The sequence below is a fragment of the Phyllobates terribilis genome, unplaced genomic scaffold (assembly GCF_046119375.1).
Source record: "Phyllobates terribilis strain yellow unplaced genomic scaffold, ASM4611937v1 Scaffold_2__4_contigs__length_985480577, whole genome shotgun sequence".
In the NCBI taxonomy this organism is placed as follows: Eukaryota; Metazoa; Chordata; class Amphibia; order Anura; family Dendrobatidae; genus Phyllobates; species Phyllobates terribilis.
Window position 1 is genome coordinate 123126553 of NW_027362762.1, and position 144179 is coordinate 123270731.

The window sequence follows — 144179 nt, forward strand, 5'->3', positions numbered from 1 at the left end:
CTTACCTTTCCATGGTTCCCAGGACAGCTTCAGCTCTGCTACATCGAGATGACAGGCTGGACCGCAGCAGAACGCTGCCATCCAGCCTGTCATCCCGCAGACACTGAGAAGCGCAGGCATGCTTGCGCTCCTCAGTGTCTGACTGTGACGGCATCCAGATGAGCCGACAATGAACTCGGCTCACCTCATGCACGTCACTGCTGACAGCGTGGGAGAATTCTCCTGCACTCAGCGCTTCAGCGTGAGAATTTTCCCACGCTGTCAGTGACGTGCATGAGGTGAGCCGAGTTCATTGGACATGACCTCGGCTCATCTGGATGCCGTCACAGCCAGACACTGAGTAGCGCAAGCATGTCTGCTCTTCTCAGTGTCTGCGGGATGACAGGCTGGATGGCAGCTTTCTGCTGCGGTCCAGCCTGTCATCTCGATGTAGCAGAGCTGGAGCCATCGTGGGAACCATGGAAAGGTAAGGATGAGGTTGCTTTATTATTTTACTTTTATTGCAGGAGATCATTGGCTTCAGCTGGAATGGGCGTGGCGGTAAGTATGGTTTAATTTAGAACAATAAAGAATTGTGTGTTTATTTCAATTAAAGGACTTTTTTCTGGGTGTTTGTGTTTTTTTTAAATACTTTACTAGAAATTCATGGTGGTCATGTCTAATATTGGCGTGACCCCATGAATTTCGGGCTTAGGGCCAGCTGATAATGCCAAGCTGGCCTTAACCCCTTTATTACCCAGTGAGCCACCGCACCAGGGCCCTGGATGAGTTGGGTACAGCGCCAGAAGATGGCGCTTCTATGAACGCGCCATTTTCCGGGGCGGCTGCGGACTGCAATTTGCAGCGGGTGGGGCCCAGAAAGCTTGGGCCTCCCTGCGCTGCAGATTCCAGCCCCCAGCTGCCTAGCTGTACCTGGCTGGACACAAAAATAGGGCGAAGCTCCACGTATTTTTTTTTTAAATTCATGAAATTCATGGAATAATTAAGAAAAAAGGGCTTCCCTATATTGTTGTGTCCGGCTAGGTACAAATAGGCAGCTGGTGGTTGGGAGCAGCCCGTTCCTGCCTGCTGTACCTGACTGGACACAAATATAGGGCGAAGCCCCACATCAATTTTTTTTTCATTATTTCATGAATTTCCTGAAATAATTTAAAAAAAATTGACGTGGGGCTTCACCCTATATTTGTGTCCAGTCAGGTACAGCAGGCAGGAACAGGCTGCCCCCAACCACCAGCTGCCTATTTGTACCTGGCCAGACACAACAATATAGGGAAGCCCTTTTTTAAAAAAATTATTTCATGAAATAATTAAAAAAAAATTGACGTGGGGCTTCGCACTATATTTGTGTCCAGCCAGGTACAGCAGGCAGGGACTGGCTGCCCCCAACCACCAGCTGCCTATTTGTACCTGGTTGGACGCAACAATATAGGGAAGCCCTTTTTTTCTTAATTATTCCATGAATTTCATGAAATAATTTAAAAAAAAAATGCGTGGGGCTTCGCCCTATTTTTGTGCCCAGCCAGGTACAACTAGGCAGCTGGGAGCTGGAATCCGCAGTGCAGGGAGGCCCAAGCTTTCTGGGCCCCACCCGCTGCAAATTGCAGTCCGCAGCCGCCCCAGAAAATGGCGCGTTCATAGAAGCGCCATCTTCTGGCGCTGTACCCAACTCATCCAGGGCCCTGGTGCTGTGGCTCACTGGGTAATAAAGGGGTTAAGGCCAGCTTGGCATTATCAGCTGGCCCTAAGCCCGAAATTCATGGGGTCACGCCAATATTAGACATGACCACCATCAATTTCTAGTAAAGTATTAAAAAAAACACAACACCCAGAATAAAGTCCTTTAATTGAAATAAACACACAATTCTTTATTGTTCTAAATTAAACCATACTTACCGTCACGCCCATTCCAGCTGAAGCCAATGTCTTCTGCAATAAAAGTAAAATAATTAAGCAACCTCATCCTTACCTTTCCATGGTTCCCACGACAGCTTCAGCTCTGCTACATCGAGATGACAGGCTGGACCGCAGCAGAACGCTGCCATCCAGCCTGTCATCCCGCGGACACTCAGAAGCGCAGGCATGCTTGCGCTCCTCAGTGTCTCGCTGTGACGGCATAAAGATGAGACAAGCTCATGTCCAATGAACTCAGCGCACCTCATGCACGTCACTGACAGCGTGGGAAAATTCTCCCACGCTGTCAGTGACGTACATGAGGTCAGCTGAGTTCATTGGACATGAATGAGCTCACCTCATGCACGTCACTGACAGCGTGGGACAATTCTCACGCTGAAGCGCTGAGTGCAGGAGAATTTTCCCACGCTGTCAGTGACGTGCATGAGGTGAGCTCATTCATGTCCAATGATCTCAGCTCACCTCATGCACGTCACTGACAGCGTGGGAAAATTCTCCTGCACTCAGCGCTACAGCGTGAGAATTCTCCCACGCTGTCAGTGACGTGCATGAGGTGAGCTCATTCATGTCCAATGAACTCAGCTGACCTCATGCACGTCACTGACAGCGTGGGAGAATTCTCACGCTGAAGTGCTGAGTGCAGGAGAATTCTCCCACGCTGTCAGTGACGTGCATGAGGTGCGCCGAGTTCATTGGACATGAACTCGTCTCATCTTTATGCCGTCACAGCCAGACACTGCAGAGCGCAACCATGCCTGCGCTTCTCAGTGTCTGCGGGATGACAGGCTGGATGGCAGCGTTCTGCTGCGGTCCAGCCTGTTATCTCGATGTAGCAGAGCTGAAACTGTCGTGGGAACCATGGAAAGGTAAGGATGAGGTTGCTTTATTATTTTTCTTTTATTGCAGGAGATCGTTGGCTTCAGCTGGAATGGGCGTGACGGTAAGTATGGTTTAATTTAGAACAATAAAGGAATGTGTCTTTATTTCAATTAAAGGACTTTATTCTGGGTGTTTGTGTTTTCTTTTAACTTTGACTATGGGGTTAGTAATGGGGGTGTCTTATAGACGCCTCTCCATTACTAACCTGGGCTTGATGTCAGCTGGCATTATAAGCTGACATCAACCCCAACCCTATTACCCCCTGCCACCGCACCAGGGCAGCGTGGAAGAGCGAGGCTAAGTGCCAGAATTGGCGCATCCTATGGATGCGCCATTTCTGGGGCGGCTGACGGCTGGTGTTTCTAGCCTGGGAGGGGGCCAATATTCATGGCTCCCTTCCTGGGCTATTAATATCAGCCCCCAGCTGTCTGCCTAGCCTTTGCTAGCTATTAAAATAGGGGGGACCCCACGTCATTTTTTTGGGGGGGGTCCTCCATTTTAATAGCTAGTAAAGGCTATGTATTCAGCTGGGGGCTGATATTAGTAGCCTGGGAGGCTCCGTGGGTATTACCCCCTTCCCAGGCTTCAAACATCTGCCCCAGCTGTCTGCTTAACCTCCGCTAGAGACTAAAATTACGGGGAACCCCACGCCAATTTTTTTTAATAATAAATCCTTTATTTTAATACTAAATGACAAGTACAGTAACCAACACTGTCGCTGTACTTATTATATATGTGACTGACATGTTTCTATCTATCTAATCTATGTGTGAAGCTCTATTCTGTCTGTTATAAATTGTCGGGTACAGATGCTGAATTGCCGGCCGGCTTTTTTAAAGAGACGGTGCATGAAAACACTATTATTTTTTTTAATAAATCCTTTGCAGTAAATGACAAGTACAGTAAGCAACACTGTCACAGTACTTCATATATATGTGACTGACATGTTTCTATCTATCTAATCTATGTGTGAAGCTCTATTCTGTCTGTTATAAATTGTCGGGTACCGCTGCTGAATTGCCGGCCGGCTATTTTAAAGAGACGGTGCACGAAAACACTATTATATTTTTTAATAAATCCTTTACACTAAATGACAAGTACAGTAAGCAACACTGTCACTGTACTTTGTATATATGTGGCTGACATGTTTCTATCTATCTAATCTATGTGTGATTCTCTATTCCTTCTATTCTAAATTGTCGGGTACAGATGCTGAATTGCCAGCCGGCTTTTTTAAAGAGACGGTGCATGAAAACACTATTATTTTTTTTGATAAATCCTTTACACTAAATGACAAGTACAGTAAGCAACACTGTCACTGTGCTTCTTATATGTGTGACTGACATGTTTCTATCTATCTAATCTATGTGTGATGCTCTATTCTTTCGGTTCTAAATTGTCGGGTACCGGTGTATGCCGCTGCTGAATTGCCGGCTTTTCATGTTTCACTATGAGCACTGTTCCCATCGATTTGGGCAATCACTGTAATGCCACAACCACCATGGCTGTGGCATTACAGTGAGTGGCAGACAATCCCTGCATGATTGGTGCTCTAAATAGCGCCAGACATGCAGGACACGCTTTTGGTGCACGAACAGTTATCGAACATAACCTCGAACAGCCGAATTTTTTGCAAATCGTTCGGGTTCGTCGAACAACTCGAACACCACCCAAAACAGCTCGAATTTGAGATTGGCGAACAGTTCTAGTCGAACACCGCTCATCTCTAGTCTTTACTCCCACAACCTATCTATTTAAGAGCACAGACCTGCCTGATAAAAGTCATAGGAAATGCTGTAACCTAGGCCTTAAAAGGACTGCAATCACAACTATTCCCTACTCCCAAGCTATCTGTAGAGTTGTGCGAAAATTGGCTTGAAATTAACAAGGTATAGCGCACACAGCAACAGCGGTGCCGTCTAACACGCAGCTGCAGCAGTGAGAAAATGGTGGCGACGGGGAAAATGGCTTGGTCTTATAGGGCAAGGACATGTGACATACACTGCCAATGACACATACCCTTGCTTGTGTGAAAAAAAGCACTTCGCTCCGTGTGTGCGCTGCTGATAGGCTGACAGATTGCACCTCCCCACTGTAAATGCGGGAAAGAGAAAAAAAAAATGGAGATCTTCATTGTTCCTGCAGAGATCCATCCCCTGCCCCTCCCCCCACCCCGCTGTACACTCAAACTGCGTATTAACATTAATTTTCATCATTACTGAGAAAAAATCCAGTTATGATTTTGGTGCACGAACAGTTATCGAACATAACCTTGAACAGCCGAATTTTTCTCAAATTGTTCGTGTTCGCCGAACGGCTCGAACACCGCCCAAAACAGCTCGAATTTGAGATTGGCGAACAGTTCGAGTACAACAACGCTCATCTCTAGTCAGGATTATTTCTAATTCTCACAATTCGAGGGTCATGTTGCAGGTAGTGCAGCAAGAAGTCACTCATGTGTCTTGCGCATCCAGGAGCACCAAGTCCCTGTTGTGTTGGTGGCGAGGTAACAATCATGCTTCCTTCCTCGGCCCTCTCCCCCCAACCTCGCACAACAGAAATGTGATCAAGGTCTCCCTCATCTGATGAGTCTTCCATCAGTTCGTCCTCCACTTCTTCCTGGGCTCCTGCACCTTCCTCATTAGTTTGGCTGCTACCATGCACCCTGGTAAAACCATCTCCCCGACCCTCACATGCCTGCCGCCTTGCTGCTGCCGACCATCTGGACCTTGCAGATGTTAGCCCTTCCGCATACAACTCCTCCTCCTCTACTTCCTCCACCTCCTCTTGTGCCACTACCTGACTCAGAATTCTGTTTAACATGTGCTCCAGCATGTAAATCACTGGAATAGTCATGCTGATAATGGCATCGTCAGCACTAAACATCTTTGTCGCCATTTCAAAACTGTGCAGAAGGGTGCATAGGTCCCTGATCTGAGACCACTCCTGCAGCGTGATTTGCCCCACCTCGGGATCTCGTTGGCCCAGGCTATAGGTCAGAACGTATTGCACCAGGGCTTGTCGGTGCTGCCACAGTCGCTGCAACATGTGCAGAGTTGAATTCCACTGGGTAGGCACATCGCATTTTAGCCGGTGAAATGGCGGGCCCAACGACTTCTGTAGAGATGTAAGTCGCTGAGCTGCGGGATGCAAACGGCGGAAGTGAGTACACAGTGACCGTGCCCTCAGCAGAAGGCCATCTAGTCCTGGATAGTGGGCTAAAAACTGCTGGACAACCAGGTTCAACACGTGAGCCATACATAAAACTGGTTCTCCAGAGCTGACCACAACTCCTCAGCTGTGTGACTCACATTTCCCAAACATTTCAAAGTAAAAACTGCCTGATGACGTTGAGCCCTGCTGCCAGCATAGTAAGGAGGTGTGCAGGATCCCTTCTGCGCAGTTAGAAAGCTTGTGGCATGACCAGACAGGCTTTGGGTGCAGGTGGGGGACTGAGAGGAGGTTGAGGAGGCAGGAGCAGTGGAGGAACTTTGAGATAAAGAGGATTGACGCACAACTCGTGGGGACGGCAAGACTTGGACAGCAGCCCCTTGTCCTGCTGTCACCATAGTTACCCAGTGCCCAGTCAGCAACATGTAACGCCCCAGTACATGCCTACTCGTCCAAGTGTCTGTGGTGAAATGCACCCTGTCACACACAGAGTTTCTCAATGAAGCGGTGATGTTGTGTGCAACATGCTGGTGGAGCGCAGGCACACCTTTCTTTGAGAAGTAGTGCCGACTGGGCATCTGGTACTGGGGCACGGCGATGAACATAAGGTCTCAAAAATCCTCTGTGTCCACCAGGCGGAAAGGCAGCATTTCTGTAGCCAAGAGCTTGCAGATGGTGAAATTCAACCTCTTAGTTTTCTCATGGCTAGGAGGAAATGGTCTTTTACTTGTCCACATCTGAGGGACCGAGGGCTGGCTGTTGTGCTTAGACGGGGTTGAGAAGGGTGTCCCCGGCAAACTGCCGGTCTGTGAGGAAGATGCAGGTGGACATGTTAGGTTGCCTTGATCCAAAGGTGGTGCTATCGATGTCGGACAGCGCTGAACACCAGCTGGTGTTTCCACCTCCAAAGAAAATGAAGACCTGCCAATCACGCTGGCTGTTGCGGGTAAAGAGGTAGCAGGTCTGCATCCCAAAACAGGTGTGACTGCTGTCCCCCCAGTCACAGAGGATGAAGAGGCCACGCATGCACAAGATGTGGCAGACGGCGGTTGGCCCGGCCGGCTAGGCCGCATTGTAGCACAGTGAGCTTCCCACTGCAACTTATGCTTTATATCCATGTGCCGGTTCATGCATGAAGTACTCAAACTATGTATTTTTTGGCCTCTACTTAGTTTTTGCTGACAAATGTTACAGATAACACGAGTTGGGTCATCCTTATTGATCTGAAAAAATGCCCAGGCTATGCAAGGCTTAGCACCCATGCGACCTGAAGAGCCACCACGACTTGTGGTGAGAGGCAGAGTTGTGTTTGAGGATGCAGTTGTTGACGTGCTTCCAGTACTACGTCTCTGTCCAGGAAGGCGCAACCTGACCTCGTCGTCACTAGCATCCTCCTCCACCTCCTCTGCTGACCTCATCGACTGGCTGACTGTGGGTTGACAGTAAGTGGGATCTCCAACCTCATCATCATCACCCTGTGTGTTATCACACCCGTCGTCCTCAGAGCAATCCTCTTCCTGCCCTGACAAAAAACTCAAGTTGTCGCTCCGATCAGGTATTTGAGTCTCATCATCGTCTTCCTCATTGTCTCCACCAACGGGAGTTACAGTTTGTGAACGCGGGTCTTCATTATGGTCAGAACCTTCTGCGTCTGGTCCTGCATCCGACTCATAAAGATTCTGGGCATCAGTGCAGATCATTTCCTCGTCTGGATTCACAGAAGCTCTGGAGCCGACCTCTGATTCCCAGGCTATAGTATGAGTAAACAGCTCTGCAGACTCAACCATCTGTTCTACCCCATACTCAGACGGGCAGCTGGAGACTTGGGAGCTGTGAGGAAGCAAGTGCGATTGGGGTGACACCTCTGAGGACTGGAGTATTTGTGATGTTGAAGTTGAGGTGGAGGAGAGCCCACTTAAAGGAGCACTTGATATCCGTTGAAGTACCTGCTGTTTTTGTGCCTCATCTGGAATTTGTAGCGATTGGCGTGGCCGTAAGAAAGGGATCTTATCACATTGTTCGCTAAAAGAAGTAGACATCTTAGTTTGGCTGGAAGATGGTCTTTCTTCTGCAGATGTTACTGTTGCTTTAACACCTACCCCACGGACACAACCTTTTTTTCCCTTCCCAACATGCCTATTCCCCTTTCCACCAGCAGCAGGCCTTTTTCCACTCATTTTGGTGGTTAACTAATTGACAACTCTGGAGTTGTTTGCACAAAAAACAATGGATGGGAACCGAGCAGAGCTGAGTGTCCAAACTGTGGTATTAGCCCAAAAGTATTGGCTGGGTTAGATGCAGATAAAAATTATTTTAATTTGCAACCTGGTGGAGGTTAGTATAGATGAACTAATAGAACAAGTCCCACACACTGCTACAAGCCCAAATATTTTTTCAGAGCTAGATGCAGATAAAAATTATTTTGAATTTGCAACCTGGTGGATGTTAGTATAGATGGACTAATAGAACCAGTCCCACACACTGCTACAAGCCAAGCCAAAATATTTTTTCAGAGCTAGATGCAGATAAAAATTATATTGAATTTGCAAACTGGTGGAGGTTAGTATATATGGACTAATAGAACAAGTCTCACACACTGCTACAAGCCGAAGCCAAAATATTTTTTCAGAGCTAGATGCAGAAAAAAATTATATTGAATTTGCAACCTGGTGGAGGTTAGTATAGATGGACTAATAGAACAAGTCCCACACACTGCTACAAGCCAAAATATTTTTTCAGAGCTAGATGCAAATAAAAATTATATTGAATTTGCAACCTGGTGGAGGTTAGTATAGATGGACTAATAGAACAAGTACCACACATTGCTACAAGCCGAAATATTTTTTCAGAGCTAGATGCAGATAAAAATTATATTGAATTTGCAACCTGGTTGAGGTTAGTATAGATGGACTAATAGAACAAGTCCCACACACTGCTACAAGCCAAAATATTTTTTCACAGCTAGATGCAGATAGCAATTATATTGAATTTTCAACCTGGTGGACATTAGTATAGATGGACTAATAGAACAAGTCCCACACACTGCTACAAGCCGAAGCACAAATATTTTTTCAGAGCTAGATGCAGATAAAAATTATATTGAATTTGCAACCTGGTGGAGGTTAGTATAGATGGACTAATAGAACAAGTCCCACACACTGCTACAAGCCGAAATATTTTTTCAGAGCTAGATGCAGATAAAAATTATATTGAATTTGCAACCTGGTGGAGGTTAGTATAGATGGACTAATAGAACAAGTCCACACACTGCTACAAGCCAAAATATTTTTTCAGAGCTAATTGCAGATAAAAATTATATTGAATTTGCAACCTGGTGGAGGTTAGTATAGCTGGACTAATAGAACAAGTCCCACACACTGCTACAAGCCAAAATATTTTTTCAGAGCTAGATGCAGATAAAAATTAATTTGAATTTGCAACCTGGTGGAGGTTAGTATAGATGGACTAATAGAATGATGCTATGCCCAAAAGGTTTTACTTGGCTATGTGCAGTAAAAAAAATTGTATTCTATACACAGGTGGTGTAGCTTGCAACACATATAGGCTACTCCACTGACTAACACACACTGCAAGAGGCCAAAAAGGATTTGCTTAACTAGATTTAGCCAAATGCTGTGAAAAAAACTTGCACAGCACTGGCACAGACCTGCCTGGCAAAAAGTGATAGGAACTGATGTAACCTAGCACTCAAAAGGACTGCAATTACAATTAGTCTTTACTCCCAACCTATCTATTTAAGAGCACAGACCTGCCTGATAAAAGTGATAGGAACTGATGTAACCTAGCCCTCAAAAGGACTGCAATTACAATTAGTCTTTACTCCCAACCTATCTATTTAAGAGCACAGACCTGCCTGATAAAAGTCGTAGGAAATGATGTAACCTAGTCCTCAAAAGGACTGCAATCACAACTATTCCCTACTCCCAAGCTATCTGTAGATTTGTGCGAAAATTGGCTTGAAATTAACACTGAAAGTATAGTGCACACAGCAACTGCGGTGCCGTCTAACACGCAGCTGCAGCAGTGAGAAAATGGTGGCGATGGGGAAAATGGCTGGGTCTTATAGGGCAAGGACATGTGACATACACTGCCAATGACACATGCCCTTGCTTGTGTGAAAAAAAGCAGTTCGCTTCGTGTGTGTGCTGCTGATAGGCTGACAGATTGCACCTCCCCACTGTAAATGCGGGAAAGAGAAAAAAAAATGGAGATCTTCATTATTTCTGCAGAGATCCATCCCCTGCCCCTCCCCCCGCCCCGCTGTACACTCAAACTGCGTATTAACATTAATTTTCAGCATTACTGAGAAAAAATCCAGTTATGATTTTGGTGCACGAACAGTTATCGAACATAACCTCGAATAGCCGAATTTTTTCAAATTGTTCGTGTTCGCCGAACGGCTCGAACGCCGCCCAAAACAGCTCGAATTTGAGATTGGCGAACAGTTTGAGTCGAACACCGCTCATCTCTAGTTCTGACAACAGGGAAGAAATTCTCTAGTAATGTCACAGGAAAAGAATACACCATTCGTTCCTTTATCAATTGTCGCACAAAGGGGGTCATCTACAAAGCTACATGTGGGTGTGGTCTAGAGTATATATGAAAGACCACCCATGAACTTCGAAGAAGAATTGTTGAACATCTGAGGGACATTGCTAACCAAAGGGACACCCACCTTGCAAGACATATCAACGTAGCACATGGGGGTTACGATTCCTCATTGACCTTTATGAGAATCGATAAGGTTGACGTCCCTTTATGGGGTGGCAACTGGGACAAACAAATCCTACAATGTGAGACCTGGTGGATCTTTTGTCTCAAAACTCAATCTCCACTTCGCCTCAATGAGACTTTAACTTTTGGCTGTTTCCTTTAAATCTGTCTCCTTTAAATCTAGGGCCGATTAATGATATCTAGGGAGAGTCGTCGTGGAGCGTGGGCGCCATTCTTGTTTTCGCCTAGGGTGCCAACCTCTGCTGTTAGGTAGGTTGCCAGAATAGCCAAACTAGGGTGCACTAGGGCCTCCCCCTCTTCTCCTTCTTCCTTTTCTATTTCGGTTGTCTATCTGTGTGCCTGCCTGTTTGCAATATTTTTTTTATTCATTCATGATCTTTGGCCATTTAGCCCGCCTTAACTACCACGTTAATAAACTTCTTCCTCCCTTGGGTGTGTGCCAGAATCCAAGTATAGTCCATTTAACACTCACACAGCCTTCTAACATATTATACATTCTTGCTATTGCATTTTAAAATATCCTTGTATCTGAATTGTGTGCATTGTCAATTTTTGCTCTTTTTATTTTCTATGAGACTCCCAGAGAAAGCAGAGTTTAACACTTTGCTGTTTCTGGCAGTTCCATAAACAATGAATGGATGAGAGGCCGAGCATGTGCATCTACACTCCATTCAAGATGGTGCTCTACAGAGTCCATTTCTCAAGATCTTGTGCCTTGCTTTCAGGATCACTGAGACTCCCAGTAGTTAGGCTCCCAGCAGTCAGACACTTATTCCCTATCCCAAGGATAAGGGATGAGTTACCAATTTGGAAATAGCCCATATTAGTGGGTTATATGGCTTCCTGTGAAATTGTCCTTAGTGTTTGAGTGCAAATTAGAATGTGAGCCCCTTTGGAAACATGAACTAATTTGAGTGATAATAGTCTTTCGATAGAGCTGTGGAAAAAAAATGCTCCTGTGCTGTGATAATCTTATAAATGTGACCCATACTATGTACTGTGTAATGGCTGTGTCTGACCATGCAGGAACATGGTCTGACCATACCACAGCTCCCGGACAGGAGAGGATGCAAAAGAGTATACAGACATTACAACAACACGGGGTTTCCCTGCCTTTTTTACACATGTTTTAACTCACAGAAACCAGCTGCTGCAGTCCCATGCTGTCCTGTCTGTATACTCTCTCTTGTGTACTCAGCAGCCCAGGTGCTGAGGTATGATAGGCCATATTCCTGTATGGTGAGACACAGCTATTACACAGCACACAGCAGCGGCACATTTATAAGATTATCTCAGCACTGGAGCTAGTGAATGAATTGTATATCATGGCAAATCCAAGCTTTCTGCAGCATCACTTCCTGTTTGAACATTTTTTTAATGAGCAAAGCAATGACATGCTCAGAGATTATGAATAATACAGGGTGATTCACTCCTTAGTTTACCCAGAAAAATTGCTGCAACTTCTAAAAGACACAGTTCACCATATTGAAATTTGGACTGTACATTCTTTGGTTTAAGAGAAGTAAGAGTGCAATAAACGTCAGCAACAGTGACAAGAAACACCCTCACGCCGAGTGATCTCACCGACTTGTCATCCTGCCGGTCATCTCTACTGCTAGATAGACTTGCTGCACGCCTTTCTGTGGGTCGGTAGTTTTCGTGTGGTGCTTACAGTTCAATCCTGCCAAATTCCTTCTTGACTTGTTAACAATGTACAGATACAGTTTGGAGGAGCGTGTTTTCATTGCGAAAACTTACTGAAAAATTGAGTCCTTAAAGAGGTGCCAAAGTGAGTTTCTAAAGAAGTTTGGAAGTAAAAGTTCACCATCCAAACCGTGCATTCTGTCATTGGTGAATAAACTGGAACATTATTAGATAGGCATGAATGAGGACGTCCGGATTTTTTACATCGGGGCCATTTTAAGAGTCAGATGTACAGTAACAAGCCACGAACATTACAGACTCTCCGAGAGAACATACAGCGAGAAATTCTGGTTGCGACTCCAGACGTCATTCGGAATACATTCAACAATATGGAATGGTGCGTGCAGGCATGCTTGGATGCAAATAGTGGACATTTTGAACACTTGCTTGAAACACCAGTTTCTCATAAACCAAGATATGTACAGTCCAAGTTGTTTCAGTATGATAGATTGTCTCTTTTAGGAGTTACATCCATTTTTCTGGGTAAAGTAGTAAGTGAATCACCCTGTATAGTCACCTTTCTTTTTATAGGTAATGTACCTGTGGTGCTCCTGCGGGTTCAGTCGCCACAGAGGTACTATATCTCACCCAGAAATGTGGTATCTCACTCTCAGGTAAGGATGGAGTACTGCCCGGGACCCAAACACCTGTATCCAACACTACACTACTCCAGACCAGCAGGAGGGGCAAGATGCATTGATTCACTGCTGAGCCCTGTCCCTGTCTGGAGTGGGGGGAACCAAGAGAGGGGGAACCATGTAGTGGGTGTGGGTGGAGGAAGGAGATCAGGGGAGCACTTCAGTTATTGTATAAAAAGGGATGGAACCATCTAGAAGGGTTCCAGTCAGAGGAGAAGAGTGAGTGGGAGCAGGAGCTCTGCAGGAGCTCTGCTCAGGTGGAGCAGGCCTAGTGAGAGGCCCAAGAGGTGAGACTGACTGAGGAGAGGAGAGGAACAGAAAGGAAGGCTCCAGGAGTGAAGAAGGGATCCCAGGGGTACGAGCAGTGCTGGAGGCCACCCATACTCCCGAATCTACCAGGCGGTGGAGGGATTGAGCCGCAGAGGGGACCGGCGCATAACTAGTGAGAATTACAAAGTTCAACTAGAAACCGGAGGCTTCTGTACTTTCAGGGTACAGTTGCCACATCCGCACTCAAGTCACCAAAAATGTAACCACATAGGATCCAGGGAACTCCAGGTTGCCCAGAAAGATCCGAGGATACCGGCTTGGGACACTGTTTGCGAGGCGCCGGGCAAGAAGGGTGAGAGCCAGCGCAAGACGGCTGAGAAGGGCATATAGAATGGGGTCCTGTCAGGCACTCTTGAAATACCTGAGGGATTGCTGAACCCCTGCTCAGTGAACGCAGCACGACGTGTGAAGTTATGATCAGCAGTTGTAACCAGGAGCAAAGTGAGAACTGTGAGTAAATCCGGAAGACTGCACCCCACTGTCTCTGTGAATTATTACTGCTGCGTCATCACCCCCTGCACTACACTGCACCACAACCGCTACCTCAACTTCTACAACATCTGCCCTGGAGCTAAGCTCTACCTGTGGAGAGCTGAATCAACTCTGCTGCATTAACAACAGCTCCAGATAACTTGCTCCGCAGCAGCGGCTCCCTTTAGCCGCATACCACAGGTGGCGTCACGGACATTAAAAGAACTTTAAATCCCCTTTATTAAATCATTCCCCTTTTCATTGACTGTCCTGGGTCATGGAGTGGGTCACTGCCACTGTGACATCTCCAGCCCCAACGACCGGCCCGGCTACCGAGTACCCCACGGCCCAGGGGGCGAGTCATAGCAACTCAGGGATTTTTTACTAATTAAGTATATATCCTGAAACACCATTTTTCCTAACCTGTCAATAGTAGCAGCCACCTTGCATGAGCTTTTGTTCTGACCTATAAACAGAAGCTGCAGAGATTTTCTTCATAGTACGCATGTATGGAACAAAAGCTAGCCATACACGTCAAATTGCTGTCAAGCGAACGATCATTCTGCCGACGTTCATCTTTCCGGACTCCCCCCATAGACATGAATACTTGGCTCAAATTAGCATTCCTTTGTCCTCTATGAGAGAGTCATTGCTAGAATCCTTATCTTCAACAGATTAGACGGTGAAGCACCAAAAGCCAGATCCTTAGCTCCCCCAAATATCATCAGTCGCGGAGAGTCAGGATTCCACCTTGCAAGTGAAATGGTCGATGGATTTACCCAACTTTTTTTTAATCTAATGAGTATAGGGGTCTTAAAGCACCTCTCCAGTGTTTTTTTTCCCACGCTGAATTGGTGCTTTAAGTTTAAGCCCCTAGCACCCAGTAATATACTAACCCTCCGTTGTCTTCCCTGGTTTTCAGCACCACTTTGGTCCCGCAATACCATCTTTGTGAGCGCAGCTACTTACAGCTGGAAATCTGAAGCTCCGCTCACAAGCTCTCAAAACAAGTCTATGAGAGCCAGAACGAGGCTCTCATAGACTTTTATTGAAAAGTGACCTCCGACGCGCTCCAGTACATAATGGAGCACGTCGACATTTCACTTTTCACAAGAGACGGACTGGAGCAGCGGGAAAACCGATGAAGATGGCGGAAGATGAGTATATGACAGGGGGCATGGGACTTACATTTAAAGCACCACACCAGCGGTGCAATAAAAAATCGCTGGAGTGGTGCTTTAAGCCAGAAAACAACTTGAGTGAGATAATGTTATGGGTCATTGTTGTGGTAAATGTACAGATGGAGGGAGTAGGGAAGAGAAGCTGGGCAGTCTTCATCCCAAAAAGTCAATGGTGTGATCTTGTGTTATCTCACTTATGCTTTTATTGTAATCACTAGTGTTGAGCGAGCACTAAAATGCTCGGGTGCTCGAAGCTCGAGCCAAGCTCACCGTGATACTCGGGTGCTCGACCCGAGCAACGAGCCCAATGTTAGTCTAGGGGAGACCCGAGCATTTTTGCGGCGCCACCCCCAGCAGTCTGTAGAAAGCCTAAAAAGTGCCCAAAACGATAGTGACAGTGCTCAAATGACATGGGGACAGTATGGGGATCACCCCAGGAAGCATTTCTGACCCCCAGGTCACTGCTGTCAACAACGTGGTCAGAGGTATTAAGCCACTTTTACGGGCTCACAATAAAACGTTCAAAAACTAAACTGAAACGGTTTTCCTGTGAAATATGTTAAGGAACATCCTTTCCAGGGTAAAGACTTGTGTATAAGGTAAAATAAATAACCAAAAACAAAAATACTCCTCCACACCTTGGGCTATGTTCACAAGTAGCATTTATTATGCGTTTTTGCACTTTTGTATTGCTTTCAACCGTGTCAAAAGCATTCAACAGGAAATGTAATTTTAACATTTTGCAACCTTATCTGGCCATGTGCTGTGTGACACATGCATACAGTGCTGAAAAGACAAGGGAACAGCATGGGGAAGACCCCTGGAAACATCTCTGACACCCAGGTCACTGCCTAAAAGTGTGCCCATCAGAAGTGATCCTTGCCGCATCAGAATATGCAGACTTGCAACTATCCCCATGCAAGTCCTTGTCCCAGGGCAGTGTTCAATTGTACCTCCCTCATTCCTTGCAATGCAAGCGCAAGTATGCAGCCTGCCACCCACCCACCCCCAGGCTGCAATACCATACTGCTTGCTTGCACTTGAAATTGGACCTTTTACGCATGTGGAGGCGGAATCTGGCCACCATGTCATGCCTGCGTCGGCAGCCTTGTATCAATACTCAGTCCCCAGCCGCCCGGAGGCCGGGTGTACACACTTGGTACCCAGCCGCCAGGTGGCAGCCGGGTGTCAATAAACTGTTCCCAGCCGCCCCTATTTGAAGGACAGCCTAACCACAAACACGTGGACAATTGAATGTGGCCAGGGATGGTCCATCTGACTGACGCCTTCACACTGGGTAAATATTGTGGAAGCCGGGGCACAGTTGGACACTGGGATGCAACACGTCCTCCAGACATAGAGGATTGCGGTTCCTGGGTCAATCAGGTTTCAACACAAAGTTCAGAAGGTAGACAGCAGCAGTGGTCGGTCTCCTACACAGCGAGTAAATTATTCATGATCATGAGGCCATCCATCTCCTTATCTTTCTGTTCCTTGGAATGCAAGTGCATGTATGTAGTAGTGGCTAGGCCTGAGGTGGTCAGCATTTTGGCGCATATCCTACCTCCTCCGAGGATTGCTGGATGTTTTCCTGCTACTATCCCAGTTCTATGACTCCCGTTAAAACAAAGCTTCAGGTGATGAATGATGGATGAGGTGGTGGCAAAGGAGAAAGAGCAGGAGGAACAGGGACCATTCACATCAATATCAGGCTAGTCAACCACACATGTCTTGTGTGCGGTTCGGCTACACAGTTATAGGGCATACAGTGAGTGCAATGCCTACCAAAAATTTCGAGGCACTCCAATGCCCCTTGGAATTGACACGGAGGTCAGAGGGCCGTAACTAAACCATTTTTTCCATTTACAGCAACTGGGTCTCCTGTACACTGTTGGCCTAAGCAGTGAATGGAAGGCTTTCCCAAAATTATGAGGAACTGCAAAGCCCCTTGAAACAGACGTGGATTACAGCGTACTAAATACCTTCTACCCATTATTGGGGAGTGGGTCTCCCTTAGTGTTCGCCTATGCACTGAAAAGCAAAAGCTGACTAAAATTAGGAAGAAATGCAATGCCCTTTGGAAGAGTCGTGGAAGTTAGAGTTAATTAAAAACAACATTTCAATGCCCCTTGGAAGAGTTGTGGAGGTTGCAGTAGCTTAACAAGACAGTTTTAATGCCCCTTGGAAGAGTGGTGGAGGTTACAGTGGAATAAAAAGACAATATCAATGCCCCGTGGAAGAGACGTGGAGGTCACAGTAGCTTAAAAAGACGGTTTTGATGCCCCTTGGAAGAGACGTGGAGGTCACAGTAGCTTAACAAGACGCTTTTAATGCCCCTTGGAAGAGACGTGGAGGTCACAGTAGCTTAACAAGACGGTTTTAATGCCCCTTGAAAGAGTGGTGGAGGTTACAGTGGAATAAAAAGACAATATCAATGCCCCTTGGAAGAGTGGTGGAGGTCGCAGTAGCTTAAGACGGTTTTAATGCCCCTTGGAAGAGTGGTGGAGGTCGCAGTGGAATAAAAAGACAACATCAATGCCCCTTTGGAAGAGTGGTGGAGGTCGCAGTGGAATAAAAAGACAATATCAATGCCCCTTGGAAGAGACGTGGAGGTCACAGTAGCTTAACAAGACAGTTTTAATGCCCCTTGGAAGAGTGGTGGAGGTCACAGTGGAATAAAAAAACAATATCAATGCCCCTTGGAAGAGTGGTGGAAGTCGCAGTGGAATAAAAAGACAATATCAATGCCCCATGGAAGAGATGTGGAGGTCACAGTAGCTTAACAAGACAGTTTTAATGCCTCTTGGAAGAGTGGTGGAGGTCGCAGTGGAATAAAAAGACAATATCAATGCCCCTTGGACGAGTGGTGGAGGTCGCAGTGGTATAAATAGACAATATCAATGCCCTGTGGAAGAGACGTGGAGGTCACAGTAGCTTAACAAGACTGTTTTAATGCCCCTTGGAAGAGTTGTGGAGGTTACAGTGGAATAAAAAGACAATATCAATGCCCCGTGGAAGAGACGTGGAGGTCACAGTAGCTTAACAAGACGGTTTTAATGCCCCTTGGAAGAGTGGTGGATGTCGAAGGAATAAAAAGACAATATCAATAACCCCTTGGAAGAGACGTGGAGGTCACAGTAGCTTAACAGGACGGTTTTAATTCCCCTTGGAAGAGACGTGGAGGTCACAGTAGCTTAACAAGATGGTTTTAATGCCCCTTGGAAGAGACGTGAAGGTCACAGTAGCTTAAAAAGACGTTTTTAATGCCCCTTGGAAGAGTGGTGGAGGTCGCAGTGGAATAAAAAGACAATATCAATGCCCCTTCGAAGAGTGGTGGAGGTCACAGCGGAATAAAAAGACAATATCAATGTCCCGTGGAAGAGACGTGGAGGTCACAGTAGCTTAACAAGATGGTTTTAATACCCCTTCGAAGAGTGGTGGAGGTTGCAGTGGATTAAAAAGACAATATCAATGCCCCTTGGAAGAGTGGTGGAGGTCGCAGTGGAATAAAAAGGCAATATCAATGCCCCGGGGAAGAGACGTGGAGGTCACAGTAGCTTAACAAGAAGGTTTTAATGCCCCTTGGAAGAGACGTGGAGGTCACAGCAGCTTAACAAGACGGTTTTAATGCCCCTTGGAAGAGTGGTGGAGGTTACAGTGGAATAAAAAGACAATATCAATGCCCCGTGGAAGAGACGTGGAGGTCACAATAGCTTAACTAGACGGTTTTAATACCCCTTGGAAGACTGGTGGAGGTCGAAGAAATAAAAAGACAATATCAATGCCCCTTGGAAGAGGGTTGGAGGTCGCAGTAGCTTAACAAGATGGTTTTAATGCCCTTTGGAAGAGACGTGGAGGTCACAGTAGCTTAACAATACGGTTTTAATGCCTCTTGGAAGAGACGTGGAGGTCACAGTAGCTTAACAAGACGGTTTTAATGCCCCTTACAAAAGCCATGCAGTACAGCATATTAAAAACATTATTTCCATTATTGGGGAGTGGGTCTCCCATAGTCTTTGCCTATGCCTTCCAAGCAAAAGCTGCCAAAAATTAGGACGGAGGAACTTGCAATTCTGGCAACATGGACCACGGTCACCCTGATGGTATAGTGGTGGTGGAGGCTGAGGATAAGGAGAAGAACAAAAAACAGCCAAAATTAGGAAGCGTATACCCATGTGTGGGTGTGAAGTGGTGCATGGGAATACACCTCCCGAATAAACACAGTGTATTTGACTTTATGTTACTCTGCTGTCATTTGGTGGTGATGATAAATCTGGCCCAATCAAGCCCTTGTTCATTTTGATAAGGGTCAGCTTGGCAGCATTGTCAGTTGACAGGCGAGTGCACTTATCAGTTATAATTCCCCCAGCGGCACTAAAAACACGCTCCGATAACACGCTAGCGGCAGGGCAGGCCAGGACCTCCAAGGCGTACAGAGCGAGTTCATTCCAAGTGTCCAGCTTGGATACCCAATAATTAAAAGGCACAGAGGAATCACGGAGGACGCTGGTATGGTCGGCAAGGTTCTCACTCGCCATCTTTTGGAACTTTCCACTCCTTGTGAGAGTACCCCGCGCCTCAGGGCCTGTAAGCTGGGCGGGTCTCAGAAAACTGTCCCAGAACGTTGACAGTGATCCTCTGCCCCTGCTGGATTGGAGTCGCGTCTCTCTCGCATGTACGCCTTGGTTGGTCAACGAACTGTGACCTCTACCGCTTGCGTGTTCAGATGGGAATTTTTTGAACAGTTCTGCAGCAAGGGCCTTCTGGTACTGTCCCATTTTTGTAGACCTCTCCACCTCAGGAATAAGAGAGTGAAAGTTCTCCTTGTAGCGGGGGTCTAAAAGTGTCACCAACCAGTAATGACTGTCACCCAACATTTTGACAACGAAAGTGTCAGGGTTAAGGCAGCGTAACATAAAGTCAGCAATGCGTGCCAGACTGGTAACGGGCAAGACTTCCGTGTCCTCACCAAGATGATGACTGACCATGCTCTCTTCCTCCTCCTCCTCCTCCTCCCCCTGTCCTTAGGCCACCCACGCTGAACCGACGGTATGACAGTTGTACAGGTACTACCGTCTACAGCGCATGATACCAGCTCCTGTTATTCCTCCTCCTCCTCCTCCTCTCCCTCATGGTCCCCCCAATGCACGTTGGGATGAGATGAGGCTGGGCTGTGTGTAATCGCCCGCTTCGGCTTCTTGATCCATCTCATCATACTCTGGCTGCAATGCCTCCTCTTTAATTCTCTGCAGAGAGCATTGCAAAAGACAGACAAGTGGGATGCTGACACTAATGACGGCGTCATCACCACTCACCATCATGGTGGACTCCTCAAAGTTTGTCAGGATGGTACATATGTCAGACATCCAGGTCCACTCCTGAGGTCTTATGTGTGGAGTCTGACCTGAATATCGACGGCCTTGTTGCAGCTGGTACTCCACAACTGCTGTCTTCTGCTTACAAATCCTTTCCAACATGTGGAGGGTACAGTTCCAACGTGTGGGAACATCACACACCAGTCGGTGTGCCGCAAGCTACAAACGCTGCTGCAACACAGCAAGGGCGGCGGAAGCTGTAGCCGACTTCCGAAAATGAGCTGAAAGGCGGCGTACTTTGACGAGCAGATCTGGCAACTCGGGGTATGATTTAAGAAACCGTTGAACCACGAGGTTAAGCACATGAGCCAGTCATGGTACGTGTGTGATATCGCCTCGCCTCAGAGCCGCCACCAGGTTACGGCCATTGTCACACACGACCATGCCTGGATGTAGGTTCAGCGATCTCAGCCACAGATCTGCCTGCTCTTTCACAGCTGTCCACAATTCACAAGCAATGTGAGGTTTATCACCTAAGCTTATGATTTTCAGCATAGCCAGTTGCTGCTTGGCTGAGGCAGTACTGTAGTGCTTCCAGCTTGTAACTGATGTGGTGATATATGAGATGGAGGCTGAACATGAGGAGGAGGAGGATGATGCGCAGGAGCTGTACACTGTGGGGGCAACTCTGACTGACATAGGGCCCGCAATCCTCGGTGTGGGGAGGATGTGTTCCGTCCCAAGGTCCGACTGGGTCCCGGCTTCCACTATGTTTACCCAGCGTTCCGTCAGGGAGATGTACAGTCCCTGGCCACAAGCACTTGTCCACGTGTCCGTTGTCAGGTGGATTCTCCCAGTAACTGCGTTGTTAAGGGCATGGCAGATGTTTTGGAACACGTGCTTTTGTAGTGCGGGGATGGCACACCGGGCAAAATAGTGTCGGCTGGGGACCGAGTACCGAGGGACGGCCACCGCCATAAGATTGCGGAAGGATTCCGTCTCCACCAGCCTAAAAGGCAGCATTTCCAACGCAAACAGTCGTGAAATGTGTGAATTTAGGACTGTGGCCTGTGGGGCGTTGGCTGCGAATTTGCGCTTTCGTTCAAAGCTCTGGGATATGGACAATTGAATGCTGCGGTGGGACGTGGACGTGGACGTTGATGCTGTTTCTTGAGAAACTGCCATAACAATTGAAGACTGAGAGGAGGGGGCATCTTTGCATGCAGTATGGACAGTGGATAGCCTTGCACACACAACAGGGGGTTCTCTTACACGTACAACAGCAGAAGAAGCAGTGGAGACACCCGCTGGCACTTGTTGTGGACCCTGAGGTTCGCCCCACAAAGTCGGGTGCTTTGCTGCCATGTGCCTGATCATGCTGGTGGTGGTCAGGCTGGTACTTTTGTCACCCCTGCTGATGCTGGCCTGGCAGGTGGTACAAATGGCCTTTTTGGGGTTATCAGCAGAGTCTTTAAAAAAATTCCAGACTCTGGAAAACCTACCGGTTGTACTGGCAACGTCCTTCGTGTTGATATTACGGGGAACGGTTGCCCGCCTTCTGACTGCGGCCACCCTACTGCTCCCTCCCCCTGTGTGCTGCAGGCCTCACTCTGCATGTCCTCCCGCCACGTTGGGTCAGTTACTAGATCATCCACCACCTCCTCCTCTTCCACTTCCACACCACGGTCCTCTTCCTCACTTCGTGGCAATTGTGTCTCGTCATCGTCCACCTCTTGTGACAAATTGCCAGCATCGCCTTCCTGTGGCCGTGGCTGTTCAAATATTTTGCCATCGCTACATGGGATCTCCTCTTCCACCACTTCAAGCGGAGTAGGCGAGGGGCACAAATATGGAAATGGACCAGTGAACAGCTTTTCAGAGTGTCCAACTGTGGGATCAGTTGCTGTCTGACGACACTCGGCATGGTGGGAGGAAGGAGCATCAGGGTGAGGAGGAGTATGCAGTCGAGACTCATGGCTACTAAGACTTGACCATGTGGAAGACAGACCGTAGGTGGTGGTGCCCAGGTGACTGGAAGTATTATCTGCTATCCAATGAATAACCTGTTCACACTGATCAGTTCGCAATAGTGGTGCTGTTGTGTGCTTCCCTAGTAATTCGGTCAAGAACTGGGAGCGAGAACATATGGCTGTTGGTTGTGGCACATTTTCACCTTGTCCACGGCCCCGTCCTCTGCAAGCACTATCACCAGAACGTCCAGTTCCACATCCCTTGCCACGCGCCTTGCCCATTGTAAATGAAGTAAAATAGCTTACACTCGCACTATCAATGGCAAAAGAGTAATAAAAAGGAGATTTGGTGTCTGAACAGTCAGCGAGACACTGAAAATGTTTTTTTTTTTTATGCAAAAAAGACAAAAAAGTGGATAATACAGAGATTTGAACCGTGGAACTGCAAAACCACAGTTATAATTTCCTGGTGTATATCAGACTTGTTAAAATAGATATATTTGTGTCTGAACAGTCAGCGACACACTTAAGCTGTTTTTTTTTATAAAAAAAAAGGCAAGCAGGTTGATAACACCCAGGTTTGAACCATGGAAGAGGAAAACCACAGTTGTATTTCTCTGGCCTACACCAGACTCTTTTAAACAGATATATTGGTGTCTGAACAGTCAGCGAGACACTGAAAATGTTTTTTTTTATGCAAAAAAGACAAAAATGTGGATAATACAGAGATTTGAACCGTGGAACTGAAAAACCACAGTTATAATTTCCTGGTGTATACCAGACTTGTTAAAATAGATATACAGTATTTGTGTCTGAACAGTCAGCGACACACTCAAACTGTTTTTTTAATGGAAAAAAGGCAAGCAGGTTGATAACACCCAGATTTGAACCGTGGAAGAGGAAAAACACAGTTCTAGTTCTCTGGCCTACACCAGACTCTTTTAAATAAATATATTGGTGTCTGAACAGTCAGCGAGACACTTAATTTTTTGGGGGGGTGGGGAAATACCAAAAGGTTAATAAGACGGGTATTTGTACAGTCTGACTGAGGAAAAAACAAAACAAAACAGGATTTAGATGAAAAAAAAGGATTTTTCCTGGCCCTTGAGACCTGGGGATAAGTCTAGCAATTTGACCAGCAGGAGCATACAGTGTTTGTTGGTATAACCACTGCATCTCCTATACAGCCTGCCTGCCTGCCTGTCTGATATCTGGGATGGATATTAGTCCTGAGAAGGACTGTTTGTTTGATTTTGCAGGCTTTAGAGACCCTACACTAACTATTTTGCAGTATAAATCTCTCCCTAGCTCTGTAGCACTGACCCTACACTGTCTGATCCGGAGTGACTGTGTCCAAGATGACGGCGCCCGGTTTTAAATACTTGAGGTGATGCTGTGCGGCCAGCCAATCACTGTAATGCCCACAAACAACATGGCTGTGGCATTACAGTGACTGTCTGGCAATCCCTGCAGGTTCATTGGCTTTGTAAAGAGCGCCAAATGTGCAGGGCGGAGACCCGAACTCCCGCCTGAGTAACCCGGAAATGCTCGGTGCTCTCTGAACATCCCGAGTAGAGAGATGCTCGGGCGAATACCGAGCAGTGTCGAGCATGCTCGCTCAACACTAGTAATCACATATTCTTAAAATGAGATTACTGCTGACTTTTTTCACTGTGAGCATTGCTTAATAATAATATCTCTGTAATGATATTTTTACAACATGGTGGCTCAGTAGTTAGCACATTAGCCTTGCAGTGCTATAGTCCTGGGTTCAAATCCCACCAAGGACAACATTGCAAGTAGTTTGTATTTTCTCCCCGTTTTTGCGTAGGTTTTCTCTGAGTTCTCCGGTTTCCTCCCACATTTTAACGACATACTGAAAGGGAGTTTAGATAGTGAGCCCCATTGGGGACAGTGATGATAATGACATGTGTAAAGTGCTGCTGAACATGATGGCGCTATATAAGTAAAGCATGATAATTAATTTTATACCATGTTAGAGGTCAGATATTGCCATAATCATAAAATGTACAATTAAGAAAGATGAACAAATGCATTTTTCAACCACATTCTTTATTGAGTATTTGTAGAAGAAACAGAGGTATACAGGCACACCCAATAGCTTTTTAAAGCCTTTAAATAGAAACTAATGTTCCAAAAACAAAGTTTTAAGATGTGAAAGATTTTTTGTTTGTTTTTAACAATGATCTTTTTTGTACTTCTGTTATTTTAGACAAATTAAACTGCTCCTCTGAGCACTTTATGAGTGCTCATAAATGAGTGCGGGAGCATCTCGGGTTTAAGTAAAAAATGGAGGGCCAATAATAGTTCCTTCCAGATTTACTGCTATAAGACATGTCTGAATATATATATGATTTGCCTTTCACATTCTAAAACCATATTTAATTTAATTCAGTTTCACTCTAAAGATAAAGGCACAGGAATGTAAAGTAAACAATTCTTCCCTAGCAAAAATAGTTGCATTGCAACATCAGAGTAAAAATAGACATGGAAGCAAATGACTCTATCATTTTTTTTTTGCATCAAAATAAGCTATAAAAATGGCATAATTTACAAATAAACCCATAGGAGTTAGTACCAAAGACTAGCCGTGCAGGTTTTGATTAAAAATAAAAAGGTTTCCGATAAAAAAAACAAAAACAAAGCACCAATTTATTTAAAGTGTCTGAAACACAAACAATTCAAAGTTCCTCTAAGGTCTGGCGGTCCTCCATTCACAAAGTGGTATAGAATTGTTCTCTAAAGTTAGTATACAGCACATCACATACTATTGCATATAACAATTGGCAACATTCTATCAACAATCCTTTTCTTTAATACATTCAGCATTTTTTTGTTTTACATTTCAAAAAAGTTTGTACAAATCCCCCTCTTTTATGAAAACTTAGAATAATAAGAATGTATTTGCTAGCTTGAAGTCAATTTGTGCAAGATGTGAGATAGTCCAGATGACTCCTATTTCAACATAGCGTACTCTCTATCACTTTCTCAGAGTAGATCCTTTTGTAGTTCCTTATTTACCAGTTGCTGGGAATGAATTTAGGATTGATGACTTCTTCTAAGCTTTCTTCTTATTGGTTGACCTGTGAAAGTGAAAAGTCGATGTTTAATTCAAGGTTAATACCAACATTGAGTCTCAATGGGTTGAGCGATTCAATGTTACACATGACCACAGTTAATATAGAAAGACAAGTTATATAATTATAGCTATCAGTGTTGGACTGGGGAGCCAAGGGCCCACCAGTAGCCAACTCTAGGGCCCAACTTTTCAACTATATGCAAATGTATCCTAAATCACAAATTTATATAACAATGAACTGGGTAGATTAATAAATGAATAAGATGCTGCCTTTGTCTGTACATAGTGATTCAAGTATATTGTGCCAAGTACTGCTCATATAAAAGGGTGGTAGCCCACTCTTGCACAGGGGCCTACCGGAGGATTCCCCTGTTCTCCTGTGGGCCAGTCCAAGACTGATGGCTATCGTTCTTTTGCCCAAGGTCTATTAAAATCTTCTCATGTTGGAGAAAAGATCTACTTTGGAAATGTCTACGTGAGAGTTATTATCTCCTTATGGGGTTCATAGTATTTAAAAGTTTAATTTTAATTCTCACAAGAATTTAAGTTAAAAAAAATTGTGTAATGGGTCCATGTACCATCTGGTATAACCAAATATGTCCATGTATTCTTCAAAGGAGTGTCGTATGTTGTGTTGGATTCAGGATCATAGTGCATTCTACTTAATTCAATACATAGAGACCAAGGAGATCAAAAAGAAGGGCTCATTACCATATTTAATCTGTCATGTAGATATAGTTGTTTATCATGAAAAATCTATTAAAAGTCTTAACCCAATACATTCAACATTATATTTTGGTTAGTGAGATGGTCATGTTGGATGTATAGATGTTTATTACTCACTATTACTATTATTATTACTACCATGACATATTAAATACAACCTACAAAATATACAGTATACCCATATCTATATGCCCATATACCCAAATGTATATGTACATATATGATATAAAAGTTAGGGCCTATACAAAAGAGAAATATAATTTAGATCAATTAGATGACGGCTATATCATGGACAAGTGTTCAGATTTTTGCCGCAACATTTGATGCACTTTTACTGAACCATGTTAGACTACCATAGAGGTCTACTTCCATATAGTAGAAAAGTGAAGGATCCCACTGATTGAACTGTATTACAAATCAGTAATTGAGTTAGAATTGACCTTAAAGGAGTCGTTCATATTTATTTCAGGCAGGAAAAACAGTGTTTCCTCCAAACTAAGAATGCTGCAGAAGATCAGTGGCCTCTGATTGGCTGCATCACTTGCGAAATATTGCCACTAGATGTTGATGTCAGGGATTTGGGGGAACATAGAGTTGAGTATGGAGGAGCAGCAACAGTTTTTGAGGTACTGATTTTTTTTAATTGTTTTTCGCCTCCCGGTTCCCAATAATAAGTAGGGGACAACCCCTTTGAATCAATTGCAATAACAATAGGGTAAGAAATTGGCTAGTAGGAGAGTTCATAGAAAGTCTATGTGCCCCTTAAATGGCATTACATAGAATAACATTATCATATTTTTACATTTGACTATTTTTTGCTTGTTGATTGATAAAATTGAAAGTAAACCAAAATGTATATAATCATAAAATAACTTTTAATATTCAAAGTAATGTTACATCTGATAAATGCTAAATGAATGTCCTTTGTTTGTCAAATGTGATCACAGAGGTGCACATCTACCTCCACTAAGACCATTTAGTCTGGTTAGAAATAAATAATACATATCATACATGTATTAAAAAAAAAATGTCACAATTATTGATTTAAAAATACTTGGTTCTCTCTTTAAAGGGAATCTGTTAGTATGATGAGTTGTTAAGTTCTATGGGCCAGACACAGATGTCTCTGAGACATGTAGATCAGGAGATGAGACTGACAGTCATTACATGTCTCACACTAGTAACGCCCTTTGTCTATGTCTGGCCCACAGATTTTAATGACTCATTTACATATTAAGATAAATGTGGATTTCTATAGATTGAGACATAGCAGATATCAAGGTATCATTTTATTCAGCTTCCTATGTCCTAGAAGCCCATATAGGTGTCTTATTAGGGTTCATCCTACTGACAGATACCCTTTAACTCTTTCTTTTTTTACAGTTAGATCTTCTAAATTGGTTAGGTAAAATATTTTTCAGACATTATATGAAGATGTTACAGCCCAAACAAGACAAGGGGTTAATGCATAAGCACAGCATTAGTAAAGCTCTACCTTACTGCAGCAATTTCAAGTGAGTGCAAATTAGCCTAAAACAAAAAAGCAACAGTTCAACAAGTGATCTTCTCAACTTGCCCATGAATTCAATGTAGTCAGAAGCATAAATTGAAGCTCCTTAGATCTAATGCAAAAGATGCAGTAAAATAAAACCCCCATCTATGGTTTGCCATTTCCATTACTGAATATACCCTTAGGCACCAGAGCCTCAATGTGGCCCCTAACCCTGCACCTCCTAGGGCCTAAATGTAATGTTTGAATGATGGTGGCCAGCATAAAGGTAATGAAAGCCAAATAATGAAGTCACAAGGTTAGTTCTCAAGTTCCTTCTAAAGGATATGTTTGTTGATGGATTTATCTGCTTGTATAAATGCATTAAAGGGGTTCTCTCTGCATTTTATAATGATCTATTCTTAGTACAGCTTGTCAATACTAGAAGATCAGCTGTTATAAGCTCCAGCAACATCCGGATGTAGACACATTGAGCAGAGCTGCAATGCTCCATTTATTGTGTAGTGGCTGCTGCCATGGACTGCAGAACAGCTCCTATTCAAGCACTAAAAATTGCTGTGCAGCTTGGTTCAATGTATTTATATCTGGCTGTTGCTACAGCTTATAAAAACTGATTAGTGGTCTATACTTATCCTTAGGATAGGTCATCAAGATACCGGTTCGGTGTGGGTAACTACAATTGGCTGTTATTGCCTCTGTCTCCCAAACGATGAAAACACTGAATGGAGATGCATAGCCCCTGCTAGGTACTGCACATCAACCTCCCGAATAATAGCTCTTGCTCAGCGCTCGGGTGTGCAGTGCCTAGTGACCCCCCACCGATGTAATATTGATGACCTATCTACAGGATATTTCACCAATATCATACAACATGATTGGACATCGCCTTTAATCTGGTACACAAAGCATCATGGAAAGGTTAAATCCCAAAAATGTAGCACAAAGCAAAATGTTATTACCGCCACCCAGCTCTGTGCCCAATCAAATACAATCTACTGTAGAATTAAACAAGTCAATTGAAGAAAAAAATTCCCCCGAAGTATAAAAAATTAAGTTATGTACATCCTTGTGGTTTTCTCTACAGAAAATCTATGACAACTCTATTAAATATATTTTTAGTTTCCTAGAGTCCTATCAAATCGACCAAGTCATGATTACAAACAGGCGGAGTGATGTATAAGTATATAAATTTCCAAGTTTAAAACTTTATGGCAGCCATAATTGGCTGCCTCCCAGCTTCCTACCAGAATTTGCTATTACTGACCATTGGCTGAATTTTTAATAACTTGACAAAAGAGGTCAAATAAAGGACTTATGTTTATATAGGATTATATGTACCAGCAGAATTATTGAGCACACGTGAAATAAATATTAACTCGACTCATTAAATTCACAAATTTTATGTTCTAAAGGAAACACAATAGTACAGAATCCAGGAATATAAAATGGTAGTTGATTGAAAACACACTGATGGTGACTAATAGCGATCACTTTATAATAAAGCACTTTAAAGTTCCAGTACATCTTGCCCGGAGGAGATAAATTCCACCAAGGCTCCTGTTCTGACTTTTCCTCACATCATTATTAATTATTCGTAGTCTCTTATTATTCCATATTACAGCTATTCATAACTCACCTATTAATCACTTATATAGGCAGCTGCACAATTATATTAATGCAAATATATGGATATTATATTATGTATAAAAAGCTTAAAGGGAAGCAATCACCATGAAAATGTAGTCCAACCTGCAGGCACCATGTTATAGAGCAGGGGGAGTCGAGTAAATTGATATATAGTTTTGTGAGAAACGATTTAGTATATCTTGTGCTTTCATCATTTAATCCTTTGCTTTTTCTGGGTTTTCAGTCCAGTGGGCGGTCCTATCAGTGACTGACAGCTGTCTATGTATGCCCACTTATACAAAGAAAGCTGTCAGTCACTGATAGGACCGCCCACTGGACCGAAATCCCAGAAAAAGCAAAGGATTAAATAATGAAAGCACAAGATATATTAAATCATTTCCCATATAACTATATATCAATCTACTCACCTCCCCCTGCTCTATAACATGCTGCCTGCAGATTTTACTGTATTTTCATGCTGATAGGTTCCCTTTATTCACAACTTGACCCCACTCTAGGACCCTTTTTCGTCTTTCAATTAATATATAAATAACAAGTTCTTAATTCTTAATAAAACAAAAAAATAATGTTTATTATATACCTTGTACTCTTCTGGTTCCAGACTGTATTCTTCTGACCTGGGGCTCTAAACAGAAAACAAACAGGGAATATAGAATTGATGTAATTAGAAATGTTTTGCTGGTTGTCAATTAATTACAGATGAAATTTGAGAACCTCGAAGGTAAGTCAATGAATTAATGAATCATAGTAGTAAAATTCAATGTTAGTAGTGTTCTTCATTAAAGAGGGTCTGTCAGGTCTCTGTTTTAGTCTTGTGTACCCCATGAAATATTTGTACATCTTTACTTAGAACTCTACATCGCGCCTTTCTTTTATTATTTCTGTGTCCCTGCAAAATCTTGACATTGTGCAATTAGTGCTGACAGTGTTTGATTATGCCAGGACAAGCCATAGTGACAAGAGGAATGGTAATTTTTACTATTCAGTTTATTCATACATGATTCGTATAACTTTTTTTTGACTTTTTATAACTTTTTATGCCTTTTAAAAAATATGTGTGGAAATTGGATAACTTCTTTAATATACAGTAACTTTATTATGTTCAGTCAATGCAATTTGCCAAAATGTAGAATTTATATACTTCATTTTAAGTAACAAGTATAATAGTAGCAACAGATATCAGTTATCTTTCAAGTTGTGAAGGCTTTGTTACTTCTATTCTCAGGACAAATCTATCATCTACAATAAAATCGTTAACCTCACTGAACAAATATGCAGAATAACCATATAAACCCTTATGTATCTATAAACAATAATTTAACAATAAATTCTCAGATTATGGATTCTATTTGCTTTTTTATCAATGACTAATACAATTTCATCCTTAAATGAAGAAAATGTAATATACATTGCTAAGAATTTATTAGTTCTTTTTTTTTCAATGGTGTGTTAAAAATGTAAAATGTAAAAATGCTACTGTTAAAAGATTTATACGAGTTAAACTTCTCACCTTAACACCAAATACATGCTAAAAAGAGGGTTGAGGGGTGGAATGAATATTTGTTTCTATTTTTTCTTAATTACTAAAACTATTTTTTGCGTTTTTTTTTTATTGTACATTAACATATGATCCAATAAGTAATATCAACCTTACAAGAATTCAAACAAATCTTCATTGTCCCCTTTGTTAGTTATTTTTTAAAGACTAAATTAAAATTTTGCTTTAATTTCGATGTTGGCGTGATTGATTTAGAGTAAAGTGCAGATAAATTTAGTCTTTAAAAAGAAGTGATTGCACTAGATAGCTTACCATCACCAACAAATCCTTGTTAAGTGATATTAGTTGCCCAGTTGCACTCACTAACCTCCCTGGAGAAGTCTTTTCAGCTCGTCATCATCCAGTAATTGTGAATCACCTTCAATGATCTTGGATACCCTGGTCACTTCTGATAGGATACATGTTTATGGCATAAATTGTAAGGCATGTATTTATAAACCAAAGATTTCAGCAAGCCCATAAAGTCAAGATATTTTGATTTGGGCTAGATAAAAATATGGTTATGTATGTCACCACTGGGTGAGAAGTCCTCGATATTATGGGAACACGTGAAGGCTACACATATGGACTTCTTAACATGATCCTATAACATTGATAACACCACTTTGCACTTATTCAAAACCTAGGTTCAATCATCGTCATTGTATTTTTAAATAAATATTGACCCATCAATTGTGCTATTTATCATCTTTCACTGAAATAAAAATGCAATGAAGCATCAAAACAGTATATCAACAATTTAGGTAAAATTTAAGGCTATGGACTTCTTTGGAATTTGTTTCCGAAACAAAACATTAAGCAACTGTTCAAATAGTCTTTATGAAAAATATAAGCTGGGAGGAAGAGGAGGTAGTAGGGAGTAAAGCATCTAAGTCTTCGGGCAGGACAGATCACAATGGCTACTGTATCTTAGAGTATAGATAAGAAGGAAAGCACACACTTTGATTTGCTGGGGTCAATCAAAAAGACTGAAAAGGTTTAAAAATAGGGTCGATATTGACTTTTAGGATTGCTACTTCCAATAGGTGGCACTAGAGTTTTAATCCTCTTCCTCTTTGAAGAGGCAATTTGCACATTTAATTTCCCAGAGAAGCATTGCATGGCCTATAAGTCTCCTTACCATGGCACATCAGGCATGTCACTCCCCACAAGTAGAAATATTACCCTTTAGATCGCAGTCAGAGGCCTCTCATATAGCCAAATCAGATTTTATGCTTTGCACTAAGTAGGGGCAACTCCTCGAAATACATATCTTCAAATTGAGATGCTGCTTTGGCTTTTATCCAAAGCCAAGTGGCAAGATTCGTTAAAAGATTAATATTGACTGTTAGGATTGCTACTTCCAATAGGTGGCACTAGAGTTCTAGTCCTCTCTGAAGAGGCAATTTGCATAATTGATTTCCCAGAGGATCATCGCATGGTCTATAAGTCTCCTTACACTGGCATGTCAAGCATGTCAATCTCATTAAAGGGTTGATATTGACTTTTAGGATTGCTACTTCCAACAGGTAGCACTAGAGTTCAAGTCATCTTCCTCCCTAAAGAGGCAATTTACATAAATTAAATATATCACCTATAGCAACCCTGAAGGGAACGGAGGGGGAAATATACACTGCTCAACATCAATTTCTTTCAGTAAAAGAGAGAAGTGACTACTGATGACCAGTAAAAGGGAAAAACAGTACAGAAATAAAGCTGTGCTGAAACATGAGAGCTAATGAAGGAAACAGCATTCCCGAATACACAGAACTTATACATTTCATATTTTACTGGGAAGGACTAAAATGTTAGCTCTGTTAAATGGCCAGCACTAGGGAACAAGCCTTTTTGCTCTAGGAGGAGAAATAATCTGCATTACTAGTAAAAAGTCACATACATGAGAAAAGTTTAAACTAGGAACATGTTGCATATCAGTAGTCTGGAAATCAATTAAGTAATAAAGATTGCTGCCATTTTTTCAGAAATATATAACCAGTAATGAATGTAAAAATATTTTTTATCCATGTTAGAGGTGTCCATAGCCTTTAATTATTGAGAAAGTGTACATACATTTGAGTATTAACACAAAAATCCATAAAAACACAAACCAAATAAAATCTCAATCTCTGAAAAATGGTAACATTTTTTATTATAGTATTTATCTTTTCAGTTTTGAGTATTTTTGCTTGCAAAATAAATAGAGCTTCACATATAAAAAATAACCACTTAGCCATGGAAATCAACAGTTTTCTCATTTGTTTTTTACACATTAGGCCCATGTAATCCATATACCAGGCAGTTTAGTGACTTAAAAATAGATAAACTATTTTAAATACAATATTTTCATCAACAAAATAAGCCATACACACTATGATATGGATTCAAGTGGTTATCTCTTTCCATATGAACTATTTGACCATTCTGAAAGGCCACCATTTATTATAATCCTCCATATGGGATACAGCTTAAAGGGAATTTGTCAGCAGGTGTATGCTATGTAATGTGACAGCAGCATGATGCAGTTTGGCAGTAATAATCTCCTGCTAATAAAACACTGATTGTATTGAAACCACATCAAGCTGCTAAGTAAGTGGCACATCCCTAGAATCAGGCTCTATGCCCTTACATTATGCTGCTCTAAAATTAAATAGCAAAAAACCTGCTGACAGATTCCCTTTAACCCTGACAAAAACAGCTGGTCTTCAAAGTTTCTAAAACTGCATGTCAATTAGATTTCCAAATCAGCTTTAATTTTTAATTTCTTTTTTATATTATAATAGTAGTCTATGAATATGAAGTCAGTGAGCAGCCACAGCCTGGACTTCCTCTTCATATTCAATCCATACATAGGTGGGGACAGTGACACCAGCGCTGATTGGGCGTTGCCATCACGTTTCACCACAACAGCATGAAAGCCCCGGGACCGCGAGTGCCGACACCACTGGAACGGAGCCGGCACGGGAGGTGAGTATAGATTTTTTCATTTTATTGGGGCCAAACATTTAGTTCAAGAATGGGTTGTCCTAGTAGTGGACAACCCCTTTAATATTGTTCATTCAAATGACTATTTAGCATTGGGTATTAGCTTTTATATTACCAGCTACTCACTCAGACACGTGGCTAAATTTGACACTTTCCACAAAACTAACCTCAATCAGATATGTTTTCAATTTCCCTCTTTCCATACAAATTCATATGTATCAAGATTAGTTCAAATAAACCATTTTCATGTTTTCCATTGAAATAAATCATAAAGTATGTGTCTATTTATTAAAGCGAACCTGTCAGCAGGATTTTGCTAAGTAAACTATAGGCATTGTCATGTTGGGGCTGCTGCTCTGATTAAAATGATACCTGAGATGCAGAAATCCGTCTTTTTGTTCTTATGTAATCAATGTTAGAAGATTTAAGTTAATGATATGCTGGTGCTCTGGGGCGGGACTGTAGGCAGGGTCTTATCCTGGTGCTCTAGGCCAGATCAGCAAGAAAAGACCTGCTCATAGGCCCACCCCGAAGCACAAGTTTGTTCCTCATCATAGTGACAGCCAGAGAGACATATAGAGGCGGGCCTGTGGGCAGGTCTTTTCTTGCTGATCTGGCCCAGAGCACCAAGATAAGACCCTGCCTACAGTCCCGCCCTGGAGCACGGGCATATCATTAACTCAAAACTGCAAACACTGATTACACAAGAACCACAAGACGGATTTCTTCACCTCATGTATCACATTAATCAGTGCAGCTGCCCCAACATGACACTGCCTGTAGTTTACTTAGCAAAATCTTGCTGACAGGTTCACTTTGAATATTTTATAAAAAAAAACGAAACATGATCTAGGATTAGTCCTAATGGGAAATAAAGACATATTTTAAACATAAGACTTAATGTCTTTGCCTTTCTTTAAACCTAAGAAATTATTGAGCGCTGTCTTTGAAACCCACCTTCTTCCAGCCTCCTTGTGAGTTCAGCATCATCAAAATCAGATCCATGACCAGTGGAAACTCGAGTGTATTTAATTTCAGGGCCTGTGCAATAAATAAAAAAGTATGTAACAAATAGAATAAAGCAAATATAAACAAATTTGGTGCATTCCAATGTCTCGCTTTCACCAAAACCCTGGCAAAAAAAAAAGAATGATTACATTTATGGAGATTCTGTTTTGAAAGAGTTTGACATAAAAGCAATGCAGAATGAAGTATATGGTTCACCACTTTCTTGGTGATATACACTTATTTATTCGAAAGCTTTTATGATTACATTTCAAGAACCCACCACAAGTAGTTCGTGTTGTTTTAAGTTTTTTGTTTATTTTCAGAAATAAAGGGAAGTAAAAAAAAATGTTTGAGATCTCATCATTTTACTTTACCTCCATGGATCACTTTAGTCACTTGAGTTTCGCCTTCCTTTACCAGTGTAAAATCGGGCTCACCTTCAATCACACGGGTGATCTCACCTTCAATCACTCTTGTGATCTTAGTAACTCTAGGCTCTAACAAATTTGATTATAAAAAAAAAAGGAAATTGGATATGAAACGCTGCGTGCATGGATGAGAAAATATAATTGTAAATTTGGAAATCAGAATGAAATAGAATATGTCAGTTAGAAATGATTATAACTATTCAATCGGTTTTTTGGGGGGCAGATATCCATATTGAGAACACAGAAGACTTAACATTCTAGGATCATCATGCCTTTTTTTTAAATTACTAAATATTTTTTTAAGATCATTTAAATTAGTATTAAATTTAGAAATTGAACTATATATTAAATCACTTATAGGCATAAAGAAAGGCAAAAGTCATTTCTTTTGAACTTTACCTCCTTGTATCACTCTAGTCACTTGTATTTCACCTTCCTTTACCAGCTTAATATCTGATTCACCTTCAATCACCCTAGTGATCTTAGTAATCGTGGGTTCTAACAAATTCAATTTAAAAGGTGAGTACAAAAATTATTTTGTTTTTCTGGAAATCATAAAAAGAACACAAAAATAGTAGTTGGCAAGTTAAAGTTAATACATAAATAAAATTTGCAAGTCAACAGTTTTTAGTTAATCTACAGCACTGTTTCTTTTGATCCGAATTCATTATGTCAATTCAAAATGGCCTCTCTTTCAGCCTCACATGTTATCCTTGGCCTCCTTCACGTCCTGTTGGATATTTGACACTGAAGCCCAAAAGCTTTATGTTAGGCCACTGACAAATACAGATAAATTATACATTGGACATTTTCAATTGAGTAGCTCATGTGTGATAATTGCAATATGAAAATGTCATCTACAGTTCATGGAACAGGAGAACCTGTGGGATTAAACCACATAGTAAGTATAAGTTTAAGCAGTCCAGCCTTTATTATTTCAGAAATATATTTACATTATATCCTAGATTACATTTACAGGCATTGAGAAAAGTTTTGATCAATTTCATAATTTAGGTATTCAATTTTTCATAGACCTAAAATATGTTTTATATTAAAATGTGATTCTATGTTATATATATATATATATATGAAAAGCAGAAGTTTTTTTTCATATAACAACAACTGAAATGATTATCTAAAGGGACTCTATCACAAAGTTTGTACTAAGTAATCTGAGAGCAGCATGATGTAGGGGCAGAAATCCTGATTCCAGCAAAGTATTACTTAATTTACTGGCTGCAGCAGTTGTGATAGAATCACAGTTTTCTCTACTGTAGATCTAGCAGAGCTTGGAATACTGAGCTGTGTATAACCCCGCCCACATCACTGATTGGCTGTTTTCTATGTACATTGTAAATTGACAAAAATATGCTAATCAGTGCTAGGGGCGTGGTTGGACTAGGAGGCAGGAGACACCCAGTCCTCTAGTGATAATCTCCTGCTGATAAAACACTGATTTTATTGAAACAGCGACACACAGCCCAGTAAGTATCACATCACTGGAATCAGGGTTTCTGCCTCTACATTATGTTGCTCTCGGATCACATAGCAAAAAACAGCTAATAGATTCCCTTTTAATTAACAGAAAATACATGAACTGCTAATAGATAAATAGAAAATGAATGACTACCTTGAATGACTTTGGTTAGTCTTGTCTCTCCTTCTTTAATCAGACTGAATTCTGGGTTGCCTTCGATGACTCTGGTGACTTTGGTTATAGAGGGTTCTGGAAAAATTGACACATAAAATTAAGAATATACGTAGATTTGGGGTTTGTTATAAGGAAAATTTCCCAATCCCTCCACAAATAATTGAATGAAGTATGTAATCCATACCTTACCAGTAGTTTAATAAGTAATAGCCAAATATTTATTAGAATTAATAAAATTGGATTTTAATTTCCTCCACTTGGTTAAAGAAAAATAAAAAAGCACTACAATGGAGCTTTAAGACTTCATAAAAGAAACATGATTTTTTTTATGCTCAGGTCCTATTGATAGTTACATAGTTACATAGTTACATAGTTTATAAGGCCAAAAAAAGACAAGCGTCCATCCAGTTCAGCCTATTTCTTGTGCACTGCAGCTATTCCGCAGCGTTGATCCAGGGGAAGGCAAAAAAAAACATGCAGTATAGGCCAATTTACATCATTGAGGAAAAATTCACTTCCCGACACCAATCTGGCAGTCAGATTAAATCCCTGGATTAATTAACTAAGCATAAGGTGTAATTTTATTGTTCTCAAGAAAGGCGTCCAGGCCTCTCTTGAACTCATTAAGTGAGTTGGAGATCACCACTTCCTCTCCCAGAGAGTTCCAGAGTCTCACGGCTCTGACCGTAAAGAATCCCCTTCTATGCTGGTGCAGGAACCTCCTTTCCTCCAGACGCATAGTGTGCCCCCTCGTCTTTGTCACCATCCTTGGTATAAACAGGTCATGGGAGAGATCTCTGTACTGCCCCCTGATGTATTTATACATGTTTATGAGGTCTCCCCTAAGCCTTCTCTTTTCCAACGTAAATAGGCCTAATTTTGACAACCTCTCTGGGTATTCTAGTCCCTCCATTCCCTTTATTACCTTAGTCGCCCTCCTTTGTACCCTCTCTAGCTCCAATATGTCTTTCCTGAGCACCGGAGCCCAGAACTGTGCACAATATTCTAAGTGCGGCCTTACCAGCGCTTTATACAGAGGAAGAACAATGTTCTCATCATATGCCCCTATAAAGAGAATTTTATTGGATAGCGTTTCCAAGGACGGTAAGACCACTAGCCATATGGCCATATGTATTTAGCAGTGATTTCTCTAAGCTGTGCAAAAATGAAGTTTAAAAAAAAAATTTCAAGGGAAAAAGTACATATTTTTTACTGATTAAAACCAGATACACATACATTTTTTATATATTTATATTTTTTCAGATTATGGACTGACCATTTTGCCTTAGCTGCTGTTTTCAACAAGAAAATTTCCCCAAGCAAAATTAGGCCACTCAATTTATTTTTTCATACTATTCTTAAAAAATTACACTCATCATGTATCTTATCTGTATTATAAGCACACGGCTCCACTCCCTCTCGGCTTTCTGCTCTCCGGTGGGCAGTGGGCATCTGAAAATTGACAGTTTGGGTTGGCATGGCTGAGCCCTAAGCTCAAACTATGCCTTCTTCCATGCTGCTATATCAGGTTGGTTTGCCTTTGCAACATTTCGGAAGTATAGGGATACTGAAGCCGACCGGATCCAGTGATCCAGCTAGCTTCAGAGCAGCACGTACAAGCTCGTACAAGAGCTTGAAAGTTCTGCGCAATGTGCAGTAGAGAATTCTGCTTTTCTAGCTTTTTTCCAGGGGACTACATGGTTAACTATGTAACAGGATGATTGCGGCTGACAAAAAGACTAGTGCTTCGCTTTTTCTTTTATGTTTTATACTTAGATTTAGAGTCCCTTTAACTGTTAGAATGTACATGATTACCTTTACTTTTACATGACTATGATATTCATATAAATGTGCTTACGTCCTTGGATAACTTTAGTCACTCTGGTTTCGCTTCCTGGAATTACTCTAACCTCTGGTTGTCCTTCAATAACTTTAGTCACTCTGGTAATCGAAGTATCTAGAACGTTAAAAGAAAATCTCAAGTTATTTCAACTCTGCATATTGTAGACAGTAAGGTACAGTGAATCCATTAAATGATTGCAAGTACAGGTTTGTGGGCTAAATGTATTTAGTAATTCACCTATGGCCAGGAAATACTGGATTTGCGATATATTTTTAATTTAATAAACTAAAACCTTTTCTGATGAGTTGTATAATTGAAAGCTATGTTATAGTTGTTACAGAAATTTACGACATTCCATTTGCTGGTCAGCAATTACTTTCTCTAAATGATCTTCTTAGTACTCATTTCATACTACTATGTTTTATACTACTTTCAATTGTGACGTAAAAATTTGATTTCTGACCACAGATTGTAACAGCTCAAAAGCTCTCCTCCTGCAAGAGAAGAGACCAGAGTAGTCTCGAAAGCTTGTTATTTGTCATCTTTTGGCTAGGGTCACAATAGCATAAACTCTCTAGTCCAATAGAATCGGGTTGATTATGCAAATCACACTGTGATCAAACTCTGATCACAGTTTGATCAGAGTGTGAACATATTGTGTTCCGATTCTCTTGGATGCAAAGAAGATGGAGAACAAAATTTCTCCATCTTCTCCATGGTGTCAGATGTCATTCAATTGCAGTTTGATGGTTTCTACGGACTCATTGACTTGCACAGCCATGTACAATCCGAATATTGGATAAAACTGGAGCGTGTACCAATTTTTTTTGCTTTTTTCAGAAAAAATCTGACGTGCACAATCTTATAGACTAACGTTGGTCTGAGAGCAGTCCAATGTTTTGTTGGATCGTAATTGGACCGAAAATACAGCAATGTACAAAAGCCCTTTCAGTGAGCCATTAAAAGATATCAGCCACTAAGGACTCTCAATTTTTATTATATTTTCCCTCCTGCAAGTCAGACATACCCTTAGAGGCACACTATCACATCAACAGAGACGAAAAATAGAAAACACACAAAAAAAATCGATGCCATTTCATACTTAGTGGTGATGTTGCTATAGTGAGCAAAACACACAGACAGTGAAAGCGTGAAGTGATAGCAGAGCCAAGCATTATAGCAGTGCAAAGTGCAGTCCACATACCAAACACTAGCACATTCATACATTCGTGAATTTCCATGATCCAGAAAGTGTATATCCAAATTGTGATTGTGAATTTACAGGATAGGATAATACTACAGAACATGCAGATAGTCATAGTGAATCATTACTTTTATATCATATCAAGGACAGGGAAAAAATAGTCATGTGATAAATAAAAACATCAAGTGCTTCTCCATGTGGATGCATAACCAGTGAGCTGTGACTGTGAGTCAATACGTGACACATGGAGTTGTGAAATACCTGAATCGGTTTCGAATATATCATCTTGCTCCTGAGTCACTCCTGATTTTTTTGTAAAGTAATAGATATAAAGCTTATGTTATAACTGTTTAATATGCTGCTTTAAAAGGTATTCCACATTAGTTGGGAATTTGTACTTATAAAGCATCTGCCATGAAAATAACAGAAAGTTTTGGGTGCCCTGCTATCTAGCTGAAAAGGACATGTGAGAGGCGGAACTTGCCTCACAGCTCACAGCTAAACATCTATTCTGAGATCACTCCCACTGATCTTGATTGGCTAAAATCAGCTGGTTGATAAACGTTAGAAGCTACTATGCTCCTCCCAAATGTCTTCTTCAGCTGGATGCCATACAGAATATTCAGGCTTAAATGTCAGTTCTGTATAAAAAGAACCATTAGAATCCAGTAGGATAACCCTCCTATTGTGTAATCCAATCAATTTCTTATTTAAAAAAAGCATAACGTACAGCATCATATTTTTAAGGACATGCTATAATATAAGTCTTTTTGCAAATCAAACATTGCCTAAAGTCTTTAAAAAAAAAATAATTTACATGTAAGCATAAATAATATTACAGGTGTTCTCTGGGACTGTACTATTGATGGCCAGCATAGGATCAATCATTATTTGTTTAAAGGGTTTGTCCAGTCTTAAGCTACTCTATGTGACTGCACACTTGTGAATCCTCACATCACATGCACTGCACACTGTGAGGATTCTCCAGCCCCGGCATCAGTAGTGGTGGGCTGATGACCGCAAGTATGTGATTTACATACATGCAGCCACTTGACAACTAGACGAGCATGGCATCGCTCAATGCAGGTGTATAGAGCAAGGCTGGAAACAGTTTAGTTGGAATATGGCTGGAAGTATGCAAATCACATACTTGCAGTAACATGACTGCCTACTCCTAGCACCAGAGAATCCTCACAGTGTGCAATGCACTCAATGTGAGGATTCACAAGTCCGCAGTCACACAGAGAGACTGCAGATGTGTAACGTAAGACTGGACAACCCCTTCAACATTAGGATTCTGTCCTTTGGGACCCTTCCCAACTGCCATGATGAAGGTACATCTTAATTGTTCACATGAGGACTGTGCCTTATACTGTAGCTCATCTGATTCAATTCACAAAGCAAATACTATTCTAAACAACAACAAAGTTCACATGACAAATCCTTTTCCCATCATAGCTCTGTGGATAAACTTCGACTCTTAAAGCTCCAAGTCAGGAGGAGCACTATTCATGAAAATAACTGAAGGGATAAAGCTTTGTTTTTAGGAATTTGTTGGATATCAGTGGTCAAATCCTTATGGTCAGTCAGTTATAGCCTACACTGCAAGAATCAGTATGATCATGAAGTTACCAGCAATCATGGAGGATTCTCCAAGATTAAATACTGAGTCACAATATTAAACAGTTGAAAATAAGATTTCATCAATTCTAAAGTCATACCAGTAGGATGACCAATGTCCCATCTGAGCTAAAGCTAGGTTCACACAGATTTTTCTCTCCGTATTTTGAAGCCGATTTGCTTCAAAATTCACATTAAAGGGTATTTGAGGAGTTTTTGATATGGATTTTGAAGTGGATCCACTTTGAAATCCACATCTAAAAACTTTGTGCAAACATAGTCTAAGAGTGATTGACTTAGTTTCCATTGTATCATATGCTCAATCATTAAATGGGATATACCGCAAAAGATATTTATTACCTAACCACAGAGATAGGTAGAGTGCAAGCATGAACACCAACCAATTCTTCACTGTGGTCTCAGTCCTTGGAACCCAAGCAATCAGACTTTTATCACCTATCCAAAGCATAGGTAGTAATTGTCCTTTGTTGCACTAGCCCTTTATCTTGGTGCCTATATAGTTTGACATTTTCCTTGCACTGGCACATAAAACAGAAGTGGTGTTGAGATACAAATATTAATTGTATATACAATAGCATGCTCTACCCCAAAGTGCTGCATACCTGGAATAACTTTGCGAATTGTTTCAGTTCCACCACCGATTACTCTGGTGATTGTAGTCACTGGCTCTGATATAAGCAAAAAAATATATATATCAAATATTAGTTTACAAAACATTGTATGTGTCAATGAGGAGTTTCATGCACTTCAAAATCACGTTATAAATAAATACATACGTTCTACACTTAACACTTTTGTTCTTCAAAAATAGTTTTTGATTGCATAAATATATAATTAGCAGTACTGTGCAGCTTTCATCATATCCACCCAAAGTACATGTTGCTTCGAGAGATCAGCTTTGCTGTGTTCATTTTACATGTTGAGACTCTGCAAAGGAGCAATTAAAGAAGCACTCCCATCAAAATGTTTATGTTCTTAATATATTGCAGTCATCATATTATATAGCACTGTGTACTTACAATTGCTCATTTTACCCTTCCAGCTAGTTATTTCTTCTCTTTGCCATTACGTCTATGAAATCACATGATTAAAAACAGACAGATTGAATCTTTTTAAGCTCTAAGTAAAAACAGGAGGTCAATTTTCCATGCATGAGTCATAAGTCACTGCAAAATTCCCTGGCAGGGAGAGTAGGGAGCAGCTGGGTCAGGAGTTAAAGAGGGAGATGACTCATGCAGGAAAAAGAGACTTCCTGCTTCCACATAGAGCTTAGAAGGATTCAGCAAGTCAGTTTTTAATCAAGTGATGTCATAGACCTAATAGAAAAGAGAAGAATTAACTGGTTAGAAAGGCAAAATGATCAGCTGTAAGTACACAGTGCTGTATAATATGATGAGCACAATATATTAAGAGGATAAAAATTTTGATGGGTGTGCTTCTCTAAAGGGGTACTTTGGGGAGTTAAAAAATTATTGTACTGTTCCTGCACTCATACACTATAAAGATGAGATCCCGAGTGCATTTTTATTATCTTTAGAACACTTTTAATTCAGTGTGACAGCAGCTGTTCCTCACAGCTCACCTCTCCCATCTGGGACATTACGTCACCCAGCAGTGTCAAGCTCCAGAAAAACAGCTATTATCAGGAGACTGGCTGATAGTAACAGCAGACAACTTCATACTGGTGTGTGACATAAGTCCCAGACCGAAGGGGTGAGCAGTGAGGAGCAGCTGCTGTCACACTGAATAATACATGTTCTAAAGATAATAAAAGTGCACTGGGAATGTCATCTTTATAGTGTATGAGTGCAGGAACAGTACAAGAATTTATCTACCCAGAGTACCCCTTTAAGCATCCACACACCTTTGCAACATTTTGTGGGGACCTCACCATTCTTCAAGCAGAAGATGACAGTGATAAGTGTTGAACATGTGTCTTTATGTATAACTCCAATAAAATGTCCAATCCTATGATATAAAGACTGATGCTAACAACTATTTTGAAAATGTTTTTTTTACTATGGTTGCAAAATTTTATCTTTGGTAATAGTATAGACAGCACAACAAATGCTCTGAACAAGGGAAATCAGTGCAAACTACGAGAAGAGGTACATTTATGAGCATAATTTGTTTTATTATTTTGCAGGAAAAGTAGCCAAGATAGACGATTTAAGTTTATCAGTTTAAAGTGAATCTGTCATCAGGTTTGTGCTACTTAATATGGGAGCAAGATACAGTAAGGGCAGAGAGCCTGATTCCTGGGATGTGTGCTCAGCACCTATCTGTTGTTTCATTACAATCAGTGTTTTAACAGCAGGAGATTATCATTAGAGGACTAGGTGTCACGTGCATAGCAGTCCAGCTAATCTGTGTAACTCCGCCTCTACCACTGATTCTGATAGGCAGTTGACAGACAATGCATAGTGTACACAGGAAGCTGCCAATCAGCAGTCTGATCACTGATTTCCAGCAGTGAAAACAGGGATTCTATCAACATTGTACCAAGCAGCTCAGCATATAAAACATCCCTGGAATCAGGGTCTCTGTACCCACATCATGTTGCTCTCAGATTCCATAGAAAAATCCTGCTGACAGATTCCCTTAAAAAACAGTGCTACTTTTTCCAAATTTACTTTGACTGTCTCCTAAAATTCACAAGTCTCTAGTACATTTCTATGGGTCACAAATTATATAAATTTTGAGTTTTTACAGAGTAACTGCTCATCACGTGGTGTCATTTTTAAAAATGCAATAAATCTCAGTTATTTTAAATGTGACAACATAGCTGTGTAACTTTAATACTTATATAACGTCATATACTGCATTCAGAAAAGATGAAAAACTGAAAGGAATTGACACTTTCTCTCACCAAAACCTTTTTCTATTGCAATAATATTCAGCTTAAACTTAACTTCACTTCATATCCTTGAAAAAGAAGAGAAAAATCTCCTGTCCACACTTATTCTGAAGGCTTCACAAACAACCAGTGGTGATGTATAATTGACAAGACATGTATTTAACCGCACAGCAGAATTACCCTTAAGTCATGCCGCAGGTAAGCAGCGCCTGTCTTAAGATTAATAAGAGGAGCTGTACAGATGTTACTTCTGCTGTCTGTTACAATGACAAGCGAGAATTTATTAGATTGATCTGTATTTTTGGATTTACCCTGTTACTAAATCCAGGGGCGGACACAGACTGTAGTGGGCCCCTGTGCAAGAATTTTTGGGGGCCCCCCCTGCCCTTTATAGGGGGCATGAAGGGCCCCCCTCCCCGTGCATCTCTCATCCCCCCGTGGATCTCTGATTCCCCCTACTCCTAGTTAATTAATTGTATTTAAAAAAAATAAAACTTATTATACTTATCCCCAGGGCCGGCTCCAGGTTTTTGTGGGCCCTGGGCGACAGAGTTTCAGTGGGCCCCTTTAACACATACCATGATTCATGATGCACAGATACCACAGAGAAATATATATATATAGTACAAGGCCAAGGATTTCACTTACTACATGACATGAGCGATATCTATTGTAAATTCTACAATAGCTCAGAAACCGGCGAATCCTCACAGCGCACAGTGCAGACCGGACAGTATAGTCCTCCATACAGTGTTATGGACACCATATAATGCTCCATACAGGATACTGACCCCCTTATAATGCTCCATACAGGATACTGGTCCCCATATAATGCTCCATACAGGATAATGGTCCCCATATAATGCTCCATACAGGATACTGGTCCCCATATAACATTGCATACAGAATACTGGCCCCCATATAACGCTCCATACAGAATACTGTCCCCCATAAAACGCTCCATACAGAATACTGACCCCCATATAACACTCCATACAGAATATTGGCTCCCATATAACGCTCCATGCAGGCTGTTCCCCCCTTATAATGCCCCATTACACGAGCGATATCTATTGTAAATAGCTCAGAAACCGGCGAATCCTCACAGCGCACAGTGCAGACCGGACAGTATAGTCCTCCATATAGTATTATGGGCACCATATAATACTCTATACAGGATACTGACCCCCTTATAATGCTCCATACAGGATACTGGTCCCCATATAATGCTCCATACAGGATACTGGTCCCCATATAACGCTCCATACAGGATACTGTCCCCCATATAACACTCCATACAGAATATTGGCCCCCATGTAACGCTCCATGCTGGCTGTTTCCCCCTTATAATGCCTCATGCAGGATGACACCCCCCTTTTAATGCCCTATGCAGGATGTCACCTCTACCCCCCATAAAATGCCCCATGCAGGATGTCACCCCCCAATATAATGCCCCTTGCAGGATGTCACTTCCCCCCTTTTCAATGCCCCATGCAGTATGTCTGACCACCCTCTCCCATATAATGCCCCATGCAGGAGGTCACCCCCCCCTCCTTATAATTCCCCATGCAGTATGTCACACACACACCCTCCTTATAATGCCCCATGCAGGATGTCAATTCCCCCCTCCCCCTCTTATAATGCCCCATGCAGGATGTCACTTCCCCCCTTCCCCTCTTATAATGCCCCATGCAGGATGTCAATTCCCCCCTCCCCCTCTTATAATGCCCCATGCAGGATGTCACCCCCCCATATAATGCCCTATGCAGTATGTCACTTCCCCCCTTCCCCTCTTATAAAGCCCCATGCAGTATGTCACACACACCCCATATAATGCCCCATGTATGTCACCCCCCCTATATAATGCCCCATGCAGGACGTCACACCCACTCTCCCCCCACCATATAATGCCCCATGCGGTATGTCACCCCCCATATAATGCCCCATGCGGTATGTCACACACACCCCATATAATGCCCCATGTGGTATGTCACCCCCCTATATAATGCCCCATGCAGGACGTCACACCCACTCTCCCCCCACCATATAATGCCCCATGCCCCCATACATAAAAAAAAAAAATCAAATACTCACCTCACTTCTTACCTGATGCTGATCCGGACTCCACAGCGTCGCCCGCGTCTTCCCGCTGTGACAGCTCAGGAGAGATCGCGCGCGCTGTAAACATATCACCGCGCCCTCTGACCTGAGACGTCACAGTCAGAGGACGCAGAAGACGCTGCGGAGGCATGGGGAGGGGTAAGTATTGTGCCGGCGCCGTCACATGACCGGAGATGTCCCTGCGCCCAGCATTGGGCCGGGGGCCCATGCTGAGCGCAGGGACATCTCCGGTCATGTGACGGCGGGGGGTCCTGCGGGGGGGCCCCATGAGGAGATGCACAAAACGGGGGCCCCAACGGGGCTCCGAGGGGGCCCCGACAGCCCGGGCCCCATGCTGGAGTCAGGGCAGTCATGCCCTGATGGCGGCCCTGCTGGAGGCTGGAGGGGCCCCCTCTCCCTCGGAGCCCCCGTTCAAAAAACAGCGATGCACTGCAGTGTATCACAGTACACGCTAAGTCTAAGTTCACATCTGTATAGATGCATTAAAAACATATGGATAAGTGTGGTATGCGTCCATCTAAGTCTGGTCTGTATACATTTTTTACCAAAACAAGGTATCCATTATCCAATTAGATCTTACTGTTATAGGTAAGCCCATCTCCGTTGATTTCTGCGTCAACTCTGGGGAGGAGGTGCTGAGGGTGCGCCTAGAAGAATAGACCCGTTTTTCCCTCCAAATTCATTAACAATATTAGAGTATATTGAAACACACTGCTATGTATTTCAATATGTCTCCCATTGAAAATAATTCAGAAAAAATGTATACATGATAAGCTAAGTATTTCTTTGTCCTTAAAAAAACAATAAAACATAGCAAAACCAAAGAAATGAGCTGGAGCATAAATTAGTATACATGCACAGTAGGAGCGTGTTCACACTGTGGCCACCTAACAGACAAAACTCAAGACAAAAACGAAATGAACATTTACTCTGTAGTAAGTAGATAAGTAAATAGTAATAGTACATGTAAATAACATATGATACTTGATTCACACTATTTTGATCAAAAAAGCATAAAAACCATCCCACTGCGACAAGGTGAACCCAGTTGGGACTGTCCAATCTAATATTAAAACCTCACCTTGTATCAGCCGACCGTCCTGATTGGGTACATCTTGTCGTGGTGGGATGGCTTTTATGCTTTTTTGATCAAAATAGTGTTAACTAAGTACCCTATGTTATTTACATGAATTATTACTATTTACTTATCTTCTTACTACATGGTATATGTTTATTTTGTAATTATCTTGGGATTTGTCTGTTAGATAGCCACAGTGTGAACATGCTCCTGCACATTGCATGTTTACCAACTTGTGCTCTGGCTCATTTCTTTGGTTTTGCTATTGTTTCTTCTACTTTGAACAAACAGGGGTTTGGCTTTCCCTATCTGAGCTAGGCATTTCATCTCTATAGCTTCCCATCAGCAGATGTCACAGTCAGTGCAGTCAGACCTGGGTCCTATTCCGCCCCATCTATATTGAGTTCAGCTAAAAAAAGGTCAGGTTGTAATATTAGGACCATCACTAATAAAACATAGTCAAAACAGTTTTTATGTCTACGTCTTCCCCTACTTCTAAAAACAGGTTTTTTTTACAATTTAGGTTCAGCAGATGGCACTGTATAAATGTAAACCTAGCCTATCTAAAGTTGTTGGTGTCATTGTGAATAAAGGCTCTGATGTTACTTACCTTTGATTATTTTAGTTGTAACTTTTGTGACTAAAGAAAAAGAATGATAAAAGAACATATAAAGTTATATCAAAATCTGTATTCTTAAAAGTAATAATACACTGCAATATGGACGTAAAATTTAAAGTATGAAATGCGAATGCTGCAAATTAATTTGATGCAACAAGGATGGAAAAGCGCAAGGAGCTACAAGGGAATCAGTCATTCTTATTGCAACCTTAGAGAGAACACAGGGGTCACCTTCCTTCTAAGCTCTTCCATTTTGGCTAACAAGATAGATTTTGGGGTGGAAATTATCTAAGACAGGGCTTAGAATTCATACTCTGTTACTGCAGACAGACCAATAAAGGACTGCTCCTTCCACAGTCAACACAGCTAGATTTCTCACAAAATTTTCTATAAAAAGGCCCCCATTTTTTAAAGGCAATCTGTCAGCAGTTTTGTGCTATGTCATCTGAGGGGAACAGGAGGTAGAGGATGAGACATAAATTTCAGGAATGTGTCATTTATTAGGATGTGTGCTGTTGTTTTATCTCAATGAAGGTTTTATCACCAGGAGCTTATCACAGCCTGAACTACAGATCATGTGAGCCCTTGTTCGACCACACCCCCTCCTCTGATAAGCAGCTCACTGTCAATAGATAATGTATACAGAAAGCTGTGGTGTGGGCGGGGTTAGCTTCCTGAGCTCTGCTGTATTCTATATCTAAAAACTCTGATTGTGTCACAACTGCTGTACCCAGTAAACTAAGTGATACATCCCTGGAATCAGGGTCTCTTTTCCTACACTATGCTGCTCTCAGATGAGGTAGCAGATTAAGTGACATTTTTGGGGAGCATGGGAAATTTTGCTCTAAAAAGTAGAAATAAAAAAAAAAAAATATAGGGCATTTATGACTTTGCGAAAATCGATGAACCACATGTACCATCTGGAAGAATTTGGAGCAAAAATCATCAACCGATATCACAAAACAGAATGTGACTTAAAAATATCATCAAATGATGAATCGTCTCTGTATGTTCAAAATGGATTCATCATTTTCCACTTGATTTATCTATTCTATTTTGCATTAAAAAAATAAAACTAAAACATTTGGATAATCATGCAAAAAAGCAAAGGCATTTTGTTTGTCCTGTCGTCTTTCTCATCAAATGTTTTTTCTTATTACTAAGTATCATCATATTAAAATGATAGAAATTGTATCCATTTTTGAACGTAATACAAAAATATGCTTGAGTCAGGCCTTTTTTTTCTGCTGGAGTCATAAATATTCAGCAAACCACATTAGACTGGAAATATATCAAAAGATATTTTTTTGTGGTATAATTTGCCAAGCAGAAAGTCAGAGTATAAGCCAAACCATGTAAGTTATGTGCCAAAATAAAATTAATAAGGACAGTTCTCAAAGGCAGTGATGAGCAAATACTCCTTTTGATGAATTTCCTTTTCTGTTACAAAATCTTAGTCCATAGATTAAGTAATTTTTTCAAGAAAAGATTTATCTATACTGCAGATGTCGTAATTTTTGCTCATAAAAAAATACTATTACTTACTATATTTGGTGAAAGGGATTTCCTTAAATGTGCTTCCTCGGACAAACTAAAACATGATATAACATAGTAGAAGAGAAAAACAAATTAGTACTACTGTCAATAGATTAAAACGTGCTTACAATAGTATTATTTTTTACATTCCTTTGGTTACACTTGATACAACTTAAATATTGGATTGCTGGGGGTTCAGCTGTTGGAGCTTCCACGACATCCGACCTCACCAATCACCTAAACATCTCTCTCTTCTGTGGACTCACATACACACTAACGCTGCATTCAATAGACAATGAGACTAAGGCTATGGTCACACTATCAGTATTTGGTCAGTATTTTACATCAGTATTTGTAAGCCAAGACCAGGAGTGGGTCAAAAATGCAGACGTGTTGACGTGCTCCTATTATACTTTTTCTTTGATTGCTCCTCAACTGGTTTTGGCTTACACATACTGATGTAAAATACTGACAGTGTGACCGTAGACGAAAAGAGAAAGAGAAAGCCAAGTGTTCAGCCACCTACTTCAGTCCCATAGACAAAACATGGAGCTACAGCGCACATGATTGAACATTACTTCATTCAATGAGGGGAATGTTCTCATGATCAATGGGCATCCAATTGGTGGGACGGGCAACGATCAAACTTTTTTTGCCTATCCTATGAATAAGTGATGTTAGCCAAACCCCTTTAATAGGGCCATTATCAGGGCTGTATAGGTATTACTGCTCTTAGGTCTAGTCCACAAAATAGCATACTCTCAGACTGAGCCTGCTGCCCAGTGTTTTATTCCTCCACTCTTGCACAAGTTCTCTTATATTAAAAGGAAGACTTTTCAGGAACTTAAAATGTAGTATAAAACCCACAGATTGCAAAAACCATGGTTCACTCTTTTTGCATGGAAAGAATAATACTCCTAGATTTGGCCATCAGCCACGTATGTAATTTGCACACAGTTCTCTAAACTTTCTTTGAATGGCAGATATGAGGGGACAAATGTTTGGGCAGCTTGTATTTAATGTATAAAGATTTTTTTAGCTTCAGAAGCAGAAAAGTAAATTTGTCCATTAGTGAAATGGATCTGTGAAACATTTCCACGGTTTCTTTCATTAAAAATAATACTAATAATAATGTAACATACCTTAATAGTGAAATATTTTATGATCTTGTTAAGAATTCCAAGGAGTTGTTCATTGCCGACAGGCATATCTAAAAGAAAAATAAACAAATAAATAAATAAAGATAATTATCTTCATCATCATCCTCAGAATCATCATCGTTAGTGTAGTTTTCCTATGGTCATATAGGAGACCTCTATTAAATACTTTACTTGGACCCTTTTTAATAGGAACCCCTAAATCTTGTTAATTCTGCTGTACTTGATGCATCCTCATATTAGAATTAGGCCACATGCACATAGTGAGTTTTTTTTAACTTCAGCATTTGTAACCAGGAGTGGAACAGTCAGAGGAAAAATACTGGGATAAAAAACATACCAAATACTCAATGTGTGCACGTGGTCTTAGAGATAAATGATCGATCTGTGAAGAATCAATTTAGTTGAATTTCCTGAAGTTTGCAAAACCCCACAAATTCGAACACTCTACAAATCGATCTGTGAGGATAGGACAAAAAACCGTGGCATTTCACATGCTGCTGACGACTCAGAGAGCGGGTTAATGGCCGTGTGGGTTTCCCATTAAAGTCTACAGTTATTACATCACATGGTCTAGTGCAGCCAATCAGGGGGGACCACTGCAGGCAGTATAAAAGATGGTTGCCAGCCGAGGAGTGCCATTTTATGCTACTACAGTGTAGGGGATAGGAGGTCAGAGCGCTCAGCTCATTCCACCTATTAATAGAAAAAGTCCTAATATGATTGTGATGTACTTCTCCAATGCTAATTGAAAATGGGATTGCTAGTCTCAGTCTGTGAATAATAATCCGAAGATTCAAATGACATATAGGGAAGTGATGTAGCTGTATAGTTATTATGTGAATTGTGAATTGATTGATCGGAGATAAACAGCAGTAACAGCACCTTAATAACAGGCTTTTTAAAAAGTTCTTCTCACACTGCAAACAAGGAGGGCCGTTTTAAACCCCTCAGTTTTCTCTATCTCTCTCAGCAATTAGTGGTTTTTCAGTATTGCTATTCGAAGTGAATTCATTCAATACAAATTTTAATTTCTTAGGAAAATTCTTCAAGATCCACTCATTTCTAATTATATTGTATAACAAAATAATATTATATTATGGGAATTAACTTTTCCACACAACAGCTGCTGATTGCAGAATTCTATAGAAGCTGAACCAGGGGATTTCAAAAGTACACCAAACCTGTGATAAGGGTTTGTCATGTTGAGAAAATGTCCTAAAAGCTTTGCTCAGACCTAAAGTACATACTAATCTAAAAATGTTCTGGGTGTGTCACTTCTCTGCTCCAATTTTTCAGTATTCTTACCTGTGGGGAACAGCAGTTTGTCTACAACATGAAACACACCATTCAGAGCCATTGAATCTTTTTCCTTGGCGACGACATCATTCACAGAGATTGAATCGTTAAGCTATAGAAAAACAAAATTGAATGAAGTCATTGCCTTGATTTATTAACTTGTCAAAGTTCAGCAAATTAAAAATCGAAGTTTCAATAAAAATGTACATGTAGAAAGGAAAAGAAACGTAGACCTCAGCTTACCAGTTTAACCATAACATTGCTTCCTTGAACGGATTTAACAATGTTGGTTACACCAGGCTCAAATCCACCACCAATGAATACTCCAGGGGCCAGATGGTAGAGAAGAATGTTCTGAAGAGCCACTTTGTCTCCTAAAAGTATTTATGAAAAAAGTGTAAAGCTTATAGATGTGAGGTGTCAACAATATGATATTTGGAACAGACTATATGTACTAAAGGGGGTGCAAAAGTTGTAGCAAAACTCAGCTCCTATGTCAGTGGGCCCCATGGTCTACTCCTCAACTACTTATAAGAGCACTAATAATATATATAAAGCATTTGGTAATAGGTGTCTACTGGTACAAATTTTGCATTATCATCTAGTAGATGTAATTTACACCTTTGGGTATTAACTTATAGGATATTTGGATGACAATGGCATTCATTACAATGCTAAAACATAGACGGATCACTTGACCAAGTGAAAATAGCAATAAAAATGCATATTGACACCAATTTATTATTATTATTATTATGGCAAATTGTTTAATTGTGAGAATGACTACACTCTGTCAGTCAGAAAATATCCAACATATCAAAAGGAGCTTTTAACTGACATCTGGCCTCGTTGACATCTGACATGGTCTACAGAGACCTAAAATTAAATTTGTATGGCCATCTTAAAAGTGGGCAGAAAACTGGTGCTGGCTTTTTGAACTTCTGTAGTGTTAATGATTGGTGGAGAATGGATTCCTACAATATGAACTCCGCCAATCATCAAGTAATAGTATATACTTGTAATAGATAGAAAATCCCCTTTGGGCCATATTCACATGGTCACTATTTTTCTTCATTAGAGGGTCAATCCCACAAATAGAGAAAGATTTGCATTTCTTCCTTGATTTTGACCTGCTTCAGCTTTGTCCTACTGATGGAAAACAGAGTCCTAAATACTTCCATGCGACCTAGGCCACCTTGTGTTAAACTTAAAATTGACTAATAGAAGTTTAGAACTTTACACAAAAGGCATAGATATTGAGGGACATATGTATTGATGACCCAGGCTTGAGATTAGTCATCAATATCAAATCAGTACGGATTCGAATTCCGGTAGTCTTACTGATCAGGTTTTTGCAGCTCCCGTGTAGGCTGGATGAACCCAGTGTACAATGCTGGAACAGCACAGATACATACACTGTTTAGTGGCCCAGATCCATATACTGTTTAGTCGCCGTTCTTGGGTACCACAGCTCAGATCATATTCACTTCAACAGGAGCTGAACTGCCGTACCCAACTTCTGCCACTGCGCAATGTCCTGAACTGTGCTGTTCCAGCTCTGTACACTTCATACATCTGGCTACTGCGGAAGTTGAAAACAGCTAATTCGTGGGAAGTACTAGTTTTTGGTTCTGATATTGTTTGGTCATCAATATTGAAGAACTGGTAAACACATTTGGTCATAAAGAAAACACAAGTTAAACCAAACTCACGTTTTAGGAGCTCAATATCATCACTGCTGAGTCCCTTGAATGCGTCATTGGTTGGAGCAAAAAGAGTCCATGCTCCAGATACTGACAAAAGTTCTTTCAGATCAGCATGCTGGATCAGGTCTAGGAAAATGCTGTTGAAAATAGAAACATTGTATTCAATGGAGAAACAGCTGGTAAATCACAATAGTGTATCATTAACAACATTATAAAAAGTTGTTATCTCTGCCTGACCATAGACCAAACTAAATTCTTCTATTGTATATTAATTGTGCAGCACATGATAAAGACTGCAAAATGTTACAGTGAGAAAGTTCATATGATACATAAGTAAAGAATCTAAAAAAATTAATCAGTTTGAAATTACGAAGGCCGGGATTACACCACCCAACTTGCGACAATAAAGCATAGACTATCAGCTATGTGTTTGTTGATTAGTGGTTGCTTAATAGAGTTTCAGAAAGGCAGACCATGTTTACTATGCTCATAAAATGATCAGTATTAGGTTACTCTATGCTCAAAAAATACTATTGTTCTCGGCAGCATATGTCCTGTTTTCATAGGATAATGTGCTGCCAAGAATGATGATTTTAAATCCTTGGAATGCTCATTCACAATGATCATGCAGTATAAATCCAGCTTAAGTAGATGAGAATAGTTAATAAATTAAAGGGAATCTATAAGCAGGTTTTTGCTATTTAATCTGAGATCAGCATAATGTAGTGGCAGAGAGCCAGATTCCAGGGATGTGTCACTTGCTCAGCAGCTTGCTGCAGCTTCAATACAATCAGTGTTTTATCACCAGGACATTATCACTGCAGACTAGGGGTCAAGTGCAAGCCAGTCTAGCTAATTTGGGTAACCGCATCCCCACCTCTGATTGGAAGCTTGTTGATAATGTACAGTGTACACAGGAAGCTGCCAATCAGGGATGGGGCGAGGTTATGCAGAGCTCAGCATTCCAACCACTGCTACATCTATAGCAGAAAAAACAGGAAATATATCTAAACTGCAGCATCCCAGTGAGTAATACTTTGCTGGAAACAGGCTCTCTGGCTATGCATCATGCTGCTCTCAGATTACATAGACTTGCTGACAGACTCCCTTTAATTGCAGAGAGTGGACAACTAGGTGTTTGGCCCACTTAGCAATTATTAATTAACATCTATCTATCTACCTGTCTGTCTGTCTATCCCATCTTATAGTATACTTTATTATAAAAGTAGCATTTTAGGGATCTAAAATCTGATTTAACATACTGTGTGAGCCACAAACCCAAAAGCCAAGCTTTATAATGCTATTATGCCAAACCTAAATGAAGTACATGTCAGATGGTTTGTGGTTTAATAAATATTTTATAAGCCTGCACTAAAATTACTAATGAAAACTGCACCATCGGCAGATTTAAATTAGAAGGTTTCTTTTCCAGCACATGACCTCATGTACTAAACCTTTATTTAAGTGAAATGAAATACTTTTCCATGAGTACAGAGCTCAGGCTCCATAGTTATGTACAGTTTTGTTTCATTGAACATGATTTATGCATGTTCAATAAATCTATGTTTATTACTAGAGATGAGCGTTGTTCTACTCGAACTGTTCGCCAATCTCAAATTCGAGCTGTTTTGGGCGGTGTTCGAGCCGTTCGGCGAACACGAACAATTTGAGAAAAATTCGGCTGTTCGAGGTTATGTTCGATAACTGTTCGTGCACCAAAATCATAACTGGATTTTTTCTCAGTAATGATGAAAATTAATGTTAATACGCAGTTTGAGTGTACAGCGGGGTGGGGGGAGGGGCAGGGGATGGATCTCTGCAGGAATAATGAAGATCTCCATTTTTTTTTCTCTTTCCCGCTTTTACAGTGGGGAGGTGCAATCTGTCAGCCTATCAGCAGCGCACACACGGAGCGAAGTGCTTTTTTTCACACAAGCAAGGGCATGTGTCATTGGCAGTGTATGTCACATGTCCTTGCCCTATAAGACCAAGCCATTTTCCCCGTCGCCACCATTTTCTCACTGCTGCAGCTACGTGTTAGACGGCACCGCTGTTGCTTTGTGCGCTATACCTTGTTAATTTCAAGCCAATTTTCACACAAATCTACAGATAGCTTGGGAGTAGGGAATAGTTGTGATTGCAGTACTTTTCAGGACTAGGTTACAGCATTTCCTACGACTTTTATCAGGCAGGTCTGTGCTCTTAAATAGATAAGTTGGGAGTAAAGACTAATTGTAATTGGAGTCCTTTTCAGGACTAGGTTACATCAGTTCCTATCAGTTTTTGCCAGGCAGGTCTGTGCCAGTGCTGTGCAAGTTTTTTTCACAGCATTTGGCTGAATCTAGCAAAGCTAATCCTTTTTGGCCTATTGCAGAGTGTGTTAGTCAGTGGAGTAGCCTATCTGTGTTGCAAGATATACCACCTGTGTATAGAATACCAATTTTTTTACTGCACCTAGTGAAGTAAAATATTTTGGGCATAGCATCATTCTATTAGTCCATCTATACTGACCTCCATCAGGTTGCAAATTGAATATAATTTTTTTCTGCATCTAGCTCTGAAAAAATATTTGGCCTTCTAGCAGTGTGTGGGACTTTCTCTATTAGTCCATCTATACAGACCTCCATCAGGTTGCAAACTGAATATATTTTTTTCTGCATCTACCTCTGAAAAAATATTGGGCTTGTAGCTGTGTGTGGGACTTGTTCTATTAATCCATCTATACAGACCTCCATCAGGTTGCAAACTGAATATAATTTTTTTCTGCATCTACCTCTGAAAAAATATTTGGCCTTCTAGCTGTGTGTGGGACTTGTTCTATTACTCCATCTATACTGATCTCCATCAGGTTGCAAATTGAATATAATTTTTTTCTGCATCTAGCTCTGAAAAAATATTGGGCTTCTAGCTGTGTGTGGGACTTGTTGTATTAGTCCATCTATACTGACCTCCATCAGGTTGCAAACTGAATATATTTTTTTCTGCATCTACCTCTGAAAAAATATTGGGCTTCTAGCTGTGTGTGGGACTTGTTCTATTAATCCATCTATACAGACCTCCATCAGGTTGCAAACTGAATATAATTTTTTTCTGCATCTACCTCTGAAAAAATATTTGGGCTTCTAGCTGTGTGTGGGACTTGTTCTATTAGTCCATCTATACTGACCTCCATCAGGTTGCAAATTAAAAATAATTTTTATCTGCATCTACCTCTGAAAAAATATTTGGGCTTCTAGCTGTGTGTGGGACTTGTTCTATTAATCCATCTATACAGACCTCCATCAGGTTGCAAACTGAATATAATTTTTTTCTGCATCTAGCTCTGAAAAAATATTGGGCTTGTAGCTGTGTGTGGGACTTGTTCTATTAATCCATCTATACAGACCTCCATCAGGTTGCAAACTGAATATAATTTTTTTCTGCATCTACCTCTGAAAAAATATTTGGGCTTCTAGCTGTGTGTGGGACTTGTTCTATTAGTCCATCTATACTGACCTCCATCAGGTTGCAAATTGAATATAATTTTTTTCTGCATCTAACCCAGCCAAAAGTTTTGGCCTAATACCACAGTTTGGCCACTCAGCTCTGCTCGGTTCCCATCCATTGTTTTTTTGTGCAAACAACTCCAGAGTTGTGAATTAGTTAACCACCAAAATGAGTGGAAAAAGGCCTGCTGCTGGTGGAAAGGGGAATAGGCGTGTTGGGAAGGGGAAAAAAGGTTGTGTCCGTGGGGTAGGTGTTAAAGCAATAGTAACATTTGCAGAAGAAAGACCATCTTCCAGCCAAACTAAAATGTCTACTTCTTTTAGCGGACAATGTGATAAGATCCCTTTCTTACGGCCACGCCAATCGCTACAAATTCCAGATGAGGCACAAAAACAGCAGGTGCTTCAACGGATATCAAGTGCTCCTTTAAGTGGGCTCTCCTCCACATCAACTTCAACATCACAAATACTCCAGTCCTCAAAGGTGTCACCCCAATCGCACTTGCTTCCTCACAGCTCCCAAATCTCCAGCTGCCCGTCTGAGTATGAGGTAGAACAGATGGTTGAGTCTGCAGAGCTGTTTACTCATACTATAGCCTGGGAATCAGAGGTCGACTCCAGCGCTTCTGTGAATCCAGACGAGGAAATGATCTGCACTGATGCCCAGAATCTTTATGAGTCGGATCCAGGACCAGACGCAGAAGGTTCTGACCATAATGTAGACCCTCATTCCCAAACTGTAACTCCTGTTGGTGGAGACAATGAGGAAGACGATGATGAGACTCAAATACCTGATTGGAGCGACAACTTTAGTTTTTTGTCAGGGCAGGAACAGGTTGGCTCGGAGGACGACGGGTGTGATAACGCACAGGGTGATGATGATGAGGTTGGAGATCCCACTTACTGTCAACACTGTCAACACACAGTCAGCCAAGAGATGAGGTCAGCAGAGGAGGTGGAGGAAGATGCTAGTGACGACGAGGTCAGGTTGCGCCTTCCTGGACAGAGACGTAGTACTGGAAGCACGTCAACAACTGCATCCTCAAACACAACTCTGCCTCTCACCACAAGTCGTGGTGGCTCTTCAGGTCGCATGGGTGCTAAGCCTTGCATAGCCTGGGAATTTTTTCAGATCGATAAAGATGACCCAACTCGTGTTATCTGTAACATTTGTCAGCAAAAGCTAAGTAGAGGACAAAAAATACATAGTTTGAGTACTTCATGCATGAACCGGCACATGGACATGAAGCATAAGTTGCAGTGGGAAGCTCAGTGTGCTACAATGCGGCCTAGCCGGCCGGGCCAACCACCGTCTGCCATATCTTGTGCATCCGCGGCCTCTTCATCCTCTGTGACTGAGGGGAAAGCAGTCACACCTGTTTTGGGGCACAGACCTGCCACCTCTTTACCCGCAACAGCCAGCGTGATTGGCAGGTCATCATTTTCTTTGGAGGTGGTAACATCAGCTGGTGTTGAGCGCTGTCCGACATCGATAGCACCACCTTTGGATCAAGGCAACCTAACATGTCCGCTTGCATCTTCCTCACAGACCGGCAGTTTGCCGGGGACCCCGTCTAAGCACAATAGCCAGCCCTCGGTCCCTCAGATGTGGACAAGTAAAAGACCATTTCCTCCTAGCCATGAGAAAGCTAAGAGGTTGAATTTCACCATCTGCAAGCTCTTGGCTACAGAAATGCTGCCTTTCCGCCTGGTGGACACACAGGATTTTCGAGACCTTATGTCCGTCGCAGTGCCCCAGTACCAGATGCCCAGTCGGCACTACTTCTCAAAGAAAGGTGTGCCTGCGCTCCACCAGCATGTCGCACACAACATCACCGCTTCTTTGAGAAACTCTGTGTGTGACAGGGTGCATTTCACCACAGACACTTGGACGAGTAGGCATGGACAGAGGCGTTACATGTCGCTGACTGGGCACTGGGTAACTATGGTGACAGCAGGACAAGGGGCTGCTGTCCAAGTCTTGACGTCCCCACGAGTTGTGCGTCAATCCTCTTTATGTCAAAGTTCCTCCACTGCTTCTGCCTCCTCAACCTCCTCTCGGTCTTCCACCTGCACCCAAAGCCAGTCTGGTCATGCCACAAGCTTTCTAACTGCGCAGAAGAGATCCTGCATACCTCCTTACTATGCTGGCAGTAGGGCTCAACGTCATCAGGCGGTTTCTACTTTGAAATGTCTGGGAAATGTGAGTCACACAGCTGAGGAGTTGTGGTCAGCTCTGGAGAACCAATTTCATGAATGGTTGTCTCCACTGGACCTGAAACCAGGGAAGGCCGTGTGCGACAATGCTGCAAACCTGGGTACGGCCCTTCGCCGGGGCAATGTCACACACGTGCCTTGTATGGCTCACGTGTTGAACCTGGTTGTCCTGCAATTTTTAGCCCACTATCCCAGACTAGATGGCCTTCTGCAGAGGGCATGGTCGCTGTGTGCTCACTTCCGCCGTTCGCATCCCGCAGCTCAGCGACTTACATCTCTACAGAAGTCGTTGGGCCTGCCACTTCACCGGCTAAAATGCGATGTGCCTACCCGGTGGAAATCAACTCTGCACATGTTGCAGCGACTGTGGAAGCACCGACAAGCCCTGGTGCAATACGTTCTGACGTATAGCCTGGGCCAACGAGATCCAGACGTGGGGCAAATCACGCTGGAGGAGTGGTCTCAGATCAGGGACCTATGCACCCTTCTGCACAGTTTTGAAATGGCGACGAAGATGTTTAGTGCTGACGATGCCATTATCAGCATGACTATTCCGGTGATTTACATGCTGGAGCACATGTTAAACAGAATTCGGAGTCAGGTGGTGGCACAAGAGGAGGTGGAGGAAGTAGAGGAGGAGGAGTTGTATGCGGAAGGGCTAACATCTGCAAGGTCCAGACGGTCGGCAGCACCAAGGCGGCAGGCATGTGAGGGTGGGGGAGATGGTTTTACCAGGGCGCATGGTAGCAGCCAAACTAGTGAGGAAGGTGCAGGAGCCCAGGAAGAAGTGGAGGACGAACTGATGGAAGACTCATCAGATGAGGGAGACCTTGATCACATTTCTGTTGTGCGAGGTTGGGGGGAGAGGACAGAGGAAGGAAGCATGATTGTTACCTCGCCACCAACACAACAGGGACTTGGTGCTCCTGGATGCGCAACACACATGAGTGCCTTCTTGCTGCACTACCTGCAACATGACCCTCGAATTGTGAGAATTAGAAATAATCCTGACTACTGGGTTGCCACACTGTTAGATCCCCGGTACAAAAGTAAATTTGCAGAAATTATTCCTGCCATTGAAAGGGATGCACGCATGCAGGAGTATCAGCAGAGACTGTTGCAGAATCTTACATGTGCTTTTCCACAAAACACCAGTGGTGCACGTAGTGAATCTCACAGTTCCAACTTGCCAACCGTGGGACCGTCAAGTGTTCAGAACTCAAACCGTAACAGAACCACAGTATCTGCTGGTAACATCAATTTTGCGGAATCATTTCACCACTTTTTTAGCCCATCCTTTGCAAGGCCACAGGAGACATGAAGTCTGACACATAGTCAACGCCTAGAGACGATGGTACAGGAGTATCTCCAAGTAAACATTGAAGCCATGACTGTGTCACTGGACCCTTGCTCTTTTTGGGCTTCCAATCTGGATAAATGGCCGGAGCTAGCCACTTACGCCTTGGAGATCTTGGCATGCCCCGCAGCCAGCGTTCTGTCTGAACGTGTGTTCAGCGCTGCTGGTAGTGTGCTGACAGATAAGCGCACGCGGCTCTCCACTGATAATGTAGACAGACTCACGTTCATAAAGATGAACAAATCATGGATCCGAAACGACTTTTCTACCCCTGTGTCATCCTGGGGAAAGTAAAAGATTGATGATTGGTTAAAATCACCCTACCAACCATTTTAAGCTTTCAAATTACTAATCATGTTTATCTGTATCTTGGCTGGAAAATAATTTGGGCTTTGTAGCAGTGTGCAGCACTGATTCTATTAGGCCATCTATAATAAGCTCCACCAGATTTAAAATTACTAATCATGTTTATCTGTATCTTGGCTGGAAAATAATTTGGGCTTTGTAGCAGTGTGCAGCACTGATCCTATTAGGCCATCTATACTAAGCTCCACCAGATTTAAAATTAATAATAATTTTTAGCTGCATCTAGCCCGGAAAATAATTTTGGGGCTCCGAGATGCGCAAGACACATAAGTGCCTTCTTGCTGCACTACCTGCAACATGACCCTCATATTGTCAGAATTCGAAGTAATCATGACTACTGGGTTGCCACACTCTTATATCCCCCAAACTTTTCGATCAACCTTTTCATTTTAATAAAGACCAAAAAAATGGTCATTTTTGAAATTATAAGCATTAGCAAGTTATTAGAAACTGATATCAAACAGTTTTCCACTCAAAACTTTATTCTAGGTGATGTTACATTTTCACATAGGACCCCTTGTTCGAAAGGAGCTTCTGAACTCTCTCGTCCATTGAATTTGTCAGGTTTTGGATGGTTTCTGCTTCAATTGTTTTGCATGAGGACAGAATACCCTCCCAGAGCTGTTGCTTAGATGTGAACTGCCTCCCGCCATCATAGACACTCCTTTTGATGATGCTCCAGAGGTTCTGAATGGGGTAGAGGTCAGGGGAGCATGGGGGTCACACCATAAGTTTGTCCCCTTTTATGCCCATATCAGCCAGAGATGCAGATGTTTTATGTGCAGCATGAGATGGTGCATTATCATGCAAAAAAATGATCTTGCTGTGAAATACACGGTTCTTCTTCTTGAACCATGGCAGGAAGTGCTGTTTGAGAAAATCCACATACATTATGGAGTTCATCTTTAGCGCCTTCAGGGATCCTAAAGGGGCCGACAATCTCTCTCCCCATGATTCCAGCCCAAAACATTACTCCACCTCCTCCTTGTTGGCGCTGTAGCCATGTTTGCGTGGGGTGTCCATCAACCAGCCATCCTCCACTCCATCCATCTGGACCATCGAGCGCTGCACGGCACTCATCCATGAACAAAACAGTTTTGAAATCAGTCTTCATGTAATGTTTGGCCCACTGGAGCCGTTTCTGCTTGTGTGAAGTGGATAGAGGAGGTCGACAGGATGGCGTATGCACAGCTGCAAACCTCTGAAGGACCCTGCATCTTGTTGCTCGGGGGACGTTGGAGGCACCAGCAGCTTCAAAAACTTGTCTGCTGCTATGACAAGGCTTTTTTGCCGCTGCTCTTTTAACCTGACGTAATTGCCTGTAGGAAAGAGTCCTCAATTTGCCCTTATCAGCACGCACACGTGTGTACTGTGAATCAGCTACATACTTCTTGATTGCCAAGACACTTCATCCTGATCATCGCACAATGTTGATTGTAGTCATGCCTTGACCTAAACACTCCACAATTTGTTGCTTCTCAGCAGCCGACACATCCTTTTTCTTTCCCATTTTGGCAGAAAATGTAGGCTGCTTAATAATGTGAGACAGCCTTCTTAAGTAGTCTTGCCTTTCATTGGACACACCTGCCAAACTAATTAGCACAGGTGTCTGCAATTGCTTACAGTGATATAAAGAGCCCTGACACACATCACCATCAATGAGTTTAACTGACAAACAAACAAATTCTTCCCTTATCACTCCTAAACACTTTTTGCATAATAATTTGGAACACAGTGTACATGTGCTTTTCCACAAAACACCAGTGGTTCACGTAGTGAATCTTACAGTTCTAACTTGCCAACCGTGGTCTGTATGGAGTTGTTCAATAAAGGGCCCAAAATTAGGATAACATAGATGGGAGAGGTCTCTATGAATAGGAATTCCTAAGTATTTGATACCCTGTGAGGGCCAGGCAAAGGGAAAGTTGGACTGGATGGAATCCTATATGGATTTGGGGAGGGAGACATCGAGGGCCTCAGACTTCGCTGCATTGATTTTAAAATTTTACCATGTAACAAAGTGATCTATTTCAGCCATAACAGCATGGATGGATATATGTGATTGAGTGATATATACTAGGACATCATCAGCAAATAGAGAGCACTTGTACTCGGTGCCTCCCACTTCAATCCACCTAATATTGGGGTTATGGCGAATTGATGAGAGCAGGTGCTCCGTCACTAGGATGTATAAGAGAGGGGACAGAGAACATCCCTGCCTTGTCCCATTGGTGATTGTGAAAGGTGATGAAAATGTTCTGACGCGCCCCCTGGGCCTTGGGACACCCGGAGCCGGACCCTTTTTGGTGGATGCTGGTGGTTGTAGTCTCCGTGGCAGCGACCCGGTTCCGTGGCTCAGGGCGGTCAAACCAGTGGCGGAACTATTTATGTGGTTTTGATGTTTAAATGTCCGACTACGCCACCCGTGGATTGCGGTCAGAGTGAACCGCCGCTCCAGGGCAGACCGCTGAGGCTGGTGTTGTGGGTGCAGCAGAGCGTAGCATAACTCCCCACGGGAGGAGTATAGCCTCAGGGCAGTGTATGCGGAGGATGGGGGTGATGGTGCAGGGCAGCAGCAGTAACGACACGGAGTCAGTGATGCAGTCCAGGGCCTTTACTCACAGTTCTTATTATCCAGACCACGTCTGCAGGTAACGGCTGCCCACGTCGTACTGTGCTCACCAGGTGAGGGGCTCAGACAACTCCCAGATAACTTTGGAGTGCTTCACAGGACCCCCTTTGTGTGTCCTTTGTCTGGCCTTTCTTACCAACCCTTCTGTCCGGCTGCCTCGGGCCTCCTCTTGGTAAACTTAGCGCCAGTTTCCCTGACCCTATGTGGTGCCTTCCTAGCGGGTGTAGCGAGGGGCTGCGCCACATAAAATGTCACAGTCTCCTGTTTCTAGCTGAGGGTCGTTTCCTGCCTCCACTAGTTTCGGGGACCGGTCTCCCCCTTTGGCCTGACCCCTCCACGCAGGTGGATTCGGGCGTGCGGTGGCGACTCGCCCGTCCGCACCCCTGGGATCCCTTCGTTCCTCGTTCCTGGAGCCTTCTCCGCTCCTCTTCCTTCCTTCTCCCTCTTCCAGGCCTGGGCCTCTGTTACTAGGCCCGCCTCCGGAGCAGAGCTCATGCAGAGCCCCTGCTCCCTGCCACTTCTGCTCAGACTTCTCTGCACTGAACTAAGATGGTGCCCACCTTTTATACTCCCTTCTCAATGCACCCAGGAACTGCTTCCTCCCTGCTCCTGCACTACAGGGTTCCCCTTCCTCAGTGTTCCCTCCCCCCACTCCAGCCAGGGACAGGGACTGTCGTGCCCATCTCAGGGGCATATTGGTCGCCCTGCCCTATGGCAATGTGGTGTAATGCATGCAGGTGTCGGGTCCTGATCCACACTCCATCCTTACCTGAGAGTGAGATATCACACCTCTGGGTGAGGTGCAATACCTCTGTAGCAACCGAGCCCTCAGGGTAATACAGTTCCATTTATCTTCAGCCTAGGTGACGTATTGCGATACAGGGCCGTGATTTTGGCTATAAAAGGGTCCCCTAGACCCCTACCCCAAGCTTTTTAAGAGAATCATATATGGCGTGCCAGGAGACTCTATGGAATACTTTCTCAGCATCCAACGAGAGTATCTAATTACAAATTTTTAACTGCATCTAGCACAGGAAATACTTTGTGCCTAGTAGCAGTGTCTGCTAGTCAGCGGATTATCCCGGCTGTTAAGCAAGCTACACCACCTGTAGTTTTGACACTTAATTTTTTCAAAGGAAATGCTTCGGGACCACGGGATACTCAGTGAAGAGCATCAGGAGGCACCCCAAGGCATAGGGGCTGGGACTGGCAGTAGGATGCCTTGCGGTGGACAGCCGAGCTCGATCCTTATAAAAGCTTTTTAACTGCAGCAGCTTTAGTGGACGCTACTGGAGCTGGAATTACGCGGCTGCTGGCATGAGACTTGCCCTCCAATAGATCCTTGTAAATGGATTTAAAGTGTATTCATTCAAATTAGAGAGACAATTTAAATTAAAAAGCTTAGAGCTGCCTCCACCACAGGGGGGCTCGCTCGACCCACCAGCGGACAGGCACCAGTATTGGGAGAGGGGGGCTGGCCGTCAGGGTTCACCGCGGCTCTGGCACAAACCCGGCGACACGGAGGTGGCACGGGCAGGAGCGGACTGAACGTGTCGGCTTCTCACTTTTTGGATTTTAGAAGGGCATGACATGCCTATATCTGTGTCTCCCCCTCCTTTTACTCCTCCACCTCTTTTCTTTTCGCATGACTATATGTACTTGTCACTTTTCCATGTGTTAGTTGTGTCTTCAGAGCAGTTTGTCAGCTTTTGGACACCTTTGAAGGTATTTTCTATGTGTTTCTATGTGTTTTTGTTTGCCTGCCATTGGTTTTAACAGTGTTCGAAGGTGTTCGACGAACAGTTCGGCGAACACACGGGTGTTCGACGAACCGAACCGAACTCGAACACTACGGGGGTGGCTCAACACTATTTATTACCTATGGAATCATACTAAACATTTCTTGTAATGTGTTGTGGGTAATATAACAAACATTGTGTAAAAGAATTACAGTTATGTAGTTACAAAGATTGCACAGGACCATAACTGTCCCCAACTCCTTGGCCACCAATAGTCTACGCTTGCACATAAGAGCCCTGTGTAAGTGCTATAAATGGTTGTAATTGAAAATCTTACCATACTTGATGAATACTTTATTCATAAATGTAATACAGCTCCTATTCCATGTACTGTATAATCATAGCATATATGGTCCAAGAATAATTTATAAGCACAGAAGGCCAGAAAAATGAATATGTTTCTCCGAATACAATTAAGGAAAACCTATCATCATTTTTTGGAGAATCTCAAATATTAAAAAAAGGAAAGCAGTCGGGAGTCAGCCGGAATTGGGTCCTCCACTGTCTCACTAGTTTAACAGCTTTGTGAGCCTTTTTGCTTCTGAGCTACGAGACGCCACTATGTGGGCAAAAACTGTATATCACAAATAAACACAGGGGATATCTGTGCTGCTGTATTATTTTATGCTGGATGTTTTTGTATAGACAACAATGTAATGCAGATTCCTAAGTATTATGGAAGACATGAGAAACCGTAAGAACAGAGGCAAACCTGTTACAGCCTTCTATTTAGACTGCTATGTCTGATCCTGGCTCTTTTAGTATGTAGACATAAATCCAGATTAATTATTCAGAAGCAGCTATATCCTTTTTAGCAGATTTAGATGCAGCTGTGTTCCCCTCTAGATGATTGACCCTTTAGAAACAACTATAGTAATGCAAGGGTGATGTCAGGAGACGATGTGTATAATTGGGTGTAATCAGCATAGAGATGATTGTAAAAACTAAATCTACTAGTTAGTCCAACAGGGGTAGTATATGGGGAGAAGAGAAGGGGACCGAGAACTAAACCCTGAGGAACCCCGAGAGTAAGGGGAAGAGGAGAGGAAGAGGAGCCAGCAAAATGGTACAGTGAAGGAGCGGTCAGAGAGGTAGGAGGAGAACCAAGAGAGAGCAGTATCCATGAGCCCGATTGAGCAGAGTATAGTGAGGAGGAGCTGGTTATCTACAGATAAGATGAATGAAATATATACCATTAATATAGGCTTGCAAAGATGAAAGTGAGGGTGCAGGTTTAATAATGTAAGAGTAGATCATCAATAGGGAAGGGAAGAGATGAGCATAGAGAATGCTATTATAAAGTATAGACTTCACATATCTTGAAATATATAAATATATTTACCTGAATCGTTTATCAAGGCTGAGGATATCAAAGAATGACTTCTCGGCAGGTTTGATTATCTCCCGGAATGTGTGAATAGCACCATTTCTTCCCTCTTTGCTTCCACGAAGCATGCAGGAATTTTCAATGCAAACAGCCTAAGATTAACAATAATAATTTTATTTAGAATATCGCCAACATATTTTGCAGCACTTTATAGTTAAGCAGAGACATGAATAGAAGATAAAAACATCACAGAGTAACACATAGTTCAACAGTTACAGGAGTTGTGATGGCCCTACTCGCAAACTTACAATCTAAAAGGAAATAGGGGGGACACAATAAGTAAAACATGCTTGTCATGTATGGTCTAGCCATCATTATAATAAATAGGGGTTATGATATGATGTATAGGTGCATGGACCAGATATCATCCAGTATCTAAATGCAGTCACCAAGTGATGTTGGATTCAAGGAGGGTGTACAGGATATAGAATAAGAGAGACCAGATTATGAGTAAAAATTAGGAAGAGGGAATAGGGAATGGTTAGGTTAGATAATTGAGGTGATAGGCTTCACTAAAGAGATGTATTTTAAAGCATCCTTAAAAATGTGGGGCCTAGATATTAGTCAGATCATTCTGGGTAGTGCATTCCATAAAAATGGTGCAGCACAAAGAAGTCTCAGAGACTGAGGTATGAACTTTGGATAACCAAGGAAGTTTGTCTCAGATCAGTTGCAGAACAGAGAGCGCAGATAGGGTTAGGGGGCAGGCTGAGACGAGGGAGGAGATGTAGTGTGTTACAGAACTGTGGAGAGCTTTGTGGATGAGAGAGATGAGTTTGTATTTTATTCTGTAGTGAATGCGCAACCAGTGCAATGACTGGCACAGGATGGAAGCAGTAGTGTAGAGGCTGGACAGAAATATGACCCTGGCGGCTGTATTCAGGATGGATTGAAGAGGAGAACGTTTAGTTAGAGGGAGACCGTTGAATAGAGTTGTAATAGTCCAGATGAGAATGAATAAGAGCGACAATAAGAGTTTTTGCAGTTTCAAAGGTGAGAAAAGGTCAAATTCTGGAGATGTTTTTAATAAACAGGTGACATGAGCGAGTGAGTGATTGTATATAGGGAATAAAGGAAAGTTCTCTGTCAAGTATAACCTCAAGGCAGTGATCATGCTGCTTGGAAATTATGGTTGACCCATCGAAGATAATTGCAATATCGGGTATTGGTAGGTTAGTAGAGGGAGGAAACACAAGGAGTTCAGTTTTGGAGAGATTCTGTTTTAGACAGAGGGAGGACATGATGTTAGAGACAGCGGAGAGACAATCCCTGGTGGTTTATATTAAGGATTAAGGTAGGAGTGATGTTAGGAGAAGAGGTGCATAATTGGGTGTCATCAGTAAAGAGATGGTACTGGAATCCAAATCTGCTGATGGTTTGTCCAATAGGGGCAGTGTATAGAGAGAAGAGGAGTGGGCCTAGGACTGAGCCTTGGGGAACCCCGATAGTAAGAGGAAGAAGAGTCAGCAAACGATACCGTGAAGGAGTGGTCAGAGTCAGAGCGGTTGAAGGAAAAGCAAGAGAGGATGGTGTACTTGAGGCCAATAGAGCAGAGCATAGTAAGGAGGAGATGGTGATCCACAGTGTTGAATGCAGCAGATTGATCCAAAAGAATCAACAGGGAGTAGTGGGCATTAGATTTTGCTGACAGAAGATCATTGGAGACCATTAAAGGCAGTTTCAGTAGAGTGTAAGGAGCAGAGACTGGATTATAAAGGGTCAAGAAGAGTGTTATCTGAGAGATAGTGGATTAGAAAAGAGTATACAAAGGCAGTTTCAGTAGAGTGTAAGGAGCAGAGACTGGATTATAAAGGGTCAAGAAGAGTGTTATCTGAGAGATAGTGGATTAGAAAAGAGTATACTTTAGAGCTCAGTAAGAAGTGGAAAGTTTGGAAGAGTTGTTTTGAATATCAGCTAGTGATATAATGAGGGTGTGTTGGGTCTTTTGGCATGTAGCCGATGCTGCTTCATCCAGGGCACTCTGCAGTGTATTACTATAATGTGACAATGCTGAATTTGGACAAGAAAGGGATGAGATTGAAGCTAAATATGTCTGTATATTGTTCATATGCTGCTGGGTATTGATGGCACATAGATTGCTGTATGTGTGGTAAGCAGGGGTGTCCTGAACATTTAGAGAGTTTTTGACAGAGAAGGAAAGAAGGTTATGATCAGAGAGTGGGAGAGGGGAGTTAATGAAATTGTACACTGAGCATAGCCAGGAGAAGACCAGGTCCAAAATATTCCTGTCTTCATGTGCAGGAGAGTTAATAAGCTGTGAAAGGCCATAGGAGGAGGTTAAAGAAAGAAGATGGGTGGCAGGTGGGGATGTCAAAATACCCCATGATGAGAGTGGGAATGTCACAGGATAGAAAATGTGGAAGCCAGGTGACAAAGAGATTGAGGAATTGGTTGGTGTGGCTTGGAGGGCGATACATAATCGCCACTCGCAGGGAGAAGTGCTTGAAGAGTCTGACAGAGTGTACTTCAAAGGAAGGAAACAGATGAGGGTACAGGGAGGATAGCCTGGAAAGCATATTTTGATGAAAGTAGCAGACCGATAACTCCGCCTTGTCTGCTCTCAGGGACTGGCAGCCTCATTGAAACCTGAGGCAGAATATAGTCTCCTGACTCCCTTAAATGATGCACCATACAAGAGATCAACAGCTGCGGTGGTGTCTGACTGCTGGATCCAGGTTTCAGTAAGAGCCAGAAGGTTAAGGGAATTAGAAAGGAAAAAGTGATGGATGTAGGGGAGTTTGTTACGTGCTGACTGTGAGTTCCAGAGAGCACAATTAAAATAGATAGGAGAAGGCATGAACTGAATGTTAATTAGGTTAGCAAGGTTTATATGCGCATCAGGAAAAGAGTTATATATACAGTGCATTCTGAAAGTATTTGGCCCCCTTGAACTTTTCTACCTTTTTCCATATTTCTGGCTTCAAACATAAAGATATAAAATTCTAATCTTTTTGGGTAGAATCAACAACAAGTGGGACACAATCGTGAAGTGGAACGAAATTTTTGGAAATTTTAAACTTTTTTAACAAATTAAAAACTGAAAAGTGGGCCGTGCAATATTATTCGGCCCCTTTACTTTCAGTGCAGCAAACTCACTCCAGAAGTTCAGTGAGGATCTCTGAATGATCCAATGTTGTCATAAATGACTGGTAATGATAAATAGAATCCACCTGTGTGTAATCAAGTCTCCGTATAAATGAACCTGCTCTGTGATAGTCTTAGGGTTCTGGTTCAAGTGCAGAGAGCATCATGAAGACCAAGGAACACACCAGGCAGGTCCGAGATACTGTTGTGGCGAAGTTTAAAGCCAGATTTGGATACAAAAAGATTTCCCAAGTTTTAAACATCTCAAGGAGCACTGTGCAAGCGATCATATTGAATTCATCATGGGAAAGTTTGTTACTATGTTAATCGACAGGAAATACATTAAATTAACATTTTTGGCCTCACATAGTGCAATGGATTTTATAAACACATGCACTGAGAATTAATTTAAAAAATGTTAAAACTGGACTTGCTGCCAGTAGTTTACTGCACATTGAAGCTCTCTGGACCGAAAAATGAAATCTGTACCAGTCCATTCTCCAAATGTTGCATATCATTCATCCTTCTCCCTCAGGTATTGAGTCGGGTTCCAACTGTAATCTCTAAACTTTCTAAAGTTAAGTCTTTGCTTGTTGTTTTTACTTGCTGCTATGAGCCTGGGGGTTGGACCATTGGAACTCCCATCAATACCAATAATAAAGTTCTGCAGAACCTTGTATTAATGATGTAGGGGTTGAGCATGTGCTTCACTACACCCTTTATTGTCTATGGGACTACTGGAGATAGCTAAATGCACCATCCAAAATCTAGTTAAACTTTTTAAATGTGCTTAAATCAGTATGGTGATTAAACTTACTAATATATTTTACATCTAAAAGGTGACCTGATCTTCAGCTATAACCTCTGGTCCAGAGTCCTGGAAGGACCTTTTCTGGTTTGTGCTCTACACACTACAGAATTTCCTGTGTTGGAGTATGACCTGAGCTGTGTTTGAATGGGCATGGCTACCTGATTCATTTCAAAAGCCTCTTTGTTACAACGTACAAAGTGAAGGTTCTGGCTTTGAAATGAGCCTGACAACCTGCAGATACAGGAAACACTGAAAAGGACTTGCCTGGACCTGTGACCCGAGCTTTTAGCTGAAGAGTGGGGCGCCTTCCAGACATGAAGTACAGTATGTTAGTAAGCTGCAAATCTTACAAACTTGAGCAAATTTAACTACAAATTATTTAGCTGAACACAACCCTTTCAAAGGTAGTCTATCAGCACCAAATGGCTGTTCAAACCAGGCACAGCCCCTTATAAAAGGCTTAGCCATAATAAAAATCATACCTTTACTTTCCAATTCAATTGCTGAATTTGCAAGAAATAGATTTTTGCTCAAATATGCTAATGAGGTGCTCAGTGCACCCTGGGTGTGGCTGAGCAGTTCAGCAACCCTTTACTCCAACATGTTTTATATCTATCGCTCTTCGATTGACGGCTCTGACTGTACATGAAGCTAGGGGAGGGCAGAAATAGATGAAAAACAAGTAGATGAGAAGGTGCACTGAACTGCTTGGCCACACCAAGGGTGCACTAAGCAAAGAATTTCATTAGCATGCTTGAATAAAGGACAATTTATGGCAAACAGAATGGATTTAAAAGATTATTATTAGTGTGCTGTCCCCTACAAAGTGCCGTGGTTGGTTTGAACAATGATTGTGGTGTCAGACTTCTATTAATGTCATCTAGAACACAGTGCTTCGTCTGGGCATATTTTGAATGAATGGTTTAGATTCCTTATAGGTCGACAAATGTCATAGATATGCATCAATGTACAAAATGAATGTAGTAATAAGAAATACTTACAGTGCGGTATACAAACACTCTGAGAATCTGTCCACCAAGAGTTTCGAGTGTCTGTCCATTGTAGAGACCATTAAGTACAAATTTTTGCTTAATAATGTGATTCTGCAAGATCAGCTTGAGAAGACGTTGATCCATTCTCAGTGTTTCATCTGTAACAATAGAAGCGTGTGTCATTGGAAAAGTAAAAATTTAAAGTTATACCTTCTGTGAGTTGTCAAAGAAATTTACCAAAAGACACAGCTCGTCAGAATGCATCTCACCTCTCACTATACGATGACCTTATTTAAAGCCTTACTGTCCTCATACCTCTCAGGACACAGAGTGGAGTGCACTTTGACAAATATTATTATCTTTGGCATACAGAATTGTTGGAAGTCAAGGCCTGTGATCCAGCTATGACCCTTCAGATGTTTTCTGCGCACTTAGGCCACTTAGCACTGCCCCACAAGATGCTCACTTTTAACCAGGGTTTACAAAACCTGAGAAAACTGCTTCATTTTCTTGAAAAAATTGCAAAGTATGCAACCTGAGCCGCATGGCAACAAGTGGTAACTCAGCACAAATGGAAAGGAGCAGAGAAGCTGTCCACACTCACCTTGAAGATCTGATGGTTACATAGTGCTGTTTTTTTATGTTGTTTCAACTATTTTGTGGCCTGCAGCACTTAGCTAACCAATAAACATGGCTAACTATTGGGGGAAGCCCACTGTGAGAGAAGCTAAGTGGTCAAAAGAAACTCTGTTCCTTTTGTTAGGCAGATATGGAAGAGTGCAGGAAAGAGAATGACCTATGGTCCTAATGTTAGCAGACCTGCTTTGAAAAGGGTTATGTGTATGAAGAAGGGAAAGAAGAATGTTCTGAAGTAAGCAAGGATTAAGTGACAGGAGGATCCTTATTAGTGATGAACGAGTATGTCCTGTTAACCCTTTCAGCGAGCATGTTTGGGTGCTCGCCCAGTATCTTCAGCGTGCTCGGGTATTATATTTCAGTCACACCGTGCTCATCATTTGCGACTGTTTGACAGCTTTTATACATGTGAGGAATGCCTAAGAAACAAGCATTCCTCACACGTATTAAAGCTGACAAACAGTCGCAAATCATGAGCATGGAGTGACTTAAGCATAACACTCGAGCACGCTGAAGATACTCGGAAAACACCCAAGCATGCTCGTAAATCTCGAGTAACAAGCAAACTCGCTCATCACTAATCCTTATCTCAGGAAAGTGGGGCCAGCAGTAAATGTTATCTATACTAGATAAGAACTGGAAGCGTAGCCAGAACTGAGGGTCATAGAGGATAAGATGGGACACTAGTTCTCCTACAGAGAATTGAAGATGCAGTTGCACACCAAAGAATGTGTTGCCCACATCAAATGGACTTTAAGAATAGTAGTGAGGAGTGGTAGCGACGCTCCTCAGCCAGTGGGGTCCTCATATGAAGGAAAGATGGAGGTTGACATAATGGTTTGCTGGTCTAGTGCAACATGTAACAGAAGTAAAGTACCACCACACAATCAGAAAGTTCCTGCCTCTGGATTGTGCAGAAGAAATATTCTTGAAGTGTTGTGCCTGCGGTCTGTTGTATATACAGTACTTCTTATCAGTTTGTTCAGTAAAAAAAAGTTTATTTTTGGACTCTGGTCTTCCTCATCTCTACTTCATTGGGTTTTGGCCTGCCACGTGAAGCGGCAGCATGCAGCCTGGAGTGGCGTATCGTTAAGGTAACAGCACACACACCCAGCTAGGATCCTCCTTTTTTCTATACTGTGGTGGGGTGTAGATGTGACCACAGATGCGACCCTCAGCCATGGCCCGTTACACAAAGACAAAATCGGAAATGTTGAACTTGTACAGTTAATGTTTAAACTTCGCAAAAAAACTAAAAAAAACTCTGAAGGCTCAAATTTGGATAACAGGACATGACTATAGATAACTATGGATGCCAAATCTAATAGAATCTTCATTCGCTGTCCTGATTATACATTTATATATGAGAGAGCGATACAATATATTTTTAGATTTTTCTTTGAACTGCTAATAGCACTTCATGTCCACATAATACAGTGACCACCCAACTAATAACACCATGAAACTAGCTAAGGCATTAGACTGTCCACATTACACTGCAATGAAATTTAGCTGCCATACAATTCTGCAATTCAGTGCTGAAATAAAACTACCATTCAATGTCCATATATTACTGTTATAATGTACAATAGTAAAGCTTGTAAAATCCTTGGATATTTTTCACATCCCACTCTAAGTTGGCTCCGGTATTGCCTACACTGATTCATGCTACTTCCTACCCCCGTTGACCACTCTGTATTCTCTCCTCACTTGCCCCTTTGTCCCGGCTGCTGCTGAATTGGTTCTTCTCAGTAATTGTAGCGTACAATGTGACATTGGATAGAGGAGGCAGTTGCATGCACGATTTTTAGAGAATTTAGCCTACTCTGAACTACGTAGGGACAATAGGTAAAAATTATAAATGAAAAAAAAAATATTATTTTTTTTTCTGTCATTATAATTGGAAAGTGCTGAGATCTGGGACTTAATTTGCAGTGGCATACAATTTTTGTTGCTTTTATTGTTCAGACAAATTGGTTGTGCCTGCATGGCACCCAAAGAAGGGTAGATGTAAATGATAGCAACTGACAGAAGCAAAGACAAAGATTACAGAAAACTCTGATCCTGGGCTTTGAACCCTTGTGATGCGAGCAAAAACTATAAAGGCATCACATGAGAGGAAAAATTAAGTTTCCCTCAAATAGTCATTTTTTTACCCTGTTTTATTCCTTTGAATTAGTAACAATGGACTTCCCCATCTATTTTAGAACAGTGAATTCCTCGGAGAACATTAGTTTACTCGACATTCCGTATTATGTTATTACTTTTGAGTATAAACGTTATATTATACTGACCGGAGAAAGCGTCATTTAAAGGAGCCAGAAGAGTATATTCTGCCTCAGGTCTCAAAGAGGCTGCCAGTCCCATTTGTGCCATGAGATCAGTGAAAGTGGTCTGTTGGCTTCCTGCGAGCTCCATGACTTGCTTTGCTGAAAATATTAATACAAAATGATTGAGAACCATAAGTTTTATTTATGATAACTGTATTACATTTCTTTAAATAAAGCGAATATCAGATTTTTATGCCACCATTCTGCACCTTCAGGTGCCTCATATTTCATATGTTAGGGTTTTCTTTTTAATATTTATACAAGTTTTGTGATAAACTAAAATTGTGGCATGTTCTAACACGGTCCATATAGCAGTCTCATTCCCCCCTTGAAGCATTGCGTCTTGTCTTGTAAATACAGTATGGAGTGCAGTGGCGCTACTGCATGAAACTGTCATACAGGGTCCTAGCACATGGCTTTTCTGTATACAAGAAGCTTTAAAGGGAACCTGTCAAGTGAAAAAAACGCTATTAACCTGCAGGTATGGGGTTAATCTGCAGGATAATAGCATTCTGATGATGTGCCACTGCCGCGCTGACAGCCTGGATACTAGGAGGTAATTAACTTTATTCCTCCTGGCAACCTCAGGATTTCAGTCATAGGGGCGCAGTCGGAGCGGCTTCACTCATCACGCACTGATGCACTCTACAGCCATCTGTCAGGCAATGCCAGGGCATAGTTTCAGCTGCCGCTCACTATGTACTCCATGGTGACTGAAGCTGTCCCTTTATGACTGAAAGCCTGAGGTTTCCAGGAGGATTAACCCCTTTATGACCTTGGACGAATGAGTACTTCCAAGCTCATATCCTTGCAGTCCATGCAGGCTCCGGCACTGACCTGGTATGTATTTGGGCACATGAGCTGATCTGTAAAGCTTACATGTACCCCTAATATCCATGGGTGAAATCACGATCCACCCGCAGCTGTTAACTAGTTATATGCCTCTGTCAATCTCTGACAGCGGCATTTAACTTGCGCTTACCGGAAGTGCGTCACTAATCCTGCCCATTGGTGCCCGTGTCACATGATCACGGGTCGCCGATGGGTTGGCATGACAACTCGGGGTCTGCAGGAGACCCCTGTGGTTGTCATTGCCAGGATGCTATGAGCGCCACCCAGCAGTCGGTGCTCATAGCAAGTGAGCATTTTTGCTACACACAGCAAGGCTGAAGCCCTGCTGTGTTTAGCACAGGCGATCGGATGATTGCAGGTTCTAGTTTCCAATTGAGACTATTGAAGCTAGTGAGAAGTAAAAAAAATGTTTTTAAAAATGTTCAAAAAATTTAAAATATAAAAGTTCAAATCACCCCCCTTTCGCCTCGTTCAAAATAAAATACAAAAGGTCAAATATAAACATATTTGCTACCATCATGTTCAGAATCTATCAATATAGAAAAAGAATTAATCGAATTGGTAAATGGCGTAATGAGAAAAAAAATCAAAACGCCAGAGTTAAATTTTTTTGGTCACCGCAACATTGCAATAAAGTGCAATAACAGGTGATAAAAAAATCATATCTACCCCAAAATGGTACCAATAAAAATGGCAGCTTGTCACTCAAAAAATAAGCCCTCACTTGGCCCCAGATCTTGAAGATTGGAGATGCTACAGGTCTCGGAAAATGGCGACTTTTTTTTTTCTTTTTTTTGCAAACTTTGGATTTTTTTTAAATACAAAAGAACCTATACATATTTGGTATCTACGAGCTTGTAACAACCTGGAGAATCATAATGATCAGATTTAGCATTTAGTGAACATGGTAAAAAAAAAAAAAACAATTGTGAAATTGCACTTTTTTGCAATTTCACCGCACTTTGAATTTTTTCCCATTTTCCAGTACACGATATGGTATTCTTCAAAATTACAACTTGTCCCACAAAAAACAAGCCCTCACATTGCCATATTTACAGAAAAATAAAAAACTTATGGCTCTGGGAAGAAAGGAAGCGAAAAACAAAAATGCAAAAACGGAAAAACCCAAGCTGGTAAAGGGTTTAAAGTTCATTTTCTCCGAGTACCCATGCTTCTAGTGCGGTGGCTGCATGACTTAAGAACGCTGTTAACCTGCAGAATTACCCCATATCTGCAGGGTCATAGCATGTGTTTGCATGACAGATTCCCTTTAAACATTGGCGTACGTACAAATGACTATAAACTGCCTAAGGTATTATAAGCGGCATGGGTAAATTAGAATTTATCAAAACCATGTTGCAGTATTTTCTCCTGCAGTAAGTTTTATTTTACATTAAAAGCTTGATACTTACCAGAATCTGGGATAAGAACCTCGTCAATCATGTGAATTACACCATTGGTTGTGACAATATCCTTCCTGTTCACAAGCTTCTTGCCATTCACAGTCACGCTGTCACCATCACATCCAATCTGAAGAGGGCTTCCTTCCAAGGTATCGAAAACTGCTCCACCCATTATGGCCTCAGAACACTGGACAGTGTCCAAGATGTGGAAGTTAACCAAAGCTGAAAAAATATATGTAAAGAATTATGAATAAAGAAATTATTTTGCTGCAATAATTTGTTGATGATGTTCTTCATTTCATTTTATAGTATAAATTACACAGGATTATCATAATCCTGAAATCGCTTAGAACAAAAAAGTTACATTTCGAAGAATTTCACAATCCAGATTGGCCATTATAATTATTAAATATGGTTGCTATAACAAATATAGTGTCATAATGGATCATCTATTTGCTCTATTGAGTGCAAGTTGTATGGTGGCCATTGGGTAACAGAAGAACATTCGGTCACATGTCTTCTTCATTATTCGCTTGACAAGTGTAGTACTTTTCAACTACGATCTCAATGCTCTTGCTCACATGCCCAAAGGTCCTTGGCATCTGCTCAGGTTTCCCAGAGCTGACACTTGTCCAGGCAATATCCTCTATTCCATATTATACGTACCCTCAGCTGCCTTTTTGTCAGACTTAATTCTTTCAAGAACATTTTTTGGAAGCTTCTTAAAAGCGTCATCAGTTGGAGCAAATAGAGTATAATGTCCAGATTTTCCAAGCTTTTCCAATGTATTTGAAACCATAGCAGCTTCCTGAAAAAGTGAATAAATGGTATTTTAATATTCTTTGCATAATGATTGGCACCTTTCTCTTGATGGAAAAACACCCATCAAAATCAGCATAACGTGAATGGAAGCTGTAAGTGTTAACTATTTTACTTACAAATCCTACAAGTTCATGCTTTCTTCCTCTATGTATTTACTTTATACTTCTTTCCTTAGGAAGGTGAATTTTAAACACTTTAATGTTCCATGAAGAGCTCATGAATTTAAGGTGAACCGGGTGCAACCTTACTAAGCACACATGTAAAAGTCTACGAACTTGACATTAAAAAATGTTCTAAGTGAATGATGTAGCCCTAAGGATAGTTGAGCATGGCGCTTGCTATATTTACTTTAGGAAACCTACCCTAAAAGATGACAAATCATCTTCAGAATCAACAAAGTCCTCAATGGTGTTTCCCACAGCTGTCACAACACGATCAATCACATGAACCACACCGTTGGTGGCAATCTGATTTCCATGGATAATTCTTGCGCAATTTACTGTAACAATCTTCAATAAAAGGAAGAAGACAAAGAGGTTACAGACTGAAAAAGTACAACAATCTTCAAAACTACTACAATGAAATTAAAGGGAATTTTTTATGTAATATATTCTGGGTTGGCTATTTATTTATAACAGTGTTGAAGCTGATAACTTCTTATTTTTTAAAAAATATTGTGGCTTTTTATTAAAGGGGTATTCTCATCTCCAAGATATTATCCCAATATCTAGTAAGTGCAATAATAATATTTTCAAATATCTCCAATTAGAAATGTAGTATACTGTAGTTCCTCAGATTACTTATGTCACTTACCCCATGTGCAGAACATTGCAGTAGCTTAGATATCCATAATTATGACTACTCATATAGTGACAGTTACTTATTATTGGTCATAATCATGGATACCTAAGCTACTGCAATGCCCTGCACATGGGGCAATCAATATAGCGCATCAGACGAATTGTGCTACATTTTTATTTGAAGGCATCATATTATTATTACACCTTCTACATATTGAAATAGAATCTTGGAGATGGGAAAACCCCTTCAAGTACTTTGGGGGAAGCCATATTGAAGAAAAACAGTCCTCTCCTGAATTGTCTATATAGACAGTGCAGCAGAACATGTGTTTTATGGTAGCTAAGATTAAATGGGAGTCAATGGAAAGAGAAATGTTATAAAATTACCTTCTTCGGGATGTCATAGAGTACAGCCCCTCCTTCCAAAGAATATAGAGTAACAGAAAACTTGAAAACTTACTATCCTACCTTATCTAGGCCTCCAGCAGTACTGTAGAGCTTTAATTATTTATTCACTTTGTAACACTGAGATGACTCTTAAGACACCCCTTACACTTTAGATAACTGCTGGTCAAATGATGGATCTGCCAATCACCTAGCCAGCAGCCATCTCACCCAATTTTTCCATATACAGGAACACTCGCTCTGCCAAGTGCTTCTGTGTTCTTTGAGAGACAGACGCTGCCAGACATCTCTGATGGCTTAACGCAGAGGAAAAAAGGCTTGATAAATGCAAAATCGAACATACCAGATCCTTATCTTGCCCTACATCATATGTCAGGAGAGAGTCAATAGCCTGTCAATAATGGCTTGTATAGCTGATGTTAGTATAGGGGCCTTAATAAACCTATTCTACCCTAAACAGTAAAGTAGACGTGAGCTACTGATATTAGGAAGCATCAACCTAATGTGATTACTCTAGTAGTAATTGTAAAATAAATATATCAAGATTTTTCTTTTCAGTGGATAGAATATAAAAAACGTAAAATATTTTAATATTCCATATTCTTTAAAAAAAAAAGTTATGTTTACACATTTACAAAACATATATTTATATATATATATATATATATATATATACATATGCATATATGTATGTTTATAATAACATGATCTTCTGACAATAAATTTCCTTAACCCCTTCACCCTGACTAGACCAAATTTTACAATTCGAGCCACTGTCACTTTATGAGGTAATAACTCTAGAAAGCTTCAATGTATCCCAGTAATTCTGAGATTGTTTTTTTCATGACACATTGTACTTTGTGGTAGTGGTAAATTTAGGTACAATTTTTTTGCATTTATTTGTGAAAATTTTGGATTTTTGGCAAAATTTTTTAAAATTTCTAAATTTTCAAACTTTTAATTTTTATGCCCTCAAAACAACATAGTTATGCCACACAAAATAGTTAATAAATAAAATTTACCCCATGTCTACTTGACATCAGCATAATTTTTTTTTCGTTAGGAAGTTAGAAGACTTAAAGTTTTGTCAGCAATTTCTAATTTTTCCAACAAACTTTACAAAACCAATTTTTTTTAGGGACCACATCACATTTGAAATGAGTTTGAGGGGCCTATATGACAGAAAATACCCAAAAGTGATACCATTTTAAAAACTGCACCCCTCAAGGTGCTCAAAACCACATTCAAGAAGTTTATTAACCCTTCAGGTGCTTCACAGGAATTAAAGCAATGTGGAATAAAAAAATGAAAATTTTACTTTTTCCCACAAAAATGTTGCTTTAGCCCCAAATTTTGCATTTTTCATAAGAGTAACAGGAGAAAATAGTCCTTTAGTTTTGTTGTGCAATTTCTCCTGAGTACGCCGATACCCTATATGTGGTGGAAAACTACTCTCTAGGTGCATGACAGGGCTCGAAAGGGAAGGCATGTCAATTACATTCTGGAGCGCAATATTGGCTCCAATAGATTACGGAAGCCATGTCAGATGGGGATTTTTTAGATTTATACTTCCTGTTCTTCACAGATCACATTTAAAAAAAAATACAATAACGGATAACCTCTATATACTGTAGATAACACACAATCCACAAAAAGATAGGGTCTGAGTCATTTGCTGCCAAATTTACAAGAGGATTACTGAAAAAACAGGAAGTATGAGCCTAGAAAAGCCCCAGCGGCCAGTGTAAAAAAGATGATTTTTATTTTTTTTTTAATAAAGAGTGTAATATAGAACATACATTTTAAAAAGTTGCCAAAAATTTGTAAATACATTTAACATCATTTTTTTTTATGTAAACTGTAGGCCATTTTTTCATGGCATATTCTTTTTAAGATTAAAGATCACAGAATTGATATTTGATGTTATAACCAAATTATTAATGCACTGTAAATCATATAAGAACGACGATGTTACACTTACCCCGTTAGTATAGTGGTGTATCAGAAGAGGCTGATCGTTGAACATGGAGGTAAGAGTCAATCCATTTTTAAGATCTTTGGTCAGCATTCTCTTATCAAGCATGTGGTAATGCAGAGCATTCAGCAATTCAATATTCACATTGCTCAGCAGTGATGCGCGAATCTCCTAAAATATAAATCCAAATATGTTTGTTCAAGAATTGCAATTTGTTGCCATTATTATTTTTCTTAATATTATTATTGGAACCAATGAATGTGCTTACAGGATCCAGCAAGTCCCATGCATCGTTACTTGGTGCAAAGAAGGTAAATGAACCAACTCCTTCAATCTCCTCCCTCAGGTTTGATCGATCAGAGTAGTCTTGTGTTGATGTGGCTCCCACAATCCCAAGAGTGCCATACACATTGTCAATAGGAGCAACTGATTTAGAAAAAAGTAAAACAAATAAAAAAAACCATGTAATTAGAAATCTATCGGTAAGGCCTCATTCACACCGTGAATTTTCTCGTAAGTAAAAACGCAGATGGTTGATCATCAGAGAATAGGAGGGATCCAATGGCTGGATGTCCTTAAGGACAAAAATGTCCAGGAAGGATGGGAAATTTTTAAAAATGAGATTCTCAAAGCACAATCGTTAACAATCCCGAAAAGTAGGAAGAATGGGAAGCATTTAAGGAAACCAGGATGGATGAACACAGATCTTAAACACATGCTAAAAAGAAAGAAAGAAATGTTTATTAAATGGAAAGAGGGAGGCATATCTAAAGAAGATTATAATGCAGTCTGCAGATCCTGCAGGGCACGTATCAGGTTAGCTAAAGCTGACAATGAATTAAGGCTTGCAAGAGATGTCAAAAGCAATAAAAAAGGATTTTGGGGGTATGTCAAAAGTAAAAGAAAAGTCAAAGATGCTATAGGATTTTTACAGGATGAAAATGGAGAAATGGTAAGAGAGGATGTTGAGAAGGCCGAACTTTATAATTCCTAATTTGCATCTGTTTTCTCTCAGAAAGAAAATGTAACATCAACTGATCTTCGCTGTCCTTTTAAAGGAATAGAGGAATCCAAGTTATCTGTAAACAGAAAGATTGTGAGGGAATATTTAGCTAACATAAATGAGTTCAGGTCTCCAGGTCCAGATGAATTACACCCCAGAGTACTGAAGGAGATCGTAGAAGAAATTTTAGAACCACTCTCCATAATCTTTGAAAATTCTTGGAGAACAGGAGAAGTCCCAGAAGACTGGAGAAGAGCAAATGTTGTTCCTATCTTCAAAAAGGGGAAGAAGGTGGACCCAGGGAACTATAGGCCGGTGAGTCTGACTTCTATACCAGGAAAGATCTTTGAAAAAATTATTAAACAACATGTATGTAAGTACATGGATAAGAATGAAGTGATTAACCAGAGTCAGCATGGGTTTGTAACTAACAAGTCATGTCAGACTAACTTAATTTCCTTCTATGACAGAATCACTGACTGGGTGGATCAGGGAAATGCTGTAGATATAGTATATCTTGACTTCAGCAAAGCATTTGACAAAGTATCTCACACCATCCTTATTGAAAAAATGACCAAGTATGCAATGGACCAGGCAACTGTTAGGTGGATTCATAACTGGCTTAGTGATCGGACTCAAAGGGTGGGTGTAAATGGCTTCACATCCAGCTGGATGAATGTCTCAAGTGGGGTACCACAGGGCTCCGTCCTGGGACCTGTATTGTTCAACATCTTTATCAATGATTTAGATGAAGGAATTGAGGGTAAACTGATTAAATTTGCTGATGACACAAAGCTAGGAGGGATAGCTAATACTAGAGAAGAGAGAGAGAGGATTCAAAAAAACCTAAATAAACTGGAGCAGTGGGCAGCAACCAACAGAATGGTTTTTAACAGGGAAAAATGCAAAGTACTACATCTGGGCAATAAAAATGAAAAAAGCATATACAGAATGGGAGGAATAGAGCTAAGCAACAGTACATGTGAAAAATACTTAGGTATACTAATAGATCATAGACTGAACATGAGTCAACAGTGTGATGCAGCAGCAAAAAAGGCAAATACAATTCTGGGATGTATTAACAGAAGCATACAGTCTAGATCACGTGAAGTCATTATCGGTCTTTACTCCTCTTTGGTCAGACCTCATCTGGAATACTGTGTACAGTTTTGGGCACCACATTTTAAAAAAGACATAGACAAACTGGAGCAAGTTCAGAGAAGAGCGACCAGAATGGTGACTGGTCTGCAAACCATGTCCTATGAGGAACGGTTGCAGGATTTGGGAATGTTTAGCTTGCAAAAAAGAAGACTGAGAGGAGACTTAATAGCTGTCTACAAATATGTCAAGGGCTGTCACATTGTAGAAGGATCATCTTTATTCTCATTTGCACAAGGAAAGACTAGAAGCAATGGGATGAAACTAAATGGGAGGAGACACAGATTAGATATTAGAAAAAACTTTTTGACAGTTAGGGTGATTAATGAGTGGAACAGGCTGCCACGAGAGGTGGTGAGTTCCCCTTCAATGGACGTCTTCAAACAGAGGCTGGACAGACATCTGTCTGAGATGATCTAGTGAATCCTGCTTTGAGTAGGGGGTTGGACCAGATGACCCAGGAGGTCCCTTCCAACTCTACCATTCTATGATTCTATGATTCTATGATCAGTGTTTTAGATCCAAGTTTTATTAGTGTTCGGTCAGTGTGTCAGTTTTTATGATCAAGTAAAGGAGAGAGGAGTGCGGTGGATACCGGGCGCTGCCTCTGACAAAAGTTAATCCTGGAGATAAGCATAAAAAACTTCCAATTTATTGCAACGCGTTTCGGAGTAGGACATACTCCTGCTTCAGGCATGACAGAAAAGCAATCACCTCCTGCCTTATAAAGGGGTCGGCGGCAACATGGAAAACACGTTATTACTTAACAACTCGTTTAGATTAAGAACAAATGATTGAATATAAAAATGTACATAAAAAAATAAAAATGTGCATAAAAAATAATAAAAAAAATTAGTACAGTTTTAATAAATTTTATCTCTCCAAATTTTTATCATCAGTGATTTTCACTAATGAAAAAAATAAATGAATTACAAAGATTCTTCTATATATTGCAATGTTATTCATGGACAGCACATGGACTGACGCCATCCATGTGCTGTAGCTCATTTTCATAGTGACTCTGATCAAAAAACGGACACATTGCTGCGATTTTTTCTTGATGTGACCACTGGGTTTGAAAATAGACTACTTTGCAATCTGATGCCCTAAGGACATTTGTGTCTGCATAAGGGTTGCTAAGATATTTTTAATGAAGAATATTCATTTTAATTTTAGATACATTGGTGTAATACAATTATATGCCAAGGTGGATATAGCCTAAAATTGTCAAAAATATACAGAGTGGAAACCTTCTTCTTGATCATAGCATTCATCAAATCAAATATCCCATTATTCCAGCAACTACACTATGTAGACTGAGAAAATGTCCTATTCATTCAGATCAACCTTGCAATAAAAACAAATTAGGCCACTGACTATTACAATCCTGACACAATCATAAGGTTAGAACATTTTTTGCCAACATGTGGAACATTTGTTAAAGAAGCACTCCCATTAAAGTGTTTATCCTCTTAATATATTGCAGTCATCATATTATATAGCATTGTGTGCTTACAATTGCTCATTTTGCCTTTCTACCCAGTTTATCCTTCTCTTTTTTCTGCTCTCTGTAGAAGCAGTAAGTCTATTTTCCATGCATGAGTCATTCTAAAATGTAAAGTGCTGCGGAATATGTTGGCGCTATAGAAATAAAAATATTATTATTATCCCCCTCTTCAACTCCTGACCCAGCTGCTCCACTCCTCCCTCCTGCCAGGGACTTTTAGTGAGGTAGAATTAAAGTTCTGACTCATACAGAGAAAATTGACCTCCTGTCTCTACATAGAGCTTAGAAGGATTCAGCTAGTCTGTTTTTAATCATGTGATGTCATATACCTAATGGAAAAGAGAAAAATTAAGAGCAAAATGAGCAATTGTAAGTACACAGTGCTATATAATATGATGACTGCAATATAATAAGAGGATAGAAATGCTTCTTTAAGTAAAGGGCAAATAGTTTTGCCTTTAGAGATGATTTCTAGCAATTTATACAAAGGAAAGAAAAAGTGGAAAGGGGAACACTAATCATCCATAAACCCCTGTATGCTGGATTTTACAAGAAATGATTTGGTAATTCTATAGGCATGTATCTATGCTGGAAAGACTGAGTCACCCTGGAATGTTAACTATAGGACCTTCGTGACCTACGAGATTATGACTTCAGTGCTAGTGAACTAGATAGATATTATAAGTTTAGAAATATTTCTAACAATAAATGAAAAGCAAGATGAACCAACAGAAACTAAAATATCCTTAAACTTAATAATTATCATACTGTACCTGCAGGACATCCTTGTTGACCATTCATTTTCATATAACCAGGGCAGCATTCATACAGGACAGTGCTGTTCAGAGGAATACATGTATAAATAAAGATCCCACGAGCATAAAATTGGAGAATCATAACCAATTAAATTGCATTTTCATAGTTTATCATCCTATTTAATGTAGGTGCTTACATTCAAGTAGAAGAATGACTGAACAATTTGATCTATGTACTATGTAATGGCTGAATGATTTTTTGATTATTTGCCAGTGTAATCATGGTGGCAATCAGCTGATGAACTTATTCGTTAGTTGATGACATTTTGTATTTTCAACCTCCTTTTACAATTCTGACCAGTGTAACTTTATGGTAAAACCTCTGGAACGCTTCAACATATCCCAGTGATTCTGAGTTTGGTTTTTGTCACATGTACTAAATGTTAGTGGTAAATTTAGATCGATATTTTTTGCATTTTAATTTGTGAAAATATTGGAAATTTGGTGAAAATTTTGAAAATCTCACAATTTTCAAACTTTTAATTTTTATGCCCTTTAAACCAGATAGTTATAACACACAAAATAGTTAATAAATAACTAACATTTACCACATGTCTACTTTACATCAGCATCAATTTGGAAACATAGTTTTTTGTTTGTTAGGAAGTTAGAAGGATTAAAAACTTTATCAGCAACTTCTCATTTTTTCAACAAAATTTACAAAAACAAATTTTAAAGGGACCATGTCAAAATTGAAGTAACTTTGAGGACCTATATGCCAGAAAATACCCAAAAGTGACACAATTTTAACAACTGAACCCTTCAAAGTGCTCAAAACCACATTCAAGAAGTTCATTAACCCTTCAAGTGCTTCACAGGATTTAAAGCAATTCTGAAGAAAAAAAATAACATCTTACTTTTTCCCACAAAAATGTTGCTTTAGCAACAAATTTTGCATTTTCCCAAGAGTAACAAGAGAAAATGGACCATACAATTTGTTGTGCAATTTCTCCTGAGTATGCCAATACCCCATATGTGGTGAAAAACTACACGTTTGGGTAGTTTGGGACTTTGGGAATGGAAAATTGGCTGGAATCAATAGAGGACGCCATGTCGTGTTTGCAGAGCCCCCTGATGTGCCTAAACAGTGGAAACCCCCCACAAGTGACTCCATTTTTGGAAACTACACCCCTCAAGGAACTTATTAGAGGTATGGTAAGCACTTTAAACCAACAGGGACTTCACAGAATTTAATAACATTGAGCAGTGAAAAGGGTAACAAATGAAAATGGACCATACAATTTGTTGTGCAATTTCTCCTGCATACGATACCTCATATGCGGTGGAAAACTACTGTTTGGGTACATGACAGGGCTCAGAAGGGAGTGAGCGCCAATTGAATTCTTGAGCACAATCTTGGCTGGAAGAGATCGTGGATGCCATGCCACATTTGAAGAGCCCCTGACATGCCAAACAGCAGAAACACCCACAAGTGATCCCACTTTGGAAGCTACACCTTTTGAGGAATTCATCTAGGGGTATAGTGAGCATTTTTAGCCCTCAGATAATTCACAGAATTGTATAGCATTGGACTGAGTCAATGGAAAATTACCAATTTTTCCACTAAAATGTTACTTTGGCCCCAAGTTTTTAATTTTCAAAATGGATAATAGGAGAAAAGGAATGGTACAATTCACTATGCTACTTCACCTAAATATGCCAAAGCAACATATTTGGTTTAAAACTACTTTTGAGGCACAGTGCAAAGCTCAGAAGGGAAGAAGTGCCATTTTGGAGTTCAGATGTTGCTGGAATAGTTTGAGGGGGCCAAGTCACATTGGCAGAGCCCCTGACATTCCAGAACAATGGAACCCTCCATAAGTGACCCCATTTTAAAAATTACACTCATAAATAAATTCATCTTGGGGTGCAGTGATCATATTGACACGACATGTGCTTCAAATAATTTTATATCATTGGGCAGTGAAGTAAGAATTACATTTTTACCACTAAAATGTTGTTTTAGTCCCAAATTTTTAAGTTTTATAAAGGCTAATAGGAAAAAATGGACATCACAGTTTGTGCAATTTCTCTTGAGTGTGCTAATAACCTACATGTAATCACAAAATAATTTTGACGCACAGTGCAAAGCTCAGAAGGGAAGGAGAGCCATATTATAGTTCAGATTTTACTGTTATGGTTTGCAGGTGCCATGACCCACTGAAAGAGCCCCTGAGATGCCAGAATAGTAGAAACTCCCATAAGTGACCTCATTTTACAAACTACACCTCTCAATGAATTAATCTAGGGGTGCAGTGATCATATTGACACCATAGGTATGTCACAGAATTTTATACTATTGGAAAGTGAGGAAAAAATAATAAAATTTTTACCACAAAAATTTTGCTTAGGCCCCAGATTTTACATTTTCACATGGGGAAATAGGTAAAGAATGGCACCAACATTTGTCATACAATTTCTGCTGAATGTGAAAATACCCCATATGTGGCTGTTCTGTACTGCTCTATGGGACATTAACTTTAATCACTCTTATTGCTAATATAGTGCATTGCAATGCACCAGCATTGCAATACATTACAAATGGAAGATTACACTGACAGAAACCTCTTAGACCATGCTACGAGCATGGTTTAAGAAGTTTACCATTGCTGGCAGATCTGGAGGCTGTTATGACAACCTCTGGTTGCCATGACGATGATAGGGCCCTCGCGATGACCTCCTGGGGGTGCCGATCGAATGGGAGAGGAGGCGCCCTCCTTCTCCTAGCCTCCTTATTGTTGCGACTGATATTAATAACAGCATTTAGAAGGTTAAACAGCCTGGGGCGATGTGAGTACTGCTCCTGCCTGTGACAGTCAAGGCTCAGATATCATGTAAGCAGAGATCCCGGCGGTGATATTGATGGCACAATTGCCATGATGTACCTATACGTTATTGGTCGGGAACCTCTATCTTACCATGACGAATAGGTACGTCAAATGTCATGAAGGGGTTATAGTCCTTGTAAAATAACTTGGATGGATGAAAAATGTGAACAGCATATGTTTATTGCTTAGAAAATAAAAATAAACTGCTATCATATTAATAGGTTAGGATAAATGGTCAGACAGCCCCAATAAGAGAGAGCTGATAACACGGGATTGACAACCTGTTGGCTTTTCTTCCATCATGTCATAGCGCAAACGTGATATAGATTAGTATAATCAGTTATGATAGTGTTCCTTCTGGGGCACTCATTATCTAGCCATAGTGCCCCAACACCCCATCCACCATGGCTCCAAGTTTTAAAGAATGAGCCATGGTTGCCGGTTTGCCAAATAGACAGTTCAAGCTTACATATTTCACTAACTTTTTCGAGCCAGAGGGGAAGAAATGGAGTAGTCAGTTTCAACCAAAGTTGTGAAATTATGCATTTGACTATAAAATGTGTTTCCAAATGTATTTTGATGGTCTAAAACCTTGGGAAGTATTTGCCAACGCTTCCACCTCCAATGTTAGAGACAGTTTAGATGAGCAGACCTTAATGTTTTCTGACTATTTCTGATATGTTGAGACATGACCGGGAAGTGCACACAAGTCAGGACTAAGTTAGGAAAAGTCGGAATGGGAGCCATGGGGTAAAGCTCAATATGGCATATTTTATTATTTTTTAAACAGTCTGATCCCTTTAAAGAATTTTTTTTATCCCTCAGGCCTCCCTTTTAGCTTTAAATATCCATTTGAGTTTTCATTCCATGTCCAAGGTACTGTACACTACGTTTTCGAATTGCTGAGCATCTAGTATTGAAATTTGTTGGACTGAATACAACATGCTGAACTTGTTCCTTGTGTGTGTTCCCATATCACATGTATAACATGTCTGTGTAAGGAAGACCTGATATGACCTCCTATAGCAGCAATGAAGAGTGTATATATCCATCATCGTTACATCTGCAGCACATCAATTAATTCGGAAACAGGCCAAGTAACGCAAGCTAAAAAAAAAGTCTGTAGAAACAGATCTTATTCCAGAACAATTATTGCACTATGAAAAGTCAAACTGGGATCTTTGACACTGACGATATTAAATGATAGTAGAGATCATTGTGTAATAGGCCTTTGTGTAACATAATACGATTCTAACAAATCCTAACGTACAAGCTTATTTGCGTGAGAGATCATATCTATAATAGAGAGATTTGGGTCTTCGCCATTGAGATGATGTAGGCATATTATTAAATAAAGTTTAGAGCTGCTAACAAAGAAGAGCTTTAAACTAGACTACAACTAAGTTACAACCAGGTGAACTTTAAAGAGTACCTACCCACAGTCTGGGGCTGCCCTTTTTTTCAATAAAAGAGTGGACAGCCACATATTTGTGATTTTTTTCTAAATAATTTATTAATAGGGTTGAGTGAGTATGTTCTGTCCGAGTATGCTCGGGCCGAGCTCCGAGTATTTACAGCTCCTCAGTGATATGGTTGAATCGCTCCCGTGTGCATGATTTGCAACTGTTTGACAGCTTTAATACATGCGAGGAATGTGTAAGAAATAGACATTCCTCACATGTATTAAAGCTGTCAAACAGTTGCAAATCATGCACACGGGAGCGATTCAACCATATCACCGAGCAGCTATAAATACTCGGAGCTCGGCCCGAGCATACTCGGCGAAAGGGTTAATAGAACATACTCACTCAACACGATTTATTAACAAAAGTGCGCAGAATATTCCTCAATGTCCCCAAAATGCTAGATTTTTCTAGCAAAAGTCAGGACCGAACTTCGGGGTTCTGTGATCCTAGAATGTAGCGGGATCCCACAACCCTCCTCAACTCTTCTCACAATGTAAGTGTGAGAACTATAACTTGTTACCATTCATTCACCGCTTAGAAAACTTTATTGCAGTGCTCAGTTAATGCAAAGAGCAAGATCTTCCAATAACACTCACGATCTCACACTTTCACTGCCAGAGGGGCCGCAAAGGGTTGTGAGATCCTTCTCAGTATACCGGGATCCCACAGCTCAACTTTTGATAGGAAGTTGGGCCTTTTTGGGGGACATTTGGGTGTTACATGGGCAGCACAGTGGCTAAGTGGTTAGCACTTCAGCCTTGCAGTGCTGGGGTCCTGGGTTCAAATCCCACCAAGGACAACATCTACAAGGAGTTTGTATGTTCTCCATGGGTTTCCTCCGGGTTCTCCGGTTTTCTCCCACACTCCAAAGACATACTGATGGGGAATTTAGATTGTGAGCCCTAATGGGGACAGTGATGATGATGTCTGTAAAGCACTGTGGAATATGTTGGCGCTATATAAAAATAAACATTATTATTATTTAGAGAAATTGCCAGTCTGTGGCTATTCACTCTTTTGTTAAATAGAAGGGGCAGCCCCAGGCTGGTATTCTTTATGATAGTCTACTCTAATGAAATGAACTTGATTTTGAAATGTTTTTAAAAAGTTTACATGTGAGAAAAGTTCCCTTTCTATCCGGAGAAGAACCATGAAATGCTGAAATAAAACCCCAAAGATGGAAATTATTATGAATTCACTCCTCTCTAGATGACAAACTAAAGTTATATATGTGGTAGACAGTGAGCAGGGTATGATTTACTCATTTGACCAATCATTTTGTTATACCTATTAAGTCTTTAGCATCTATTCGAACAGATTAGAACTAAGCTTTGAAAGGAGACTTTAAGTCCAAACTTACAATATATCAGTTATAATACTGGTATCGCCTTATATGGCAGAAAACCAATAAGCCCCCATAATATTTGACTGCTACATCTGGGTCTCCAAATGTTACTCCCCTGCCATTGACTCTCCTTCTTGCTTCCAATGTATTCTTGTAAACCTCCAATTTTATCTAATGTTTAACATGCACTTGACCTGCTAAAAATGTATTAGTTGATATAAATGGAGATTTGACTTAACACGAACTTCAACACTACTTTTTTTTCACATTTGACATTTTTAATTTTCATCTTCCTCCAAGCTTCTTACTCCTTTCTACAACTGAACTTAAGCATTGTACAAACAAATTATTTTTATCTGGGATTAATGTAATCCACTACTGGAAATCATTAATTACAACAAAGCTCGGCACAAATCCAATGCAAAATGTGGCTCAGATACAAGGAATACAAACAGGAAAGGCAAGAACTGCCTACAATCATATATCTTCACTACTTAGACTAATATGTAGACATGGGAACATAATGCGTGTTGTGCACGCCAGTCTTAATGAAGAGATTGCTGGAATACGATGCGCCAAATTTATTAACAGGCAAAAGCCATTTAATGAATTTGATGCAAATTCTATGTGGCGTGCGCCTTTCCAGAAATGTTACTCTTGTCAGAGACCCAAGTGGCATTTCTGGCATACAAAGCGCCAGCAATCTTCATTCATTTGAAAAGGGTTGTAAACATGCCCCAACCCACTATGGCTCCTCCCAAGATTCACCGATTTTGGCAGAGCTTCTTAAAACTGTAAAGAAAAAAAAAAGTTGCAACATTTTTGAGTAACTCTGTGTTGCGCAAAAATGTACGACTTTTCTATGACTTTTATGCTAATTTTCCGGCAAAGGCACTTTGATGATTCCCCTTGTGTTCTGAAATTGACCTGCAAAGGGGAATATCATTGTAATGTTGCATATTGTTAGTTCATTCCATTTAAGCAAATAAGTATTTTTGAAGCCATATAGATACTAAGTGGTTGCCAAACAATAGCAATGTCTTAATGATGTCTCAAGATAACCAACACTAGCACCCCATATAGCTGTTAATGACACAGGGGCTTTACTCAGACTCATATAATTTGAATTATTAACCACAATAATATATGGAGAGGAACATCAGCGTGACCAAGAACTTTGGTTGGAACATTAGTGTTGCAAAAATTAAATAACCAAACCTCCCATTTCTGACCTGAAAGGCAAGGGGTGACATGTTTTGGAAGTGGAAGTGAGCCCCATTATCTCTTGGAACCCACAGGGTGAACCATAGGAATATACTGTGGCTAGATGTAATTGTTCTGTCCTGCTCAAAGGATGTCCCTCTTTACTAATGAGCCACTCCAACTCTATTCCTGAATGAATTTATGTACTACTCATTAAGAGATGAGCAAAAAAAATTCACAGGACCCTGTTCCAGCATCCGTATTAGTACTTGATGGCAGCCAAACCAAGGTTCTACAAACTTAGTGGGCCGGTACTCCCATGGCGGCTTCCTGTACATTTCTGGCATTTACAAGACGCCCATGATGTTATGACTTCACATGAGGCCTAGTCTCTACATTATTGGGAACAGGTAAACACCAGAAGTGACCAGGAGTCTGGCATTCGAGTACCGGTCTAGGAAGTTTGGAGGACTCTCATCTGACTTCTGATCTTGAGTCTCGAGGGTCCTGAAAATCTTTTTTCTCAATTCTGCTCCTCATTTTTCAAAATTGGAGCAATGAAAATACTCTTTATTATAGTCTTTATATTTAGAACTTTGCAAATGTATTTCCTTAATTAATGTAGTTCTGTTATCTATAGAACCTATGCCATATTCTGAATCAAATTAGGTCATGTAAAATGAACACATTTTTTTATTCTTGCAGAGATGTGTTGTAGTCTGGTAAGTGAATCTCGGAGATGGTTTTGGCAAGCTCTCAAAACTCAGGTCTGGAAAAACTCAAACTTGGTAGAATTTTTTTTTGTGAGATCATAATAATGTTCTTTAGTTTTCCAGGAAAATATGTGGCCAAATTATAGCTAAAAAGAATTTCTTTTCCATTTCATGCATTTCCTCGTAAAAAGAAGAGTAGGGGATGCAAGGAAAAAGGTATATAAAATATCAACCAAGATTCATATTCAGAAAATACTCATCAACCAGACAATTTTTTGGGTACAATATCATCTTCTGTTAAAATCTCTACAATAACTTGAAAGAGCTGTCCCATAAAATATACTGTATGTATTACCTATCCGCAGGATACAGTAAATGAAAAATATAATCACCATGAATAAGGCGTTACTAAGCATGTGTGACCATTGCTCCATTAACTATCCATAACTCCTACATACAGTTAATTGACAATAGATAAGTGGTCGCACATGCCCAGAATAACTTCATTAACACAGAGGGCTTTGCCCCCTATACCGTCCATTCATGGGATCAATGAGGGCGTTTCCCGAGGATATCATATGTTGTTTATGGGATAACTTCTATACAGGGGCACTTCTCTGAACGTGTTTGGCTGCTGCTGAATATAAGGATTGTGCATGTAACATAGATTTTCTTTTTGGTGGAATCCCAGAACCCTTTCACTGGTCTTCTAGGTCTTACATAGTTTATATGCAGAATTTATCCATACTGGGAGCAGACAGACAATGACAGAGGTTTAACTAAGTTCTAGCAAATTTAGATATGAGTTTGCACTTAATACCTGAATTTCTTTTCTTTTTAAAGTAGCACATCAGCAATTTTTTAGACGTTTTTTGGGAGGATGAAGTGAAGTTATCATGGGAGACCTTTATAAAGTAAGTTTTGCTTGTGGCTGGGATGTAGATTGATAACTTTGATCAGTGCTGGACTTACTTTTCCACTTGGCTTACAGAAAAAAAAAGTTAAAGGGGTTTTCCAGTAGAAAGGTGAACCTCAACCGATCAGTAGTACAAAATCAAATACAGATGGCACTTAGCCTCCCTTGGTCCAGTTCCAGCTCCTGATGCTGCACTGGTATCTGTGTTTTGACTGCAGGGGTGCTGTCATGTCAACAATGTGCATCACAAGTGCAGCCAATCGCTGAGCTCAGCAGCTCTTCTGTTGTTGACAGCACGAGCTGCCGAGCTCAGTGATTCGCTTCAATAGTGATGCGTGCTGTTGATTGTCTGGAGCTAAGACACAGACACTGGAGAAATGGAAGGGAGCCATGGAAATGGAAGGAGTTTTTTACTGCTATCTGATCAGTTGTTGATAACTTTCTTAATAGTGTAACACCCCTTTAAAATATACAACACAAGGAAGGATGAAGAAAAAGAAGGAGAAGAATAAACAAAAAAAAAGCAAATTACGAATAAAAGTTTGGGCTAAATATAGCATTATGTACTTCCCTGCTATAAGGAGTAAAATACCAAGTTGAAGATATAAAGTAAATCAGGCTGACTAACAATTGTGGCTTGCATTCATCCATTTTGGTCCTCTGGAGAAACATTTTTTTAGATTTGTTATTTATGCTTTCCTTTATTTAACAATACATTTCAGTTATCAAAGCTCCAGTAATGGCTCCTTTTCAACGTTAGGTCCAGATTTCAATAGATCCACTTCTCGCCCTGTTCTCAACCCAGGAGAGAGCTTCCCGTGTCAGTACATGATGTGTGTGGGAGAGATGGCTGATTGCCTCATTTTAATAACTAAGTTGACCCCTTCTCTGTCACAGTTTTGGTCACATGCCAACACTGTCTCATGTGTTGAGCACAACACTGGATGAAGAGCTGGCGGGCCTGGGGACCGACATTGAAAGGGTGGCATTGGTGGACCTTTGCTTCATGGGTTATGGTATATAAAGCATTGCATAAATAAGAAATCTAAACATATTTTTCAGTGGAAATCCCTTTGAGATTTTCCAAGATTTTTACCTAGACCAATTGTAGATTAATTTTTCATCTATGAATAATCCATAGCTTTAAAGGGTGTGCAAAGACATGGAAATTTGGGTCCTTATCTTGGTTCTACTTCATGCAACCTACCTTACTTATTCTAGGGTTCTTTTTGGAGATAATATTTTGTTATATATAAAAAGGTGACAAGACAATCAATCTGGTTCCCATCTGCAGTTCAGGTGGAAAGAGGAGCACTATGCAACTTGACAGGGAAAATGATGCCATTAACCTGAGTTGGCACCCCCTTGTGTCCCTTGTGTATACAGCCTTGCACTATTTCTAGTTGAAAATGTCTAAACTTGTAATGATCTATTTAAAGAACCCGAGATGATCTTGATTCTAACCTGAAGGCTTGGTAGGAATTTTTTTTGTCATGTTACTTGTCAGCTTCACTCATTAGAAAATATTTTGAACAGACTCAGTCCCCATCCTCCACCTAGACGTATATAGAAATCTGAGATGTTAAGAATCATATGGTGCTATATATTTGTTTGAGCATGCTTATATTATCTCCCCAGGGAAAGCTTTCACATAGAGCAACTCCATCCCAGTATTGATATCAACCTAGCAAAATGCCTTTCAAGTTTCAGCATGCATGTGTTCATTTGGAACCAAAAGGTCAAAAACGGAAAAACTGAATATACAGATCAGAGGTGACATCCTACTTAGTCACTAGAAGTTTCAACATTTGCAAATCAAGTCCTTGACACTTCTTCTAGGTTGGTACATCTAAAACGATCACACTATTGTAGAGAGTGAGGCAGAGAACGACACTTATGAGATGCCCCTAGGGCACACATGTTACACTCTGGCCCATAGGCCAAATCTGGCCCGCAGGGTGATTATATTTGGCCCGCAACACCAGAACCACCACCCCTATGTGGGGCAATTATTCTGTATGGAGGACTATGTTGGGTCCATTATTCTGTATGGAGTACTACGTGTTGGCCTATTATTCTGTATGGAGGACAACGTGGGGCCCATTATTCTGTATGGAGGACTACGTGGGGCCCATTATTCTGTATGGAGGACTATGTGGGGCCATTATACTGTATGGAGGACTATGTGGGGCCATTATACTGTATGGAGCACTTGTGTGGGCCATTATTCTGTATGGAAGACAATCTGGGGCCCATTATTTTGTATGGAGGACTATGTGAGGCCCATTATTCTGTATGGAGGACTGTGTGCGGCCTATTATTCTGTATGGAGCACTATATGGGGCTCATTATTCTGTATGGATGACTATGCGAGGCCCATTATTTTGTATGGAGGACTATGTGGGGCCCATTACACTGTATGGTGGACTATGTGGGGCCCATTATTCTGTATGGAGGACTATGTGGGGCCCATTATTCTGTATGGAGCACTATTTGGGGTCCATTATTCTGTATGGAGGACTTTGTGGGGCCCATTATTCTGTATACTGGTTGGCCCACAACTTTGTTCAGGTTTTTCATTTTGGCCCTCTGTGTGTTTTGAGTTTGACATCCCTGGCCTAGTGGATTTTGAGGCTTTGCTGAGAAGGTAGTCTTCACTGAAGTGACTACAAATTTCTAAAAATAAATGGCTGTAGTGATCTCTGGTTTAGCAACTCAAATAAGTTGTCCAGTTAAAACAAGTTATCACCTATGCACAGAACAGATGATAACTTGCTGATCGGCGGGAGTCTGACCACTGGGACTGATCTGCAGAATGGAGAAGTTTTATTCCCAACAGGGAATTTTTATCCTTGTTACAAAATGACATGGCAGGTAGAACCATAGCTCCATGCATTCTCTATGGGGACCCTGGAAAAAGCCAAAGGAAGTGCTTGGCAGCCACTTAAGGAATGAATGGAGCACAGATCGACCATGCGCACTGCTACTCGAGGGATAAAAGTTCCCCAATCTGCTGATATGTGCGGGTCCCAGCGGTGGGAACCCTGCTGATTTACACGTTACCACCTACCTTTTGGATAGGTGATAACTTCTTTTAACTGGAGAACCCCTTTGATTGTCTAATTTTGTACTTACTATTATGTTTAGAAGACAAATAAAATGTAAATTGTGCAATATTTTTAATTTTGACCTGCACTTTGACCCCAGAGGGTGAGGACCAGACATCACTCTGGTCTGTCTGTTGAGGCCTCCATAGGAGAGCTTCAGAATGTATAGCCTGTTATGGGTGGGCATTGGAAATGCATCTCCTGGGTAGTTTGGTCTGCCAACCGTTTGTACCCCAACTTATCTTTCAAAGCAATTGCCCTAGAGATCTAGTTGGTATATGGAGACATACTTACAGGCTTTCCTTATAGAAGACAGTCCTCTTTCTGGAGAGCTAATTTGGACATTATCTTCCCTGTAGGTCTTCTTTTTCCACCTGGATCCTTACAGTGAGAACCAGCACCCCCCAGAGCTAAATTCTTTAGCAAATTCTCTTTAGCATGCCACAACAGAAGCACATTCTTTCCTTTAGCGAAATATACTGCTGATATTAGTAAAATATTATTTTTGCTATTCAGTTTGACAGATATTGCATTGTAACGTTACCAGTATATGCATCAACTGGAGCTTACACCTAACATCAATCTCAATACATTGCTTGTAAAAACAGAAGCTGTCTGCCATATTCACTGAACAGGATCATCAATAGTATAATGAACTCCATATGAAATATGCCATGCATACTACTGCTCTCTACATATAATGGTATAGTATATTAGTGGTCTTCGTGCCTTATGGCACAGAGGCCGAGGGTTTTAAGCTACTAGGGTAATATATGCATGGAGATTACATGTCTCCTAGAATAGATACTTATTGTTTTCTACCATTCTCTGTATGAAAATGTGCCTAAAATAATTACATTAGCTCGTATTATGGGATGTAATGGGATCATATAGGTAACAATCAAAATAGCATCTCAACATAACAACTGCCCTTGTCAGATCGTTCACTCCACAGGCATGTAGAACAGTAAAGTCACTGATCAATCCTCATACAATCCATCCACATATCTGCAGAACAGGAAAAGCCACCAATCAGCCCACATACATCCAGTCCACATGCCTGCAGGACTGTAAAAGCCACCATTCAGTCCACATACATCCAGTCCACATGCCTGCCTGACTGTAAAAGACACCGTTCAGTCCACATACATCCAGTCCACATGCCTGCAGGACTGTAAAAGCAACTGTTCAGTCCACATACATCCAGTCCACATGCCTGCCGGACTGTAAAAGCCACCGTTCAGTCCACATACATCCAGTCCACATGCCTGCCGGACTGTAAAAGCCATCGTTCAGTCCACATACATCCAGTCCACATGCCTGCAGGACTGTAAAAGCCACCGTTCAGTCCACATACATCCAGTCCACATGCCTGCAGGACTGTAAAAGCCACCGTTCAGTCCACATACATCCAGTCCACATGCCTGCAGGACTGTAAAAGCCACCGTTCAGTCCACATACATTCACTCCACATACTTGCCGGACTGTAAAAGCCACTGCTCAGTCCACATACATCCAGTCCTCATATATCCGGTCCACCTACATGCAGTTCACCTACATGCAGATCCAGAAAAGCTACTATTCAGTCCACATGCCTGCAGGATAGGAAAAGCCACCATTCAGCCCACATACATCCAGTCCACGTGCCTGCAGGACTGGAAAAGCCACTGTTCAATCTATATACATTCAGTCCACATACCTGCAGAACCTGAAAAGCTACTGTTCAGTCCACATACATTCAGTCCCCATCCCTGCAAGACTGGAAAAGCCACTGTTCAGTCCACATACATCCAGTCCTGATACATCTAGTCCACCTACATGCAGAACCAGAAAAGCTACTATTCAGTCCACATACTGTACCTGCAGGAGAGGAAAAGCCACCGTTCAGTCCAAATACATCCAGTTCACATACAATCAGTCCATATACCTGCAGAACTGGAAAATCTGACTTTCAGTCCACTTACATTCAGTCCACATAGATGCAAAACTGGAAAAGTCACCGTTCAGACCACATACATCCAACCCACATACATCCTGTCCACATGCATTCAGTCTACATACATGCAGGATCAAAAAAGCCACCAACCAGTCCACATATATCCACTCCATATACCTGCAGGTCCAGAAAAGCCACTAATCAGTCAATATACATTCAGTCCACATTCCTCCAGGACCGGAAAAACTACCAATCAGTCCACATACATACCTGCAGAACAGAAAGTCCTGAGTCGATCATTTCAAAGTAGTGGCTGTCGTGAATGGAAGCTACTTCTCCATTTCTTGTCTCTGAGACTGATCTTTAAATACTTTACTATCTATTATATTTTTTTTTGATGGCATATTTTTTGAAGCAGAACATATGGCCTGTATATTGCCATTCCTTGGCAATACATTTCAAATGTTGAACAGTACAAAGACACATTGGCTTAATATTGCCAGGCAGACAATTCCTTTCACCCTTAAAATAAACAGAAATAATTTTCTCCTTTTTCTAACTTCAAAGTCATTTTTCTTCTTTCACTTACTCACTTTTACTTAGGAAGAGAAATGCGTTAACAGTGCCTCAATTTCCAGGCAGGATTTGTCTGAGTTTGTAATTTTAACAGCAAACAGATGGAGAGTTTTTAAAGGAATATCTCCAATCACAATTTCATGAAGAGGGGTTTTCTTTTCCTCTGGATATTTTACAATAGGAACTGCACACGATTTTCAGACACACAGAGAAGGTCATGTTACATTACTTAGTAATTTAAGATTTACAGCACGGGGTTACAGGTAAACTAATCTAGATTTTAAGTGCAACATCCCCTCATTCTCTCTCTGTATATACACTGCTCAAAAAAATAAAGGGAACACTTAAACAACAGAATATAACTCAAAGTAAATCAAATTTCTGTGAAATCAAACTGTCCACTTAGGAAGCAACACTGAATGACAATCAATTTCACATGCTGTTGTGCAAATGGAATAGACAATAGATGGAAATTATTGGCAATTATCAAGACACCCTCAATAAAGGAGTGGTTCTGCAGGTGGGGACCACAGACCACATCTCAGTACCAATGCTTTCTGGCTGATGTTTTGGTCACTTTTGAATGTTGGTTGCGCTTTCACACTCGGGGTAGTATGAGACGGACTCTACAACCCACAGAAGTTGCTCAGGTAGTGCAGCTCATCCAGGATGGCACATCAATGTGAGCTGTGGCAAGAAGGTTTGCTGTGTCTGTCAGTGTAATGTCCAGAGGCTGGAGGCGCTACCAGAAGACAGGCCAGTACACCAGGAGACGTGGAGGGGGCCGTAGGAGGGCAACAACCCAGCAGCAGGACCGCTACCATCTGCTTTGTGCAAGGAGGAACAGGAGGAGCACTGCCAGAGCCCTGCAAGATGACCTCCAGCAGGCCACAAATGTGCATGTGTCTGCACAAATGGTTAGAAACCGACTACATGAGGGTGGTATGAGGGCCCGACATCCACAGATGGGGGTTCTGCTCACAGCTCAACACCGTGCAGGACGCTTGGCAATTGCCACAGAACACCAGGATTGGCAAAGTCGCCACTGGCGCCCTGTGCTCTTCATAGATGAAAGCAGGTTCACACTGAGCACATGTGACAGACGTGACAGAGTCTGGAGACGCCATGGAGAGTGATCTGCTGCCTGCAACATCCTTCAGCATGACCGGTTTGGCAGTGGGTCAGTAATGGTGTGGGGTGGCATTTCTCTGGAGGGCCGCACAGCCCTCCATGTGCTCGCCAGAGGTAGTCTGACTGCCAATAGGTACTGAGATGAGATCCTCAGACCCCTTGTGAGACCAAATGCTAGTGCAGTTGGCCCTGGGTTCCTCCTAATGCAGGACAATGCCAGACCTCATGTGGCTGGAGTGTGTTAGCAGTTCCTGCAAGATGAAGGCATTGAAGCTATGGACTGGCCTGCCCATTCCCCAGACCTGAATCCGATTGAGCACATCTGGAACATCATGTCTCGCTCCATCCACCAACGTCTCATTGATGATTTTTGTGTGATTTTGTTGTCAGCACATTCACCTTTGTACAGAACAAAGTATTCAATGAGAATATTTCATTCATTCAGATCTAGGATGTGTTATTTGACTGTTCCCTTTATTTTTTGAGCAGTGTATATATATGTATGTACAGTACAGACCAAAAGTTTGAACACACCTTCTCATTTAAAGATTTTTCTGTATTTTCATGACTATGAAAATTGTACATTCACACTGAAGGCATCAAAACTATGAATTAACACATGTGGAATTATATACTTAACAAAAATGTGTGAAACAACTGAAAATATGTCTTATATTCTAGGTTCTTCAAAGTAGCCACCTTTTGCTTTGATGACTGCTTTGCACACTCTAGGCATTCTCTTGATGAGCTTCAAGAGGTAGTCACCGGAAATGTTTTTTACTTCACAGGTGTGCCCTGTCAGGTAATAAGTGGGATTTCTTGCCTTATAAATGGGGTTGGGACCATCAGTTGTGTTGTGCAGAAGTCTTGTGGATACACAGCTGATAGTCCTGCTGAATAGACTGTTAGAATTTGTATTATGGCAAGAAAAAAGCAGCTAAGTAAAGAAAAACAAGTGGCCATCATTACTTTTGGAAATGAAGGTCAGTCAGTGTGAAAAATTGGGAAAACTTTGAAAGTGTCCCCAAGTGCAGTTGCAAAAACCATCAAGCGCTACAAAGAAACTGGCTCACATGAGGACCGCTCCAGGAAAGGAAGACCAAGAGTCACCTCTGCTTCTGAGGATAAGTTTATCCGAGTCACCAGCCTCAGAAATCGCAGGTTAATAGCAGCTTAGATTAGAGACCAGGTCAATGCCACACAGAGTTCTAGCAGCAGACACATCTCTTCAACAACTGTTAAGAGGAGACTTTGTGCAGCAGGCCTTCATGGTAAAATAGCTGCTAGGAAACCACTGCTAAGGACAGGAAACAAGCAGAAGAAACTTGTTTGGGCCAAAGAACACAAGGAATGGACATTAGACCAGTGGAAATCTGTGCTTTGGTCTGATGAGTCCAAATTTGAGATCTTTGTTTCCAACCACTGTGTCTTTGTGCGACGCAGAAAAGGTGAACGGATGGACTCTACATGCCTGGTTCCCACCGTGAAGCATGGAGGAGGAGGTGTGATGGTGTGGGGAGTGCTTTGCTGGTGACACTGTTGGGGATTTATTCAAAATTGAAGGCATACTGAACCATCATGGCTACCACAGCATCTTGCAGCGGCATGCTATTCCATCCGGTTTGCGTTTAGTTGGACCATCATTAATTTTTCAACAGGACAATGACCCCAAACACACCTCCAGGCTGTGTAAGGGCTATTTGACCAAGAAGGAGAGTGATGGGGTGCTACGCCAGATGACCTGGCCTCCACAGTCACCAGACCTGAACCCAATCAAGATGGTTTGGGGTGTGCTGGACCGCAGAGTGAAGGCAAAAGGGCCAACAATTGCTAAGCATCTCTGGGAACTCCTTCAAGATTGTTGGAAGACCATTTCCGGTGACTACCTCTTGAAGCTCATCAAGAGAATGCCAAGAGTGTGCAAAGCAGTCATCAAAGAAAAAAGGTAGCTACTTTGAAGAACCTAGAATATAAGACATATTTTCAGTTGTTTAACACTTTTTTGTTAAGTATATAATTCCACATGTGTTAATTCATAGTTTTGATGCTTTCAGTGTGAATGTACAATTTTCATAGTCATGAAAATACAGAAAAATCTTTAAATGAGAAAAGTGTTCAGACATATTTAAAATTTCTTACTAGAACCACTTATTTCTCGTCACTTAAATACACCAACACATTCTGCAGTGCTGTACAGACATTGTCACATTTCCCCTTGGTCCCTAATTTGCCCATCACAGGAGATACACTTTAGAGGTGTGTCAGCCGAACCTGCCGATTTTGACAAGACCAGTCCATCATTTACTGTTATGGGATCCTGCCAACAACGTCCCAATGGCAGAATTGGTGTTTGGATTCAACCACCTTATCCTTCTGAGCCATAAGATATAAGACGGAAAAAAGTCAGTTCATCCAAATGAAGATCCAAAGCATGGTGACCGAAGGTGCTTTAGGAGAAATGATAGAGAAAAAGAAATGATCCCAGTGTCAGGATCTTCAGTTAAAACCACACTTTATTAGGCAAGTATTAAAAACCGCAACCCCTGTATGGGATATCTGCCAGACTGTTATCTTTAATCACTGCATATCAGTGTCATCATATGCAATGAGTAAAGGGAGCCTGTCAAGTGAAAAATGCTATTAACCTACAGACATGGGGTTAATCTACAGGTTAAAAGTGTTCTGAACTGCCCGGCGCCTGCACTTAGAGCCCCGCTGCCAGGCAGAAATGAACTTTATTCCTCCTGGTAGTGTTCGGATTTCAGTCACAGGGATGGCGCCACCTAGGTTTCAGTCACCTCTCTCTGTAACAGCACCCCCAGCACCGACTGACAGCAGCTCAGCATTAGGGCCGGCTGTCAGTCAGTGCAGGGGGCGCTGTTACAGCCACCGCTCTCTATCCACAAAGTGGTGACTGAAACCGCGTCGGCACCACCCCCATGACTGAAACCCAATCACTACTGGGAGGAATAAAGTTAATTTCAGCCTGGCAGTGGGGCTCTAATTACGGGCGCAGGACAGGTTCAGAACGCAATTAACCTGAAAATTAACCCAATATCTACAAGTTAATAGCGTTTTTTCATGTGACAGGTTCCCGTTAAAGACAGCAGTCTGAAACGCGTTTGCTAGTTATTCCTATACACAGGTTGCGATTTTTAATACTAACCTAATAAAATATGGTTTTAACTGAAGTTCTTGATGCTGGAATCCTTCTATTTCTCCATAAGACATAAGCCACCACCAGAGTCTTCTGACAGCAAATCACTCTCTGTATGGGTGGAGGTGTCCGGGAGCGATAGCAGCCACTGAACCAGCATTCAGCCTATGTCTATTTAATGTATATGGCCAAAGTAAGGCCAATTTTATAGGAAATAGTGTGTTTCTCAGCATAAGAGAAGACTAGAATACTTGGAAACCCAGAGAAACTTGAGGAAACCATACAATTCCATGTAGGCGACATCTTTCGTTATATTCAAAACCGAGCAATTCAGAAATACAACCACAGAATGACCGTGCTTCCGCTGCCAATGCAATATTAGAGACTGTATAGTAAGGCTTATAAGAATAAAAGCCTGCTTAGATATACAATATGATCCTTTCATATATTTTCATTATTATTATGTCTACTGTAGGTATCGCTGACAACTACAATATAACGCTTCCCGCTGCTTTGTCTAAAGTCTCTTTAAGCATCCATAAAGCTCTAATAACAGGAACCAGATCGGACTGCTGACAGGACCATTCCTGATTCATTGGGATCGACATGACCCCAGAGGTCAAAGCAATAACAACAAATGAATGATTCCGCTAGATAAAATCCCACGTGAATACACAAGTAACTGACAATCACTTTTCTACCAAGCAAATATTAAATGAATGTAACACACAAAACAATATGACAACACATAAATGATTATTCATTTTAGTAATTATCTTTCTTTTACCATTGGATACAATAAGTGAAATATATCACGCTATGGCTACACAGTGGGATATTCTGGAGGCATAGACTCCCAATATATAGAGTACCTCTGATGGACCCTCCCTATGAGCGTATCCTAACCCTAGCGTGCATGTTTATGGGGGAGTCAGGAAACAAAGCTTCAGCTGGCAAAACATTAAGTACGGTAATTCACTTGATATCACAAGGTTATGGAAAAGCAAGTAACTCAATGTATCTCCTACTATGATATAATCTGCAAAAAATGAGAAGTAAAATAAAAAAATGTCCCCCTCCCTCTCCATGTACATACTGTAGACTACTTTGCGATAAGCCCCCCTGCACTTTTACTACTGATTTATTAGGGGATCATGTAGCAATGTTAGTATGGAGATAGTGACCGCACTCCTCCACATTCAGCCGGGTTCAGCGCATTTATTAGATAAACCATTACAGTACTGAGTAAATTACTGTTAGACACGTATGAACCTCATAGGGATCTTACTGTCACATGTTCATCGACATTGCTGTTATTGTGAAAGTTCCCAAAGCCCACAGCAATAGTAAGTTGGGTTGGCCCTGTGGGAGCCCCTATTCTTATTGCTCCAAGCCAGGTGCCTCTATGGTAGATATATACATTGCATCACAACAGAAAGCTGCTATTTTTACAAATTCGTGGTAAAATTATTGGTGGACACCTCACCCATCCCCGCTTTCAACTTCAAAGGAATTGGACGACCAGAAATCCCAACCCTCTCCTGGCAGATGATTTCAGGGGGAGGCAGTAATAACGTATACTTCCATAGGGTAGTTGGGAGCTGACGGACATACAATTAATTGTCCCACTGGTGGACACAGACAGAAGAGGCCCCTGTGCAACATCAGTATATGGGCTCTTTGCAGTCCAATAGCTCATGAAAATGCCCAATTAGACCTGCTTCGGAGGTGGTAGTGGGCTCCTTTACCCCATGAGACCTTGTGCGGCCACACAGGTTGCATCAATTACGTGTCTGCCACCGTATTGCCCATCTGACTGCTGTGTAAGATATATAAGCATCATAACTGTCTTGGAACAACCCTCAATGTTAAAAGCCTTACAGCACCACTGCAGCACTTTTTTTTAAATTTCCGTGCTGGAGTGGTGCTATTAATCCATGTTCCCTGCCTCTAGCATTATACTTAGCAGCCGCTGTCTTCATCTGTTCCCGGCGCCACTCCGGTCCCAATAGGCCATCTTGAGACCACAACTTCTGACTGATCGGAAGTCAGAGGTAACGGTCACAAGCTCTCAATGTAAGCCTATGAGATCCTCGTTCTGGCCTCATTCTGGCCTTATAGACTTACATTGAGTTGTGACTTCCGAATCACCCAACAAACACTTGAACGATCCGGCAGGTCACAAACTGCAGGAGACGAGTGGAGCGGTGCTGATAACAGATGAAGATGACAAATGGTAAGTATAAGACTAGGGTCAGGTAAATTAGATTAGTGTCACCTCTCCAGCGCTGCAATAATAAAATATGCTGAAGTGGTGCTTTAATGCTGATTGGAAATTGTGACTATTAGGACATGTTCAGTATTTGGTCAGTATTTTACATCAGTATTTATAAGCCAAAACCAGGAGTGGGTGATAAATACAGAAGTGGTGACGGGTTTCTATTATACTTTTCCTCTGATTGTTCCTCACCTGGTTTTATCTTATAAATACTGATGTAAAACACTGACCAAATACTGAACGTGTGAACGTTGCCTTAATCTATGAAAGTGACCGCAATAAAAAATATTAATCTGGAGCACTCGTCTTCTTTTTTGGCCAGGGTAACCCTTTACATCCGTCACAGCACACACTGCATTGTTTTGCTTCATAGGATTCACTTCCTCAGCTATGGCCATCACTAATGTCACATTGCCTAAGGAAACCCAGGTTCCATGGGAAAACATTGTATTTATTTATTATTTTCCCTCTACAGAGGTTATAATAATTAATAAACATTTGATATTTTTGTAGTTATTATATAAAGCATTAAAATGGACTCAAGGTCCTTCACTGCCCAGAAGGATACAATTACTAGAAAGCATTATGGGATGATGAAAGTGTCACTACCTCCCCCTAGTGGTTGTAAAAGGAAAAACTTTTGTAGTCAAATTTTTGTAAAGTTAGTATGATTTCAACGAGATTTTAAAAAGCGCAATTTTATTTGAGTTTAACAATAATTGGGAATGTTTGGAAAATTCTAATTTTACAAATAATCATTGACGGAAATGTCCATCTTCAATGTATTCTCCAGATGTTGTGAAATTCCCAGCCTATGGCTATCAGGACCATGCTAGGGATTACATCTTTACAACAGCTGGAGAGCCATATGTTTTCCACCAGTGACCTAAAGCAAATATTCCATAAGTAGATAAAGTGATACTATAAGTCTTACTTCCTCACTGCACTTTTTAAAGATGATTTTAAAAACTTTTTGATTTTTAACTCTTGATTTATCCCAAAGAACACATTTCCTGGACAGAATCTTGCAAATGCCTAACAACAATCCAACGCTTTAGTCATATTTGATACAAAGTAGCTCTTGTATGTAATCCCCAAAAAATCGTACTATTCACATTTTGCCTAAAAGATATGTATTTTTATTAGTATTTTACCACATCACAATCTTAATCTAGTTTTCGATGCCTTCATACAAGGCTGCTGCCTTCACTGAAAAAGTAGAATACAGAACCTTTCTGTCCTGCGGTTGTGATCGCCAGTGATCAACCAGAATCTGCAGGAGGATCTGGAATCAAATGTTCAATTTCCCTCCTACATGGGAATTTCATTATTACAAGGCGCCCATGAAAATGAATGGGCTGTCTGTTTTTAAGACATTACTTCTGGCAGCTTTCTCCAGTAAATAAATGGAGGTTATGGATGATTGACTCTCTACCATTAACTCAGAATTTCCAAACAGGGCACTTAAATATGAGATCTTTGAAACTAGACAATCCATTAACTAGAAACTAGGTGCATTTCTGTAAACCTGGATAATGGTGGCACGTAATCGATTGAAAAGGAAAAACTTCTCCTTGTGGAGATCCAGCTAGTAGGCAGTACAATATGATGGGAAAAAGTTTTAAAATAGCTTTCCCCCCGCAGAAAAGACACTGTCTTGAGTCATATATAAGATATTAACCTATATGATAGGTGCTTAAAAGTGTCAATAAAGAATTGAAAGATTTTGGAACTTTTTCTAACCACTCGAAACAGTGTCGGACTGGGGTGTAAGGGCAAGTGTAACATTGACTCTGCCGGTCCCACTACCAGAAACTACCCATACCAGAAACTCATCAGATTGTGAACTTGCCATGTGAAACTTTGGTTTTTAATGGATTAAAAATAAAGGAATTGTAATACTTTATTTGTGATTGTTCTGAAAATCTCCCCTTTTTCTTTCTGGGGTCCCAGTGTTCAGCTACATGTAAATATTAAGTAAATTAACAGATTTACCTCTTCTTCTGTATAATATTACACTGGGTAGTTTGTTCTATGAATGATTTGATGCCGCCTTTGTCTTTACACAGAGAAACAAGTGTATTGTGCCAATAACTGCTCATAAGAGTGGTGGCTTCCAACTCTTGCACAGTGGCCCACCGGGGAATTCACCTGTTCCCCTGTGGGCCAGTCCAAGCCTGACTCTATATGAGCAGCTTTGATTGTGGCAGACTAGAGCCATTGTTGAATAAAAATGGATGGCCATTCATCTGAATGGGACATGGAATACTATATTGCAGAGGAAACGCCTCACTAGCGTGAAACTGGACCTTAGGCAATGAGTTATTTCCCCCGACTGCAACTTTTGAAAAGGATTGTCTCTAATGAGACAACCACTAACTTTATAGCCTGCCAATATACTATAGGCTGCTATGGAAATATTTTTCTAGTCTCTAGTACTATTGTAAGACCTTGAAAACAAAAGGATGTATATTAGCAATCAGGTTGGGTAAGGAAACCATCTTATATGCATTGTGAGTTGCATCAAATTTATAAATCCAGAGGATCTATTCGATTCAGTCTGAGCATCTTATCCTCAAATTTTTCAAATTCAGTTACCAAAGTTCTTCTTTGATTTTAACACTAAATTATATATACATACTGCAATTGATAAGGAGACCGGCGGGGGACACCAGACAGAGAGAAAAGCAGCAGCACCGGTCTGGTAAGTATTACTATTTTTTAGTTTATGCAGCATCCTAGGACCATTGATAAGAGGTTGTCCAATAGTGGACAAGCCCTTTAAGTCACTCTGAGCTAATATCCAGTAAGTTGACCTAGCCCTGTATCTTAATATGGTATCCAAGGAATGCTGGTTTATTTCGATTCTCCTTACACCCATTTTATTGTTCCAACTGAGTCATCCTACATTCAGGCTTTTTACACCAATTGCTTTTGGATCAATAATAATAATAATTTGTATTTCTACAGCACCAACATATTTCGCAGCACTTTACATTTTAAATTACTCCTTGCACTTATCATGTAGGAGCCATTAAACATTTCACTGTACAATTGGCAAAATCTATCTAAATATGCTTGTTCGTCCTTACTATGGAGCATATTACTGGAGCGTTATCTATTTGGATCCTCACTCTAGAAGTTCTCATTTACACTATAAAAGTCTTGTTTTATACAAATAGTTTAACAAGTGAAACCAGAAATATAAATCTTGTAAAATAAAAAATAAAAGACTCCATCAATCAACAAATAGGTTAATCCCACAAGGAGCCCCATGACTGTAGAGCAGAGCCATACACATCCCGGCCACTTTCCATTATTCCGCTTGAATCTATATACAGTAGTAAGGGGTTATAGGCAAATCAGACATTATAGCTTATATTTTATAAAGGCAGCCAGTAAAATAATTAATTCTGAAGTCGTTAACACCACTTACGCTTTTTTGCCGCAGATGGCGCCCTGGTACCAGTTTTTGCAGGTACTGAAATACTTCTTTTTTGTTCCCATGACTTGTTGCAGAGCACAGACATTTGGACTAAATAGGAAATAAAGTGAAAGAAAACATTTCATTTAGATGTGATAATTGCTATACTATGAATTTAACTAGGATTTCTGTAAAGTCACTTTCCACGAGTCCCTATCCCTGTACATTACTGAGGAAACAAAGGCAGCTTTATGCCTGGTAACCTTCCCATCGGTCACCGCCAGGTGCCCTGCAACATGTTACTAAATGCTTTATTACAGTTGCTTTTTTTTTGCTGGAGTCTCCCATCCATTACCATTGAAGCAAACCTTGTAAAAACACCATGTGCTCAGGGAGGTTATGGCTGTCTCTTTGTTTAGAGGGATCTCAGTACAATGAAATGCCATTAGGGCTACTAAGAAGAGCCATCTCCAGTGTGGGGAATACCAAGCACAGCTATGCAAACAACACGCAGCCCTCCAAACAGTAGGGACAGTTCACACTCTTGCCCAGCAGATGTAATTCTTTGCTACTGAACTCGAGTCTACTACTGTATTATCACAATAAAAGTTGAGCACTAAAGCAATAAAGTTTGAATCAATTATTTGCTGCATATCAACAATTCCTTATATCCACGGTCCAGGTAAAAAGCCATAGATTTCTGCAAATCTATAAGACAGACATAGATAGATTTTTCTACTCATTTTTTATAGATAAGATTAATGTCAAATTTGCAACATGTTATTACTGGGCACAAAAGACACTTATAGCTCTGCTACATCTCTAGGCATCAATATTTCAAGACACCATTTAACTTTGTTAACAAAATATACTTCAAATTCAATAAAGCTATTTCTTTTCTCAAAACATTAAAAAGAACATAAAACATATTAGGCAAAGATTTCAGATGAAATTCCATGAATAATTTATCTATCTATCTATCTATCTATCTATCTATCTATCTATCTATCTATCTATCCATCTATCCCTCTATCTACTCATCCATCTATCTATCTATCTATCTATCTATCTATCCATCTATTATCTATCTATCTATCTATCTATCTATCTATCTATCTATCCATCTATCCCTCTATCTACTCATCCATCTATCTATCTATCTATCCATCTATTATCTATCTATCTATCTATCTATCTATCTATCTATCCATCCATCTATCTACTTATCCCTATATCTATCTATCTGTCTATCTGTCTATAAATCTATTTATCCATCCATCTATACAACTATCCATCCATCTATATACTCATCCCTCTATCTATCTATCTATCTATCTATCTATCTATCTATCTATCTATCTATCTATCTTTCTATCTTTCCCTCTATCTATCTATCTATCTATCTATCTATCTTTCTATCTATCCCTCTATCTATCATCTATCTCTCTATGTCTTATCTTTTATACCTCTCCCCCCTGTCTCTCCTTCCTCTTTCTTAGATATCTTCTATCAGAGGTCTATATTAAACAAGAGCTAAAAAAAACAAAAAACAATAGAAATGCTAATAAATTAATAAAAAGTTTTGCTTTTCATAATTTTCTATTTCTATTTTTTTTAAAAACATGAATTAACTATGCAATGACTAGTTCTGTTTCCCAAGAAAAAAAATGAAAAAGTTTTATATGTTTAAACCCATAAAAAAAAAATCATGATACTACTTACCCTTGTTTTTTGGCTCTTATGCGACTGTGTGACAAGATCTTGTCATAGTAGCCATTACTGTCTGCAAGGTCAAATGCAGACAGTAGAAAAATGGCAAAGATTGATAAAAATATAACCTTCATTGTTTAGTCCCCCAAAGGCTCCCTGTAAATGGAAAGGGAGAACTGCCAAGTGTTCTAGAGCTGCACACAGTTTATATACAGCCTGGAATTCTGTGGGAGGGGAGCAGCTATCAACCTGAGACTAATGTACCACCCTCCAGGAAAAATCAGCCACTGTTGAAATCAGCTAAGAAGTTACAGAACTTTTAGCCAAGTGCAACTTTTTTTTTCCTTTCCAGGAAAATAAATATTACTCTGCTCCAGTTGTGACTAATTCATATATGAATCATTTTCCTTGCAAATAATTGCAGCATATTTGTAGACTTTGGAAGTTTAATCATCTTGTTTCACTTTTCTTGACAATGGCATAAAAGCAAATATAGGCTGTGATAGTGGGACATCTTTTCTTTTTTCCATCTATTACCGCACCTTGCTTTAATGTAACTCCCCCCCCCCCACCCTGAAAAAAAAGGTTACATTTTATGGGTTTCACATAAATATATTCTTCTATGTGAAATAAATATATTATGTATATAGGCAGGTGTGGGGGAAAATGGTGCAAAGTAACAATTCTCTCGAGAATAGAAGTGTTAATAGATTATTTTTACCAATTAACAAATTGCAAAGTCAACTAAAGAGAAATCGAAATCAAATCAGTATTTGGTGTGAGCCTCTTTAATAATAATCTTAATAATAATCTTTATTTATATATCGCCAACATATTCCGCAGCGCTTTACAGTTCAGAGGTTCATATACAACAGTCATACAGTACAGACCAAAAGTTTGGACACACCTTCTCATTTAAAGATTTTTCTGTATTTTCATGACTTTGAAAATTGTACATTCACACTGAAGGCATCAAAACTATGAATTAACACATGTGGAATTATATACTTAGCAAAAAAGGGTGAAACAACTGAAAATATGTCTTATAGTCTAGGTTCTTCAAAGTAGCCAGCTTTTGCTTTGATGACTGCTTTGCACACTCTTGGCATTCTCTTGATGAGCTTCAAGAGGTAGTCACTGGAAATGGTTTTCACTTCACAGGTGTGCCCTGTCAGGTTTAATAAGTGGGATTTCTTGCTTTATAAATGGGGTTGGGACCATCAGTTGTGTTGTGCAGAAGTCAGGTGGATACACAGCTGATAGTCCTACTGAATAAACTGTTAGAATTTGTATTATGGCAAGAAAAAAGCAGCTAAGTAAAGAAAAATGAGTGGCCATCATTACTTTAAGAAATGAAGGTTAGTCAGTGCGAAAAATTGGGAAAACTTTGAAAGTGTCCCCAAGTGCAGTTGCAAAAACCATCAAGCGCTACAAAGAAACTGGCTCACATGAGGACCGTCCCAGGAAAGGAAGACCAAGAGTCACCACTGCTTCTGAGGATAAGTTTATCCGAGTCACCAGCCTCAGAAATCGCAGGTTAGCAGCAGCTCAGATTAGAGACCAGGTCAATGCCACACAGAGTTCTAGCAGCAGACACATCTCTTCAACAACTGTTAAGAGGAGACTTTGTGCAGCAGGCCTTCATGGTAAAATAGCTGCTAGGAAACCATTGCTAAGGACAGGCAACAAGCAGAAGAGACTTGTTTGGGCTAAATAACACAAGGAATCGATATTAGACCAGTGGAAATCTGTGCTTTGGTCTGATGAGTCTAAATTTGAGATCTTTGGTTCCAACCACCATGTCTTTGTGCGACGCAGAAAAGATGAACAGATGAACTCTACATGCCTGGTTCCCACCATGAAGCATGGAGGAGGAGGTGTGATGGTGTGGGTGTGCTTTGCTGGTGACACTGTTGGGGATTTATTCAAAATTGAAGGCATACTGAACCAGCATGGCTACCACAGCATCTTGCAGCGGCATGCTATTCCATCCGGTTTGCGTTTAGTTGGACCATCATTTATTTTTCAACAGGACAATGACCACAAACACACCTCCAGGCTATGTAAGGGCTATTTTACTAAGAAGGAGAGTGATGGGATGCTACGCCAGATAACCTGGCCTCCACAGTCACCAGACTTGAACCCAATCAAGATGGTTTGGGGTGAGCTGGACAGCAGAGTGAAGGCAAAAGGGCCAAAGAGTGCTAAGCATCTCTGGGAACTCCTTCAAGATTGTTGGAAGACCATTTCCGGTGACTACCTCTTGAAGCTCATCAAGAGAATGCCAAGAGTGTGCAAAGCAGTCATCAAAGCAAAAGGTGGCTACTTTGAAGAACCTAGAATATAAGACATATTTTCAGTTGTTTCACACTTTTTTGCTAAGTATATAATTCCACATGTGTTAATTCATAGTTTTGATGCCTTCAGTGTGAATGTATAATTTTATAGTCATGAAAATGCAGAAAAATCATTAAATGAGAAGGTGTGTCCAAACTTTTGGTCTGTACTGTAAGTAACATAGTTAAAGATAATACAACAATTAAAGCAAAAATGACGACCCTGCTTGTAAGAGTTTATAATCTACAATGAAGTGGGGGTGATACAAAATACAGGTGCTTATTTACAATGATGGTCCGGCCATCTTGAAAGAATGGGCTATTTGCCTTAAAAAACAGCATCAATTAATCTAGGTACACTTTGCAGTTTTTCAAAGAACTCAGCAGCGAGGTTGCTCCAAACTTCTTGGAGAAATAACCACAGATCTTCAGTGGATGTCGCTTGTGCCACTCCTTCTGTCTCTTCTTGTAATCCCAGACAGAATCGATGATGTTGAGATCGGGGCTCAAACTATTAACATTTTTATTTTTGAAAGCCTTTTTAAGCCCTCAAACACATTAGACTAACATTGCCTCAAAATAGATGGGTCCGACCAACAGTCGAATGTGCATGGGGGCGCCGGCCAACTGATGGTCGGGAGAGAAGTCAATCACGCATGTCCTATTTTAGACTGCCGTTCACATTGTTCTTTATGAGATAAACTGCTGGCCAATGTGTCAATCACAGTCACAGAGCAAGTGCACCTGTGTATGGGAGAGTCAGCTGAGATGGCTGTTGGACGAAAGATTGGCCAACAGTCATCTAATGTGTATGTGTATGGCCTTCTGTACTTTGCAGTAGTTTTTCCACACCTGCCTAAAACTCTTGCTCAGCACTGTATATACTGTCTATACATACAGAGATCCAATATTCAGAAATGGGCGCATAGATAAAGGTTTACCAATAAATTACAATTGTTATGGCACCAAAACTATTGATTTCATGTAACATCGGCGTCTCTGCCCCCTGCCAGGCAGAGACGCCATCCCCCTTACCGCCGTGGTCCTGCTCCGGCATCTTCCGGCCTCCCTGCTGCGGCTGCTGGTACACACAGCTTCCCTGGCTCTGTGCTTAAGGCTCGCGCTCCCTCCCTCTTAAAGGGGCCGTGTGCGCTGTCCTAAAAAGTCCCCAAACAATGGCCGGAGGACTTTCTCTATAAAAGGCACCTCCGCCAATATGGAGGTGCCCGTGCAAGGTTGTTGCTCTGTTATTCTTACTTTGCTTCAGCCCTCAGGTCCTCTGCAAGTCAGTCCTGTCCGTATGTTCTTCAGTCCAGTCCGCCAGTCTGACTACTTTCCAGCCCGACAGTCTGCCTACAGTCCAGTCCGCCAGTCTGTCTATGGGCTCTGCCCGCCTGCTTACCTGGAAGCACCTGCCTGTTACCTGCATTGCCCGCCAGCCTGCTTACCTGAAGCCACCTGCCTGTTACTTGCCGTGCCCACTTGCCTGCTTACCTGGAAGCACCTGCCTGTTACCAATTGTGCCCGCCAGCTTGCCTACCCGGAGCACTGGTCTGGCTATCAGCCGAATCAGCTTGCCTGTCTACCCGAACCACCTGTCAGCCTGCCTGCCGTGCTCATCCACTGTACCGGTCTGTTCCAGCCTTCTGACCCATGGGAGTCACTTGCTCTCATACAAGGTCGGTCCCAGAGTGGCACCTGGTCCCTCTGCTCGGTCCCTCCCTGGTTCACGGAGTCGACTGAGCCGCCGTGTGACCTTGGTCAGGCTGAGTAGATACTTAGTCACGCCCCTCTGGACCCTCCTTGCACCGCAGCGCAGAGGTTCCACCTCCCGGGTCCGTAACATTTAAAATAAAATCTTGTAAATAACTAGAATGTATCTACCATTATTTATGTCCCAGTGCTTGTATAGCGTAAACCAATTTCAAGGCTCCATACAGAGATTACCACCAGTCACATTAATTATTGTCCCCAATGGGGATTGTAATCTATTTTATCTATTTTAGGCACACTCATAATATGGTCAGTTTCAAAGAAAGCCAATTGACCTTTTTAGGGTCCTGTACTAATAAGGTAAAAAGTGATCAGAACCTGCCATTTTCAGCAGGACCAGCCAACCATCCGATGTGTATCTCCTCTCTCCCTGTTAAGAACATATTAGCTCTCAGTCGAGTGCTACTATTTATGGGAAAATTGGGAGAGAGAGAGTCGTCTGCCGAACAGATATTAGTATATTTATGGAGTGTAGCTGGAAACAATTGTAATAAAAAGGAGGACACTCTTATTACATGGTAATTCCTACTTTTCCATTTATTGGGCTGGGTTCACACATTAGGATAGAGTCTCACACGTCAGACCAGTGGTGGACATACCATTGGTGCAACCTGTGCGGCCATACAAGGGCCCAAGAACTAAGCTGGCCCATTTCAAGTCCAAAGCAGGTGGAACTGTGCTTTACATTGAACTATTGGACATTGTAGGGCCCATATATTGTTATTGCACAGGGACCCTTTTCTGTTTGTGTCCGCCACTGTGTCAGAGATTTACTGTAGTTTTGTCATGAGGTTGTTGATATTGTGATTTTTACAGGGGATCACATTTTTAACATGTATGTTTAAGAAGAGGTGCTAATAATATTATCACAAGACCAAGGCAAATCACTGTAAGGCTTCATTCACACTTTCGTATGATATGTTGTAGTGCTGTCTGTTTTCTTCTCGGACATCACACAGATCCTTAGAGTTTCATTGAGCCATACACATATCAGTTTTGAAAAGGGATCTGTATCTCCAGTCCATGAGACTCAAAGCAGGTCCTATTCTGATCAGTTTTGTGGACCCAACTTGGCCATTATGGGGATGTGTGTAAAACGGATGACACCGAAGACAAACTTTGTACTCCATGTCCATCCAAGATTCAGCTGTTTTTCACACATCCATTGTTAAAGGGAACCTGTCATCTGAAAAATTCTATTAACCTGCAGATATGGGGTTAATCTACAGGTTAATAGCATTGTGAATCTGCCCCAGCGCCTGTGGAAATGAACTTTATTTATTTCTCCAGATAACATTCAGGTTTTAGTCACAGGGGTGGTGCCGGCACACTTAGAGCCTCGCTGCCAGGAGGAAATTAACTTTGTTCTCCCTGGCAGTGTTCGGATTCCAGTCATGTGAAAAACACTATTAATCTGAAGATATGGGGTTACTCTGCAGGTTAATAGTGTTCTGAATCGGCCCGGCACCACAGAGTGGTGGCTGAAACCACACTGGCGCCACCCCTTATGACTGAAATCCAAAAGCTGGCAGGGTGAATAAAGTTAATTTCCTCCCCTCAGCAGGGGTCTAAGTTTCGGCTCCTCGTAGGGTCACAATGCTATTAACCTGTAGATTAATCCCATATCTGCAGGTTAATACTGTTTTTTCATTTACTTCATTTTTAAAAAATGGATGAGAAAAAAACAGAGGCAAAACAGATGACAAATGAGATAAAAATGGTCTATTTTACACTGATGTAAAAATAGGTATGGAAATGTGAATGTAGTGGGAAACGTTATTTTGCTGCATGGCATAATACCGCAACATGTGAGCACACCCTTCTACTTAACTGATTGCCACTCAAATCACCCCATCTTTTAAACATAACATCAGGACTAGAGATGAGAGGATCGTTTGCAATCTAAATTTGCTGGCTTTGCCAAATTTTTCCTGAAAATTTAATTTGTGGCAAATTTTCACCAATCTTAATACTGTAAATCTTGTAATTGATCGGAAAATACAAGTAGGGGAGAGAGCGAGAGAGGACCTTGATGACAATAAGAGCTTACACTCTAAAGGGAGAGCGAGAGAGGACCTGGCTGACAATAAGAGCTTACACTCTAAAGGAGAGACCGAGAGAGGACCTCTTTGACTATAGGAGCTTACACACTACAGAAGAGAGAGAGGACCCTGATGATCATAAGAGCTTATGACGCGCCCCCCTGGGCCGTGGGGTACCAGGTGCCAGGCCGGTAGATGCTGGGGGATGTCACAGTGGCGGTGACCCGGTCCGTGACCCAGGGCGGTCAATAAAAAGGGGTTATTGATAGAGGATTTATAGTGATTGCATCCTGTTTGTGACGCCAAGTTGACGCGCCCCCTGGGCCTTGGGGTACCCGGTGCCGGGCCAGTAGATTCTGGGCGATGTCACAGTGGCGGTGACCCAGTCTGTGACCCAGGGCGATCAATAAAAAGGGGTTATTTATAGGGGATTTATAATGTTTGTATACAGTTCGTGATGCCTCCTGTGGTATGCGGCTACAGGGAGCCGCCGCTGCGGAGCAGGTCCTCTGGAGCTGATGTTAGTGCAACAGGGATGGTGTGGCTCTCCACAGGTAGAGCTTAGCTCCAGGGCAGTGTTGATGTTATAGGTTATGCTGGGCGTTATAGTGCAGGAATTGATGGCGCAGCAATAATCAGCCCACAACTTAATGGCGGTTTCCTCTTAGCTTTACTGGTGGTGATTAGACTAGCTGGTACTAGGGTACGGGCTAGAAGTGGAAGTCCGGGCAGCCTGGAAGCAAGTAAAGAATCCTCCTTGCCAGGTGAAGTTGGAGGCCTTCCCTTTCCACTAAACTCTTTGGCCCTGTTGCTTGTAGCTGTGCGGTGGCCCTCGTCCCTGAGTGCAACGTTTCTGTGCTCACCCATTTGGCAGGCAGTTCGGGCCTTGTTGGTGCGTCGCTACCACGTGGCGGTGCTGGGCCCTCTGTGCTGCTGAACCTCCAGGCGTCTGATGGGGACAGGAGACCTGCAGTCTCCTGCCCTCCAGTTTCTGCTGCTGGGCCTTCAGTGCCTCCACAGCCTCGGACTCCGGTGTCCGGTTCTTCTGTGTTGGTTCCTTCTGGGGTGAGCTGCCGCGCAGCTCCAGTCCCAAGCTCCTCTCTCTTCGACGTCCTGACTTCAACTCCTCACACTAGACTAACTAACCCCCCCCCCCGATCCCAGTTGCCAAGGGGAGGAACTCCCCTTGCTGGTCTGGAGCCAGGACAGTGTTGCATGCTTAGTAAAACCTGATTAGGGGACCCTTGCTTGCTTCCAGGCATGGCATCACCTCTTGTGAGGGAGGCAATGCCACTGTGGCAACCGGACCCCTGGGGTGCCACACTTACACTCAGAAGAGAGAGAGAAAGAAAGAGGATCCTGCTGACAATAAGAGCTTACACTCTACAGAAGAGAGAGAGAGAAAGAAAGAGGATCCTGCTGACAATAAGAGCTTACACTCAACAGGAGATGGCAAAAGGACATCACTGACCATAAGAGCTTATACTCTGCAGAAGAGAGAGAAAGAAAGAATCATGCTGACAATAAGAGCTTACACTCTGTAGGAGAGAGTGAGTGGACACCACTGACCATAAGAGCTTACACTCTACAGAAGATAGCGAGAGGACACCACTGACCATAAGAGCTTACACACTACACAAGAGAGAGGAAGAAAGAGGATCGTGCTGATAATAAGAGCTTACACTCTACAGGAGATGGCGAGAGGACACAACTGAACATAAGAGCTTACACTCTACAGAAGAGAGAGAAAGAAAGAGGATCGTGCTGCCAATAAGAGCTTACACTCTACAGGAGAGAGAGAAAGAAAGAGGCTCTTGCTGACAATAAGAGCTTACACTCTACAGAAGATAGCGAGAGGACATCACTGACCATAAGAGCTTACACACTACAGAAGAGTGAGAGGACCCTGATAACCATAAGAGCTTACACACTACAGAAGAGAGAGAAAAAAAGAGGACCCTGATGATCATAAGAGCTTACACTCTACAGAAGAGAGAGAAAAAAGAGGATCGTGCTGATAATAAGAGCTTACACTCTACAGAAGAGAGAGAAAGAAAGAGGATCGTGCTGACAATAAGAGCTTACACTCTACAGGAGAGAGAGAAAGAAAGAGGGTCTTGCTGACAATAAGAGCTTACACTCTACGGAAGATAGCGAGAGGACATCACTGACCATAAGAGCTTACACACTACAGAAGAGTGAGAGGACCCTGATAACCATAAGAGCTTACACACTACAGAAGAGAGAGAAAAAAAGAGGACCCTGATGATCATAAGAGCTTACACTCTACAGAAGAGAGAGAAAAAAGAGGATCGTGCTGATAATAAGAGCTTACACTCTACAGGAGATAGCAAAAGGACATCACTGACCATAAGAGCTTACACTCTGCAGAAGAGAGAGAAAGAAAGAATCGAGCTGACATTAAGAGCTTACACTCTGTAGGAGAGAGTGAGTGGACACCACTAACCATAAGAGCTTACACTCTACAGGAGGGAGCGAGAGGACACCACTGACCATAAGAGCTTATATTTTACAGAACAGAGAGAAAGAAAGAGGGTCTTGCTGACAATAAGAGCTTACACTCTACAGGAGATGGCGAAAGGACATCACACAAAAGAGTAAGAGGACCCTGATAACCATAAGAGCTTACACACTACAGAAGAGAGAGAAAAAAAGAGGATCGTGCTGATAATAAGAGCTTACACTCTACAGAAAAGATAGAGGACCCTGATGATCATAAGAGCTTACACTCTACAGAAGAGAGAGAAAAAAAGAGGATCGTGCTGATAATAAGAGCTTACACTCTACAGGAGATGGCGAAAGGACATCACTGACCATAAGAGCTTACACTCTGCAGAAGAGAGAGAAAGAAAGAATCGAGCTGACATTAAGAGCTCACACTCTACAGAAGAGAGAGAAAGAAAGAGGGTCTTACTGACAATAAGAGCTTACACTCTACAGAAGATAGTGAGAGAACATCACTGACCATAAGAGCTTACACACTACAGAAGAGTGAGAGGACCCTGATAACCATAAGATCTTACACTCTACAGGAGGGAGCGAGAGGACACCACTGACCATAAGAGCTTACACTCTACAGGAGGGAGCAAGAGGACACCACTGACCATAAGAGCTTATATTCTACAGCACAGAAAGAAAGAAAGAGGGTCTTGCTGACAATAAGAGCTTACACTCTACAGAAGATAGCGAGAGGACACCACTGACCATAAGAGCTTACACATTACAAAAGAGTGAGAGGACCCTGATAACCATAAGAGCTTACACACTACAGAAGAGAGAGAAAGAAAGAGGATCCTGCTGATAATAAGAGCTTACACTCTACAGGAGATGGTGAGAGGACACCACTGAACATAAGAGTTTACACTCTACAGAAGAGAGAGAAAGAAAGAGGATTGTGCTGACAATAAGAGCGTACACTCTACAAGAGATAGCGATAGGACACCACTGACCATAAGAGCTTACACTCTACAGAAGAGAGAGAAAGAAAGAGGATCGTGCTGACAATAAGAGCTTACACTCTACAGAAGAGAGAGAAAGAAAGAGGGTCTTACTGACAATAAGAGCTTACACTCTACAGAAGATAGTGAGAGGACATCACTGACCATAAGAGCTTACACACTACAGAAGAGTGAGAGGACCCTGATAACCATAAGAGCTTACAGACTACAGAAGAGAGAGAAAGAAAGAGGATCCTGCTGATAATAAGAGCTTAAACTCTACAGAAACTACAGAGGACCCTGATGATCATAAGAGCTTACACTCTACAGAAGAGAGAGAAAAAAAGAGGATCGTGCTGATAATAAGAGCTTACACTCTACAGGAGATGGCGAGAGGACACCACTGAACATAAGAGCTTACACTCTACAGAAGAGAGAGAAAGAAAGAGGATTGTGCTGACAATAAGAGCGTACACTCTACAGGAGATAGCGATAGGACACCACTGACCATAAGAGCTTACACTCTACAGAAGAGAGAGAAAGAAAGAGGATCGTGCTGACAATAAGAGCTTACACTCTACAGAAGAGAGAGAAAGAAAGAGGGTCTTACTGACAATAAGAGCTTACACTCTACAGAAGATAGTGAGAGGACATCACTGACCATAAGAGCTTACACACTACAGAAGAGTGAGAGGACCTTGATAACCATAAGAGCTTACAGACTACAGAAGAGAGAGAAAGAAAGAGGATCCTGCTGATAATAAGAGCTTAAACTCTACAGAAACTACAGAGGACCCTGATGATCATAAGAGCTTACACTCTACAGAAGAGAGAGAAAAAAAGAGGATCGTGCTGATAATAAGAGCATACACTCTACAGGAGATGGCGAGAGGACACCACTGAACATAAGAGCTTACACTCTACAGAAGAGAGAGCAAGAAAGAGGATCAAGTTGACAATAAGAACTTACACTCTACAGGAGAGATTGAGAGCACACCACTTACCATAAGAGCTTCCACTCTACAGGAGAGAGCGAGAGGACACCACTGACAATAAGAGCTTACACTGTATAGGAGAGTGAGAGGACCCTGATGACCATAAGAGTTCACACTCTACAGAAGAGAGTGAAAGACTTACCCAGTGACTCTGGAGATGAAAAATGAGTCTATTGTACAAATTGTGCTCCTCTGGGAACCTCTTATCTGTGATGGCCCCAGTACTGACCACCACTGTACAAGGTATGATAATCCGCTAGATGTCATAGCTGCAGGAGCTTATGGGGAGGCAGCCATACAAAATTACGTTAGCCTGCTTGCTAATGCTTCAGCTGTGTGGGAAATAGTGTGGGCAAGTTTTTTTATTTTTATAAACTATGAATCGAATTTCACAAAATGACTCCACACATCGATCTGCTCATCTCTGATCAGGACCGAATACTGTATTTGTAGAAGCTCACAATAATTTTAAATTAAATATAATCATTTCATTCATTACTGATCAGACTTCTTTCTTCTTACTAAATTGACTGAATGAACATCAACAACACAAAGTGTTGGTGTTAATACATTTCTGCCATTCATCTGGTGATCAAATATTAATCTCCGTGACACCACAGTTAAACACACTTCCATTGATAAAAAGGATTTAATGCACCACAGTTAAACACACTTCCATTGATAAAAAGGATTTAATGCACACCTGTCATCAGGATTGTGCTCAATAAATTACATACACTACATGTCAGGTTGGTGCCGTTACACTGATTAAAATGATACTTGGGTTGATGAAATCTGTCCTGTGGTTGTTGTTTATTCCTTATTTGCAGTTTGGAGATAATGATATGCTTCGGGGTGGTCAGAGGGCAGGGCTTTCATTAATGCTCTGCTCTCATATTCATCATTGTGGCAGTAGCATCTATCAGCTAGTGATGGATGCTACTGTGTATGCACGGGCACCGGCGACATTTTGTTGGAGAACATTTTTTTTTCAGCAAAATGGCCACGGTGCGTGCGCAATAGCATCTATCAGCAAACGATAGCTGCAACTGAGCATGCGGGGGCGCCGGTGCCAATTTGCTAGAGTTACATTTTTTTTTCAAAAACAATATTATGAACTGCGCAAGAGCAGTATTTAAAATAGGAGGCAGGTCACTGAAGGATCAGGGGCATGTCATTTAAGCCACATTGATGAATATAAGAACAGAGCATTAATGAAAGCCCCACCCACAGGCTGCCCGAAGCATGAAAATCTAATTATCCCCAAACTGCTAATAAAGATTAAGCAACAATCACAGGATGGATTTCATCAACCAAGGTATCTTTTTAATCAGTGTAACGGTGCCAGCCTGACAGTGTATGGAGTTTACTTAGCACAATCCTGATGACAGGTTCCCTTTAAGTTTACTCTAGACACAAAAATGCGTTCTTACATGCCAAATATTCTCTTTTTATCAGATGTTTTGCCTTTGAAGATCATAGAAAATAAATTTGAACCAAGTTACTGTTCTGCACCAAATGTATCGGAGGGAGTAATCTGCAAGAAAAAAATGTGAAAAGGCTAAAAGATCAGATACGTTGACACTAAGGATTCACCAACCACACATTAGCATAAGTTCATTAGGTGTTACATTGAACAAGTCTGTTTCACATGGTGGCAGTTTAATGCTAATGCCCCGCTGTTACTTACACCAGTATCAATTTTATAACTGCACTGCACTCTTCTATTAACAGATATTATACAAGGTGGCATCAAGACATGCTTGACAGCTCAAATAGCAAATAGGTCATGTACGTATACAGATCTAAGGTAAGATCTATGTGTGTAAATTGTTATTTTCAGCGCAAAAGATCTCTGATTTATCAGATTCTCTCTGATCAATGTTGTGCAATAACTAAGATATTAAATTTTTTCATATGAGTGAGTATATATCAATATGCACTATGCATTAAAATGTTTAATGTAGCCGATCAAACAAATGATTGGATATGGCATAAATGTATAGCAAATACAATTCCACCAGTTGGACTTGCATCTATCTCAGGAAAAGGGCCACATAGCTGTCAGTAAAGAGGTTGGAAATCCAACCAATTCTTCACTGAGAGCAGAGTGTGTCAGGCCTCATTCTCAAGATGCATTGGTGGGACCAGCATGTACATTTAAGAAATATCCAGAGGGAATGTCATAAATATGTATAAAATGGGAATACACCTTTAGCCCTATGACTGGATTATATCATGCACTAATGAGGAATACCGCCATAAAGCCACTAGCAGGTGACAGATCGCTCTACTTGCCACTTGGAAAATTCTTTGCACCAAGATTGTTTGGTTGTTCCCAGAACTCCCACAGACTTAATAAAGAGATATGTTGTATTTGAACTTGTGTTATGTTGTTTTCTATAACATTTTACTATATTTTACACAGCAAGAATAAGACAACCTGCATCCCTGTTGTTGTTGCCAAAAATAGTGGAACACAAGGAAAAACTGTGGGGGCTCATTATTCACTAATAGGGTTGGACCAGATTTGTCAATACCTGTTTGAAGAGAGGATCCACTAAAACTTTCACTTTTGTAAATGGAAGCAATGATGCTTATGTGCCAAAGCCACACGCATGGGGGCCTCTATTCAATTGAGACCCCACCTGTCACCTACCCTTTGCAGAATGGTGGTCTAAGGACATTAATGTACATAGTAGTTGAGAACTTCACTAGTGGAACCCCAGTATAACAGAAAGTTTTTGCATACACAGTCAATGGTGTGAAAAATGATTGTTATAATTTATTTTTAGAACACCATTGATTCCATGGTTCTGTACATGAGAAGGAATTACATACAAAATACAAATATAAAATATGGTGAACAAACTAACAATGACAGACAGGTGCAAAAAGGAGAGGGCCCTGCCCTTGCAGGCTTACAGTCTACAGGATAATGGGAAAGGAGAAAGTAGGCTAATGGGTTGCTGCAGTGATGAGCGAGCACTTGTTGTTCGAGTCGAGCAAATTGGAATGCTCGAGTGCTCGGTCCGAGTAACGAGCCCAATGTAAGTCTATGGGAATCTCGAGCATTTTTCCGGCGGCTTCCCCCGGCGGTCGAAAGAGGGCCTAAAAATTGCCCAAATTGATGGGAACAGTGCTCAAATGACATGGGAACAGCATGGGGAAGACCCCTGGAAGCATTTATAACTCCCAGGTCACTGCTGTCAACAACGTTGTCAAAGGTATTACGCCACTTTTACGGACTCACAATAAAACATGCAAAAACTAAACCAAAATGGATTTTCCTGGGAAATACAGTACAGACCAAAAGTTTGGACACACCTTCTCATGTAAAGATTTTTCTGTATTTTCATGATTATGAAAATTGTACATTTACACTGAAGGCATCAAAACTATGAATTAACACATGTGGAATTATATACTTAACAAAAAAGTGTGAAACAACTGAAAATATGTCTTATATTCTAGGTTCTTCAAAGTAGCCACCTTTTGCTTTGATGACTGCTTTGCACACTCTTGGCATTCTCTTGAAGAGCTTCAAGAGGTAGTCACCGGAAATGGTTTTCACTTCACAGGTGTGCCCTGTCAGGTTTAATTAGTGGGATTTCTTGCCTTATAAATGGGGTTGGGACCATCAGTTGTGTTGTGCAGAAGTCTGGTGGATACACAGCTGATAGTCCTACTGAATAGACTGTTAGAATTTGTATTATGGCAAGAAAAAATCAGCTAAATAAAGAAAAACGAGTGGCCATCATTACTTTAAGAAATGAAGGTCAGTAAGTGTGAAAAATTGGGAAAACTTTAAAGTGTCCCCAAGTGCAGTTGCAAAAACCATCAAGCACTACAAAGAAACTGGCTCACATGAGGACCGCCCCAGGAAAGGAAGACCAAGAGTCACCTCTGCTTCTGAGGATAAGTTTATCCGAGTCACCAGCCTCAGAAATCGCAGGTTAACAGCAGCTCAGATTAGAGACCAGGTCAATGCCACACAGAGTTCTAGCAGCAGACACATCTCTTCAACAACTGTTAAGAGGAGACTTTGTGCAGCAGGCCTTCATGGTAAAATAGCTGCTAGGAAACCACTGCTAAGGACAGGCAACAAGCAGAAGAGACTTGTTTGGGCTAAAGCACACAAGGAATGGACATTAGACCAGTGGAAATCTGTGCTTTGGTCTGATGAGTCCAAATTTGAGATCTTTGGTTCTAACCACCGTGTCTTTGTGTGACGCAGAAAAGGTGAACGGATGGACTCTACATGCCTGGTTCCCACCGTGAAGCATGGAGGAGAAGGTGTGATGGTGTGGGGTTGCTTTGCTGGTGACACTGTTGGGGATTTATTCAAAATTGAAGGCATACTGAACCAGCATGGCTACCACAGCATCTTGCAGCAGCATGCTATTCCATCCGGTTTGCGTTTAGTTGGACCATTATTTATTTTCAACAGGACAATGACCCCAAACACACCTCCAGGCTGCGTAAGGGCTATTTGACCAAGAAGGGGAGTGATGGGGTGCTACGCCAGATGACCTGGCCTCCACAGTCACCAGACCTGAACCCAATCGAGATGGTTTTGGGTGAGCTGGACCGCAGAGTGATGGCAAAAGAGCCAACAAGTGCTAAGCATCTCTGGGAACTCCTTCAAGATTGTTGGAAGACCATTTCCGGTGACTACCTCTTGAAGCTCATCAAGAGAATGCCAAGAGTGTGCAAAGCAGTCATCAAATCAAAAGGTGGCTACTTTGAAGAACCTAGAATATAAGACATATTTTCAGTTGTTTCACACTTTTTTGTTAAGTATATAATTCCACATGTGTTAATTCATAGTTTTGATGCCTTCAGTGTGAATATACAATTTACATAGTCATGAAAATACAGAAAAATCTTTAAATGAGAAGGTGTGTCCAAACTTTTGGTCTGTACTGTATGTTAAGGAACATCCTTTTCAGGATAATGACTTGTATATAAGGCAAAATAAATAAAAATAAATAACCAGAAACAAAAATGCTCTTCCAAACCTTGGGCTATGTTCACATGTAGCCTTTTTGATGCGTTTTTTCACTTTTGCATTGCTTTCAACCAAGACAAATGCATTCACCGGAAAATGTAATTTTAACGTTTTACAACCTTATCTGGCCATGTGGTGTTTGAAACATCATCAGACACATCCTTTTTCATTTATGAAGGAGGGAATGTGAAAGTCACAAACTCTATTTTTACAGCCTTACTATTCTTAAAGGGCCAGCAGTTGGCCCTCTCTGTTATTAGAGAGCCGTCAGCCGGCTATGCTTTGCTGTTTCCATTATTAACGAGTGGTTCTCCTATACTGTTACTGCGTATGCAATGGCTGCAAGGGCTGCCAAAAATTTGGACTCAACCCAATACCCCTTTGAAGAGGCATAGAGGAGGGTCTCAGTAAAAAAAAATATTCCCATTATAAAGGAGCAGGTCTCTTATATTGGTAATGCCCATGCTGTGACTGCAAGGGCTGCCAAAATTCAGGAAAAACCCCACTAACAATTTAAAGACACATAGAGCTGGGCCACAGTAACGAGTACAACAAGCTCCTGTTAGAAAGGAGCGGGTCTGCTATTCAGTTATAGGGTATGCAGTGAGTCCAACGGCTGTCAAAATTTAGGAAAAACACTACTAACAATTTAAAGACACATAGAGCTGGGCCACAGTAATGACATATTCCCTTAGAAAGGACAGGGTCTGCTATTCAGTTATAGGGTATGCAGTGAGTGCAACGGCTGCCAAAAATTAGGAAAAACTCCACTAACAATTTAAAGACACATAGCGCTTGGCCACAGTAACGACGTGTTCCCATTAGAAAGGAGAGGGTCTGCTATACAGTTATAGGGTATACAGTGACTCCAACGTCTGCCAAAATTTAGGAAAAACCCCACTAACAACTTAAAGACATACAGCTGGGCCACAGTAACGAGTACGACATGTTCCCATTAGAAAGGAGTGGGTCTGCTATTCAGTTATAGAGTATGCAGTGAGTGCAACGGCTGCCAAAAATTAGGAAAAACTGTACTAACAATTAAAAGACACATAGAGCTGGGCCACAGTAACAACATGTTCCCATTAGATAGGAGAGGGTCTCCCATACTGTTTGCCTATGCAGTGACTGCAATGGCTGTCAAAAATTTGGAGGTACTCCATTGCCCCTTGTAAGTGACATAGAGGTCGGAGGGCCTCCTGAAAACAATGTTCCCATTATTAGGAAGTGGGTCTCCCATACTGTTTGCCTATGCAGTGAAGCAACGGATGCCAAAAATTTGGAAGAACTCCAATGCCTCTTGCAAGAGACATAGAGGTCAGAGAGCCTCCTGAAATTAATGTTCCCATTATTAGGAAGTAAGGAAGTAGGTCTCCCATACTGTTTGCCTATGCAGTGAAGCAACGGCTGCCAAAAATTTGGAGGAACTCCAATATCCCTTGCAAGAGACCTATAGGTCGGAGGGCCTCCCGAAAACAATGTTCTCATTATTAGGAAGTGGGTCTCCTATACTGTTTGCCTATGCAGTAAAGCTATGGCTGCCAAAAATTTGGTGCAACTTCAATGTCCCTTTCAAGAGATGTAGATATGTTGATATAGTACATATGGTGGTGATATGGTGGTGGAGGATGAGGATGCAGAAAAGGAGGAGGACAAGAGCAAATAGACAAAATCAGGAAGCGTATACCCATGTCTGTATGTGAAGACAGAGGTGCATGGGAATAGAGTTAGACGTCCCAAAAAAAGACACTGTATTTGAGTTTATGTTACGCTGCTATCATTCGGTGGTGTTGAGAAGTCTGGCCCATTCCAGCCCTTGTTCATTTTCATAAGAGTCAGTCTCTGAGCATTTTCAGTTGACAGGCGGATGTGCCTATCGATTGTAATTCCACCAGTGGCACTAAAAACCGTCTCTGACAAAACGCTAGTGGCAGGGCAGGCCAGGACCTCCAAGGCATAGAGAGCCAGTTCATGCCATGTGTCCAGCTTGGATACCCTATAATTATAAGGCACAGAGGAATCACGGAGGGCATTGGTATGGTCGGCATGGTACTCCCTAAGCATTTTCCCTCCTTAGGAGAGTACCCCGTGCCTCAGGGCCTATTCGATGGGAGGGTCTGAGAAAACTGTCCCAGAACTTTGACAGTGTTCCCCTGCCTCTGCTGGATTGCATTTGTGTTTCTCTCGCCTGTACTCCTTGGTTGTCCAACGAACTGTGACCTCTGCCACCAGCGTTTTCAGATGAGAATTTTTTTAATAATTCCACAACAAGGGCCTTCTCATATTGCTCCATTTTATTAGGCCTGTCCTGCACAGTAATAAGAGACAGAAAGTTCTCCTTGTAGCGTGGGTCTAGAAATGTCACCAACCAATATTGACTGTCACCAAAAATTTGGACAATGTGAGGGTCACGGGCAAGTCAGCATAACATAAACTCAACCATGTGTGCCCAACTGCAAAAAGGCAAGACTTCTGTGTCCTCACCAAGAGGACGACTAACCATCCTCTCCTACTCATCCTTCTCCTCTTCCTCCTCCCCCCTGTCCTCAAGCTATCCACGCTGAACAGATGGTATCACAGTTGTGCAGGTAGTAACGGCTATAGTGCGGGAAACTAGCTCCTGTTCTTCCTCCTTCTCCTCCTCTTCCTCATTGTCACCCAATCCAAGTTGGGATGAGATGAGGCTGGGCTGTGTGAAATCACCCTGTATGGTTCCTTGCTCCGTCTCATCTTTCTCCGCCTCCAATGCATCCTCTTTAATTGTGAGCAGAGAGCGTTTCAGAAGACAGAGTAGCGGGATGGTGACGCCAATTATGGTGTCATCGCCGCTCACCATCTTCGTGGAGTCCTCACTGTTTTGGAGGATGGTACATATGTCTGACATCCATGTCCACTCCTGAGGTTTTATGTGTGGAGTCTGACTTGAATACCGATGGCCTTGTTGATGCTGGTAGTCAACAACTGCCCTCTTCTGCTCACAAATCCTTCCCAACATCTGCAATGTAGAGTTCCAACGCATGGGCACATCGCAGATCAGTTGGTGAGCTGGAAGAAGCAAACGCTGCTGAAGCACGGCAAGGGCGGTGAAAGCTGTAGCTGACTTTCTAAAATGGGCACACACGGCGGCATACTTTGACAAGCAGATCCGACAGATCCGGGTAGGTTTTGAGAAACCGCTGAACAATGAGGTTAAGCACATGGGCCAGGCATGGTACGTGTGTGAGCTCGCCTCGCCTCAGAGCCGCCACTAGGTTCCGGCCATTGTCACACACAACCATGCCTGGCTGTAGGGTCAGTGGTGTCAGCCACAAATCTGCCTGCTCTTTCAGGGCTGTCCACAACTCTTCAGCGTTATGCGGTTTGTCACTTAAGCATATTATATTCAGCACAGCCTGATGCCGCTTGGCCGAGGCAGTGCTGGAGTGCTTCCAGCTTGTGACTGATGTGGTCATTTCAGAGATGGATGCTTAAGAGGAGGAGAAGGAGGTGCTGGAGCTGAAGAATGTGGGGGTAACCCTGATTGACCAGGGCCCGCAATCCTCGGCGTTTGAAGGACATGTTCCGTCCCAATGTCCGACTGGGTCCCAGCTTCCACTATATTAACCCAGTGTGCCATCAGCGAGATGTACCATCCCTGCCCACAAGCACTTGTCCACGTGTCCGTGGTTAGGTGGACTTTCCCAGTAACTGCGTTGTTGAGGGCACATCTAATATTGTGGGACACGTGCTCATGTAATGCAGGGATAACACACCAGGAGAAATAGTGGCGGCTGGGGACCGAGTGCAGAGGGACGGCCGCCGCCATCAGGTTGCGTAAATCTTCCGTCTCCACGAGCATAAAAGGCAACAATTTGAGCGCAAGCATTCGTGAAATGTGTGAATTTAGTAGTGTGGCCTGTGGGGCGTTGGCTGCATATTTGCACTTGTGTTCCAAGGACTGGAGTAGGGACAATTGAACACTGCGCTGGGACAAGGACGTGGACGTGCTTGCTGATGGTACTAGTTGAGAGTGTTCAACGACAGGTGCAGGGAGAGAGGCATCTTGGCAAGCACCATGGACAGGGGATTGGTGTGCACGCACAACAGCGGAACAAGCAGTGGTGTCACCCGCAGACACTGTTGCTGGACCTTGGAGTTTGACCCACTTAGTCGGGTGCTTTGCTGCCATGTGCCTGATCATGCTGGTGGTGATCAGGCTGCTAGTTTTGCTACCCCTGCTGATGCTGGCCTGGCAGGTGGTGCAAGTGGCCTTTTTGGGGTTACCTGCAGAGTCTTTAAAAAATAACCAGACTCGGGAAGACCTAACAGTTGTACTGGCAACTTCCGTCGTGTTGGCGTTACGAGGAATGCTTTCCCGCCTTGTGTTTGCGGTCACCACACTGCTTCTTCCTGCCTGTTGTGGTGCTACACCTCCCTCCCCCTGTGTGCTGCTGTCCTCACTCTGTATGACTCCCTGCCAGGTTGGGTCAGTTTCTATATCATCCACCACCCCGTTTTCCACTGCCGCACCTTGGTCCTCCTCGTGACTTTCTGGCAATTGTATCTCATCATCATCATCATCCACCTCTTGCGACAGTAATTGCACTTTCCCACCATTGCCTTCATGTGACCGTGGCTGCTCCAATATTTGGGCATCGCTATACACGTTCTCCTCTTGACTCGCTTGAAGCTGGCAGGGCGAGAGGCCCGAATTTACAAATGGAAAAGTAAACAGCTCTTCTGAGTGTCCAAGTGTCAGTTGTCTTCGGGCTCTCGACATGGAGGGAGGAAGGAGGATCAGGGTGAGGAATATGCGGTCCAGACTCATGGCTGCTGAGACTTGACAGTGTGGAAGACAGGGTGGTGGTAGTGGTGGTGGTAAAGTGACTGGAAACATTATCAGCTATCCAACCAACAATCTTTTGACACTGCTCTGTGTTCAATAGTGGTGTTCTGCGGTCCCCTAGTAATTGGGACAGGAAGGTCGAGTGACAAGATGTGGGTGTTTGTTGTGGTTCAATTTCAGCTTGCCCACGGCCACATCCTCAGCCTCGGCTTCTGCATGCACTATCACATCCACTTCACCGCCCCTTGCCACGCACCTTGCCCATTTTTAATGGAGGACAATATTTTCCACGTTCACGAGGAACGGCTGATTTTGGAACGCCTTTATATGTGATACTTCTGACAGAGAACCACAATTTTAAATAGCAGGCCTTCAATTTACTAATATTATTCTACACAGAGACCTAGTGTGAATAGCTTGACCGACACACTGCAGCAGAATGGAAATGGAAGAAATATCTGATTTTGAAACAGTCTTATAGGTAATATGTCTGACAGAGAACCACGGTTTTAAATAGCAGGTCTGTAATTTACTTATACTACACACTGCAACAAAATGAAAATGGAAGAAATGGCTGGTTTTGGAACACTCTTATAGATGTTATGTCTGACAGAGAACCACGGTTATGGGGCTATGTCTATAAATATCTGTAATTATTACAGCAGCAGCAGACAGGACGTTCAATGGACCCTCTTGTGCTGTATCATACACTGCAGTCTGCCACATACACTTCCTGCCTGCCTAGCACTGATTATATGCAGCTGGATTAGTCCTCAGAAGGACTGTTAGTTTAGATGGATATATATATATATTTATATATATGACACACCCCCTGGGCCGTGGGGTACTCAGTAGCCGGGCCGGTCAGTGCTGGGGGTGTCACGGTAGCAGTGACCCGGTCCGTGACCCAGGGCGGTCAATTAAAGGGGAAAAGTAAAAAGGGGATTAAAGTTTTTAGATATATAATGTACGTGATGCCATCTGTGATATGCGGCTATGCAGAGCCGCCACTACAGAGCAGGTCCTCTGGAGCTATTGTTAATGCAGCAGAGTTGGTTCAGCTCTCCACAGGTAGAGCTAAGCTCCAGGGTGTTGCTGTGATGGTGAATGATGAAGTAACTGTGGTGGTGCAGTGTAGTGCAGGGGATGATAGCGCAGCAAAAATTCACAGAGACAGTGGGGTGCAGCCTTCAGGGTTTTACTCACGATTTTCACGTTGCTCCTTGTTACAACTGCAGTTCATAACCACCCACGTCGTCTGGTGTTTACTCAGGGAGGGGTTCAGCAAACCCTCAGGTAATTCAAGAGCACTTAGTGGGACCCCTTTCCGTGTGCCTCTCCTGGTCGTCTTCCCTGCGCTTGCTCTCACCCTCCTGCCCTGCGCCTCGCAAACAGTGTCCCAAGCCAGTATCTTCAGATCTTGGTTGGCAACCTGGAGTTCCCTAGTTAGGGGCCGGTCCCCTCTGCGGCCTGATCCTTCCACTCCTGGTAGATTCGGGCGTACGGGTGGCCTCCAGCACTTCCTGCACCCCTAGGATCCTCTCTTCCTTTCTTGGAGCCTTCCTCTCTGCTCCTCTCCTCTCTTCAGTCTCTTTTCCTTCTGAGCAGAGCTCATGCAGAGCTCCTGCTCCTCACACTTTCTCCTTACTGTTCTCTCTCAGACTATTCTCTCAGACTGTTCTGAACACCCAAGATGGCTTCCCCTTTTTATATCCTCCTTCTCAAGTGCTCCCCTGTTCAGTTTCCTCCACCCACACCCACTACATGGTTCCCCCTCTCTTGGTTCCCCCCATTCCAGCCAGGCTCAGAAATGCAGCAGTGCATCTTGCCCCTCCTGCCAGTCTGGAGTAGTGTAGTATTGGATGCAGGAGTTTGGGTCCGGGTAGTGATGACCGAGCATGCTTGCCACTGCTTGGTGCTTGCCCGAGCATCTCAGTACTCGAGATGCTCGGAGCTCGCCGAGCACTTTCGAGATGCTCGGGTGGGAGCTCGGGTCACTGTCCTGCATGTTTGGCGCTATTTAGAGCATCAATCATGCAGGGATTGTCTGCCACTCACTGTAATGTCACAGCCATGGTGGTTGTGGCATTAAAGTGATTGCCCAAATCGATGGGAACAGTGCTCACAGTGAAACATGAAAAGTCGGCAATTCATCAGCGGCATACACCGGTACCCGACAATTTAGAACAGAAAGAATAGAGCATCACACATAGATTAGATAGATAGAAACATGTTAGTCACATATATAATAAGCACAGTGACCGTGTTGTTTACTGTACTTGTTATTTAGTGTTAAAATAAAGGATTTATTAAAAAAAAAATAATAGTGTTTTTTCATGCATCCGTCTTTTTCAAAAAGCTGGCCGGCAATTCATCAGCGGCATACCTCGGTACCCGACAATTTAGAACAGAAAGAATAGAGCATCACACATAGATTAGATAGATAGAAACATGTCAGTCACATATATAATAAGTACAGTGACAGTGTTGGTTACTGTACTTGTCATTTAGTGTTAAAATAAAGGATTTATTAAAAAAAAAATTGGCGTGGGGTTCCCTGTAATTTTAGTCTCTAGCAGAGGTTAAGCAGATGGCTGGGGCAGATGTTTGAAGCCTGGGAAGGGAGTAATACCCATGGTGCTTCCCAGGCTACTAATATCAGCCCCCAGCTGAATACCTAGCCTTTACTAGCTATTAAAATGGGGAACCCAAAAAAAAAATGACATGAGGTCCCCCCTATTTTAATAGCTAGCAAAGGCTAGGCAGACAGCAGGGGGCTGATATTAATAGCCCAGGAAGGGTGCCATGAATATTGGCCCCCTCCCAGGCTAGAAACACCAGCCATAGGATGTGCCAATTCTGGCAATTAGCCTCGCTCTTCCCACTGCCCTGTAGCGGTGGCAGTGGGGTAATAGGGTTGGGGTTGATGTCAGCTTATAATGCTAGCTGATATCAAGCCCAGGTTAGTAATGGAGAGGCATCTAAAAGACACCCCCATTACTAACTGACTCGCCCCCTGGGCCAAGGGGCACTCGGAACCGGGCTTCTGTGCAATGATGGGGGTAGTTGTGGCAGCCCGATCCCGTGGCTCAGGGTGGTCAGACCAGATACGGTGGCAGTCTATATTTAGAGCTATGAAATGTCCGACTACGCCACCCGTGGATTGCGGTCAGGGTTAACCGCCGCTGCAGTGCAGAACGCTGGGGCAGATGTAGGTGTGCAGCACTAAGTAATATAACTCCCCACGGGAGGAGTGTGGCCCCAGGGCAGTATATAGATGGATGATGGAGGCGATGATTCCGACCGCAATAGCCCAGAAACGGAGGCCTCTTAAACAGTTCAGGGTCTTTATTAGAACAGGTGAGACGACCCAAAAACAGTCCCAGCTAGGAGGGGGCCTGGATGTCTGAGAACAAGTGGGAAGCTGACCCTGGTCAGGGTGAGGGTGTAGGCCTACCGTGCTCTCTGCGCTCTTTCTGGATATTTCCCTCCTCGTGGTGTAATAGCCCACGTTCCTGAGCTCGCCGTGTCTTCTCGCCCATATGGCTTGCAACTTGGGTCCCTTTCTACTCTTGGCCTGGTGCTGCTTTGCTGGTCCCTTCTGCTGTGGCGGAACCTCCGGGCTTCTTAGGCCAAGGGACATACAATCCAGCATTCACTGGGATATGGTTGTATAAGTCTATCAGGTCCGGCAGTTTTTCTGGCCACAGGCTGCGTTCCTCCAGGGGCAACGTCTTCAGGAGATCAATGACTATATTTTTCATTTTCTCACACATCCTGTTGGTTTGTGGGAGGTAAGGCGTTGTCCAAATCTTCTTACAGCCATAGAGGTTGCAGAACTCTTGGATGATTTCAGCCTTGAACGCTGGACCCTGGTCTGTCAGGACCTTTTCCGGATACCCGTGTGGGCGGCAGAAGTTTTGCTGAAAGGCTCTGGCCGCCGTTTGAGCTGTCAAGTCTTTTACCGGGAGCACCACTAGAAATCGGGAATAGTGGTCCACGATTGTCAGGGCATAAACGTATCCTGACTGGATTGGAGCCAATTTGACGTGGTCCAGAGCTACCAGCTCAAGAGGCTGCATGGTGACGATGGGCCTCAAGGGTGTCTTCTGGCTGGTGCGGTCCTTCCTCCTTAGATTACAAGGGCCACAGTCTCTGCACCACTTCTCTACAGCCCCTCTCATGCCGATCCAGAAGAACCGTCCTCTTAGCAGGAACTCCAATTTCTTCCAGCCGAAGTGCCCCAATCTGTCATGGTAAGCCTCCAGGACCATAGCTACATCTCGCCTTGGGACCACGACTTGCCAGGTCAGCTCGTGCGTCCGGTGGTTGACGAGTCTTCTGCACAGCTTACCTTCATAGAGGAACAGCCTGCTCTTCTCTTTCCATAGCTGCTTGGCTTCCTCTGGAGCATCCGGATCTAGACGGGCATCTTCCCGGGTCAGCAGGTCTTTCACCATGCGGATTGCAGGGTCGCTATCTTGGGTCTCGGCCCAGCTGTGGTGAGGTAGGGGGTTGATCATGATGGTTGTTAAGTCTTCCTCCGCGGTGGGAGTAGTGAGTGGCCCAATACTGGTGGAATGCAGGGAGCTCTACTTCCTCCAGCTCATCTGGATCTTCTCCCTCATCACGCAAGTGGGGCATTCTCGATAGGGCATCTGCATTAGGATTGGCTCGGCCTGCCCAGTACTTGATGGTGAAGTCATAATTGGCTAGCCGGGCCATCCACCGCTGCTCTAGGGCACCAAGTCCCGCATTGTCCAGATGCGTTAACGGATTGTTGTCCTTGTACACAGTGAACTTCGCAGAGGCCAGGTAATGCTTGAAACGCTCCGTCACGGCCCACACCACTGCCAAGAACTCCAGCTTAAAGGAGCTGTAATTCTCCAGGTTTCTCTCGGTGGGCCTCAGCTTTCGGCTGGCGTACTCAATCACCCTTTCTCTGCCCTGTTGGTTCTGTGACAGTACGGCTCCCAGCCCCACATTACTGGCATCTGTGTGGAGGATAAAAGGTTGGCCATAATCGGGGTAGGCCAGGATCTCATCCCCTGTGAGGGCCATCTTCAACTGGCGGATGGACTCCTCTTCCGGCTTGTCCCTCTTGAAGGGTGGCTTTTGTCTTCTGGACTTAGACTGTCCTATCATGGGGTCCTGCATAGGGGCTGCCATCTTAGTGAACCCAAGGATGAACCTTCGGTAGTAGCCTACCAACCCGAGGAATGGCCTCACTTCTTTGATGTTAGAGGGGCTTGGCCAGCTCTTGATGGCTGTCACTTTGTCGGGGTCGGGGGCTACTCCCTCAGCACTCACCATGTGCCCTAAGTACTGTACCTTTGGTTTCAACAGGTGACACTTTGAGGGATTCACCTACAGGCCATAGCCTGCCAGGGCTTCGAACACCTCGGCCAGGTGCTTTAGATGGTCCTCGTAAGTCTTCGAATAGACAATCACGTTGTCCAGGTACAGTAGGACCGTCTCAAAGTTTCGGTGCCCTAGACAGCATTCCATCAGCCTCTGGAAGGTCCCAGGTGCGTTGCAGAGCCCGAATGGCATACAGTTGAATTCGCTCAGTCCCATCGGGGTGGTGAAGGCGGTCTTCTCCTTGTCAGCCTCTGCCACAGGAACCTGCCAGTACCCGCTAGTAAGATCCAAACTAGAGAAGAAATTAGCTGATTTTAGGGCTGCTAAAGACTCCTCTATCCTAGGTAACAGGTACGCGTCTTTATGGGTGATGCGGTTGACCTTTCTATAGTCCACGCACATTCTCATGGTACCGTCTTTCTTTTTTACCAAAACTAAGGGAGCTGCCCACGGGCTACAGCTATCTCTAATGACCCCAGCTTCTTTCATTTCTCTCAGCATGCCCTTTGCGTTCTGATAATGTGCAGGGGGTACAGGTCGGTGTCTCTCTTTTATTGGTGGGTGGATCCCCGTGGGGATGTGGTGTTCTATCCCTTTTACTCTGCCGAAGTCTAGCGGGTGCTTACTAAAGATTCTCTTGTACTCCTGAACCACCCGGTAGACTCCTTGTTTTTGGTGCAAGGGAGTAGAGTCAGCACCCACATGGAGTTTCTGGCACCAGTCCTCCTTGTGTTTCTGGGAGCCATTACCCTCCTCCGGGGAAGATGGAGGCAAGGGTTCCACGACCCTGATAGCATTGTGTTGGACGGCAAACAATTTGGCTAGTGTAGCGTACCGGGGCAAGTGTACTTCCCTTTCCCCGATATTTAAGATCCGGACGGGCACCCTTCCATGGCGGATATCAACCACCCCCCGGGCTGTCAAAATGGTGGGCCTGCTGTCTGAGTACACGGGTTCTACCATGGCTTGGTAGTCTCTCCCTCTTAACCCGATTGCAGTCCGACACCAGATCATCATTTCACTTTTGGGAGGCATGGCAATGGGGAACGGGTCGCTCATCCTCACGCTACCGATCTCACCACCAGACAGTTCTACCTGTTGCCGTCTCATCAGGGCTCTTATCTCTTTCTGGAGGACCCTCTGTTGGCTGGAGCTTGCATTCATCGTCACCTGCTGCAAAATCATAATTACTTCTGAAAGACAGTTTTCAATCACGTTAGTACCCACAGTTATTTTAGGGTGACTTTCACGGCGATCAATGTCCACAATGATCACTCCCTGTTCCGCAGTTCGACCTTACCAATCTTGATGGTCATCTCTCTGAACCCCACCTGCGGCAATGGGTTGGCAATTACTGGCAATGATGCTTAAGTCATCGTCTGGATAACAGGTTATATCCGCGTCTCTCCAGAACCGCTTGAAAAGTACGTAGGGGATGGTAGTCACTTGAGACCCGGTGTCCAGCAGTGCACTCATGGGGATACCGTCCAGCACTACGGGTAAGACCGGGCGTCCCCCCACGTACTTATCGCGCCAATTAGACTGATGACCTTATGCCTGGGGTTGGCCCTCTGCCCCAGGTCGGACCCATTTAAAGTACAGTACCTTGCTATGTGTCCTGGCTGACTGCAACGGCGGCAATTCGGCTGTCCATCCTCAGTGTAACGGTCGGCGGGCCTCCCTCTGAATGGAAGCCAGCTTAATGGGTCCTGACAGGTCCACCTGTAATGACTGTACGGTCCTGGTCAATGCAGCAACACTCCTGGTTAGTTCCTGGACCTGATGGTGCAGGTCTGCAGGCGGGGATGGGCTTGAGACCTGCGTATCAGCTCCCACAAGGTCTGCAGGGTAGGGCGCCACCCCCTGGTGGTAAGTAATGGCAGGGCGCCGGGAAGCTACAGTGCCACTTGGTGGGGGTTCTCGGAGCACCCGGATGGCCCTACCTTTGAACTGCGCAAAAGTCAAATCGGGGTTCTGTAGGGCCATGAGGCGCAGCTGGGTTCTGTGGGCACTGGACAGCAGACCTTCTATGAACTGGTCAGTCAACAGTTTATCGGTGTCCTGCACGCTACCAGGGTCAGCTTGTTTGATAGCTCTCAGGGCTTCTTGTAGGTTCAAGGCATATTCTCTGATACTATCCTGGGCTCGCTGCTTACAGCCATAGAACTGCATTTTTATTTCTGCTGAGGTACGGGTATCAAAGGTGCTCCGCAGCCGGGTCAGAATGTCCTTTACAGTCCTTTTCTCCTCATCTGACCATGATTTCACTTCCCGCTGAGCTGCCCCATTAGAATGCTCACCTTCTGTTCCTCTGTCAGAGGATAAACTTTGAATAGACTGTGCAGTCTTTCCCTAAAGTCAGTCAATGTAAGGGATTCCTCTGAGTATTGGGGCAGACAGGCTGCTCCGGGGATGTAGGGCATGGAGAAGGGCATCACCGCTGCTGCAGCCACGCTGGTGGTAGAAGGTCCCTCCGCATCCGTCATCTTCCTCCCCCCTAGTTAACCGTGGCCTACCTTCCATTGATCCTCTTCCGTAGGCCGCGGCTCCGCTGGTGCTGCTCCGGACGAGGACCTTGCGTCGTGTCCTGGTGACGTCAGCGTCGCTCTCTCTCCTTCCAGGACCTTGCGCAGCGTCGGTGCATGGGGCGGGGCTTCAGGTCTCGCGCGGTTTGCACGTCCACACCCCTCTTCTTCCCGCGCGGCGTCCTGCAGATAGCGTCCAATGGCGGGAAAACGGCTGAAGATGGCGGGAAACTGCTGAAGATGTCGGGAGACAGCTGAAGATGGCGGGAAATGGCTCTGGATGATGGGAAACCTCCCTCTCAAGGTACGCAGACTGTCTTTTCAGGCACGCAGTACCCGTTTGTGGCGGGTTGGTCACAATCCTGCCGACTACGCCAAAGCTGACTCGCCCCCTGGGCCGTGTGGCACTCGGAACCGGGCTTCTGAGCAATGATGAGGGTAGTTGTGGCAGCCTGATTCCGTGGCTCAGGTTGGTCAGACCAGATACGGTGGCAGTCTATATTTAGAGCTATGAAATGTCCGACTACGCCACCCGTGGATTGCGGACAGGGTTAACCGCCGCTGCAGTGCAGACCGCTGGGGCAGATGTAGGTGTGCAGCACTAAGTAGTATAACTGCCCACAGGAGGAGTGTGGCCCCAGGGCAGTATATAGATGGATGATGAAGGGCATCATTCCGACCGCAATAGCCAGGAAACGGAGGTCTGGCTATTGCGGTCGACACAGGTACCCGACAATTTAGAACAAAAAGAATAGAGCATCACATATAGATTAGATAGATAGAAACATGTCAGTCACATATATAATAAGCACAGTGACCGTGTTGTTTACTGTACTTGTTATTTAGTGTTAAAATAAAGGATTTATTAAAAAAAAAATAATAGTGTTTTTTCATGCATCCGTCTTTTTAAAAAAGCTGGCCGGCAATTCATCAGCGGCATACCTCAGTACCCGACAATTTAGAACAGAAAGAATAGAGCATCACACATAGATTAGATAGATAGAAACATGTCAGTCACATATATAATAAGTACAGTGACAGTGTTGGTTACTGTACTTGTCATTTAGTGTTAAAATAAAGGATTTATTAAAAAAAAAATTGGCATGGGGTTCCCTGTAATTTTAGTCTCTAGCAGAGGTTAAGCAGACGGCTGGGGCAGATGTTTGAAGCCTGGGAAGGGAGTAATACCCATGGTGCTTCCCAGGCTACTAATATAAGCCCCCAGCTGAATACCTAGCCTTTACTAGCTATTAAAATGGGGGACCCCCCAAAAAAATGACATGAGGTCCCCCCTATTTTAATAGCTAGCAAAGGCTAGGCAGACAGCTGGGGGCTGATATTAAGAGCCCAGGAAGGGTGCCATGAATATTGGCCCCCTCCCAGGCTAGAAACACCAGCCGTCAGTCGCCCCAGAAATGGCACATCCTTAGGATGCGCCAATTCTGGCACTTAGCCTCACTCTTCCCACTGCCCTGTAGCGGTGGCAGTGGGGTAATAGGGTTGGGGTTGATGTCAGCTTATAATGCTAGCTGATATCAAGCCCAGGTTAGTAATGGAGAGGCATCTATAAGACACCCCCATTACTAACTGACTCGCCCCCTGGGCCGTGGGGCACTCGGAACCGGGCTTCTGTGCAATGATGGGGGCAGTTGTGGCAGCCCGATCCCGTGGCTCAGGGTGGTCAGACCAGATACGGTGGCAGTCTATATTTAGAGCTATGAAATGTCCGACTACGCCACCCGTGGATTGCGGTCAGGGTTAACTGCCGCTGCAGTGCAGACCGCTGGGGCAGATGTAGGTGTGCAGCACTAAGTAGTATAACTCCCCACGGGAGGAGTGTGGCCCCAGGGCAGTATATAGATGGATGATGGAGGGGATGATTCCGACCGCAATAGCCAGGAAACGGAGGCCTGGCTATTGCGGTCAACACCGGTACCCGACAATTTAGAACAGAAAGAATAGAGCATCACACATAGATTAGATAGATAGAAACATGTCAGTCACATATATAATAAGCACAGTGACCGTGTTGTTTACTGTACTTGTTATTTAGTGTTAAAATAAAGGAATTATTAAAAAAAAAATAATAGTGTTTTTTCATGCATCCGTCTTTTTAAAAAAGCTGGCCGGCAATTCATCAGCGGCATACCTCGGTACCCGACAATTTAGAACAGAAAGAATAGAGCATCACACATTGATTAGATAGATAGAAACATGTCAGTCACATATATAATAAGTACAGTGACAGTGTTGGTTACTGTACTTGTCATTTAGTGTTAAAATAAAGGATTTATTAAAAAAAAATTGGCGTGGGGTTCCCTGTAATTTTAGTCTCTAGCAGAGGTTAAGCAGATGGCTGGGGCAGATGTTTGAAGCCTGGGAAGGGAGTAATACCCATGGTGCTTCCCAGGCTACTAATATCAGCCCCTAGCTGAATACCTAGCCTTTACTAGCTATTAAAATGGGGAACCCCCCAAAAAAATTACATGAGATCTCCCCTATTTTATAGCTAGCAAAGGCTAGGCAGACAGCTGGGGGCTGATATTAATAGCCCAGGAAGGGTGCCATGAATATTGGCCCCCTCCTAGGCTAGAAACACCAGCCGTCAGCCGCCCCAGAAATGGCACATCCTTAGGATGCGCCAATTCTTGCACTTAGCCTCACTCTTCCCACTGCCCTGTAGCGGTGGCAGTGGCGTAATAGGGTTGGGGTTGATGTCAGCTTATAATGCTAGCTGATATCAAGCCCAGGTTAGTAATGGAGAGGCATCTATAAGACACCCCCATTACTAACTGACTCGCCCCCTTGGCCGTGGGGCACTCGGAACCGGGCTTCTGTGCAATGATGGGTGTAGTTGTGGCAGCCCGATCCCGTGGCTCAGGGTGGTCAGACCAGATACGGTGGCAGTCTATATTTAGAGCTATGAAATGTCCGACTACGCCACCCGTGGATTGCGGTCAGGGTTAACCGCCGCTGCAGTGCAGACCGCTGGGGCAGTTGTAGGTGTGCAGCACTAAGTAGTATAACTCCCCACGGGAGGAGTGTGGCCCCAGGGCAGTATATAGATGGATGATGGAGGGGATGATTCCGACTGCAATAGCCAGGAAACGGCTATTATTTATTAGAACAGGTGAGACGACCCAAAAACAGTCCCGGCTAGGAGGGGGCCTGGATGTCTGAGAACAAGTGGGAAGCTGACCCTGGTCAGGGTGAGGGTGTAGGCCTACCGTGCTCTCTGCGCTCTTTCTCGCTATTTCCCTCCTCGTGGTGTAATAGCCCACGTTCCTGAGCTCGCCGTGTCTTCTCGCCTGTATGGCTTGCAACTTGGGTCCCTTTCTACTCTTGGCCTGGTGCAGCTTTGCAGGTCCCTTCTGCTGTGGCGGAACCTCCGGGCTTCTTAGGCCAAGGGACATACAATCTCCTGCGGTCTGGTTATTTGCTGTAGGACTTGGAATCCTAACAGCTTTAGACACCAAAGTCCGGTGATTCAGTTTCTCTCTCAGCCAGGACAGGCTCACCTCACCTTCTGTCCCTGGCTCGTGGCTCCTCTCCTGCCACTCGACCTCCTCAGCTACAGCTGAACTGACTCTCCCTTCTCTGGGACACCTCTCACTCCAGAGACAGGTCGTCCAGTTCTCTCTAACCCTGCCCCCAGTTCCAGCTTTTATAGGGGCAGCCTGCTCCCCCTACTGGCCTGGGACAGGAGGTGCTGCATGCTAATGGTCCCTGACCAGAGAACCTCCCTCCTGCTCTCAGACACAGCTTTATTATACATTTGTGGCATCCAGGCCAGGGTGACACACTAACCCCATAGTGAAAGTAAAAAAAAACACAAACACCCAGAATAAAATCCTTTAATTGAAATAAAGACACAATTCTTTAATGTTCTAAATTAAACTCTACTTACCGTATCGCCCATTCCAGCTGAAGCCAACGATCTCCTGCAATAAAAGTAAAATAATAAACCAACCTCATCCTTACCTTTCCATGGTTCCCAGGACGGCTTCAGCTCTGCAACATTGACATGACAGGCTGGATCGCAGCAGAACACTGCCATCCAGCTTGCCATGCCGCAGACACTGAGAAGCTCCTCAGTGAGGCCGCTCAGTGTCTGGCTGTGACGGCATCCAGATGAGCCGAGTTCATGTCCAATGAACTCAGCTCACCTAATGCATGTCACTGACAGTGTGGGAGAATTCTCCTGCGCAAGGGGTGCCGGCAAATGATGTCA

The 144179-nt window shown here is 42.3% G+C and overlaps 1 protein-coding gene across 7 annotated transcripts; it reads right to left on the bottom strand.

Moving 5' to 3' along the window:
• Nucleotides 1–24380: 24380 nt before the first annotated feature.
• POSTN (periostin) lies at nucleotides 24381–111826 on the bottom strand. Of its 7 annotated transcripts, XM_073662565.1 has the most exons (28): nucleotides 111635–111826; nucleotides 109925–110023; nucleotides 85791–85855; nucleotides 81618–81775; nucleotides 81356–81520; nucleotides 78532–78678; nucleotides 78014–78155; nucleotides 77357–77569; nucleotides 75057–75191; nucleotides 72136–72284; nucleotides 67174–67310; nucleotides 53982–54112; nucleotides 52513–52643; nucleotides 52279–52381; nucleotides 50956–51023; nucleotides 49823–49868; nucleotides 48269–48298; nucleotides 42205–42270; nucleotides 40223–40264; nucleotides 38773–38871; nucleotides 36894–36989; nucleotides 35663–35761; nucleotides 35210–35332; nucleotides 34785–34868; nucleotides 31174–31254; nucleotides 29889–29933; nucleotides 27647–27681; nucleotides 24381–25429 (listed from the first exon to the last, which is right to left on the bottom strand). In XM_073662565.1, exons 1-27 carry the CDS (start codon nucleotides 111754–111756, stop codon nucleotides 27677–27679), a joined length of 2781 nt encoding a protein of 926 aa, XP_073518666.1. In that variant the 5' UTR covers nucleotides 111757–111826; the 3' UTR covers nucleotides 24381–25429; nucleotides 27647–27676. The 7 variants fall into 7 exon arrangements, with proteins under 7 accessions (XP_073518666.1, XP_073518665.1, XP_073518669.1 ...); XM_073662564.1 differs by lacking the exon at nucleotides 27647–27681; XM_073662568.1 differs by lacking the exon at nucleotides 31174–31254 and having other exon boundaries at nucleotides 111635–111825.
• Nucleotides 111827–144179: the final 32353 nt, after the last annotated feature.

Coding starts and splice junctions, on each gene's coding strand:
- POSTN (XM_073662564.1), bottom strand. CDS start 111,756: ATGAAGGTTATATTTTTATCAATCTTTGCCATTTTTCTACTGTCTGCA. Junction 81,776..85,790: donor TCAACAAGGATGTCCTGCAG/GTACAGTATGAT, acceptor TTTCTAAATCAG/TTGCTCCTATTGACAATGTG. Junction 25,430..29,888: donor TGGAACCAGAAGAGTACAAG/GTATATAATAAA, acceptor TCACTTTCACAG/GTCAACCAATAAGAAGAAAG.